This window comes from Pleurodeles waltl, chromosome 1_2 (genome assembly GCF_031143425.1).
Source record: "Pleurodeles waltl isolate 20211129_DDA chromosome 1_2, aPleWal1.hap1.20221129, whole genome shotgun sequence".
NCBI lineage: Eukaryota > Metazoa > Chordata > Amphibia > Caudata > Salamandridae > Pleurodeles > Pleurodeles waltl.
In genome coordinates this window covers 597,970,319-598,114,497 of record NC_090437.1, presented here as the reverse complement: position 1 = coordinate 598,114,497, position 144,179 = coordinate 597,970,319, and the positions used below count along the sequence as shown (strand labels likewise).

The following is a 144,179-nucleotide window of genomic DNA, read 5'->3' as shown; positions in this document are numbered from 1 at the left end:
GCTGTCTGCTCAGCTAACGTTATCATGCGCATGCACATGCACATACCCTCAAGGCTAGCTGCCATAGTTTGCATCCCCACCTGCATCTCCTTGGCCAGCTCCTGCTGTACTCGTACTACTTGGGTGGTGGGTGGGTCCTCTGGGAAGGTTGCTACATGAATGCTCCTCCTTGTGACTGGATGTTGTGTCTGGAGGGTTCCCAGGACATCTTGGAGGGTTTCCTGGCTGATGGTTGCCAGCTGGTCATCAGGGTAGTCCAGGACAGGCAGATCCACCGGAGAGCCATCATCCTCTGCAAGGAGATAATGTAGTGTCTGTGTTGTGGCAGTTGTAATGTGACGTAACTGACTTCCTACTGGTACATTGTCATCCTGGTTCCCATGCATTGTTCCTGTCATTCATGTTTGCAGTCTCTCAGCCCTATGCCCCACCTGCATGTCACATGTAGTGATGGGCAGTTTGGGCAATTGTCTTTGTCACATCTTCTAGGTATGGGTTCTGTCCAAATTGTGGATTGCTACCTTCTTGTCCTCATCAACCCTCTCTCTGCTTCCATTTGCATGGGGAGGCCTTGCAATGAATGTTGGTGCGCTGATGCCACAGTACCACACATGATAATACGGCCCTGTACCAGTCTTTCATTTTTCACATACACCTATGCATTGCTGAGACCTAGCACCACACCATGCATGGCATTTCCCTGAGACAATGCAGGTGTTACCATTGGTAGTTTCTCATGTTGATGTTCCCGTATGTGTGCTACATTGCATTGCACTGATGGAGCTGGCAGAGTTCCGTTTCCTCTTGTGACTTCGGGTGTTTTCGCCTTCCTAGACATGTCCTCCCCCACAATGCAGTTGTCTTTGCACTATGATACCTGAGATGTTGCATGGTGGCATTGCAGCTATTGACACAGGCACAGAGGTAAACCCAGGGATGGTGAGCATGGGTATGAGATTACTGGTGTGTTCATCATTATGTATGTGACAGTGCCTGATAGTTATTGAGTCTATGGACATGACCAGTAAACAGGAGTTGCACTTGGATAGGGATTGATGGGGATTGATCACGTAGTCATACTGAACCCTCATTTAGAGTGTGTTTGTTCCATGGGCACCTAATTGCCATTTCCTAATTGACCAGCGCTAACAGCACAGGTAGCTATGGCAAATGTTGTCATTGGGGAATGCCGCTTGAGCTAATGGCCTGAGACTGGGTATTGTCCTATAGTTTACAATCTGACAATAAGAGCTGTCTTTTGACACCACACCAGTTTTACGTTCTACCACACCCTCCTGGTCTGCTTCAGCATTTCCACCAGCCTTGGCATGGCGGTGTATCCCCATGCAAAGGTTGTTCGTGTTGTGTTGTGCCCATGGATGCCCCTGCAAAGCCCATGCACCTGGCATGGACAGTGCAGGGAGTCCCATGCCCTGCCTCTTTTCCCTTTCCACTGCCTGATTTGCAGGGCTGACATGCATTGTGTAGTAGGTATGTGCCTCCCTTTTCTTGCACTTGGCATTTTGGTCCCCCAAGCAACTTACCCTGCATATGTGTTGTTTCCTGGTAGTCTGCGCTGTCCTGTGATACCAGTGACGATTTCCTCCGGGATGACAGCTGCAACCATCTCCTCAATCTCATCGAGGTCCTCTTGTGGTGCTGGACTCCCACCTCCAGTCTGCAGTGCTGCCTTCCTTTTCCTTGCCATTTTCTCCTTGGTCCTCCGCTTGCAGTCATGCCAGTGTTTCTTGCATGCAGTGACAGTTCTCCTGACCTCTGCCACTGTTAATGTTGTCCACAATCTGCTGCCAAATTGCCTCTCTCCTTCCAATTGGCAATCTAGAGGTGATGAAAAGTTTATGCTGGTGCTCTGTCACCTCTCTCACCAGTATTTCAGGGTCCTCCGTGCTGAAGCGTCACTTCCTCTTTTTCTCGTCTCTCCCCTGGGTCTTGTCAATGTCCTCCTGGCTGGTTCCTGGTTATCTGGGGTCTCTCCTGGCTTTGTGGATCCATCTTGCATCTCCTTTGCACTGTTTACTCCGTTTGCATCTCTTTTTGACACTATTGCGGGCAAAAATGGCACATTTCTATTTTGCAATGTGTTTACATGTCGTATACCTGATTAGTACATTTTTTCCTGTGTCAACATCATTTTGCCTTACGACAAGGCAATGGTTAGCGTCATGAAAAATGACTAACCTGCTCTTAGCGCCACCCAGCGTCAATAGTATAATTCTGACACATGGGCGGCGTTAAGAAATGGCTCTAGACAGCGCTAAACTTTTTGACACAAAACAGTGTTAGCTCAGTTTTGCGTCAAAAAGTGTAAATCTGGCTCTTAATGTCGGAGTTTGCACTGGTTTGGCACAAGTGGTATCTGAGCAAGTAGAGGAGAATAGCATATGTAAATATTCCTGACAAAACTTTTGACATGGCATTCCTTAGTGACTAGTGGGAAGGGTGCTCGGATGCAAAGCTTTGGCGTTTGAGGTTTTCTTGTGTTGCAAAGAAATCTATTTGCAGTGTTCCCCATTCTTGAAATACCTTCTCCAACTTGTCTTGCTTTAGCCTTCACTTGAGGCCACCTTCTGCCTGAGCAGTCCATCTAAGTGTGTTTTGAACTCCTAGCAGACATATGGTTATGTAGCTTTGAATAGCCCGTTTTCATATATGTTCTGAGCTAGTTTGGACAGCAGTGTGGCTTTGTTCCACCCTACTTGTTGCGATAGAAAACTGCGGTTGTGTTGTCTCTCTAGACTGGTACAGTTTTCTGTGACCTATCTGGATGGCCTTCGGGGCTTTTTTTTTTGGTTTAATAATATATTGCATTTTTCCACACAAGTGAGATACATCATCAGAATAATAATGACCACTGAGAGGAAGAACATACATCAGCTTCCCCCACCGTACAGATCTCATAACATACATCCGTCCATCCCCAACATCTAAACAGGTTAGCGGCCTCTCAAGCCACCCCTACAACCCTCTCTTTCCCAACCCGCCTGACAGGACAAGGTCGAGGTCTCATGGAGACCGGCACAGAGAATAAGCTTGAGAAAATGAGTTGCCAAGAAATCTACTCCTCGGTCCCATGCCATACATGCTGCAAAAGCCTTCCACACTATATAAAAATTTTGTCTGTGAATCTTCAGTTATAGATGAAAGTGTCTCTACTGCACAAATGGACTAAATCTTATTTCACCAAACATATAGGAGGCACATCCAGCTGCTTCCATACCTGCACTAAGGTTAATCGAGTAGCAATCCGAAGTTGAGAATTTAGTTTATTCATAGGTGTTAATGGGGAAAAGAGTCATCTTCAGGATCACCCAAAAGACTAATGTATTTTACCTCCAACACATTTATGCTTCTCTTCATCCTCAGGGCTCTAAAAGCTCTTGATGGCCGAGTTCCTAATGTGGGCTCCCCCAAGCTCGTGTACGATACATCTGTCGCTATGGTTACAGAGGGAATTGGTTGTTTGAAGAGCCTGTCTACAGTGATGCTTTTTTTTTATACCACCACTGAATTTCTTATATATATATATATATATATACACACACACATATATATATATATATATATATACACACACACATATATATATATATATATACACACACACACACACATATATATATATATATATATATATATATATACACACACACACACGACAATCACTAGATTCCTCACAAGTTTCAGGTATGGGGAATAAGGAACAAGTACGATGCCATTATACAATTAGGTGTCCCCCACAGTCCTCATGGTCAGAGACTATCCTAAAATATGCAAATTCGCACTGTCAATGCCAGGATTCTTAATTGGAAATGTGTTCTGCTCCCAGTAGTTTAGGCTTTTACCCCCCCCCCCCCCCCAAAAAAAATAAAAAATCTTTGTCTCTCTAGGAAGGAGTTTCCCAATGTTTATAGAAAAACTCAATATGTGGATCATTTGCATCACTACATTTATACCCCTGTGGTATTGTATGAAAGACTTCACCTTTACCAACCAATCGTCCAGGGAGGGTCACAAATTCCACCCCCCAATCCACTCCTGAGCTGCCACTAATGTGAGACATTTTGTAAATACACTTGGTACAGATTTTATCCCGAAGGGGACAACCCTGAAAATGGTCAATGACGAACCTCAACTTCTTTTGTATGCTGGAGGGAGGAGCCAAAATGGCAGCCGGGACGGTCGCTTGATACAGGCGCTGCGTCCCCGGCTCGGTTAAGACATCCTGAAGGGCGCCCCCGCAACCTTGGTGAAGTGGCCGGGGCGGCGGCCCGACCAGGGGGGGACCGGAGCATCTGTAGCGAGCCGTACGCACCCCTTGGGGGGCTGGTGAGCCAAGGCCAGGTCCCGAGGGCCCGCGCCGGGCGCGGCGACGAGCGGGAAGGGCTGCCCCTGCGGCACCGGACGCGCTCTCGCCTCGAGCGGCTGGCCCCCGCCCCCCCCCTTCTTTTTTTCATCGCGGCCAGGGGGGCTGAAGAACCGCAATTACACGGGCCGGAGAGGGAATTCCACACGGCGCCCCGGGGCGCGCGAGGCCGGGGCAGGCCCGGGAGGCCGGAGTGGCATTTTGGGCGCCACGGCGGCAGAGCCGCGTGAACACGCTGCAAAGCACAAAGAAGGGGTGCCTCTGCCCAGAATTATAGACGCATCGCTGCGGCGGCTCAGAAGGAAGCAGAGAATACCCAGCAGGAGCTAGTGAAATGAAGTGAGGGGGGGTACGGGGGGGGTAAAATTAAAATCAACGCAGAGGGGACATTCCTGGACACCCTCCCCCCTCTCCACCTCATCATCAATGCAAGGGCGCAAGACTAATAAGGGCCGCGTGCCCCCATAAGCTTGGGCCTATCAACCTGCACAGCACAGACGGCTGGTGCGTGCTGCGGGCGCTGGGGCCGCGCTGGTCCCCCCTGCGGTGGGCGCCTGCCTCGATTGCCCTGCGCTACACAGAGCCCATCCGCGGCTCCCGACGTTCGCCCCACTCCTTGGTCCCTCCCGGGCTGCGCCGCCCACCTGGGCCCTCAAACACGCTCCCCCGCCATCTGGGGAAACCTCTGGCCCCAGGCCCCGCCACCACCTATGAGGGTGAGAGTGCTCCCCTCCAACCCCTACGTTCCCCACACACACGGTGTGCCCCGCAGACAGCCTCACGGGAACTTAATGTCGGACCACCGTGACAATCAACGGCCGCAGCATTTGTTAACGAACACAAGGTCACAGACTACAAGCGTGCCTAAACAGGGCTACGCCCTCCCTTGACATTACTAGCCAACCTCACGCTCTAAACGACGTATGGGCACACCACACCCAGGTCACTCAGCAAAAGTTTAATTCAACGAATTAAGAGGACCAAAAGTGCGAAGTTACTGCAGACTGGGAGGAGATCTCGAGACAGCCAAAATGGCCGGCAGAGCCAAATCAGCTAAGAACTCAGAACCACTCAAGGACTAACACCTGCTGACCAACAATCTAACCCATCCCTACAGTCACTAGAAAGCACACTCTTGGCGCGCACTGCTCAGTTCGAGAAAGTATTGCAGGCAATCTTGGACACTAAGTCATCTTTGGAAAACAGAATTGACGCAGTTGCGCAAGACTTGCACCTCCTGCGAGTGGACCACCGAAGTCTAGCTGAAAGAGTGAAAACTACAGAAGCTGAAATAGCCGACTTAACTCCAATAGCACAAGGAAACCAAAAACAGATCCAGCGCATGGATGAGGAGCTGAAGGTACTTTGGAGGAGATCGGAGAGAATGTAAAGCAGGGCACACCGCAACAGCGTGAGGTTTCTGGGCTTTCCAGAAAGTATGCGACAACCGGAATCAGAAATCTCCTTAGAACAGTGGCTAATCAAGGAGGTGTTAAACGGGGCTCTATCCAAGTTTTTCTTAGTTGAAAGAGCTTACAGAATCCTGGGCAGACCCCTAGACCACTGATTGCTAGATTCCTGAACTATAGAGATCGAGATGCAATACTGCAACAATTCCGCAGTAAAGGCCCATTCAAGTATGAAGACTCGATCATTAACGCATACCCAGACTTCACACAAGAGGTGCAGAACCAACGCAATTCTTTCGTCAAAATTAAACAACGCCTACGGGAACACAACATAAAATATGCCTTGCTTTTCCCTGCCAAACTAAGGGTAGTAATGGAGGACCGCACCCACATATTCACAAACCCCGAAGATGCCTGGACATGGCTACATGCCAAGGGCCTAGCACACCCCCGGGAAGACACGGAAGGGGATGAGAAATGGCAAACTCCTGCTGCAAGGAAGCGACCCAAAAGACGTACCAGAGGCCAGCCCAACGACTGGCAGGCAGCAGAAGAAAGAGCAAAAGTGCTAAAAGAGACGCCGCTACACATGCAAGGTCACAGTGCAATTGCTAGGAAACCCCCAGAGCCGGGATCGGACTCAGATACGGCCAGCTCCACATCCACGTTAACAGGAGAATTAGGTGGGCCAAAGGTCACCCCCAGATCCGCTGACAAACTTTAAACTATACACATATACCCAGAGAGACCGCCAGCGATAATGCTCGAAACCTGAAAATTTCCAGAGACTCTGTGGTACCGCCGAGGCGTGGGGACAATGCGCCTCCAACAATATGTATCTTTGATATAAATACTAGGCTAAGTTATTGGGGACATCTGGGGGCGGATCACGATCGGCGGTTGGGGCCGGAGGGAATAATCTCACGCCTAGGGGGGGGGGCGCCTGATGATATTAGCAGACTAAGTCTGTGGAAAGATGTGAGCCCCTTATAAGAGCCACATCTGTACGATATGAGAATCCCACTATGCAAATTCAACCGGATATGGGTTACTTCACGTATTTTTAAGTTTAGTAGTTTCACAATAGTTGAAAGTAGTATAGGGGGTTTAATAAGGGGAGTTGAGGTTAATAGTTTAGTAGGAACGCAAGTACCGGAATCACTTAATGCACAAAATGAACACCTACACCCGCTATATTTAAATACCAGCTACAGAAAGGTAGTGACCAGGTGGGCCAACTCTAGAGCCCAGATCCTTAACATAGCAATGCACCCTCAGAACCGCATATGATGTCTTCCAGCAACAATACTAAAAACCAGTATATCATAGTAACATGGAATATCAGGGGCCTTGGGGCGCTGAGTAAACGGGCTAGAGTGCATGCTCGACTCAACGACTAGGAGTGCATATTGCCATTTTGCAAGAGACACACATGTTAGAGGGGGACCTATTATTACTCAAACTTATACACTAAACGCACCTCATTCACAGCTACACAACTTGAGGCTTTTCTTGCGGACTCCTGCCCCAACTATCACAAACAGATAGAGATATAATCGAAACCCCCATAACAACAGAAGAAATAGAATTAGCCCTTGCACAGCTGCCCAGGAATAAAGCGCCTGGGGCAGACGGCCTCCCCTCAGAATATTATAAAGCTCACCTACCCAGCCTGAAACCCCATCTGCTAGGAGTGTTCACAGAAGCGTCGACTAAAGAAAGCTTGCCCATATCCCAAAGGGAAGCTATGATAGCGGTACTCTCCAAGCAGGGCCGGGACCCTACGGATGTCAAATCCTACAGACCATTATCACTTCTAAATACGGACTGCAAAATATTAGGCAAAATACTAGCTAATAGATTAGCCCCCCTCATGCACTTATTGATACACGCAGACCAAAATGGCTTCATCCCAAAGCGCAACACCTTCCTAAATATTCGCAGATTACTGAGCATAATGGGGGATACCCCCGTGACGCACAAGAGGAAATGGTGCTCTCACTAGACATAGAAAAGGCCTTCGATACGCTGGAATGGGATTTCCTATTGGCCACGATGGCTCGCATGGGAATAGGCCCCAATTATATCCGCTGGGTCTGGACATTGTATTCCAATCCAAGTGCGAGGGTGAAGACGGGCGGGGTGATCTCTGACAGTTTCTTGATCTCTCCTGGGACACGTCAGGGCTGCCCTCTACCCCCGATATTGTTTGCCATAGCAATGGAACCGCTAGCGGCAAGAATACACCTCATGGAACATGAATGGGGAATAATTAGGAACGGGTTATACCACACGATCTCATTATACGCAGATGATGCTTTACTATATATCAGAAACGGCCGCACAGTTATTCCCTCTGTAATATCCTTATTGGCTGAGTTCGGAGACCTGTCAGGCCTTGTGGTAAACTGGGAAAAGTCCTGTGTGTTTCCCCTGGTGAAGAGGGCTCCTAATAATCAGGATGCTCCTACGATAGGGCACCTAAAGTGGTGCCCGTCAACATTTAAATATCTTGGGATAAACATATACCACGACACAAAAGACTTAAGAGACGGAAATCTAGGGAGGGCGCTAACCTCCATAAAAGGCTCCTTGCAATTCTGGAACAAGCTCCCGCTCTCGCCGCCCGGCAAGGTGGTGATTGCCAATATGCCGATCCTACCTAGGCTCCTATATTATTTTGCGGCTCTGCCGATAATTATTCCCCAAAGCTTTTTTGGCAATTTAAACACAGCTCTGCTGCAGCTCATTTGGGGTGGTGGCAGAGCACGGGTGGCACTAACCACACTGCAACGCCCGTTGGACAATGGCGGCCCGGGAACTCCCAACTTTGAAAGATATTACGCAGCCGCACAACTTCAGTGGGTCCAGTATTGGATCCACAGACCAGAGCAGGCAGAACCCATGAGCCTGGAGCCCCAGCGGAATGGGTCCCCCCTCATAAGCTGGCTGACAACTAAGCTCCCCAAAACGGAACAGGTCAACCCATTGCTTGCAGATGCGCACGTGTGCTGGACTAAATATGTGCAAAAAGGAGCAGATAAGCTTCCTTACTCCCCACACATACCACTTGTAAGGAAATGCCTCCTTGGCATGGTCACCCCCTGACTTTTTGCCTTTGCTGATGCTATGTTTTGAATTGAAAGTGTGCTGAGGCCTGCTAACCAGGCCCCAGCACCAGTGTTCTTTCCCTAACCTGTACTTTTGATTCCACAATTGGCACACCCTGGCATCCAGATAAGTCCCTTGTAACTGGTACCTCTGGTACCAAGGGCCCTGATGCCAGGGAAGGTCTCTAAGGGCTGCAGCATGCCTTATGCCACCCTAGAGACCCCTCACTCAGCACAGACACACTGCTTACCAGCTTGTGTGTGCTAGTGAGAACAAAATGAGTAAGTCGACATGGCACTCCCCTCAGGGTGCCATGCCAGCCTCTCGCTGCCTATGCAGTATAGGTAAGACACCCCTCTAGCAGGCCTTACAGCCCTAAGGCAGGGTGCACTATACCATAGGTGAGGGCACCAGTGCATGAGCACTGTGCCCCTACAGTGTCTAAGCAAAACCTTAGACATTGTAAGTGCAGGGTAGCCATAAGAGTATATGGTCTGGGAGTCTGTTTTACACGAACTCCACAGCACCATAGTGGCTACACTGAAAACTGGGAAGTTTGGTATCAAACTTCTCAGCACAATAAATGCACACTGATGCCAGTGTACATTTTATTGTAAAATACACCACAGAGGGCACCTTAGAGGTGCCCCCTGAAACTTAACCGACTATCTGTGTAGGCTGACTGGTTCCAGCAGCCTGCCACACTAGAGACCTGTTGCTGGCCCCATGGGGAGAGTGCCTTTGTCATTCTGAGGCCAGTAACAAAGCCTGCACTGGGTGGAGATGCTAACACCTCCCCCAGGCAGGAGCTGTGACACCTGGTGGTGAGCCTCAAAGGCTCACCCCTTTGTCACAGCACCGCAGGACACTCCAGCTTAGTGGAGTTGCCCGCCCCCTCCGGCCACGGCCCCCACTTTTGGCGGCAAGGCTGGAGGAAACAAAGAAAACAACAAGGAGGAGTCACTGGCCAGTCAGGACAGCCCCTAAGGTGTCCTGAGCTGAAGTGACTCTAACTTTTAGAAATCCTCCATCTTGCAGATGGAGGATTCCCCCAATAGGATTAGGGATGTGACCCCCCTCCCCTTGGGAGGAGGCACAAAGAGGGTGTACCCACCCTCAGGGCTAGTAGCCATTGGCTACTAACCCCCCAGACCTAAACACGCCCTTAAATTTAGTATTTAAGGGCTCCCGTGAACCTAAGAATTTAGATTCCTGCAACTTACCTGAAGAAGAAGGACTGCTGAACTGAAAAACCCCTGCAGAGGAAGAACAGAAGACACCAACTGCTTTGGCTCCAGACTTACCGGCCTGTCTCCTGCCTTCCAAAGAAACCTGCTCCAGCGACGCTTTCCAAGGGACCAGCGACCTCTGAATCCTCTGAGGACTGCCCAGCTTCAAGAAAGACTAGAAACTCCGGAGGACAGCGGCACTGCTCCAAGAGAACTGCAACTTTGTTACAAGGAGCAGATTTAAAGACCCCTGCAACTCCCCGCAAGAAGCGTGAGACTTGCAACACTGCACCCGGCGACCCCGACTCGACTGGTGAAGAACAACCAACTCAGGGAGGACCCTCCGGCGACTCTACGACTGTGAGTAACCAAAGTTGTCCCCCCTGGGCCCCCACAGCGACGCCTGCAGAGGGAATCCACAGGCTCCCCCCGACCGCGACTGTCTGAACTCCATTTCCCGACGGCTGGAAAAGACCCTGCACCCGCAGCCCCCAGCACCTGAAGGACCGGAACTTCTGTGCAGGAGTGACCCCCAGGAGGCCCTCTCCCTTGCCCAGGTGGTGGCTACCCCGAGGAGCCCACCCCTTGCCTGCCTGCATCGCTGAAGAGACCCCTTGGTCTCCCATTGAAAACTAAAGGAAACCCGACGCTTGTTTGCACACTGCACCCGGCCGCCCCCGCGCTGCTGAGGGTGTACTTTCTGTGTGGACTTGTGTCCCCCCCGGTGCCCTACAAAACCCCCCTGGTCTGCCCTCCGAAGACGCGGGTACTTACCTGCTGGCAGACTGGAACCAGGGCACCCCCTTCTCTCCATTATAGCCTATGTGTTTTGGGCACCTCTTTGACCTTTGCACCTGACCGGCCCTGAGCTGCTGGTGTGATAACTTTGGGGTTGCTCTGAACCCCCAACGGTGGGCTACCTTGGACCAAAAACTGAAACCTGTAAGTGACTTACTTACCTGTTAAAACTAACATTACTTTACCTCCCCCAGGAACTGTGAAAATTGCACTGTGTCCACTTTTAAAACAGCTTATTGTGTTTTATGTGAAAAGTATACATGCTAATGAAATGATTCAAAGTTCCTAAAGTACTTACCTGCAATACCTTTCAAATGAGATATTACATGTAGAATTTGAACCTGTGGTTCTTAAAATAAACTAAGAAAATATATTTTTCTATAACAAAACCTATTGGCTGGATTTGTCTCTGAGTGTGTGTACCTCATTTATTGTCTATGTGTATGTACAACAAATGCTTAACACTACTCCTTGGATAAGCCTACTGCTCGACCACACTACCACAAAATAGAGCATTAGTATTATCTCTTTTTACCACTATTTTACCTCTAAGGGGAACCCTTGGACTCTGTGCATGCTATTCCTTACTTTGAAATAGCACATACAGAGCCAACTTCCTACACCACTAAACTATTTATTGGCGGGGACCACAGCCGGAATGCAAGCTGCGAGGGTGTGGCGTGAAGCAGGAGTACAGACCGTAGGAGATTGTTTTGAAGATGGCAAATTAATGACATTCGAGGCTCTCCAGGCCCTCACGGAGATAAGCCCCGGTCAGTTCCTGACATACCACGCCGTATGTCACGAAATTAGAAAAAATATGGGGGGCAGGTATCTCGGAACCAGCGATCTCCCCTGTGGTCCACCAACTTTTTCAACATAATGACCAAATACAAATAATATCCAACCTATACAGAACCCTCAACAAGACTCCCGAACCACAGGCGGAGAAAGCCTGGGGGAGATGGAACGCTGTACTTCCCACCCCGATTCCACAAGCAGACTGGCCAAAAGCCTTGTCCCACACCCGCGGCGTGTCAAGGAATCCCAGATTCAGATACACCCAATTCAATTTCAAGCATCAAACATATCTTTCCCCAGCCAGGATAAAGCGAATGTTCCCCGATTCCGAGCCAGTATGCCCAAGATGCAAAGCACCGTCAGCACCCTTCTATCATATGGTATGGGATTGTCCTAAAAATACAAACTGCTTGGGCGGAGGTGGTAGGGGAGATATCTGAGTTAACGGGACTCGCACTGATAGCAGACCCCGGGTCCTGCCTGCTGGGACTGAGAAAGAGACCAAGAAAACAAAGATACCTACACAAGTTCATAGACCTAGCCTATTTAATGTACAAAAGACTAATAGCGATACACTGGAAAGCCCCCAAAGCTCCTGATCGGAAATCCTGGCATTCTCTAATACTACGCTGGGCTCGCACTGAATATCAGGTACTAAAAAGAATGGTGCGCGAGGGGCGACAACATACAGGGTGCACTACTTGGGAAAATTTGGTAACCAAACTGAAGGCCAAAAACTACGAGATGCCCCCTTGAACTGGGAAACACACACCCGCAATAACCATGATATAAATCTCCCTGCTTCCCCCACTACAGAAATAAAGCCCATAGGGCGCCCAGGCACCACAGCACATGCACATCACCCCTTACCCTCCCTCTTGTAGCAACAACCCGTCAGCTCTCCGATACTGCAGTACCAGTGACGCACGAGGAGTAGAAAAACCTGGGTAGCCGCCCACACTCACCAATTTGAACGGAGCCCCCATTAGTCAGCTAGGGAACTTACACATGCAAAATAGGACCCACACTGGTCACGGGCGAACACCTTTACAAGATAAATAACAAATGATAAACCCATGGCGGGTGCAGCTAGAAATGATACTGTTAAACTGGAAGTGTTCCGTGTCGTGTTTATTGGGGGGGGTTTGCGATTGTTAAATGGTTTAGATATTCGATATTGCACTGGGTTATCCTGTAGTTGAAAACTGAACAATTTGTATTGCATATCTGAAACATAAAATCAATAACAAATATTAATTAAAAAAAAAAAAAACTTCTCTTGTATGCTGTACATTGGCACACGCATGTAAGCATCTCTGAAGTCTATGGGGCCAGCTAGCCCTTTTTTGCATTTGCAGTATGACCTTTTAAAGCATGGCCATTCTGAATGCTCACGTTTTGATGAACCTGTTCAAGACTCAAAGGTCTACGACTGGTCTGGCAGACTCCTTGATTTGTTTCACCTTTTTGTACCCTTTCTAATGCCTTCTTGCTTAGTAGATTTCGGACTGATCTCATTGTCTTAGACAAAGTGACTCATCCTTGCGGCAGGTTTTTGCTCTTAGCCTGACTGGAGGAGGCTTTTTGTAAGAATTCTATGCAATAGTCATGTTCCATGTTGAGTTTCTATTTGTGGGCGGCAGCTGCCCTCCTCTATTTATTTATTCATTCATTCATTCATTTATTCATTCGAGAAGCCATTCGATTCTGGTCCCTACTGGTTGTGTGTAGTGGGAGCACCCCTGTTGAGTCATATGGTCACTGGTCCCAGCACGCTTAGCGTACGGCCTCTCCTGCTTCCACAAAAGGCCTGCCTCACTGCTGTGGTGTGCTGCTTATTTGTGATATGAAGGTTGCGTAAAGGGTAGCTGGCTGCAGGCTTCCTCCTGTGGGTGTTCTTCACTGCGAGATTGCTAATAGAAGGAGCTAGAGAACATCAAGTCCTCCCACCCTCCCTCCCTCCCCCCCAACACCACCTTTCCAGTGTCATCTTCCCTCATCCTCTGCAGTGACTCATCCACTGCGGTTCCTTCCTAAAAAGCTTTCACCCTTGAAACAATCACACTCTAAGCCAGGTATGTCTTCTGAAGGTGCTGCTGGAACACAACTGCATCATGCCTCAGTTGGGCGCATTCAGTGACAGTTTCAGGCAGGTGTTTGAGATGGTTTTGCCCTCTTAGGATTACTGCTGTCACCCCTTTCCTGTAATGTTCTGGGATGTGCTACTTCAACTCCTATCTCTTCCCACTGCTGATAGCAGTCCTGGAGTTCACTATGCACCACTGTTTTGCGACAAATCTCTTGATCTTACGTCTATCTCTACTGTGTTGCTCAGACACCCCAGGTTTTTGTGGCACTGGGTGGCAAATTGTGCAGCTAACAAAAAAAAAGTAAGTAAAATGTGTGGCCTGAAACCTCAATCGGCTGCATTTTTGTCGTAGGCAGAAAATATGCCGGCCCCCAAAATACTGCATGGCCTCTGCGCGAAGCCAGACAACGCTTGCCCATCGACACCCCTACTCTTCCCCTGCAACACCAACCATACGTCGTAACCACCTAGGACCTCCATGGAAACTGCCACAACATGCGAGTCACAATCAGCGAACTCCTCGCCAATGCACCTCCAGATAGACACCTGGACCCACCACCAGCCTCCATTACTCCACCAAGAAACTCCTGACCTCGACCACAAAGCAGCTGCACCTCCACCACTCCAAAGGCACTGCCTCATCTCATGTAACACCACCCGCAAGGAGCTTAACGCTACTCCAGCCAAGAACCCCAACACCACCATTCACCTGCTACAAAACTTCCTGCTCAACGCTCACTCCCTCCCTCCGCAAACACGCCATAGAAGTCTGGGACACCATCACCAGCCTCTCCACAGACATCGCATTAATTACTGAAACATGAATCAAACCCTCTGAAAACCCTGACATCACCAATAACCCCCAATGGCTACAAGATGGTACACCACACTCCCACACAAGGTGGAGAAAGCACCATAAAATTTAAAGACACCATAAAGATGCTCCATCAATAACGACGACCCCACACTGCTCAAAGAACACCTCAACTTCCTACTTCAACCTGACCTAAAGACCACAATAAGAGGCACCCTCGCCTACAGATCTCCTGGACCCCGTACCACCTTCTGCCACATCTCAGTCATTGCCATTCTCCCCACACTCCCAATCAACTCCCACCACTGCATACTGCCTGGTGACCTCAACCTCCACATTGATGACGCCAGGAACACCAATGCCACTGCCCTTCTGGAAAGCCTCAACATCATTGGCCTCACCCAACTGGTCACCATACTCATTCAACACCAGCCACACACTCAACACCATCTTCATCTCCAGCGACAGAAACAAGTTCGGCACACTACCAAACTCACCTGGACCAACCACACAATCCGTGCACTTCACCATCACAGAAGCCCAGCACACCACCTTCAAGCAACAGATCTCCTCCCACCGCTCCTGGACCAAGGTCAGGGAAACCCAATGGAAACAGGCCCTCTCCTCCTCCCACCTCAAAGACACTGCTGACCTCAACCAAGCAGTCCAGAACCTCTCCTCCTGGATCATCGAAACAGGGTTGGCCCCAATGAAGCCAGTAAAAGCCAATAGGACCTCCAAAAGTGCCAGCTTGTTCATCACAGAGCTCCGGACCACGAATCACAAATGTTACCAACTCAAGAAGCAATGGCACACCAACAAGAACCCTGCCATAGCTGCCCTCAACACCTACCATCAACACATCAGAGGGCAAGAAAGCAACCATCACTAACCGCATCAACTCAACCGCACCAAGGAACCATTCAAAATAGTGAATGATTTTTGCAAACCGACAGCCACAGAAAACACCAAATCGTCCCTCCCAAGGACTCTGCGACACCTTCTCGGATTTCTTCTGCAACAAGACTGTCAACTTCAACAGTTTCAACTTCCAACCAGTTACCTCCAACCCCAGCAACCTGAACCAACAAGCTAACGTTAGCCAGACCATCATCCCCTGGACTCCGCTCACCACCTTAGCCATCAAGGCCTCCATTTACTCCAGTGCTTCCACTGACCCCTGGCCCCACTACCTCTGCAACCTCGGAACCTACCTGGTCAGCACACACCTCAACAGCATCATCAATGCCTCCATCTCCACTGCAACCTTCCTGAACAACTAGAAACCTGCAGATGTCAGATCCCCCCCCCCCCGAAGAAACCATCCGCTGACCCCCACAACCTCAAAAATTGCCACCCTATCTCTCTCCACCCCTTCCCAGCCAAGGTTCTGGGGAAAGCCATCAACCTCCAACTCACCACCTTCCTAGAACAGAAACACCTTCTGGACACCTCAGTCAGGATTCCATGCAAACTACAGCACAGACTGCTATGATCTCTGCCGCAGATGACATATAAGACTCCTTAATCACGGAGCAACAGCTGCTCTGGTCCTACTCAACCTCTACAGCTTTCGACAGTTTCCCACAATAACCTTACCAACAGACTCCACAATTTAGGAATACAATAAGATGCCTTCAAATGGATCGCCTCCTTCCTCACAGGACAGACCAAATGCATTTGCCTGCCCCTTTCACTTTGGCGTCCAAAGGCGAGTACCTCAAGGATCAGCCTTCAGCCCCACCCAGTTAAATGCCTACATTACCCCCCCGCAAACCGAGTCAGCTTTCATGGCATCAGCATCATCCCCTAGGCCGACGATATGCAACTTATCCTCCCCCTCACCAATGACCCAGCCAACACCAAAACCAACATCACCAAGCCATGATCAACATAGCCAACTGGATGAGAGACAACCACCTCAAGCTGAACTCAAACAAAACTGAGGTACGCATCTTCAGGGGCCACATCTGCTGGCCCAACTCGAACCCTGCCCTAGCCCTTCAGACCATGCCCACAATCTAAGGATTGTCCTCAACAGTCAACTGACCATGAAACGTCAGATCAACCCTGTCGCCTCCTCCTGCTTCCACACCCTCTGCATAATCTTCAAATGGATCCCCACCGAAACCAGGAAGACCGACACACAAGCCCTCACATCACTAGCCGCCTCTACTACGGCAATGCCATCTATGCTGGCATCTCAACTTAGCTTCTCAGAAGGCTGCAGACCGTGGCAGCCCGACTTGTCCTGGACCTCCCTGGACGCACACCTCACCTGAGGAACCTCCACTGGCTCCCTGTCCAGAAGAGATGCCAATTCAAGATCCTCACCCTTGCCTACAAAGTACTCCACGACCTTGGATCCTCTTACATTAACCAGCAGCTGAAGTTCTACCAACCCTTCAGACATCTCAGCTCCTCTCACCCCCCCCTCCCGCATACGTTGCAGCTGCTGTGGCGGCCACGGCTTCTCTTACATCTCTGCAAGAGCCTGGAACAACCTGCCACCCCACCTCGGTACATCTCCCCCGATGACCGACTTAAGGGGGAAAAGCTTAAAGACCTGGCTCTTCAACTAAGGCACAGCACCCAGACACCGCGTGGGGTGATAGTGCACGCTATACAACCGCGTATTGATTGGCTGGTGTGTGAAAACTAGAGCCTTGAAACAGGATAAAGCTCTAGGTTTATAAATCTGTCTGCAGAGAGAATAGGTAGGTCTGTAAGGAATCTGCAGCTAGAGAAGCGGCTCTAGGAGACAAGTCGATGCCCACTTTTGGACCTGGTCCGTTATGCAGTCATTCCTAAACTTTTTGCCTTCCCCCTCCTCTTTTTCGGACCTTGGTTTTGTTGGCTTAGGAGCCTGGGCACTTTCCCACTGCTGAGCAGTGCTAAAGTGCATTTTGCTCTCTGCTCTAAACATGCTAACATTGGCTCATCTATAATTGCCATAGTTACTTTACCTATAAGTCCAAAGTAGAGTGTACTATGTGTGACCAGGGCCTGCAAAGTAAGTGCTACTAGTGGGCCTGCAGCACGGATTGTGCGCCCTACTACAGTAGCCCTTTAAATATGTCTCAGGCTTAACACTGAGTGTGCAGTTTTCAACTGCCATTTCGACAGGCATGTTCACCTGCTTGCTAGGCCCAATCCTTCCTTTTCATTGTATTTAAGTCACCCCTAAGGTGACCCTAGGTAGCCCCAAGCACAGAGGGCAGGGATTTTAATACGTGGGACATGTACTTTTAAGTTTAGCATGTCCTGGTAGTGAAAAACTCAAATTCGTTTTTCACTACTGCAAGGCCTAGCTGTCTCATAGGTTGACATTGGGATTGTCTTATTCCATTTTATAAGTGTAATTTCCAATTGGCTCCAAGGACTGGTCTTCCGTTCTGAAGTCTCAGGGCCATCAAGGACTTCCTTCAACCCTGCTTCAGCTGCTGGACTCAACCAACGGTGAGTCCTGCCCTGCCAAGAGGTACCAAACCAGTCTCGGACCTTGAAAGTGCACTTTGCAGCTGCTTCTTTACAAAAATCAGCGCATCACTTTTGTTGTGCCGAACTGAAATGCTGCATCCCTTGACGCATTGTCACTGCAGACAAGGACATTGCATCTTTGACTGCGCGGCTCCGGATTGATGCATCCATACTACCACTGGCGCATTGCATCGTCAGCTGCATGGCTCAACGATGCATCCCTTGGCTGAGCATATCCGAACCTTCGCTTCACCTCCTCAATGACGCAACCCTCAATTCAAGGTAGTTTTTCAGCAGAGCCTGTGTGGGCCTGGTAGCCAGCCTGTTATCCATTGTGGTCAGTCTGAAATTTGGATTAACCCCAGTCCAGCGCAGCCTCAAGTAGCCTTTAAGCGCTATTGATTTCTAAGCACTATATTGTAGTTTATCCTTTAAAAATTCACATCAAGTTCTACTTATTGGAAGTTTGTAGTTTTGGTCTTGCTTTACTCAAAAATATTCTTTTCTAAGCGGCTGTGGAGTCTTCTTGTGGTGTTTTCACTGTAATTTGGGTGCTGCCCAAATACTTTACACATTGCCTCCTAAGTTAAGCCCGACTGCTCTGCGTCAATCTACCAGACAGTGACCACATGTCAATTTAGGTTGTGTATCTGACTTACCCGGACTGATATTGTGGTCCCCAGTTGGACAGGGTACATATTTCTGCCAACTAAAGACCCTATTTCCAACACCCATGTTGAGGCCTGGCAGATTATCCAGACCGGGACTCCGCATGCTAACCCAGTGACCGCAGCCTTGGATCTGGTGGAATGAGCCTGCAAACTCTCAAGGGGTTGATTCTAGGCCTATGCGTAGCAGATTCTCATACAGAGCATAATCTATCAAGGGATGGGCTGTTTCAGTACAGCTATCCCTTTCTGGGCTCTAACATACTAAACAAATAGTTGGTCATCCACCAGGTAATCTTTTTTGTGGTCTAGTGCTAAGGACCAGCTTGTCTCAGTAGATGTTGAGGTACAGAGGCTTAGATAACAAACCTTGGAGGTCAATGACCACTCGGAAGACCGTCTTGAAAATTAGGAGCTTGATAGAAAAGTTGTAAAGCTGGTTGAAAGAAGCGCGCATTACAAAAGTTAAGAATACATTTAGGAGTCCCTGAGGCATGATGAGGGTGAAGGTGGGAATAAGTGTTGGAGACCTTTCAGGAACCTATGTACAATAGCGGACTTGAAAGGGATGGCTGATCTGGCAACTGCAGAAAGATAGCTTTTTAAGGCGCCCAAAGCAAAGCCCTTCTGTGAAAGAGAGATAACCAGAAGAACATGAGAAAGTGGAGCAGGAAGGAGGCAACCTGTTTTCCCACACACTATGCCACAAAACGTGCCCCGACAGGCGTATGCTTTCTTGGTCAAGGGGCACCTGGCTGGTAAGAAGACATTACAGACTTTCTGCAGAAGGTTGAAAGCTGTCAACTGTCGCCACTCAAGAAGGCATAGTGTTGACAGGTTCAGAAGGAGTCCCCTCCTCCTGCTGTTGCAAAAGAAGATCCTCCCAAAGGGGCAGATTTATTGGAGGACCGATTGCCATGCTCAACAGCTAAGGATACTAGACTCTCAAATCGACTCCAGAGTCACAAAGCTGACTGAACCCGGTTGTTTCTGATCGTCTTGAGAACCCTGGATAGGAGTGATGGGCGGAAAGGCATACAAGCAGCTGGAGCTCCACTCAAGACAATAAAGGCCATATTTATACTTTTTGACGCAAAACTGCGCTAACGGAGTTTTGCGTCAAAAAAATTAGCGCCGGCTAACGCCATTCTGAAGCGCCATGCGGGCGCCGTATTTAATCAATGACGTTAGCCGGTGTTAGCCGCCGGCGCAGCCTGGTGTGCGTGGAAAAAAACGACGTACACCAGGCAGCGCCGGCGTAGGGGGATATGGGGCTTGGGCGTCAAAAAATGGGGCAAGTCATGTTGAGGCAAATTTTTCGCCTCAACCCGATTTGCGCCATTTTTTCCGACTCCCAACCCCCATAGAAATGACTCCTGTCTTAGCAAAGACAGGAGTCATGCCCCCTTGCCCAATGGCCATGCCCAGGGGACTTCTGTCCCCTGGGCATGGCCATTGGGCATAGTGGCATGTAGGGGGGCACAAATCAGGCCCCCCTATACAAAAAAAAAAAAAATGACTTACCTGAACTTACCTTAATGTCCCTGGAATGGGTCCCTCCAGCCTTGGGTGTCCTCCTGGGGTGGGCAAGGGTGACAGGGGGTGTCACTGGGGGCATGGGAGGGCACCTCTGGGCTCCTTCAGAGCCCACAGGTCCCTTAACGCCTGCCTTTTCCAGGCGCTAAAAAACAGCGCAAAAGCGGCCATATGTCATTTTTTTGGACCTGCCCACTCCCGGGCGTGAATTTTGCCCAGGAGTGTAAATACGGCGCACATGCCTCGAAGTCAATTTTTTTTTAGACGTGAACGCCTACCTTGCATATCATTAACGCAAAGTAGGTGTCCACGCAAAAAAATGACGCAAACTCCATGGACTTTGGCGCTAGACGCGTCTAACGCCAAAGTATAAATATGGAGTTAGTTTTGCGTCGGAATTGCGTAAAAAAAAAAAAAACAAAAAAAAAAAGACGCAATTCCGGCGCAAACGGAGTATAAATATGCCCCTAACTGTCTCCAAATGAGAGCTGCCTTGGAAACTCTAGTGTGCAGACCTGCGGGCTTTGCTTGTTCTTGGTGGTGGCGAACAGATCTAACCAGGGCTCTCCCCACTGCTGAAAGAGACCTTACACCACCTTAGGATGGAGATGCCATTTGTCATCTGCTAGGCATCTTTAGCTAAGTGTGTCCACTCTAGAATTTGGAAATCCTGCCACGTGTTCAACTACCAGGGAAAATTCCTGATGTTCCAGACATGTCCAGAGACATAAGGCCTTTGACAAAATGCCCACTATCCCACCCCACCTTATCTGCTGTAGTACCACATGCGGTGCTGTTGTCCATGAATACTTGCATTAGCCTTCCCTCGATGGGCGATAGAAAGGCTTTCAATGCTAGTCAGATCCCTCAGAGCTCCAATAGGTTGACGTGGAGTCTGGATTCTGTCAGAGAACAGAGGCCTCTGATCTCCTGCTCTCCTTGATGGCCACCCAAGCCCAGGTGTGACATATCCGTCACTACTGACAAATCTGGGAAGAGAGAAGGGTCTAACGCAGACCCAACTGTGGTTCGTAAACCACCACTGCATATCTTTTGTATTAATCTCTGGGTTCTGGACTATGTTGGAGAGATTCTCCTGATGCTGCGCCCACTGGCACTTTTGGCCCCACTGCAGAGTCCGCATATGCTAGCAGGCATGTGTCACAAAAAAATGCAGGAGGCCATGGGGCCCAGCAGCCTCTGAGTCAGCATCACCAAAATCCAGGATAGAGGCTAAAACATCAGTATCATAGACTGAATATCCTGGACTCCCCATGCAGAAGGATAAGCTCGAAAGTGCACTACATCTAGAACAGCTTTGATTAAAGAGTATGAGAGTGAGTTTGGTGCAACTTCAGGATCCTAAACCCCAGGAAGTGCAGGAGTTTGCCGTAGACTGCAGATGACAGACAACTGCCTGGGACGAGGCTGCCTTCAACAGTCAGTCGTCGAGATAGAAGGCTGGCACGCCGATTTCCACAGCTAAGCTGCAACCACCACCATCACCTTGATGAACACCCGAGTGCTGGTGAGGCCAAAGGGGAGCACACTGAAATAAAAGTGCTTGTGACCTACAATGAACCCCAGGTAACGTCTTTAGGCAGATAGGACGGAAATGTGTCAGAAGGTGTCCTGCTAGCCCAATGCTACCATCCAGTCTCCCAGGTACAGGGCAGATAGGACTTGAGCGAGTGAGTATTTTAAATTTCTCAATTTTCAGGAAGAAATTGAGAGGGCGCAGAGGCAGGGTCTGATGAAGGTCTCAGCCCTTTTTGGGCACCAGGAATAGCAACCATAAGCTACCTCTGATGCTAGCACACTCTCTATGGCGCCCTAGGACAAGAGAACCCCCACTTCATGGCAAAGAGATATGGTCCTCCGTCAGCGTATCTCATTAGGGTGGCATGGGTGAAGTCAATAAGAGGAAGGAGGGAGTAGCCTTTTCTGAAAAAATGGAGAACCCCAGCAGTGAGATGTTATCGACCTCCAATGGTGCAGGTGGTGGCGTATCCTACCTTCCACTGGGTGCCCATGATGGTCACTGGGCAAACTACAAAGGCTTGGGGGCTGCGCCTGCCAGGGGGTAGTGGACTAGCCAGACCTGTGGCAACCTGAACTATGGTTCTGTGGGTACTGTGTCCTCTGCCACAGAGAGGCTGGGAAGCTTGCGTTGCGAGGTGGCTGGGCATTTAAGGAAACGCTGGAAGCTCCTTTGGCCTCAAAATGAGCGAACGGTGTCTGCCTTTGGCGAGGGGCCATGGAAGGACCTGGCTGTAACCATGCTGTCCTTTAAGAGCTCTAGAGCCGAGTCAACCTTATCTCTGAAGAGACGGAAGCCGTCAAAGGGTATGTACGTGAGCAAGGCCTCGAAATCCCGAAAAAAAATAGTATTTCTCAACCAGGAGTTGCCCTAAGGGCCAACAACAATGAAACCGGTCTGCCTAGTGAGCCGGTTGTATCCAGTCCATAGCGTATGGCAAACTTAGTTGTGTCTCGCCTGTCAGCAATAGCTTGCAATGGTATGGCTCGGGCCTTCTCCGAGACCATAAGAAGCACCTGCGCAATAAAGTCCCAGAATGAGTGGGAGCACTGGTCGAAAAGGCACACTGTGCTCACTGACCACTGTGCCAGGCTGGCAGAAGAAAACCAAGAAGGTTCAAGGCTTCGGCCTCCCTCCTCACCACCATTGCAAACCAGGCTCCCTCCTCTGTAGATGGAAGAAAAGACACAGCCAGTATCTGGGGCTGTGTCCAGTCCTTGACATCCATCAAATCCTCACACCAGTCCTCAGTGATATCAAGGGGCTGGTGTTCTTCAGAGTTCAGTGGACCCTCCCATGCATCCCAAAGTCCTAACCCAGAGGAATAGGATCTATCCAGGCTCTGGCCTGGATGGAATGCCTCCAGTTGGCTGCAGGCTGCGTCAGACAACGGCCCATTTGGCTCCATGTCAGAGTCGGGATGACAATGGGAATGTCGGGGAAGTCAGCAGCCCTGGGGGAAAGTAGAGGTCGTTCAACCACCACCAGTCCAGACCAGTCCATGGATCCAAGGGGCCTGACAAGCACCAGGGACAAATTCCCCAGTGGGAGACCAGTAGGGGCCCATCCCAAACCGATGGGGCCCCAATGGTGCTCCAGTGGGGACAGACCGCCAAACATGAGGTCCACGGCCTCATTAAATTCTTGGAGAAGGGCTGGGTTCACTTCGGCAAATTTGGGAAGGCGCAGAGATGGCTCAGGCCTCAGAGGCTGACGCTTCGTCTCATCAGATGACTTCAATGGACAGGGCGAAGTTGAAGACCTCTTGTCCTTTTTGTGCTGGTGGGACTTACCTAAGCACCTGTACGACTCAGAGTGGGACGACAAGTAGTTGGAGTGGCTCCACAACCAATCCTCGACCTTTCTCTCGACCTAGATTGAGACAGTTGTGACATTGAAGGCAAGAAGCTTGAGGGACCACTCGGTCAAGCCTTGGGTTGCATGCCATGACAATTGACGCACGTTTTGCCATTGTAGTTGGGCTTGAGGCAGGCGAGGAGTGTTTCCGTCACAAACATTTTCCCATCACAGACACCACAGGGCTAAAAAAAAAAAAAAAAAGCCTTCCTCATGGGCATCCGTACCACACCAGGAGACAATGTCTGAAAATATTTTTGCCAAAAGGTCAAAAAAAGGTCAGTGATAAAGTGACTCTCAGTAGCTCTTCTCTGGTGCGGTGACCAGCACGGAAAGGACAGAACTGATTCCAGCACGCTTAGGCACTGTGTACGTCACTTCCAGCAGAGACGATGCCAAGCGGAGCCTATCAGCGCAACCTACCGCCACATAGGGATACTGTTCACAAAACAAATAATCCAGATCCACTGTCTGGGGATTCATCCAAGGTAAGGAATCTGTAGCTAAAAGTCTTTATCAGATGGAGCTATATTATATATATAAGGAAAGTGTACATCTGTTCGTGGCTTGTAGTGCTGCAGATTCCCATGCTGTGCATATCCATTCTGACATCTAGTGTTGGGCTCGGAGTGTTACAAGTTGTTGTTCTTCTTCTGTGACTCTTTCGGAGTCACAGAATCGTCTCCTCCTCTCGGTTCCACTGTGCATGGGCATCGACTCCACTGTTAGATTGTTTTCCCGGAGAGCGTGAAGGAAGGAGTAAGAGTATAGAAATACAAAGAGATGTCCATGCAAATGTATATACATATGTACAAATGTTAAAAACTTAAACGACTACAGGCTTACGGGGAGGAGGGAGGGTGCATGTGAATATGCAGCACTACATGCCACGAACATATGTACTCTGGGTAAGTGACATTTTCTGTTCAATGGCATGTGTAGCTGCAGATACAATGATGGAATGATGTGTTTTAATCCCTCCATGAAGGCTTTGATAACAGGAACTCTGAATAAAAAAGTATGTTGAATAGTTTGTAAGCATGCAGATATTGCAGTAAGGTGTATTTTTATGGAGGAAAAAAACAAATTTGAATTTAAATGAAGTAAATAACATACAATATCTTGTATAGATGCTGTAAGTGGATCTATGGTCTTAGATTGACCATCGTAGACAAATCTTTTCCACTTATTTGCATAGCACTGTCTAGTAGTGGGTTTTTGTGCTTGTTTAATGACTTCCATACATTGAGATGGAAGATTTAAGTATCCAAATTCTATGACTTCAGGAGCCAAATTGCTAGATTGAGAGCATTGGGGTTTTGTTACCCGATTTCACCTTTGTTTTGTGTTAACAAATCTGGTCTGTTTGGGAGTTTGGAGTGAGGTACTACAGATAGCTCTAGTAGTGTCGTGTACCAAGGCTGACATGCCCATGTTGATGCTATGAGTATCATGTTGAGTGACGTTTGACGCAACTTGTTGACCAGAAATGGAAGGAGAGGGGGAAAAGCGAAAGCAAATATCCCTGACCAATTGTTCCATAGAGCATTGCCCCTGGACAGGGGATGTGGGTGTTTGGATGAGAAGTTTTGGCATTTTGTGTTTTCGCTTGTTACGAATAGATCCAAGTCTGGTGTTCCCCACCTTTGAAAGTACTTGGGGTGAGTCTCCCATTGGTGTGTTTGTTGGTGATTTCTGCCGAGGATCTCTGCCAACTGATTGTCTATTCCTGGAATGTATTGTGCTATTAGGTGAATTTGATTGTGAATTGCCCATTTCCAAATTGTTTGGGCTAAAAGGGACAGTTGAGATTAATGTGTCCCTGCCTGTTTGTAGAGATAATACATGGTTGTCATGTTGTCTGTCTTTATAAGAACATTCTTCTGTTTGAGAAGAGGTTGGAATACTTTTAGGGCAAGGAATACAGCTAATAATTCTAAGTGGTTTATGTGTAGCTGTTTCTGTTTGACATCCCATTGCCCTTGAACGGAGTGATTGTTTAGGTGAGCTCCCCAACCAATCATTGATGCATCTCTTGTAATCATGGTCTGAAGCACATGGTCTTGAAAAGACCGCCCCTACATAAAATTGCTGCGATTCCACCATTCAAGGGATATATGTGTTTGGCAGTCCATCAACACTAGATTTTGAAGTTGACTGTGTGCTTGTGACCATTGTTGTGCAAGGCACTGTTGTAAAGGCCTCATGTTTAGTCTTGCAGGTGGGACTATTGCTGTGCAAGATGCCATCGTTCCTAGAATCTTCATGATAAATCTTAGTGTATTGTTGATTTGGCTGCATGAGTGGTATACAAAGAATACAAGCTTTCCGAAAACTTAATATTTTGTTATGCTAGAGCTAGCTGGGTATTTAGGATGGCACCTAGATACTGTTGTAGTTGTGCTGGTTGAAGGTATGACTTTTGGTAGTTTATAGAAAATCCTAGTGTGAGCAATTTCTATCACATAACGTGTATGTTTTTGGCATTGTGTACGATTGTATGATTTTATAAGCCACTCATCTAGATATGGAAAGACATGGATGTGTTGTCTTCTTAAGTATGCTACCGCTAGACACTTTGTGAACACCCTTGGAGCTGTTGTTATGCCTAAAGGTAACACTGAACTGGTAGTGTTTTCCTTGTATGACAAACCTGAGGTATTTTCTGTGAGCTGGGTGAATAGGTATGTGGAAATACGCATCTTTGAGGTCTAGAGCAGTCATAAAATCTTGTTTTTGTAGCAGTGGAATAACATCCTGCAGAGTTACCATGTGAAAATGTTCTGACATGTTGTAAACATTGAGGGGCCTGAGGTCTAATACTGGCCTGAGGGTGCCATCTTTTTGGGGATTTAGGAAGTATAGTGCGTATACGCCTGTTCCTTGTTGGGACTGTGGACCGAATTCTATTGCTTGTTTGAGTAGTAGAGATTGAACCTCTTGTTGTAATAGAACTGTATGTTCTGGGGATAACTTGTGATATCTTGGTGGAATTTTTGGAGGGGTGTTTATCAATGCTAGGCAATAGCTATTGTGGATAATTGATAACACCCAATTGTCTGTGGTGATATTTTGCCAATTAGAGTGGAACTGCTGTAGTGTTCCCCCCACAGGAGATGTGTGGAGTGGGTGGAAGGGAGGGAAGGAAGTCCCTGCTTTGGTTGTGTTGTTGGTTGTTTAGGAGGTTTGGAATTTACCTCTATTTCTAGAGTATTGACTTCTATATGTTCCTCTAAACCCACCTCGTTGTTATTGGGTTTGATATGGTTGCTTTGTTTGTGAGGTAGAAGCCTCAGATGATTGTGCTTTAAAACCTCCTCGAAACTGAGGCCTGCAAATGAAACCCTATATGGTGTGGTGTAGGAAGCACCCATTGCTTTTGCTGTATCCAAATCTTTTATTAAATTCTCAATTTTAGTGTCTACTATGTCTTCTTGTGAATAAAATGAGTGTGTTGGAGAAGGCACTGGTGGAGGCTGGTGTGGGGGGGGGGGACAGATAGTTGTGGAGAATGAGGAGAAGAAGTATGAGGAGGTATTGGCTTCTCCTTTTGCACCTTTGCTGGTGGCTGTTCAGTCTCCAGTTCCTCTTGGAAAGACAGCTTCCTTTTTGTTTTTAAAGGAGGTGCAGCAGTAACAATCCTTTCTGTCTTTTTCAGGATGTGTATCCTAGATGGTCTCTAATCCATAATTTGTAGAATGGGCTCAATGTCCGACTTCCTCAGAGGTCTTATGGCTTTCTCTTAATTTCTTGGAAAGTCCTTGCTCCTCTCTATAGGATGTCTTCTTCTGTTTCCTAAGTTTGTTGTTTTTTTCGGTACCGAAAATGTTGTGGAAGATCTCGGCTCCAAAGCAGACTTTCGAATTTCGACTCCGAAACTTGGGGTTTCCTGCTGGAGTCCAAAATGGAGCCCTTTATAGCAAAGTGGACAGAGGAGTGACCTTTTTCGGCGCCGATCCCGAAGGTCGGTCGCCGACAGTCTTTTTCCGGGCCGAACCATGGCTTTTACAATACTTGTACATTTCAGAGGTTATTAAAATGTTCAAAAGAGAACACTTAGTGAACCACATTCGAATTCTTCCATGAGTAAGCACTAGGTCCCTATTAGCTGATAAGGCGAGTGAGGCAGTTGTGTACTCAAGGCCTTAGAATGTTTTTTGTGCAGGGGTGTAAGGGCAGACGTACTCACATGCTGGCCAGCTGTGATGGGTCTGTCGTCCTCGGATTCCTGTTCGGAGTGTGTCTCGGATGGAGACTGCTGTCTGCGTCTGCTCTTCTTCAGTGACGTCGATATGTTCACTGCTTTTCTACGCCTTTTCAAGTCTTCGGGCTCGGCAATCTCAGAGTCTTTTTTTTAATGAAATGATCGACAGGCCTCACAGTTTTCCCTCCCGATGGTCTGGAGAAAGGCACAAGTTACAAACCAAGTGCTGGTCTGTATAGGGGTACTTCGCGTGGCGGCGAGAGCAGAATCGGAATGGAGTCCAATCCAGCAGGCTTTCCACACGGTAGCCCCGAATAGGCCAGAGTTGGGCGAACCAAAGTAAGTTTCCAACAGTACTACCGGTTCGATGCTAGATGGAGAACGCGATCGAAACAATACAGACGAAAAGGAAGGTTTTCTAAAGTTTTAGAGATTGAAATAGCGGAGCGAGAGGAAAGGCGTCCGAACTCGACAGCGGAAAGAAAACAATCTAACAATGGAGTCAATGCCCATGCGCAATGGAACCGAAAGGAGGAGCCATTCGATCCAGTGACTCCGAAAAGATTTCTTCGAAGAAAAACAACTTGTAACACTCCGAGCCCAACAATTGCAAAGAGCGGGCTGCATGCATTTTAAAGGCAGGTGACAGAGGTACTTAACACCTCTGCTGCCTGCTAGCCAGTTGCTCACCCTGCTTTTACTGGCTGAATGACAGTGCCAAGCCAGTAAAGAGTAGGTCACTCCCTTTTTGTTTTTTAAAATCCAGTTTTGCGGGCACAAAATGTGGAAGGAAAAAAGCAGCTGCAGCATAGACCATCTTTTCGCTCCGAAAGAGATCCAAAACCTCATTTTATAGAGTAGGCAAGGTGTATTTAAATTGTTTTGGAACCAATGACGATACTTTTTTTCAGCAGTGAGGTTTTTGACCAAAACGTACTGAACGTTAGCCATGCAGATGGCTGGTGATCAATTTAATTTCAAGTGTCTATAAGAAAAAAAAGAGTGATCAGAGTCAGATGTCTCCTACTCATTTTATGGACTAGGTTTCAGCCACCGATAGTGTTCCTGAAACATGGAGTCCTTCATTTGAATCTTAATGCATATGCCATCAGAAGGTGAGAAAAACTGAAAGCACACACACAAAAAAAAAAAAAAAAAAAAAAAAAAAAAAAACAACTTCAGGGTGGCTAGTAACCCTGAAGAACGGCCTCAGTAACAGGCATGTGATGGATACTAAAAACATACCTTAAAAAAAATACTTGTAAATTTCAGAGGTTATTTACATTTTCAAAAGAGAACATTTAGTGAAGCACATTCGAATCCTTCCAGGAGTAAGCACTAGGTACCTATGAGCTGATATGGCGAGTGAGGCAGACATCAGTAGTCAAACCTTGACTAAAGGTTTTTCTTAAAAAGGAAATCTACATGTCTAATTGTAAACTCTTATAAATAACTGCACAACCTTTCAAAAAGGACACAAATAGTTGTTTAAAAACAGCATTATTTGGTCCATTTCAATCAATTCAGTGCCTTTATTCCGTATACAAACATTTTACATGACATTAACTTGCCAAAACAATTTCATTTATTGACAAAGCATCCGGTTTATTTATACATGCTTTATTAAAATGTTACTCATATTTACAATATCTGCTGAAACTATACTTTCCAGCTCTTACACTCTCACTCGCACATACTGTCCCACATAGATGTGAAGATTAAACTCCCAAATGTTAGGTAGCGCTTGAATTTTGTTTAAAAGACAAAAATAAAGCCTAAAGGAGGGGGAATGCATTTGGCCACTGAATGCTAATTAGAGTTGTGTTAATTAACATATGGCAGTAACACTGAGTATTCATTTTACAACCTATTTACAAAGTGACATTAAGGTCTTTCAGTCAAAGAATAACCCACCTTCATTCTCCAACTCTCGCAGTGGCTAGTATACATTGGGAATTCTCATGAGAACAATTCAAGTTTTTAAGAGAAATAAGGCACAGGTAATAGATTTGATTCGGAGGATGCACTGGGAGTAATGAGTGTCTCTGGAATTTGAGGGCTGAAAGAATAGTTTTACACAAGTTAATTTGATTAACAAGCTTAACCACTCACCTTCCGGACTGCAGTACACTTGAAACGACGTTGCCCGGAAGGTCTAGAAAAGTCCATGACAAAAGCTTGGAAATTCACATATTTTAACACCAGTTTTCAGTAGTGCAAACTACATTTAGTTAACTTTAAGTACATGAATACCAAATGAGTATTTTAATGCTGAGAAAAAAAGATACACTACCGCATGTGAATAGGTTTCCTGGAATAACAGCTTGTTTGGAGATCATGTGAACACGAATTCACCTTACTAAAATAGTAATAATGTGTACATAGTGTGTTGATTCGCACTTAATCCACGGCGCCCATCATTAAGTTTTACCAGACAATACAACTGCAACAGAAAACAAAGGTTTGGCAGCATAAACTTTAAACGCTAAGTATTAAAATTTGTCTTGCAACAGTACATTGCCGTACTTTCTTTGTACAAAATTTCGTGAATAGTCTGCAGAAGATATCCTGTACCAAAACACGTGGGATGTTTTTCGATTGGGAAATGGGGGATAAGAGGTTGCAGTTCTGAAGGCCCCCAACTTTGGTTATTTACACAGTTCAATCTTGCTTCGGATGATCTTTAGTATCTTCCTCATCTGTGTATTCTGATGGTTCCTCCCCTGGTTTGAGCAGTCGACCTACATAGTCATATTTTTCTGAAAAATAAAAAAGGTTGTTTATAAGTGTACACATAAAGGCAATGAAAAACCAAGAATATTACTTTACATCACACGGCATAGGAAACAAAAAATAACCTCAATGCTACTTCATTAACCAACTTTATGAGCTACAACCTACACACAATCTAATCTACAGACAAGCACATTTTAAATCACTTTTCGGTTCTGAGCAATGTAGGAAATTAGTGGAAGCGCTTTGAAATAATAAGATGGTATCTGGATTTGTATGTTTTTATATCTAGTACAGCATATACCAGCGCTAGCATAAGACTATTAATTCCTAAACATACCTGCCTCAGATGGCTTCCATTTTTGCACGTGCTTACACTGACCTTCACACGCAAATGTTAATTTTCTGCTTATGCCCCCTATACAATTCCCCGCTTGCACGCAGCAATTGGTGAGAACTGGCGTCTGATCGTGCATGCAGTTTTTGCCTGGAATTGTGGTCAGCTTTACTTGTGCTTCCTGCAGCATGCCCGTATCTAAATAGGATTAGTTCCATTTCAAATGTGCCTGCTCCTCCAGGAATATCGCTGCATGATCCAGGTCATTTCTATTTTAGCCTGTGTTTGCTGTACGGGGTTTGTGTGTATTACTCTGCATGTCTACTACTGGATGAGATTGCGGCTAGTCTTCAGTCTGCTCCAGGACCTGGCAGTCATTGCCCATGTTTGAACAAATATTTATATTTTTAGCAGCCTAACTGAAGACTACTGGTTGAATTTCAATTTGTTTCTTTTTTTTTTTAATAAAAAGCCAATAATTAATAAGAAAGGATTATTACGAAATAATAGTGGTAGGAAAACTTTGAAAAACCTTTCATGAAAATGAGAAACGTAGGCAGTGTGGACAGGTGCAAACCCAAAGAGCTGGAAAGCGCACTGCTCTTTTAATGGAGAATATGTCACCATCTGAGTCTTGTCATGCCCAGTCAGAGACAGTTCAGTGTTACTGTAACCTTAAGAGCCCAGGCTAAGAAACTTTTCCCTCCAGGGAGGTGGCAGGGAGCCCTGGAAGAGAACATTTCCACTTACAGAAATTTCCTTGTCCTTGAGGAATCTTCATTTTAAGTCATTAACACGTACTAAAGTAGGGATCAAAACTTTCATAAAAATATGAAAGAAGAAAGTAAAGGGAACATAGTGTACCAAAAGTACAAGTTACTTACCTTCGGTAATGTTTTTTCTGGTTGCTACAGTATCTACCTGTGGATTCAGCACTTTTTAGTACTCCCAATGCACCAGCATTCAGACATTTTTTTTCGTTCAGCTACATTTCTCTCTCCCCATACAATTTGCCAGAAATATATGTATACAAATTAGATCTTTCTTGCTCTTCTGATGGATACATCTACCTGTGGATTCCTCACCTTTTCATTACAATCCCAAAACCAGTCCTGCACTTGGAGGAGGGTGCCTGTTTGGGTGTAACAAGAAATCCTGCAGCAATGAGTGGGCAAAATGATTGTCCCTCCTCACTTCAGAATTCGAGCAGTAATGCTTTGCCAAAGTGTGGAGGGAAGTTTAAGTTGCTGCTTTACAAATATCCACAACAAGTACACCTCTAGCCAAAGCAGAAGTAGTAGACTTAGCTCTGGTAGAATGAGCTCTAAAGCCCTCGGGAGGATCCTTCATTGCCAGTGAATAACATGTTATTGCAAAGAATGAACCACCTTGATAGAGTTAGCGAAAAGCTGATCAGTCCTGAAGTCTCTAGTCCTGTCCACATAGAAGCTCGATGCTCTCTTTGGATCCAGACAGTGCAGCCTCTCCTCCTTCTTAGAGGGATGGGGAGGAGGGTAAAAGGACGGAAAGGTGATGGAGTGCCCTAAATGGAGAGGAGTCACCACCTTTGGTAGGAACGTAGCCCTGGTTCTCAAACCTACCTTGTTAGCATGGAAAGTGGTAAACAGGGCTTGCAGCTCACTAACACACTTAGCCGACGTGATCGCTATAAGAGCTTTAAACGTAAGGAGCCTCAACCAGCAACTATGCAATGGTTCAAACGGTGTACCCATCAGGTACGTTAAAACTAAATTTAAATCCCACTGAGGCATTATAAACAGGGTGGGAGGAAACCTATTAGTCAAACCCTTAAGCAACCTTAGCAGTATAGGGGACTTAAAGAGGACTGATCAGGTAAACAACTAAATGCCAACAGCGCAAACAGAGAGCCCTTCACTGTCGCAGCTGCAAAACCTGGTTGTGCCAAGGAAAGAGCAAATTGTAAAATATTGGACAAATGGGCCTTTAAAGGATCAATAGGTCTCTCCTCACATCATCTAACAAACTTGATAAATCTACTAGCATAGACAATTTTGGTGGTGTCTCACCTGGCTGATTATATAACATCTACCACTTCTGGGGGAAGAAAACAATAATTCAAATTGCCCTGTTCAATCTCCAGGCATGTAGGTGTAAGTTCTGGAGCTGGGGGTGTAGAACCTGCCCCTGCGACTGCAAGAGGAGATATACCCTGTGAGTAGGGCACAGCAAGAGGTCAACTCAACTGAAAAATGTCCCCCAATGCTCCCTGCATTAGATGCTGGAAACTGCAGAACGATGGGCAGTGTGCGTTCTCGTGCGTGCAAACAGGTCTAGATGAGCAGTCCCCCACAACTGAAAGACGTGAAGCACCACCTCAGAATGGAGATGGCACTCGTGATCGGCTGAAAAGTGCTGGCTGAGACTGTCCGCATGTAAATTGAGAACTCCGGGCAAATGGTTTGTTACTATCCAAATCCGATGGTCCTGAGCCCAGGACCAAAGTCGTAGAGCCTCTCTGCAGAGAAGATACAACCCTATCCCTCCCTATTTGTTGATGTACCATATCACAGTAGTGTTGTCTGTCAAGACTTCAACCAACTGACTGCGAATAGAATGAAGTAAGCCCTTGAAATCCAGACGTATCACCCGTAACTCCAACAGACTGATGTGAAACATCTGTTCCACTGGAGACCAAAGACCTTTGATCTCCAGATCCCTCCGATGCGCTCCCTACCCTAGTGTGGATGCATCCGTTATGACTCTTCACCGGAGTTTGAAGACAAAGCGGCCTCCACTGAGATAGATTGCCATCTACATTCCAGCGAAGATCCACTTCAATGGATCTCAAGATTGATATAGACTCCTTGATATCTCCGCTGTGTTGAAACCACTGCTTGAAGAGGCCCCACTGGAGAGCCCTCATGTGCCTACGTACATGACTGACCAACAGAATACAGGAAGCTAACAGACTGAACAGGTGTGGGACCTTTAGGACCAGAAAACAGACTCCATTCTGCAACACTGGAATCATACCCTAAATGTCCTGAATCGCACGTGTGTGAGAGTATGAGTGTGGGTGGGTGTGGAGGAGGCACGACTCAATGTGTCCAGTACTGCCCCTATGAATAAGAGGCGCTGAGAGGGCTGTAGGTGAGAACTGTGCACATTTAACGAAAAGCCTATGTTGAACAACAACTGGGTTGTCCCCAGCAAATGGTGCAGTACTAACTCTGGAGACTTGGCTTGGCTTTGAGTAGCCACTCATCTAGGTAAAGGAATACAGATTATTCCCTTCCTTCTGAGATGCACTGCAACCACCTTCATGAAGACTCTACATGTGGAAGTAAGACCAAACAGAAGGACTGCAAACTGGTAATGCTGCGACCCTACCATGAACCAGAGTTACTTTCTGTGCGGCTGGAGGATGGGAATATGAAAATACACAGTCTTTCTTGTCCAGCACCAGAAGCACCTGTGCTAGGGTCAGCATTTTGAATGTTTCCTGTTTGAGAAGCCAATTCAAAATCCTCAGGTCTAGGATCAGCTGTAAACTACCATCCTCTTAGGGGATCAGAAAATACCTTGAATAACAACCCTGTCCCCTTTCCTGCTCTGGAACCAATTCTGCTGCTCCCTTTAAAAGTAGATTCTGTACCTCCTGCTGAAACAGCAGCAGATGTTCTTCTGAACAAAAACTTTGCTGGGGAGAGAAGGGAGGGGGAAAAACTCGAGAAAGGGAAGTACATACCAATTTCCTACCCAACTGTCTGCTGTTATGACCTACGACTTTTGAAGGAAATGAACTAACCTTCCCCCTAGGGGTAAGGCAAGCTCTTGAATGGTAGGAGAACTAGGGCTGCTTCCCTGAAAGGTTATTAGAGGAGGATTTAGTGGATGAGGAGGAAGGCTGGTGGAGTGGACCACATTGCTTAGCTCTTCAATGACCTCTGTAGGATCTATAGATGGGGTTGGAAGACTGCTGTTGTCGAAAGTGCCTCCCACGAAAGGAGGAGCCGCATCCAATACCCCTTAACCCATGCAAAGGTCTGTAGGTTGTGGAGAGTGTTTGAAGGTCTAAGGATTTAGCAGTGACATTGCTCTCCCTGGACCTCCCTAAGGCTGAATCCACCTTGGCCCCAAACAACCTGGATCCATCGAATGGAAGATACATTAACGTGGACTTCACATCAGGAGAGAACCCCGATCCTCTCAGCCATGCATGCCTTCTGTTGGCAACCAAAGTCCCCATGGCTCTGGCAACAGAGTCTGCCGTTTACAGACCTGATTGAATAACCTGCTTTGCTGTTGCCCGACTGTCCTTCAAGAGTTCCATAAAATGACTGTACACCCTGCGGCAATTTGGGAGGACCTCTTTGATCTGAGTCATCAGAGCATGGATGTACCTTCCCAATTGGCAAGTAGCTTTGACTAACTTCAACGCCATACTTCCAGACGAAAATATCTTTTTCGCTGACTGCTCCATCCGCTTCGATTCCCTGTAAGCAGGAGTCATGAGAAAGGAACCAGGTGCAGACCTCGAAGAACATGAAGCTTGTACCATCAGGCTTTCAGGTGTTGGATGCTGGCTCAGGAACTGGAGGACCCCCCTGGCGCTGCCCTAGATCGCCTGGCAACAGATTTCAAAACCGCAGGAGTCGAACCTGGTTTCTGCCAGAGATCTAAAACTTGCTTCGACAGCCTCACTGAATGGCAGCAGGGGTTCAGATGCTGCAGATGAAGAATGGAAAACCTCTGGTAAAATGTTTGATTTTAATTCTATATTGGGCAGTGGTAAGTCCAGATGTTCTGCTGCCTTCCTAATTACCACATGATACGAAGTAACCTCTGTAAGGGGTATACCCCCAAGGGGTAATTCCCATTCAGTGGACCTGTCCAGGCCGCTCACTACCACAATCCCTTCAAGCTCCTGGGACGGCATTGGAATTGCCCCTTCAAGGTCTCGATACCAGTGGCCCTTTAAATACTGTTTCTCCTCCAAGAGCCTCCAGGATTCCCTTACTACCGGTAGGGGGAGAATGACACAACACCAGACTAGATCTATCTAACGTCAGAATTGACGTCGGTGGTGCCGTCATCTACTCCGATGGTGTTTTTCTCTGCCCCGTTACCGACCAAAGATACGGGGCCACTGGCAAAGGCAGGAAAGGATCCTGCCTATATGGTGCGGGGAGGAGGTGCAGGGAGAAGGCCAATGGACCCCTGGGGCCCACAGGGACACCAAAGGGGGCCATTGCTCTATTAAAAAAGCTAAACATAGCATTTCAAAAAGAAAAATCGCAGTGATCGTCCCTGGGGCCAGAAAGGACGGACATTCATGCTCCTGTTGAGGAGGCTGAACCTGTCCTGCCGCTCCAATCTCCTGATTGGATTAAGTCACAGGAGAGAATTGCGCCATAGGACTCCTAGGTGATGCCAAGATCTCCACCAAAGAACGCACCGGTGATGCCTCAGGCGACTTCGGTTGTGGAGAATATAGGGTGGGAGTCACTTCCCAAGTCTATCGGCGCCGAGACTTTGAAGTGGGAGACAAAGACCGGGGTTGTATCTCAGGATGAATGACGCCGTGAACTAGGACACCGCCACTTCTTGTGTGACTTCGAAGACCTGTGGGACGACGACTTCTCTCAAGGCCTAGATATAGGACGGTCACACTTTTCCTTTTTAGCTTTCACCAGGCCAACTTTACCTCCCTTTCTTTAGGTGTCTTAGGGGACATGCTCTGACATGAAGATCATCCCCGACATTGTGATTCCCAACTTGGGCACCAGAGGCAACATTGTGATTCCCAACTTGGGCACCAGAGGCAATTTTCTTGAGGGTCAGTGACCGACATGTGACCTCCACACTCAACAGGGTTTGAAGCCAGACTTTCTTCCGAAGGGACATTGTCGCATAAACAAAACTTTGACAATGCAGTTCCCTCAATACAGTGTAACCACATGGAGAGGTAGAAAAACAGTTAGCGTCGAAGGTGCATAAAAAAAAGAGAACGACAGCACGCTGACTAGGACTTTTATGGCTCTGATGATGTCAGACACAGTTGGTTGTGGAGCAGTTCTATTGTGAGGTCCTCGTCAACATGGAGAGTGAATAAGAAACATTTTTCATAGAATGCTTGTGCAATGGGAGTGTTCAAAAGGTGAGGAATCCAAAGGAAGATGTATCCATAAGAAAGATGTTTTATATTGGGGGAGTGTTGGCGGGTGGGGGGGTATTTGAAGTCCTCATCTGTGCCCCAGTCACCTTCAGTCAGACATTTGTCCCTTGGCTCCAGAATGCCTGCAGAATGGCCATTTAAATCTTCCACAATACTGTATAGATATCGTGAAAGAAGTAAAGTGTCCTTTGACCAGGACGTCATACATCTTTACATGGAAGAGGATCTGCAACCGGTGCATCCAGAAAAGCCCATCACCCACCGAGATGTTTAGAAGAAGTAATACTTCCTTGTGCCCTTTATTAAGCAAACTAAAAACTGCACTACTTTTTGACTGAATTAAATCTTGTAGCAATTATGGTCTTCACAAACATCAGTTTTGTTTTCCAGAGTGTGTTCCATCAGGTCAGGAGACATCTCCCGACTGATGCCAGATCTGGCCTCAAATGACTGCTGCAAATTCGGTCTGCACAAAATATTCCTCAGTGGTTGATTCAACAGCTATAGAAGCTCTGTGGCTCCACACTGGCATAGCCACTCTGGAGCCATGAGGATCACCTTGCCGTAAAGAGAGTAATTATTTACGTTTAAATTAGAGGTATCAGAGGAACTCTATAAAAACATTCATGACCAGTCCCCTACGTTGATAGTACCTCAAGACAGTCTCTGAATATTTTTATTTCCTGCATGTGCGAAAGAGTCGTGGATCTCCTTGATTGGTCTGATGAATTAGATAGATGTATGGTTGTAATCTGTAGGTTCTTGGCTATGAGCCGTTCCCTGACTGATTAAGCATATAGAGGCAGGGACCCAAAATGTGTTCCGCCTCACTTGTTCAAAGAGTATATTATTGTCTTGTATGTTAGCACTAACCCTTAAAAGCAGGCAGGGCGGACAGAGATAACATGACTGCTCTCAAATCGAGAAGTTTGGTGAAACAAGCCATTGTTGCACCAGGTTTCCTGCATCTCAACATGATCCATGCGAGTATACTATCCCAAGAGAGATCTGCCATAACAGTATGTGCCAGGAAGTCGCAAAGGAAAGGTATTCCAACAGCTCATTTTTCAACTGGCACCACCAGAAGAACTATTGAATTGCAGACTAAGAGTGCGTCGCCACCTCTCCCCCAATCTGTGGGCTGGCATCACTGCCAGAGGACCAGTGACATTAAGAGTTGTTATATGGAGATGAACATGAGGCAGTGTGAAAATGCAGGAAGCCTCCAGTAACAGCAGAGACTTTTTGATGTGCAGTTGGATTTACAGTCTTTGGAACATTGCAATGCCTCTGGTGGATAGATGCAAGCCTCTCCTCCAAATAAACATTTCGAAATTACAGGATTCGGAGTGGCACCTATGCAATGAATGCAACAGACCAGCTCAGACTTGCCATGGGAGACTTGCAAACGTAGCAGGGACACAATGGACATAGTTGTCTGGTAGTGGCACAGAACATTCTGTGGCGTTGTGGCTTTGACAAGCCTATCATCTAACTAGGAATAAACAAATATCGCCTACTTCCTTAGGTACTGTTACAAATGTCATACACTTGGAAAATGTTGTTAAAGCGGACATTAGGCCGAATGGATGCACTTTGTTTTGGAAGAGATAACTGTCCACTAGGAACCTTATGAGCTTCCAATGCTGTGCTGCAAGAGGAAAGTGAAAAAATCCATTGTGTAGATCTGTAGTGCACATATAATTAAATTCCTTTGTAGTAGTTAGGAAAACTGATGCAAAGCTGGCATACTAAATTTTACTTTTTTATCCATTTGGTATTGAGATGAAGAGTGGGTCTGAACTCATCTGATTTTCTTCTTTAGAACCAGAAAGCGAAGGGAATCCATTTATTTTCCTTTCTGGAGATGAGCGGTCTTCCTCAGAAAGAGTTTTTCAAGGGGGGCACAGCCAAGGCAGAGACCCGGCAAGACACTTCTTCCCTGAGCTCCCACTCGGTACCCCTTTCTCCCTCAAGAAGTGTGGCTTGTGGCAAGGGTCCACACTCCCTGATGACTCAAGGATGGAGCCCGGAGACTAGTGAACCTCGCAGAGAGGAGTGGGGGACCCAGAGAGCCCTGGCATTTGGCTGAACTGGCCTCAACTGCTCAGTGGCTTGCCCGGCCATCTTGCACGCCATCAAAAAGCCTCATGGTGTGGACTGCACATGTGCTACTGGAGCAGGCGGTCCGTTGGGCCAAGGTCCTGGGAAAGACCGAGCAGGCTGCTGGAGAGGAGCCCGGGCAGGCACGGCCCGCTCTCGGATGAGCCTGAAGTGGATGATTATCAGCCCAGCAGCTAGACGGAAGAGGAGGAGTGCGGGCCTCTGACTTCGCACCCAGTAGGGCAGCTTAACACCAAAGAGAAATGAGGTATGACTTTGCTCCTTTGGGGCCCTGCTGGCGCGCTGGGCCCCACACTCAAGGTGCTGCATTGGGCTTCCTCTACACTCTCCTCTGGCTGCCCTCCCCGACATGTTTACCCGAGCATGCCAGCAGTGGCTGGTACCTCACTGTGCTGCTGTTATTGAATTTCATCTGACACTACATCTTTTATTCCCCCCCCCCCCCCCCCAAATCTCAGGGGCCCTGTCTGTCGGGGAGCAGGGATGCTGAGCTAATCTTTGGCATATATCCTGCATTTCCATAGCCATCTGTGGGCACTCTCCTGGTTTGGGTGGTGGCACCCTGGATCATCTGTGCTTCTACTACATTCGTTGGCCACAGACTATTGCTCCTCATAACTGTTCTACTACGGAATTGCTGCCAGGAGGTGTTTCTGCTGAACTTCCATGCTCACAAGAGAACATAGCGGCTGCTGCACCTCCCCCGTGCAATAAAGACAAACAAAGAGGGAATCGCCACCATCGCTGATACCGATGCTGCACGTCGTCTTGGCGCTGACCCAGTCTTCGTGTCCCTGCGGCGTCTGAGATAGAGACCTCATTCCAAGGTAACGAGGGTTGGGGGCTCCTCTCATGGACATGGCATTGACAGATTTGGTTTAGCAAACCCAGCTCTCCTTTAAGTAGGAGGTTAGGCCCATCACATTAGGGTATTAGGGCATATTACATCTCGTATGTCTTTTACATGCATTGCAAGATGGTGGGGGGTCTTTGTAATGACGACTCGCGTCTTCACAATTCTGTTCCTTGCATTATTCATTACCCTAACCATTGCAGCCCATCGCAAACTGCAGTTGTGTTAAATAAAAACGTTGCTGCATCTTTGTCATTTCCTGTGTTTGTATGAGACATGATATATCTGTGAGAAAGTGGTAATCTCCGTTTAACCACGACACCCCCTGAGATGTCTTATTCTCGCGTCCATGCGTAAAGGCTGCCACAAATCACCTTTTACTATTGTGTTTCTGGTGAGGTGCTGCTAGTGAGCCGGTAAGGTTGGGACAACAGTTGCGAATTGTTGTAGGATAGGCATAGTCGTCTAAAAGCAAAAGTACGGTCATCCTTTAACCAGCAGTCTTGCCTAGAGCAAGATTCCAAACTACGAGTCGCAGGAGGGTGAAACCTCCCCCTCAGCCAGCTGTTGCAAACAGCAACAGACAATCAGAATCTAGCAACCAAAGGAGACATAACTTTTGCTGGCTGAATTCTGCAAAGATATCAATGTGCTTCGCCAAGATTCCACGTGCACCATCTCGGACCTCAACGAATCTGCAAGGCAGCCAGACTCTCGCCTAACCACAGTTGAAATGACTTCTGCCGACCAGGTCCTGGAGAATGTCGACTGCATGACAAGTACTGAGAAACTCGAGACAAACTATAAACTTCTGCAAGATAAAATGGATGAACTGAAGAATCGGTCTAGATGCAATAATGTTCGCATTAGGAGAATTAGTGCAGCTGTATTCGTGTGGTTTATTGAGACCCACGTCCAGGCTCTCTTCGTCCATCTCATGGGCCCCGACTATGGTCAACTAGTGCTTTTAGATCACATGCATATGGGTGTTTTCACTATAACAACAGCAGAAAAACTTTCCTTCAGACGTCCTTACCACATCAAAGAGAAGCACATGCAGGCGGTTAGGCGACAGGAACCTGTGGTCTTCGAGCGACACAAGGACATGTCCGCTCATAGGGAGTTCGGGGATGTCACACTCAATCTGCGTGAGCGCAAGATCGTATATGGATGGGGCTTTCCCCTGCGCCTTCATTTTACTTACCAAGATAAACAGGTGAATGCACATACTCCGACGGAGGCTGGCGAGGCACTTGGCTTATTGACTCCCAGCGATGCAGAGGATTCTAACATATGCTGTGAACTCTTGCTACATGGTTCTGATTTTATATCCTGGGACTCACCCCTAACGTCTGTGTTTTCCTCCAGACTGGGAGATCGTCTCTTTATTTCATGTTATATTGTTTGTTTTTTCCCAAAACACGTTTTCCCCATTCATATTTCCAAAGGGATTTTGAACAGCGATAACGTAAAAACTACTGAACGGATTTACGCCAAATGTGGAAGAAAGGTAGGTCCTGGTCCAGAAAGAGTGCTTTTTTTTTTGTTTAGGTGTAATTCCGTTCAGTAGTTTGAGACATTAAAAGAAAACAAATTTGTAAATCTAGGGACGTGAAGGATTCGCAACCCCTGCCGATCTCGTGCTGAGATCTGATTGGCTGATAACAAAAGCTGTTGAAGTGTTGTCAGCCATCTTGGGACTCTGCTTCAGCCAATGGGAAAAAAAAAAAGTTATAAAAACTAATAAATGAAAAAAAAAACAAAAAAAAAAATTTAAAAAAAAGGAGCCAGGGAAGGAACACCCTGACCCCTTAGCTCTGGTGCTGAGCTCCCAAAGGAACCCCCCTCCTCCCCCCCCCCCCCCGGGCTAAAAAGCATTTATTTATTTATTTTATAAGCAGAGACACAGGGGAATCTGTGAATCCGCTCATAAAATAAAAATAAAAAAACACACACCAAAAAAAACAAAAAAAACGGAGTGCGGCCTTTCTCGCTTACTTTAATGCCCCTGGGTGGGCCAAGTCCTGGGGCCTTTTTGGAAAAAAAAAAAAATTAAATTAAAAAACGGGGGGCCCTCCTGGCCTTCCTACAGCCCCAGGAACCAATACCTCCCTGAGGCGCTCCTTTAACCAAGCCAAGCCACAGCAAACGCTTCGGGTTTTGGCAGCGGTCAAAACCCTAAGTTCCATCTCTGTCCCCTGCATGCGTAGAGAGGACAGAGATGAAATGCTTCAGCAAGCATGGAGCTGCTGTGAAAGTAGCTCCGTGATTGCTGAGGCATTGGCAGTAAAGCCTAAAGGCTTCCCCCGCAAAGCCAGGTAACCGGTACGGGCTTTGTTAAAAAAAAAAAGTAGGGACTGCGGGGGGCGGAGCTCTTGAGGGCTACCTCGCACTACCTCATAGCCTCTAAAGGACTTTATAATAAAAAAAAAAAATCAATACAATTTTTTTTTTAAAAACTAGGAGCCACAGTAGCCCTGAAGGGCTTCACCCACGGTCCCTACCTTTTAATATTTTTTCACTACAAAGCCCACCAAAAGGCTATTAGAAGAGAAAAAAATAGAACACACCCATAAGCTCAGTGTGAAGGTCACAGACCTTCACACTGAGCTATGGGGGTTCGAGTCCAGCTGGACTCATTTTCCTTTATCATTTTTTTTTTATATAAAAAACATTTTGCTCTAAAAATATATTAAATACATTGTTTTTGCTACATCTAACAAAAATCTAATTCTAAGAATATGAGATATTAAAGCGTAAAAAATAAAACTCCCTTTTTTTCGGTCTCTTTCAGTTTCTCTCACGCAGTTTCTCTCTCATGCAGCCAGTCAGACCCGCGCACAGACTGACACACCCACTGAAACACTGATGTACGCACTCTCACACCCAGACAGACAATCTGACCGCCACTCTAAACCCCAGATACACCCTCTCACATCTATTCTCACACCCAGAGAAGGTATGGCAAACTCCTGCCGCGCACGGCGAAAGGGCTTTGCATTGCATGGGTTTGGGTGGTTAGGGAGTGTTGGCCGCAGGGTCTGGCTGCAGGCCAGTTCTTGCGGGCAACCTCCTCTGCGCTTGGGTGAAGGACGTGCTCGGTTGGATGCTTATAGGAGGTTGGCCTCAGCCCTGTGTCAAATTGCCGCCACGCACGGCCAAAGGCTGTGGTCACTGATTAATAACGTACAGTAATGAAAATGTCACTTACCCAGTGTACATCTGTTCGTGGCATCAGTCGCAGTAGATTCGCATGTTCTGCAATAGCTCGCCATCTGGTGTTGGGCCGGAGTGTTACAAGTTGTTTTTCTTCGAAGAAGTCTTTCGAGTCACGGGACCGAGTGACTCCTCCTTTTGTCTCCATTGCGCATGGGCGTCGAGTCCATCTTCGATTGTTTTTCCCCGCAGAGGGTGAGGTAGGAGTTGAATTGTAGTAATAGTGCCCATGCAATGGAGTGACTAAGTATGCACCTATTTAAGGTTGAGATGACACATATATAAATAATTGAAGGTAACTTCCAAACTGCTACAGGCTCCCGGGGAGGCGGGTGGGCACATGCGAATCTACTGCGACTGATGCCACGAACAGATGTACACTGGGTAAGTGACATTTTCAGTTCGATGGCATCTGTCGCTGTAGATACGCATGTTCTGCATAGACTAGTAAGCAGTTATTTCCCCAAAAGCGGTGGATCAGCCTGTAGGAGTGGAAGTAGTCTGAAATAATGTTCTTAATACAGCTTGACCTACTGTGGCTTGTTGTGCGGATAACACGTCTACACAGTAGTGCTTGGTGAATGTGTGAGGCGTAGACCATGTGGCTGCCTTACATATTTCTTGCATTGGGATGTTTCCTAGAAAGGCCATGGTAGCACCTTTCTTTCTGGTTGAGTGTGCCCTTGGTGTAATGGGCAGCTGTCGTTTAGCTTTAAGGTAGCAGATTTGGATGCATTTAACTATCCATCTGGCTATACCTTGTTTTGAAATTGGGTTTCCTGCATGAGGTTTTTGAAATGCAATAAAGAGTTGTTTAGTCTTTCTGATGTTTTTTGTTCTGTCAATGTAATACATCAATGCTCTTTTGACATCTAATGTATGTAGTGCCCTTTCAGCTACGGTATCTGGCTGTGGAAAGAACACTGGAAGTTCCACTGTTTGATTTAGATGGAACGGTGAAATAACCTTTGGCAAAAATGTAGGATTGGTCGTTAGGACGACTTTATTTTTGTGTAGTTGTATAAAAGGTTCCTGTATTGTAAACGCCTGAATCTCGCTTACTCTTCTTAGGGAAGTAATGGCGATGAGAAATGCCACCTTCCAGGTTAGGAACTGTATGTTGCAGGAGTGCATGGGTTCAAAAGGTGGACCCATAAGTCTAGTTAGGACAACATTTAGGTTCCATGAAGGAACAGGTAGTGTTCTTGGTGGTATAATTCTCCTAAGGCCCTCCATGAATGCTTTAATGACTGGTATCTTATATAGGGAAGTTGAATAGGTAGTCTGCAGGTATGCAGATATTGCTGCAAGGTGTATTTTAATGGAAGAGAAAGCTAGGTTAGATTTTTGTAAGTGAAGCAAGTAACCCACTACATGTTCTGGAGTTGTGTGTAATGGTTGTATTTGATTAATATGGCAGTAGCAAACAAACCTCTTCCATTTACTTGCATAGCAGTGCCTGGTGGATGGCCTTCTGGCTTGTTTTATGACTTCCATACATTCTTGGGTAAGTTGTAAGTGCCCGAATTCTAGGATTTCAGGAGCCAGATTGCTAGATTCAGCGATGCTGGATCTGGGTGTCTGATCCTTTGGTTGTGCTGTGTCAACAGATCTGGCCTGTTGGGCAATTTGATGCAGGGTACCACTGATAGGTCTAGCAGCGTTGTGTACCAGGGTTGCCTTGCCCAAGTTGGTGCTATCAATATGAGTTTGAGTTTGCTTTGACTGAGTTTGTTTACCAGGTAAGGAAGGAGAGGGAGAGGAGGAAAAGCGTAAGCAAATATCCCTGACCAGTTCATCCATAGGGCATTGCCTTGGGATTGTTTGTGTGGGTATCTGGATGCGAAGTTTTGGCATTTTGCGTTCTCCCTTGTCGCAAACAAGTCTATCTGAGGTGTTCCCCAGAGTTTGAAATAAGTGTTCAGAATTTGGGGGTGAATTTCCCATTCGTGGACCTGTTGATGATCTCGAGAGAGATTGTCTGCGAGTTGATTTTGGATCCCTGGTATAAACTGTGCTATTAGGCGAATTTGGTTGTGAATTGCCCAATGCCAAATTTTTTGTGCTAGCAGGCTTAACTGCGTGGAGTGCGTCCCCCCCTGCTTGTTTAGATAATACATTGTTGTCATGTTGTCTGTTTTGACGAGAATGTATTTGTGAACTATTATTGGTTGGAAAGCTTTTAGTGCTTGAAAAACTGCTAGAAGTTCTAGGTGATTGATATGCAGTTTTGTTTGATGTACGTTCCATTGTCCTTGTATGCTGTGTTGATCGAGGTGTGCTCCCCACCCTGTCATGGAAGCATCTGTTGTTATTACGTATTGTGGCACAGGGTCTTGGAAAGGCCGCCCCTTGTTTAAATTTATGTTGTTCCACCACAGAAGCGAGAGGTAAGTTTGGCGGTCTATTAACACCAGATCTAGAAGGTGACCCTGTGCTTGAGACCACTGTGATGCTAGGCATTGTTGTAAGGGCCTCATGTGCAGTCTTGCGTTTGGGACAATGGCTATGCATGAAGACATCATGCCTAGGAGTTGTAATACCATCTTTGCCTGTATCTTTTGTGTTGGATACATGCGTTGTATGATGGTGTTGAAATTTAGAATTCTTTGTGGACTTGGAGTGGCTACTCCCTTTGATGTGTCTATTATGGCTCCTAGGTATTGTTGTACCTTGCGCGGCAGAATGTTGGATTTTGTAAAGTTGACGGTGAACCCGAGTTTGAAGAGGGTTTGTATGATCTGATTTGTGTGATTTGAGCACTGTATGAACGAATGGGCCTTGATTAGCCAGTCGTCCAAATATGGGAACACATGTATTTGCTGCCTTCTTATGTGTGCAGCGACTACCGCTAGACATTTGGTAAAGACTCTTGGTGCGGTTGTTAATCCGAAAGGCAGTACCTTGAATTGGTAATGTATTCCTTTGAATACAAACCTTAGGTATTTCCTGTGCGATGGGTGTATTGGTATATGGAAATAAGCATCCTTGAGGTCTAAAGTTGCCATGTAGTCGTGTAGTTTTAGCAATGGCAATACTTCTTGTAGTGTGACCATGTGGAAGTGGTCTGATTTGATGAAAGTGTTCACTACTCTGAGGTCTAGGATTGGTCTCAGTGTTTTGTCCTTCTTTGGTATCAGAAAGTACAGTGAGTAAACTCCTGTGTTTATTTGTGTGTTTGGCACTAATTCGATTGCATTCTTTTGCAATAGTGCCTGCACTTCTATCTCCAGGAGATTGGAATGGTGTGTTGTTAAATTTTGTGCTTTTGGTGGTATGTTTGGAGGGAATTGTAGAAATTCTATGCAATAACCATGTTGGATAATTGCTAGAACCCAAGTGTCTGTAGTGATTTTCTCCCATGCTTTGTAATAATGACCTATTCTTCCCCCCACTGGTGTTGTGTGGAGGGGGTGAGTGACATGTGAGTCACTGTTTAGTAGTAGGGGTTTTGGGGCTTTGAAATCTTCCTCTATTTCTAGGGAATTGCCCTCCTCTATATTGTCCCCGAAAACCTCCTCTATACTGTCCCTGGTAACTGGACGGTGTGGCTTGTGAGGTGCTGGCTTGTGTGCTTTGACCCCGAAACCCCCCTCGAAAGGGCATTTTACGGAATGTGCTGTAATTCCCTCTGCTCTGCGGGGAGTAGAGTGCGCCCATGGCTTTGGCAGTGTCCGTATCTTTTTTGAGTTTCTCAATCGCTGTGTCCACTTCTGGACCGAACAGTTCTTTTTCATTAAAAGGCATATTGAGAACTGCTTGTTGAATCTCTGGTTTAAATCCAGACGTTCGGAGCCATGCATGCCTTCTGATAGTTACAGATGTATTAATTGTCCGTGCAGCTGTATCTGCAGCGTCCATGGAGGAGCGTATCTGGTTGTTGGAGATGGTCTGTCCCTCCTCAACCACTTGTTTTGCCCTATTTTGTAAGTCCTTGGGCAGATGTTCAATGAGATGTTGCATCTCGTCCCAGTGGGCTCTGTCATAGCGCGCAAGTAGTGCCTGGGAGTTCGCGATGCGCCACTGGTTTGCAGCTTGTGCTGCGACTCTTTTACCAGCTGCATCGAACTTGCGGCTTTCTTTATCTGGGGGTGGTGCATCTCCAGATGTGTGAGAGTTGGCCCTTTTCCTAGCTGCTCCTACAACGACAGAGTCTGGTGGCAGCTGTGTAGTGATGAAAACCGGGTCCGTAGGAGGCGCCTTATACTTTTTTTTCACCCTTGGTGTGATTGCCCTACTTTTGACCGACTCCTTAAAGATGTCTTTTGCGTGCCGGAGCATACCAGGGAGCATAGGCAGGCTTTGGTATGAGCTGTGGGTGGAGGAGAGTGTGTTGAATAAGAAATCATCCTCGACCTGTTCTGAGTGGAGGCTTACGTTGTGAAATTGTGCTGCTCTAGCCACCACTTGAGAGTACGCGGTGCTGTCTTCTGGTGGAGATGGCTTTGTAGGGTATGCCTCCGGACTGTTATCTGACACTGGGGCGTCGTATAGGTCCCATGCGTCCTGATCTTGGTCACCCTGGCTCATGGTGGTGTGAGCTGGGGAGTGTGATGGAGTTTGTGCTGGTGAAACGTTAATCACGGGCGGAGGAGAGGGAGGTGGGGTAACTCTTTTCACCACTTTTGGTTGTGGTGTTTGTTCCGTCTGGAACTCCAACCTTCTCTTTCTCCTAATGGGGGGGAAGGGTGCTTATTTTTCCTGTCCCCTGCTGAATGACGATACGCTTTTGCGTATGGTCCACATCAGTTGCTTGTAGCTCTTCCTTAAACCTATGCTTCTGCATTTGGGAGGTTAGCGAGTGCTCTTCTGTATAAGAGCCTGAAGCTGGGTCGCTTGCAGTTTGTTTCGGCATCGAAACTTTGTCTGCGTGTTTTTTCGGCTCCGAGGTGACTTTTTTCCTTTTCGGGGCCGAAACCTCTCGGCGTCGATCTGTTTCGGTGCCGCTGTCTCGGCGTCGAGCCGTGTCCACACCGGCATCTCGGTGTCGAGGCTTGTCTCCAGCACTTTCTCGGTCCCGAGAAGGCTGCGTGCCGGTGTCTCGACCGGAGTCGGACGATCTCGGCACTGTTTGGGCCTTTTTCGGTGCCGACGGTCGGTCACCGAATTTATGGGTCGAGCCATGGCCTGGTGGCAGTGGCGTCCCCTGGGCCTTGTAAATGTTCCTCTGAGTGGATTTCGACGTCTTACTCACGGTTTGTGTATCGTCGAATCCTTCGGAGTCTGAGTCTTGGATCGAGAAGGTACCTTCCTCTTCCTGTTCCTCGAACTCCCGTTGGGCTGTCGGTGCGGACGCCATCTGAAGTCTTCTGGCTCGACGGTCTCGGAGTGTTTTTCGGGACCGGAACGCACGACAGGCCTCGCAGGTGTCTTCGCTGTGCTCAGGTGACAGGCACAGGTTGCAGACCAAGTGTTGGTCTGTGTAGGGGTATTTATTGTGGCATTTGGGGCAGAAACGGAACGGGGTCCGTTCCATCGGCGGTCTTCAGCACGCGGTCGGGCCGACCAGGCCCCGACGGAGGATCGAAAAACTACCCCGAAGGGCACCGGAGCTCTTCGATCTTCGATGCGGTGTGGAATCTAAGTACGCCGATCCCGAACGCAACAATACCGACGAAAATCTTCCGAAATTAGCTAATTTTCCGTTCCGAAACTCGGAGCGACAGGAACACGTCCGAACCCGATGGCGGAAAAAAAACAATCGAAGATGGAGTCGACGCCCATGCGCAATGGAGACAAAAGGAGGAGTCACTCGGTCCCGTGACTCGAAAGACTTCTTCGAAGAAAAACAACTTGTAACACTCCGGCCCAACACCAGATGGCGAGCTATTGCAGAACATGCGTATCTACAGCGACAGATGCCATCGAACTTAAAATTACTAGTTGTAAAAAAAAAAAAAAAAAAAAAAAAAAAAACACACCTTAGAAGTTCTTTAAAAAAAAAAAAAAAAAAAGTTACAGACACGTTATAGTTAGGAAATAGAATTTAAAAGAAAACCTTAGAAATTCACTGATTTTTTTTTATAAGTTTACATGGACGTAATAGTTAGGTTCTGAATTTACTCGTACAAAACCGTAGAAATTCAGCAGTTTATAGGTAGTTCAGCTAACTAACTGGTGCTCCGGTAATGCTCTGCTTATGACCTCACATATTACATCACTCATTACATGGTTAGTGACATCACTGATAACATCCACAGTCACACACCCACTCATTTGCGGATACAAGCTCTTGAATACCCCCAACCACACCCATCTACTCACATACTTATTCAGAGGTGCATAGGAGTAGTGATATACAGATACAGTACTAACAGGTATTCACAGAATCATAGTAACTTACACACCCACTGATACACCCACCCACCGGTACTCATGCACCTTATGAATAGATCACTATTTTAACGACATATCCAGTTAATCTATAGAAACACTGACACGCCCACATACTCACCCCTACACTCACAGACTCATTATTAGTCACTTACACACGCAATCACTTAACTGCACAACTGTTCACACACCAACTTCCTCACATGAACAGGCACTTACATACCCACAGTCATCTATACAGCCATTCACACAGCTACTCACTGACGAACAAGTTCTCAAACATTCACTCACTATCCTATATAAAAACTGACTCACCCACTCAGCTTACCATACAACTACTCATACACCCACTGACTCTCGCATAGTCACTGACGCAGCCACTCAGTTATAGTTACAGACATAAAGTAAATGAGTCACCAAGTCACTCACCAATACATTGACACCCATTCACGTACCCAAACAACCCCTCGGATACCCACCCGCTCACTCAACACCTACTCATTCACACATGCAGCCACCCACAGATCCACATGACCAGGTCATGAGTGATGTAATATGTGAGGTCATAAGCAGAGCATTACGGGTGCACCAGTTAGCTGAGCTACCTAGAACTGCTGAATTTCCACAGTTTTGTACGAGTAAATTCAGAACCCAACTATAACGTCCATGTAACTTTTTTCCCCCCAGTGAATAAATATATATATATAAATAAATATAAATATAAATGTCACTTACCGAGTGTACATCTGTTTGTGGCATGTTCCGCTGCAGATTCACAGGCTGTGCATTATACTTCTGCCATCTAGTGTTGGGCTTGGAGTGTTACAAGTTGTTTTTCTTCTAAGAAGTGTTTGAGTCACGAGATCGAGTGACTCCTCCTCTTCGGTTCCATTGCGTATGGGCATCGACTCCATTGTTAGATTGTTTTCTCGCAGAGGGTAAGGTAGGAGTGATAGAGTATATAGGTGAAAGGAAAGATGTCCATGGTAATGCAAATATATAGATCACATATACATATATATATATATATACATATACATATACATATATATATATATATATATATACACACGTGTACAAATGTTTTTTAACTTCAACTACAGGCTCCCAGGGAGGTGGGAGGGTGCATGTGAATCTGCAGCTGAACATGCCACGAACAGATGTACACTGGGTAAGTGACATTTTCCGTTCAGTGGCATGTGTAGCTGCAGATACACATGCTGAGCATAGACTACAAAGCAGTTTGTCTTCCAATAAAAATAGCGATGATCAGCCTATAGGAGTTGAAGTTGTTTGAAATAATGTTCTGAGTACAGCTTGACCTACTGTGGCTTGTTGTCTTGATAAAACATCTACACAGTAGTGTTGAGTGAATGTATGTGGTGTTGACCACTTAGCTGCTTTGCATATTTCAGCCATTGGTATATTGCCTAAAAAAGCCATTGTAGCATCTTTTTTCCTTGTAGAATGTGCTTTAGGAGTAACTAAGAGTTGTCTTTTGGCTTTAACGTAGCATGTTTGGATGCATCTTACAATCCATCTTGCCAACCCTTGTTTTGATATGGGGTTACCCGTATGAGGTTTTTGGAAAGCTACAAACAGTTGTTTAGTCTTTCTGAATGGTTTTGTTCTGTCTATATAGTACATTAGAGCTCTTTTAATGTCTGATGTATGTAGAGCTCTTTCTGCCACAGAATCTGGCTGTGGGAAGAAGACTGGTAGTTCCACTGTTTGATTTATATCAAAAGGCAAGATGACTTTTGGCAGAAATTTGGGGTTTGTTCTTAGTACAACTTTATGCTTGTGTACTTGGAAGAACGGTTCTTCAAAAGTAAAGGCTTGAATTTAGCTTACTCTTCTTAAAGACAGAAGCGCGACTAGGAAGGCAACCTTCCATGTTAAGAATTGCATTTGGCATGAGTGCATGGAGTACAAATGGTGGGCCCGTAAGTCATGTAAGCACTATGTTTAAATTCCAAGAGGGGACTGGAGGTATCCTGGGTGGAAGGATGCGTTTTAAACCTTCCATGAAAGCTTTAATAACAGGAACTCTAAATAAGAAGCTGTGCTGTATATTTTGTAAATATGCTGAAATTGCAGTAAGATAAATTTTTATGGAAGAGAATGCTAAATTTGATTTTTGTAAATGAAGTAAATAGCATACAATATCTTGTATGGAGGCTGTAAGGGGCAATATGTTTAGATTGACAGTAATATACAAATCTTATCCATGTGTTTGCACAGCACTGTCTAGTAGTGGGTTTTCTTGCATGCTTAATACCTCCATACATTCTGATGGGAGGTGTAAATATCCAAATTCTATGACCTCAGGAGCCAAATCGCTAGACTGAGTGTTTTGGGATTCGGGTGCCTGATTTATCCTTTGTTTTGTGTTAACAGATCTGGTCGGTCTGTCTTAATTTAAGACACAAAACATTTACCAAAGTAAAGTGAACACATGTGCTGCCCAACATTCGGTTCTATCTGCTTGCTCTCCTGCACTGGATATTTATAGGCAGCTAAGACTGGGCTAAATTTTACACAGCATTTTTAGACCTGTCAGTAGTACCACACTCCAAACTCCCAGACCGTTGGTGCTGTGAGTATCATATTGAATGAGTTTTGATGCAACTTGTTGACTAGAAACTGAATGAGTGGGAGAGGGGGGGAAAGCATAAGCAAATATCCCTGACCAACTGATCCATAGAGAATTGCCCTTGGATAGGGGATGTGGGTGTCTGGATGCAAAGTTTTGGCATTTTGCGTTTTCGCTTTTGGCGAACAGATCTATGTTTGGTGTTCCCCATTGTTGAAAGTATTTCTGAAGTACTTGAGGGTGAATCGCCCATTGTGATTTCTGCTGAGAAGATCGGCCAATTGGTTGTGTATCCCTGGAATATATTGTGCTAACAGGTGAATTTGGTTGTGTATTGCCCATTTCCAAATATTTAGGGCTAGAAGGGAGAGTTGGGAAGAATGTGTCCCTCCTTGTTTGTTTAGGTAACACGTGGTTGTCATGTTGTCTGTTTTGATAAGGACATTCTCTTGTGTGAGAAGAGGCTGAAAAACTGAGTGCTAGGAAGACAGCTAACAATTCTAAGTGATTTATGTGTAGCTGTTTGTGTTTGGCATCCCTTTGTACTTGAATGTTGATTGTTTAGGTGAGCTCCCCAACCAAATCACTGATGCATCTGTTGTAATTATGGTCTGAGGCACAGGGTCTTGAAATGGACACCCTTTGCTTAGATTTGTGAAATTCCACCACTGAAGGGACATGCTTGTTTGGCAGTCTATCAACACTAGATCTTGAAGTTGACCGTGTGCCTGTGACCATTGTAGTGCAAGGCACTGTTGTAAGGGCCGCATGTTTAGTCTTGCGTGTGGAACAATTCCAATACATGATGCCATCATTCCTAAAATCTTCATGACAAATCTGACAGTGTATCGTTGATTTGTCTGAATTTGTGTGATTATACTTTGGAATGCTTGTATTCCTGGCATATTTGGACATGCTAGCGCCTATTGAGTATTGCACCCAAATACTGTTGTATTTGTGCCGAAAAGATTGGCACAGGGACTTCGGTGTTGAGCAAATCTGTTAAAGGCACCATTTCAGACTCCAGTAAAAGAGCCCATTCCTCGGTGTTGAAAATTCGGCAACTGCTTCGGAGCACAGTCCTTCGACTACTTTTTTGGGACCGAAAAAACGACACTTCGGATCTGAAAAAATCCTCATATACAGAGGAACAAGGACTTTCCCAAAAAAATTAAGACAGATTATAAAACCAATCATGGCATCTCATAAGAATTCTGAAGAAGAGCCTTAGATTGAACCAATTTTCATAAGGAAAGAGGAAGAATCATCACTGCACCTCCTTTAAAAACCAAAAGAAAGATGGTTTTCCAAGAGGAACTAGACTCTGTACAGCCACCAGCGAAGATGCAAAAACAAAAGAAGCCTATACCTCTGCTTACTTCTCCTCCTCAATCTCCACAGCTCTTTCTCACCTCAAAATAGCCCACCACCCCTGCCTTCTCCAACACATTCTTTATAGTCACAGAGAGGTACAGCAGACCCATAGGATCTCTATGACCCTGATCCCACCCCCAGACAATGACCCAGACATTTACCCATCGGAACCTTCTCCTCCAGAAGACACCACTGCATACACCCAAGTAATATCCAGGGCAGCAGCTTATCATGGAGTAACCATGCACTCTGAGCCATTAGAAGATTTTTTTATTTAATGCACTGTCTTCTACAAGTTCCAACCAGTGTCTCCCAATGTTACCAGGAATGGTTAAACACGCAGACCAAATTTTTAGCGAGCCTGTAAAAGCTAGGATTACCACCCGTAGAATTGATAAGAAGTATAAGCCTGCACCTTCTGACCCATATTACATCATTCACCAGGTCCCTCCAGACTCAGTGGTGGTCAGTGCAGCAAGAAAGAGGGCAAATAGCCAGTCTTCAGGTGCGCACCACCTCCTGATAAGGAGAGTTGAAAATTCGATGCAGCAGGTAAAAGTTGTTCCACAAGCAGCAAATCAGTGGAGAATTGCAAATTCTCAGTCACTTTCTGCGGGAAAACAATCTAACAATGGAGTCTATGCCCATTTGCAATGGAACCGAGAGGAGGAGTCACTCGATCCAGTGACTCCGAAAAGACTTCTTAGAAGAAAAACTTGTGACACTCCGAGCCCAACACCAGATGTCGGAAGAGGTATGCATAGCATGTGTATCTGCAGCTATATATATCTTTTTCTGTTATTCGACACTGACACAACTGTCAGTGTCACCATGGGAAGACATGCAGTGACCTCAGTGCTGCTTTCACTGGGGATGGTGCTTCTTATTCGTTTGGCTTATGGCACTTAAATTGGATACTTTGGGGTGTTTCATAGGGGGCTCTCATTCCAAGTTGAGGCTACTCGTAGGGACTTGAGGGCCATCTGGTGGGTGTCAGGGTTCTCTTGGGCCCCTCCATAATACTTTATTGTTGATCTATGGCCCCACCAATGACTGAGAGACTCTTGCTACATGCCGCCATTACCCACCCTTTCCCACTTTGCATGCAGTTCCATTATCCTGGGGGTAGATCTAAATGCCACACTCGATCCATGAATTGATAGATTGAGACTAGGCCGGATGAATGAGGTGGAGTTTCGAGATCCCTCTTCGCGACAGGATCAAAGACACCTTAGAACACAATTTTACTGAAAATTACCCTTTGGGACGTGGCAATGGCTGTCCTCAGGGGTGCATTAATATCTTACACAGCTGCGTTGAACGCATGGCACAGTTATGAAGACAAGAATTTGAAATTAACCTAGCCGAGGCAGAAACCCGCAATAAACGTTTGAGTACAGCTTGCACTTTGAAGGACCTCTGAAACATCAGGGGAGAATTGGAGCCCCTTCTTATGAAGGAGGCGGGGTAAAAACTTTTACTTCAGTCAGACATAATATTAGCGAGGGGACAAGGCGGATAGATTATTAGCACACAAGATACAACTCCATTCAACACCTAATCATATACACGAGATCCATAATGAGAAGGACAACCCTCTCTGTTCAACCCCAGACATAATGCAGATCTCCCATGATTATTATTCGGACCTATATTTGTCTCAGGCACCATCCAAGCATTTGCAGGACGATTATTTAGATGGATTCACCCCCCCCCCCGATTGCAGGGAGGATTTATTACAACTCAAGTCCGAGATTAACTCTGATGATGTTAGATGGGTCATCAATGGTCTACCCATGCGAAAGGCACCCTGGCCCGATGGGTTTCCGGCTACATTTTACAAAACCTTTATTCACCTCCTAGCTGAACCCCTAGCACGAGTCTTTAACCATTTCACGCAATGATAGACACCCATATCACTTTGCTCCTTAAGCCAAATAAACCTCCCACTAGTTGTACATCATATCGCCCCATTACTCTCCTTAATTGCGATGTCAAAATCTTTGTCTATTTTGGTTAAGCGCCTCCAATGTGTTTTACCTCACATGATCTCCCCACAGCAATCAGGTTTCATTCAAAATCACCAAGCCAATAACACACGTTTGGCCATGGCCCTTATGGAAGTAGCAGAACGCACCAACCAGCCCCTGCTCTTTCTCTCCTTGGACACAGAAGGCATTCAATAGGGTGGATTGGGCTTACCCTCTTTAAATTCCAGGCTAAATTCCACATAGGCCCTAATTTGTTGACCTATTTCCAAGCCAAATTCCATCGGTCTAGAGCAAAACTGAAAATCATTACACCCTTTCCACGCCCATCCTCCCTATAAAGGGGACCCGCCAAGGGTGCCCCTTCTCACCCTCTATTTTTGCGCTTTCTATGGAAAGCCTGGTAGCTAGGATTCAGAATAACCGTGACATCCAGGTCATTAGAGTAGGAGACAGGGAGCACAAACTGGCTCTATTCGCGGATGATGTTCTTTGCTTCCTCACCCACCCCTCCACTTCTATACGGCCCTGAAGAAGGAACTTGATGCTTTCTCAGTAGTCTAAGGCTTCTAGGTCAATTTCACAAAATCTTGGGGCATGGGAGTGGCTGGTGCTCCGGAACAACCTGTGCGGCAGGTGGTGTTTCAATGGACAACGTGCAGTATTACATATCTTTGAATTCAATTCAATTCACTTCCACCACTAAAGCTCTGTTCCAAGACAATATTCCCTCCTTGCTAACCGCTTTAAGGATCTTTCCCGCTGGGACAAGCTCAAGATTTCTTGGCTGGGCAGACTCAACTGTCCCAAGATGAACTTCGTGCTGCACCTCCTATATTTTCTTCAGACCCTTTCTATCCCTGTTCCCAAATCCACTTTGGCCCACATCCATGCTAAAATGTCTAAGTTTGTTTACAGCAATAAATCCCAGAGGGAGGAAAGGGCGGCCACGTGCACATTAAATCTAATGGAGACCTAGGGTTTTCCAGACATATGTACATATACGCTTGCTGCACAGCTGCCCCCCGCCCTAGACTGGAGTCATAATCCAGACAACAAATTATGGGTGCAGGTCGAGCAGGCATACTCCCATGTACCCTTTGATGGCTTGTTGGCTCTCCCTCACACGAGTCCCTCCGGGTCCTCCTCTTCCTCCATTGACTCATTCGGAATAGACATAAGTTGCCCTCTTACCCCTTCCCACTTACGGCTTTGGTACATAACTGCGACTTTCTGTCTGGTGCTCTCCATCTTATCTTATATGCTTGGAGCAACAGCAAGGCCCCGAGGTTGCAGGCCTTCTATAATGAGGGCACCCTGAAGACCAGTGGCTCACTTAAGGAACAGTCTGGCCTTTCCCGCTGTGCGTTGTACCATTTAGCCCAGGCCTTACACTGGGCAGTACTCCCTGCTTTGGAGCATGATGACTCTGATCTTGAATCCCTTTTCTACTCAAAAACATTCGGTGTAAAGGCATTTCATTACTCTATTGCTATATCCTGGCCCTTACACCCTCCAGGAGACACTCCCATGTAGAACACTGGGAGAGGGAGCTAGGGATGGCAATCCCGGAAGCTACATGGCACTCCATATGACAAAGGGCTTCTGGCTCTTCCTCATGTCTGAAACAGAGAAAATGCATACACACGTATCACCTGCTGGTATCTGACCCCTGTTCGCCTGCACAAAACGCTCGGGAGCACCAACAACTGTTGGAAGGGGTGTGGGGAGTGGGGTACTTTTTTTTACATGCTTGGTGAGGCTGCCCCTCCATACAATCTTTCTGGGACACCATCCTGCAGAACATGTCAGATATCACCATTACTTTGCCACACGATCCACTGCAAGTCCTGTTCGGAAACCCCGGGGCATAGATGGCTTGCCCCACTACTACTTAAAGAGGCAGATTTATATCCTTCCTTTTACTAGCGGCACACCTCTGTACAGCTCAGATGTGGAAACAGCCTCATGCCCGTACTTCTAATCTGTGGTGCAGCAGGGTGTGGAACATATATGCTATAGAGAAACTCAACGCAATCCTCAGAGACAAACAGGCCAAATTTAAGTCCATGTAGTGCCCCTTTCTTACTTACATTCGCCACCAGGGAAGGTTAAGGGGCTTGCACCTTACTATGTCAAAGACACTTCAAGCCTCGGACTTGTGGATACCCTTATCCCCCGGAGTCTACAGAGGACGTCTCATAGCAGAGATTTAACATATCTGCCTCTGGAGTGGGATGGCCATCCATATGGCAGCCTTTGCTTAACACTGTGGGAAGGCGGGAATTGATATATGTCCCTGTTAATCTCTGTACCCACTGCAGAATTATGCTATCACTGATAAGGTTAGTTGTCTTCTTGGCTCACTTTGATATATTGCACTGTCTCCCTGAATGCTGGCTGCTTGGATCACTGTCATGTTCATTAATTATTAAAATGTTTTAAAAAAGTTTTCAAGTTAGATTTTTTCTTCTTGTAGGAGTGGACCCTGACAAAAATCAGGAGAATCTCTTTGAAGGAATGCATGGAGAAGATTTAAACCTCAAAGAGAAGCCATTTTGCACAATATTCAGCACCCATCTGGCATGGATTGTGTTTTTTCACTCTTCCAGGTGATCGGAGATGACTGCCCCACCCGCAGTGGGAAGCTAAGGAGTAAAGGGGCAGTCATTGTTTCACCAGGGACTAAACTTTGACTGCTTGTAGTAGATTGTGAACATCTTCCTTTGGTGCTTTGCAGTGATAAGGTTGCTTCCGCTGCTTATATTGCTACTCGAGTTGCTCAGGGGGGTTTGAACCATTTGCAGGAAATAGACTTTGTTGAAGGACTTACAGTGGTGTTTCGTTTTTAACTCCTTTTAGAACAACATTGTTTAGTGTCTCCACTCCTGCTTTCAAAAGCAGCATGTATTTATCAACATGTGACCCAAGCAGTGTTACCTGAAAAAGGAACAGTGACATTTTTTTACCTGTTAGCGTGACCCAAATATTTGTTCCCCCGCCAATCCACTACTATAATAGTGTGAAGCTAGGACTGAGTAATTAGTTGCAAAGATGATCGCTTATTTGGAATCTAACATTTCCTCAGAGAACTTTCTCCGAGATTTTTCTCTTTACTAACCAAATTTGCCACAGTGGTACACGTACACACATTTTATAGCATAAATTCCAGACTTTTTTGGCATTGTACTTGCTGGTCGAGTTGATAAAAGGTAAGAGTAAGGAAGAGATGCCTGTCTGGTTCTACAAAGCTCAGTAACAGCAATAGTCTTAAAGCCTAACAATGGTGTAAAGTAATACATATCACTGAGGTGAAGGAATGGTAAAGGCATCTATATATTGAACTTTGCAGCTCCCTTGACCACTGCATCATGCAAGGTGTTGACGTCAATGTGCCACACTCTAGATAGAAGAGAAGACCGCCAACTAAGAAAAAGGGCTGATAGACGAAGACCAAACAATTAACTGTTCTTAGAGTGTGAGAAAATCAAGGCATAAGGCCTTCAGCTTTTATGCCTGGAGTAGAGCGAGGACTTTGTGATGTGATCGCTAAGGTGGTATTAAAGATAGAGGCACCAGTATAGTATCCTGAAGAGGAGCTGGCACGTTAGGGGCTGGGAGAGCAGGCGAAGGACCTTCTGGTGGACAAGGAAGAAATGAGAATGCAGTTCCCCTTGGTAAAGGTGTAGGAACAAGATGTACCAAAATGTATTCAATTCAAGCTTTATTTCGGCACAAGTACCATAAAAGCAACAATTACAAACATAAGAACAAGATCACAAGAACATATGTAACAAGGTGAATAATAAATAAATAATCACAGTAAAAATGGTAGGATTTTCACGCAAAAAAAAAAAAAAAAAAACAACATTCCCCGGTTTCAACATCCAAAATGTACAAATCCCACGCCAAGTCTCTATCCGGAATAGGTATGGCTTGTTCACTTCATTTCTATAATCTACACTAGGTGAAAGACCAAAGTTAGCCTCTCGAACACGTAAGTTCACAAAACATATTAATCTCCTCCCAATATTAAAAGTTTAGTATGATAAAAACATATATTTAAATCTAAAAATTTAAATAATAACAATCGAAAACACATTCACTACCCTTAAGAACATATTCTATCAATTTATGTAACCTGCTCTGTGCCACAAGATAACTGCTAAAAACTCTGCCACAGCACAAGACACCAGCCTATGGGTATTTGTACTACAGATCCTAAGGGCCGAATGACGGTCTCTGATGCTCAATGTCTTACAAAGAGGTCTTATCCAATGGGCCCTTTGTGTTTTAAATGCTGGACAGTAGAATAGAAGGTGACTAATAGTTACTCTTGTCTTACATCCCATCGGGCAAGAATTTGACAAGCTAGTAGATTGCTTCCATCCCAAGTTAAGATCGCGCACTGGTAAAGATCCCAATCTAAGTCTTAGATAAAGTGCACTTGCCACTGGGTGTGTAATAGTGTCTAAAAAAAATGCTCTAACTCATAGTGACACTTGAAAGATAAGAAGCTGTCGGTCATACTACCCGACGGGACAGCTGCTAGAGTTAACAAATGTACATTTTCCCAGTATGCAACCTTCAGCATCTGGAGAGCATTTTTTGGAAGGTGCAAGGGGTCCACCCAGTAGGACCCCAGCCAGAGTTTAGAAAAACCCCTTTTTACATACTTGCACCATGGGATTTTATCAACCTGAGGATCTCGTAAAAGCGCTGTTAGCCATGTCCTATAAGGATCTAACGCTACTGAGGACCAAATCCGAATCCAATATTGGAGTGGTCACAAAGCTGCAAGATCCATATTTGAATACAGATTTAGGTCCATTCGGATGGGCAAGGTTGGAGAACTAGATGGAACTTTTAACAGGGCTTTAATAAAAAGATTTTCTGCTCTTCCTATACCATGGAATTTAACATGCACCCAGAGCTCAGCGCCATATAAAATACCTGCTCTAGCTTGCACTTTATAAATATCCATTGCAGGTGTGATAGAAAAGGCGGGCGTATTAGCCACCAATCTCAAAATGTCTCCTGTCTTTTGTTTCAGGGACATAACTGACTTTGACAAGTGTGATGACCAGTTATGGGAGTTGTCTGACCCGATTCCCATATAATCAAAATCACCGTCACATTCAAGGACCTCACATTTAGCCTAAATTTTGGGTCACCAAATATCATACATTTAGTTTTGGTGCAATTTATTTGTAGGCCGTAGTCCTTGCAAAAATCTGAGAATTTTTCCAAAAGACTAGATAATCCATAGGCAGTTTGGGATAAGAGCAGCATGTCGTCAGCAAACAGCAGGCATGGTGTCTTGATACCACCTAATTTCGGTGTATCATTTTGGGTATCAATCAAATACGGGATACATGCATTTATAAAAAGCAAGAAAAGAGTTGGTACTAACACATCCTTGTCCCACACCTTTCTGCAGGGGAAGCACATTAGATAGCTCTCCATCCCTTCCCCACCTTGCTCTGGCAAAGCTATCTGGGTATAGTTCCCTAATCAAATGTTGCAATGGACCCAGAACTCCAATTTTGGCCAAAGTCTCCCACAACTTGGGACGGGAGGCCAGGTCAAAAACAGATCTGAGATCAACAAAGGCAACGAAGAGCCTGCCACCGTCCAGGTCCGCCACCTTCCATTTTATTTTGAGAAAGCGAAAGACCTGGTTCATCGTGGCTGTCCCCTGCCTAAAGCAAACCTGAAAAAGAATCAGGGCCCCATTTTCTTCGATCCAAGTTCTAAGCCTTCCCAACACCTGGAAAGAAAAATTATTTGGAAGTTGCCTAGGAGGCTAATCTGTCTATAATTCCCCGGGGCCGTTTTGTCCCCTTTTTTATGAATGGGGACAATTATTGCACCCTTCCACGAATGAGGAAGGATGTTTGTCTCCAAGATAGCATTTGAAACCTTATTACAAAAGGTATTAACTAACAATAGATTGAGTAAGCCCTAGGACACTCGAGTCAGATGTATCTAAGTAGTAAGGTGGTGGACCCAATTAGGGGAAATGTTTAATTGTCTGCTTAACCCCGGTGTCTGACGTCAACTCATGTCCAGACAGCTGGTAGTGCTGAAATGTCGAGCATCTTGGCAAACAAGTCACCACTGTGCCAGCTCTGTGTCATGTACTTCGACTGAGGCTGTTACTTTAGATGTTGCTATGTTCATGGATATTTCTCTCGGAGTTTCTAGACAACACAGAGCCACTGTAAAAGTCCTGGCTCTGCCAAGGGACTCCGCTGTGTCTAGCTCACACCTTATGACGAACTGGCTATCCACAAGGGATTGAATGAGGATAACGCAGGATGCCTCAGGCAGTATGGTAAACAGCTGTGCAGCAGAGTACCACAATGTATGACAGTAATAACCTAAGAAACATCCAGTGTTCAAAACCCACAAGACCAAGCTGGTGAAAGAAACAAAAATATGCTTTCCAGACAGTGCTTGGCCTCTTGAATTGCCTGTCTAGTGGGGTGGAAGGGAACACATTTGAGTTGACCTTAGAGGCTGAAGCCTGCACAGCCAGGCTCTCCGGGTGGTGGGAAGAGGAAGGACGGCTGGGTCTCCTGGGGTACGACAATGGCTTCGGGAAATCATGCAGTGCATAGGAGCTCCGTGCAAAGTTTAGTCAAGGTCCCCAGCGTACGGTTGGTGAGGGCTTCATTGAAAAGGAGAAAGGGCTCAACCGAACCCGCTTCCCAGTGACGCAGCTCAGTCAATGCATTGGTCTTGATCCCTGTTGCACTGCACATCATCGTGGTGAAGAATGCACCTTCCTCAGAGTCCAGGCCAGGAGGGGAAAGCATGCCATAGTTTGGGGAAACGCCCAACCCAGTGTCTTCTCCAAGCCTCTCAAACCTTTTTTCAGATGGATCAGGGTCCTCCTCCATAGGACCAAACCCTTACTCCTTTCCTCTACCCCTTGAAGGGGGAAGGTACTATCAAGAGGCAGGAAGTCCAGGGGTTGGTAGGGCCTGCATGGCACCAGCAACAAAGTCGGGATGATAGGCTCATGCAACAGGTTAAGATAGAGCCAAGCCTGAACTTTTATTTTTAATGTAGCTTGGCAGAGTACATTTTGCTTCTTACCATCCTGAGCATAGGATGCAACTCCTACCAGACTAATTTTCTCCTTGGCTGTTAGAGGTAAGAACTTGCCAGGACCCATAGTTAGACAAAAAATAAAGAGTCCTTGAAAATATCAAAAGAACCGTGGACAGAAGGAGATACCTTAGTAAATGCAAAAGAGAATGGTTAGGATATTTCAAGGAACACCATTTTAAGATTGGTAAGCACTTACTAGATTTGAGATTAGAACGTTTCCTCTGGGAATCTTGTATTAATGTCATGTGAGGTTGATGTCACTGAAGGATTGGAGGTTGGAGGAGACCAGTGGCAGAGCAGCATTTGGTGGGCTGGCTAGCTACCACTCTTCTAAATAAACTGCTACGACTCCACAACATACTTTCAACATAGGTCCGTTCGTCATAATTGACAGCAGAGCACAGTCCAGCAAAAGCATAATTTGACTAACTGCCCCTTAAGTAAGGAATCAAAAGTTTCACTAAGCCAGTCCCAAGAAGCTCTATCAACATGGCCATGAGATAAGTTTAACTTCTGCATGGCTATTAAACAGCAATGCAATCTGCCCATCATCAAGTGACTTATCAAGAGCATGAGTGAACAGTAACTTTAAGAATTAAGCTCTTGACACCTCTACAAGTTGCATTTCACTATCATTAGCTTTCTTCAGAGAACTAGCACGTTTGGTACAACACTTTCCTCTCAGTGAGCTAACTCAAGAATAGGTCTTTCCACTGGTCAAGTCTCCAGTTGAAAAGTAAACACTCGTCCACCCCACCCCTTCCCCAAACTAAAAGAAATACAGCTCACTGTTTAACAGATCGAAAATCCCTCTGAGTTTTGCCACCAGATTCATGAGCCCTTATTAACGTAGAAGAGGCAGGATCCAAGGAGGCCACGATCCACTGTTACAAAGCACACTACACTGCAGTTCTAGCAATGGACCAAGGCTTCGACTGATATGACTGAGTCCACTACAGCCCTAGGCTAATTGACCTTACTGGTAGATAACATGCAAGATATTGGTTTTATCCAATGCACCTATTCAAACAAGGTCCGGACTGTTGCTATCAAAGTTTAACACAGCATCCACTGAGCCAGGACTCCCTGAACAGCCTGGTTTCACCCATCCTCCCTTTCACACCCAATTGCCCAAACTATTCTCGCTCCACCAAAGTTTGGTCTAGGCAGCACTTTAAACGGTCACTCATAATCACTGAGGACTATCTAGAAGATTTAAGCTGCGAAGGCAACTCAGAGGAACCTCCAGCTGAATAAACTGGAGACTTTTGAAAATATTCCACTTAATTTTAGTGGTAGCAATACATTAGAAGAGCAGAGTTGTTTCTAGAGATCTAAGCAACTCATGTACCTTAGAAGGAGCTCTTGCACATTCAGTGAGATGGGTAACTCAAATTAATATAAGACATTTTACATTTGTGAACACCTTAAATGAAAGAGCACGTATTAGGTTCCATCGGCACAGTGGCAGAGATGCAACTACAGCTGTGAGATTTGTTTGCAAAGTCCACCAAAAATGAACGTAGTGAGTAAATAATGAATCTTGCAGCTTGGATGGCTGTAAAACGGTTCTACTTACCCTCTTCTTCTATTGTTTAAGGCACAGGGCTAGGTCTTTGTCATAAAACCAATGTAGGTTAGCAGAGAATGAACTACTATTGCTCTAATATTCCCAATAGCATACAGATGTGATATGGAAACCATCTAAGCCAAAGGACAGGAAGATTTTGGCCGCTAAAAAGAGCCAAGGAACCCATTGAATATTCACAGCTGACAAGTAGACAAGTGTAGAACGGATTTTGATCAGAAAGCTAAGTGGTGTATTATGGGACAATACTAGATCTGCAAGCCATGGCATAAAGAAAGAGGGCAAAAGTACTTCATAGATGTGTAATCTTTTAATTCCATCATCGGGTTTCCTCACGTCATACCCTATGAAACAGGAAAGCAACCAAAACAGGAGATAGAACTATTGTTACTGCACACTTAAAATTTACAGAGCCTGTGCTACTGCTAATACAGTAGTCCGCTCCCTATCATATAATAAGTGGTGACCGCTACAAGCAGTTTTGGGGACTGGTCACTGAATTACATTACTAGAAAGTCAGAGCTACACAATTTAGGGAACTGCAAAACCCATTGAGAGAAAGCCAATAGATGATGTTCTCAATCTCTTAACGGTCTCGAACGACTGCAGCAATTATAATCTTAGTCATACCTGGCATCCAAACCTTGCCTGATGCTACAGGTCAATCTGTAGCATCCTATTTTCAGAACAGGCATGTTGAGATGTAGGACCAGGACAGGATTTTCTATCAAAGCACTTGTCCACTACTCTACTAGTTCTATAGCATTTCGTTATTTTACCAAGGAACTCCAACTATACGCAAAGCAGTTGCAGAGTTTTGTTCCTATATCAGTAGTCTTTGGTACAATGGAACATGCAATATTATCCACCAAATGATGCATTTCTTGGGTATTAAACAAAAAATAGTGCAAACAAGCACCTTGACCGTTATGCTCTTATAGTACCTTCTCTGCGATTACTCTCCTCTACAGTGGTCTCATAACATTCCTTAATAGGAGTATTTGGGATGCATACCTCATTTTCTGTGGTAACCGTTATGTCTAGGATAAATATAAAAAGCAGTAGCCAACTTCCACTGTAAATAAAAAGAAGAAAAAAAACCTCACCCATCTCTTCAATTTGATATTTCAGCAATTTTTATGGTTTAAATAGAGGTCATCCTTCAACTAGAGTGGTGTGCCCAAAAATAGATCATATCCTCACTGGCATGCAGAAAGAAAGGTTATCCAGACAGCAAAGACTTCTAAAACAATAAGCATGGAACACTATTTGAAAATGGCTGAAATCAGAAAAGGAAATTAGATGTTTACCCTTTCATTGAGGAAGCTACATCTAATGCAGACAGAGCAACACAGCATCCTGCAACGGGAAAACGTAAAGCCCTTCAGGATTAAAAGGGGACAGGTGGGCTTGAAAAAAACAAGGGCACCCCTGCTTCTGAACCACCAGACATATACATATATTCCAAGTTTTCTCCTACAAAGTTGTCAGGGAAGGCAGGCTGTTAGGCTTTCATCTGACGATTCCTGATCAGTTAAGACTATGGGTAAGCCCAGATGTTAGCTCCAATAATACTCGTTGTGTGTAGCATTACCATATCTCAGATTAACCTAAAATCTTTTTTTACTGCACCTTAATTCCATTTGCACGGTGCTTCATATCCCACTGAGAGGTATGAAACAGCAGAAGCTTTGGGCCTATCTGGGCAAGCCGTTTGGTATTCTGTCTTAACAACCAGAGTGATTCTCTTTTTGTGTCATGTGCTGCACCGATTACCAGTGCAATGGGAGGAAGGAAGGCGGAGCGCGCATTCAATTACATTAGCTGGACGACATTCCTGTAACATGAGCACCTTTGTCACAGAATGTACACCAAAACACAAATCATCAACAAATTGACCCATAAAAAAAAATAGCACATCAACTGCCCATCACCACAACACTGGTTAACAAGGAAAACACAACTTACAAAAATAAAAAACAAACGTTAAAGCATTACAACAAAACAGAACAGAATACAAATCCCTTTTGATGCTGTTTGATTAATCTGCATACAACTTTCCAAAACAAAGCTAATCCACTTTGTCCCCATCATGGAAAGTTTTGTACTGATTAGTCAAGCAGAGGCCAAAAAGAAATGGGTGGTCCCAAAAGTGACTTCCGATTTTAATTCACCTTGCTAGCAGATACAGAAAAATGGCTGAACAGAAGCACGCAAAACTTGGGCTTGGATTGGGCATGAAAGGGTTAACTCAGGAAAAAGTTAGAAATATCTGGACGGCTGGTCTCAATACCAAAATTGAAATAATTTTTTTTAAAAACACCTCAAACTTGACTGGTTGAGGGAGATTTTTCTCCTAAAAGCCGTGTTGGTACTGGTTCCAGCTGCCAACTCAACCAATAATTGAAGGCAATGAGAAGAGGTTTTTGGCCCAGTGGCCAACCCATGGGGGATTGCCGCTTCAGAGGAGGGGGGGGGGGGGACAAACAGTGTCCTGTGGTGGCTAGGTCCTGTGACCAACACCAACTTCATAGGGGTTAGCTGCTTGATAAGGAGTGATCACAGGGCCCGCCAAATAACGCTGTGGGTTTAGCACAGAAGCTGCAGCCAACTCCTGCTGCGTATGGCCTTCGGTGCTGCAGGAGGGGGGTGATGGACACAGACTCTGACCTATGAAAAAGATGGTTGGAAAGGAGGTGATATATGTAGACAGTGATTTCTTTCTTTGTGACTGACCAAACATTGTGCTCCACGTTTGTAGGCTCTATGACACTGTACCAAAGAATGTTACATTCTACCTTTAAATGTGCCAACATACTTTAACATTTAGACACAGACATGACTAAACTATTGTTTTAAACATGAAAGGTGGTTCTAACAAGAACCTTCTGACTTTTAAAACATTTTTTGTTTTCTTTTTCTGTAATTTTTCAATTGGGGAGGGGTTAGGGGTTCAATTAAAAATAAAAAGTAACATACCATCAAACTTGGATACAATTAAAAAACGTTCTCCACTACAGAAATAATTTTACAGCACCAAGTGCAGTACAATACGATATTTGCATACTCACATTTTTTTTGAGTGGTAAAGACTTATGGTGGTAGAGAGTCAATAGGTTGAAGAAAAGGGGGAGGAGCAAGAGATAATAATGTGCCTTCATTGTCCTATGTCTTCTCTTTGCAGCATGCAGGGGCCTGCTGTGTCACGCATTGAGGTGCTTCATCATTCAAGAAGTACCAAAGGAGTACTTCTTACTCGTACCCATCATGAACTCCTTCTGGCACAGATTATGTCACTGGTTTCCAAAGCACCTCCTTTTCTCCAGGTGGAATAGATAAACACTTCCAAACAATGGACTCCAGAGAGAATCTGGGCTGCTGGGCAAACAGATTACGTGACATTGCATAACAACTGGTACTGGGAAGACGCATGCATAATCTTGCAACTGTAGGAGAAAGCCACATTGGAGGACGGTATAAAGCAGAGCTCATTCAATAAGTGGTCCCTCCTTAGAGAATCAAGTCTATTTCCAATACTTCAGGCAGCAAGTCCATCTTTGGTATCTTTGAAAGATCATCTGTAGGGTACAATACAGTGTACTCTGCATGCCAGTTCCTGTGTTGGTCTCTGTTGTAATAGCAAACATATGTAATGCAGTTTGGGTCAAGAATCGCTGCAGTACTAGCACACAACGCATTTGAGGCTGCCAGATCTCTTCATATAGATGGATCATTATCCAGTCCTAGGTTTTCATTTACACACCATTGTCATAAAATGTCAATCGACCTAGGCTAATCAAAGAAATTACAATACAGGTCCCCTAAAGGACAAATGTTTAAGTGAAAATCCAGGACTAGATGAACATGGATTCAGCATGCAACGCAATCTTGAATATTTAGTTACACTGTACCCTAGAGCAGATATATTTTTATACTGCATTTTACCCATACATTTGGCATCTGTACATTGTTTGCATATTTCTGTGTCTGCCCTTTCAAATAAATTAAATATACTTCCTATAGTGGTGACTTGCTGCAGCATATAAAAACTCACCAAAATATGAATTATATTACATTGTTTAGCTTCTATTTTAATTACCCTATTTCCCTCAAAACAGGAAGAGTCTTATGTAAGTGAGTTTTAGCTATTTTGAAACTGATGGCTCCCTATGGTCTCCTGAAACATCAGGCCAAACAATACGTGCCAAAGATAGCACAATAAATGACTGACACTACGTTTTAACAGCAGATCACACTAACATGGTGCAACAACTCTATTCCTAATGGATGTATTCCTCTTACACTTATATCTTGCCGAGTAAATAATGTGCTGCTCTTGCTTACAGAGAGAGAAGCTTGCTCATCCTGTTTTTGACTGCCTAAACTAATTAATAGGATTGTGCCACTCCTCATGTAAGGAAATAATTTGTTTCCAGGATCTTAGCAGCAGTTGCTCTTGAACTCTTCTTTGAAAGAAATCACATTTTCCCTTTTCTGTTGTGCAAAACTAATCTTCTCTCCATTACGCTCAGCTATAATATTGTTTCACAGTATATGAATTTCATTTTTTTGAATAATCTGTGGTTTAAGTTTCAATCTGGGTGATGGTATCTAAACTTCTTGGTCATCCATGACCAATTAAGAAGTCCTAGAGCTGTTATGCACCCTGCAGCTCTTCTCCCCTGTTCCACCCACCTTGCTGGAAAGCCCTGGTCTATCCATTTACTGGCTGGCGTTCTCCACAATCCCTCCCTCACTAACACCTAGATTCCAATCCTAAGGAATACAGCCTTGTGGTCCAAGTAAAGGGTGGAGAAGTCAAGGGTGACTTCCATCTTTAGCATTGTAGAAAACTGGGTTATTGGTTGAGGGGTGTGTGAAACCTTACTCAAGTAGCAACCACAATTCTTGTCAGGGTAAGACACAAGCAAGCCACCAAATGAACCCGTTCTTAACCCTCTGGTAGCTTGGCAAAAAGCTGTCAAGCTTAACTTCGAGGTAATGTGTGAACTACTTATGCAGCACTCCAAACTGAAAATCCCACACCACTTTAGGAAAAAAAAAAATAGTAAAATGTAATAAATTGACGGAAATGACAAAAATACAGTTAGCAGAACTGGAGATATGCAATTTTAAATATTTAAGTGAAATCAGTGGCTAGAAGCACAAAGCACCAACAGTGGTTATCTGGTCACACCAAACCAGGACAAAGCCACTAGTTCAGGCTGGATACAAGGACCAAGTCAGGCCCACTAAACAAAGTAATTTAAATTTTAGTCGCAGAGCGTTGCAAGATCCTACAATGAGGAAGCGTCATGGCGGTTCTGAAAAAGCTGCAGACTGGGATGCAAGTCAGTCGTCAAGGAAGCCATCAACAGGGGCTTGCAATGCACAGTTCTAAGAAGAGGATGCATCGCGAAGCGGTGGCTCAAAAGAGCTGCAGAGTCCTGCCTCATGCAACATCAGTTACAATGCAGTTCTGTGAGGTGATGAGCTGTGTGTACCACAGCCAGGTTTGGCAGAGCACCTTAAAGCGCTCTTCCAAAAGTCCAGGACTGGGGTGACACCACTATGGGGGCAAGACTCGCAGTAGACAGAGTCCAGGTGCTGGGTTCAAGGTGGCTGGAGTCTTCAATCCCTGAGCTCTAATAGGGAGGCCTGCAAAGTAGTCCTTGGAGTACACCTGGTGGTCCTGGGCTCAATAGGCACATCCACCCCTCCTCACTCAAGCAGCAGGGCAGCATGCAGCACAGTAGTAGTAGTAGTAGTAGTAGTTCTTGCAGTAGAACAGCACAAAAGTGAATATTCCACAGGTTCAGAGAGATACTGAAGAGTTGGGTCTGAGGGTCCAATATTTATACCTGGTGCCCTTTCTGAAGTGGGGGAAGGTTCTGGAGGTTCCCACCCCAGAGGAGTTTGGAATTTCCTGCCTTTCTGCCCTGGCCCCAGCTTGTCTCGGGCATAACAGACTGTGTGCTCAGGCAGAGGCTCTGTAATGTGCAAGTATATAAAGTGACAGCTCCTTCCCCCTATCAAGTCAGAGATGGCCCATCCCGCCAATACCTATTCCCAGCCTGTTTCACTGTCTGGGAGCAATACACAAAGACCAACTGACAGCTACATCTAGTCATGTGGCCCAGGACACAGGCCGCAGGTACGAAATGAGTGGGACCAGAAAATACAACTTTCTAAAAGTGGCATTTGAAGAGATGGGAATTCAATTAAATTACAATTCTTTAGACACCGAACTCAATATTCCTACTTTATTCCATTGAAAATTACCACTTATTAAATGTAGTAAGGTAACCTAGTGTTCTCCTATGGGAGAGGTAAGCACTGCAATAGTAAAGAAAATTTACAGGACATGGACATGCAAAACTCAAAAACATGTTCCAACTTTTAAAATACACTGCACCCTGCCCTGTGGGCTGTTTAGGGCCTACCCTAGAGGTGACATAGGTATTAAAATGAAGGTTTAGGCCTGGCAAAAGGTTTATTTTTCCAGGTTTGAATTGCAGTTTAAACTGCGCACACAGGCTGCAACGGCAAGTCTGAGACATATTCAAAAGGCTACTTAAGTGGGTGGCATAGTGCTGCAGAGCCTCTAGTAGCATTTAATTTACAGGTCCTGGGTACGTTTAGTACCACTGTACTTGAGACTTAGTAAAGGTGCCAATTGGATGTATGCCAATGTTATCATGTTTTAGGGAGTGAGCACATGCACTTTGTGCAGTTTATCACTGCTAACCATTGCTAGAGTCCTAAGTCCAACAAAAACGAGATCAGCATAATAGTAAGGTAAAAGGTTTGGTGAAGTCCACCCTAAGGCTGACAGGTTTAACACACATTTAGGGCCTAGAGCCGGGACCCCTGTCCTTCTACCCAGACCTGTGCCCTTTTACCACTTACTCCTTTCGAGCCTGATCGCATAACCTAATTATTCAATACTTCCCTGGAAAAGCCACAGATCATCTGACAGTGTCTCTGGCTCACTTAACAGGACCGCATGATATGTCTGGTTGTTTAGCACTGCACGAGTCAGTCACTCCTTGGTTGACACCATACAATATTTCAACAGTACCACTACTGGCATAGTGTAGGTATGCATTTGCAAAAACAATACACTACTACATTCAAAATCACCTTGAAGACTGCCTAGATGACAGAATCCATAACCTCATCACAATAAATATCATGACATATCACAAGACACTTGTGATGGCTTTATAAAAGACTGCAAGTCAAGTTGCATGACAAATGAGTGATAAAGAGTATGCAAAACTAACGCAATATGCCTGAAATTGTCTCGGGGGCGTGGCCAAGATGGTGGCCGGAGCGGACGCTTGAGCTCGGAGCTCCGCTCACGGTCCGCCTTCCTTCATAATTATCCTGGCCCCTGAAGTGCCATAAACAACTGGGGCTCCCCCACAACTCCTGGGGTAAGCCCTGCACACCAAACAGCCGATCGGGCCACTTCGGCGGTGGCCCAGGCCCGGAACAGGGAGTGGGGCGTGACTGCGGCCTCGGCTCCGCTGAGCAACGGTCCTTCCCTGCGATCCCACACCAGTCTACGCTGAGGTCCTGACGCCCGGTAGCTGACCAAGAAATTGGGAGACGCTCGGCCGGGCGCGGCTGGGACGTTCTCCACCCCACGATCCGGCTGCAATCCACTCGCGCGGCCAGGCTCCTGTGCACATCGGGCGGGGCCGCGACCTGGACAGCGCCCCACAAGATACAGGACCTGGAGGCCGGGCTGTTTGGGTGAGCCCGGTTCACTGCGAGCAGGCGCCTAGTTTAGGTGCCGCTTGCGTTTTGCAGGTGCCGTCCGAGCGGCCTGAGTCACCGGAGCTCCACCCCTAGGCCGCGTCGGCCCGAAGATTGGAGCGCCTGGAGCAAAGACCGCGATCCCTTGTTGGTGCCCCCCTGCATAAGGAAATCCGGTGGCCCGGACCTAGGCCTACACAGGTACCAAAACTGCTGCGCCGCTCTATGTACGGTGAGGGGGTCGCACGGGGGACTGGGGGAGCTCAAAAAAAAAAAAAAAACAGGAACAGAACAACCAAACGACACATAGAGGAGTGGGGCGTAGCTGCAGACCCCCCTCGGGAGGCGCTCTACAACTCAGCCTATTAATGGCACATCTCTCTCCCTGGACTCGGAATCTGTGACCCCAGGGACAACACCAAGAGAAGCAACAGACACCACCGCTACAGTCGCAATCCGGGCTCTGCCACAAGACCACACTACACACGGCCACTCCGTGTAGCCAGCATACCAGCAATTGCCAGCACAGACGTGACAACTGACTTGCCCCTCCAGGACTTCCCTAGGAAGTTAACTCAGTCCACACACCTCTGCAGTATAGATCGCGCCATGGTTAAACCTAAACATCCCAAACTGGGGGCCCCCTCTGAAGGAGATTTCCCCCCCCCCCCCCCCCAATCTCTGGGCGCTCAGTCACACAAGATGCCACGCTGCTCCAGTTGAGCGAGACACTTCAAGCGCACTCCCACCAATTCGACAAAATCATGCAATCAATAATGGAGACGAAAACATCGCTGGAAAGTAAAATAGACGCCGCTGCACTGGAAGTCTCACAGCTACGCGCTGACCACCGTAAATTAAAAGACAGAGTGCAATCCACAGAACTCTCATTAGAACAGACGCAACCAGAAGTAACAACTATGAAAAGCAAAATCCAACACCTGGAAATAGAACTAGAACAGTTGCAACGAAGAACCGAAGAAGTGGAGGGTCGATCAAGGCGCAACAACATAAGATTTATCAGCATCCCAGAGCGCATGGAACTACCTACAGCCGAGGACTTCATAGAGAAATGGCTAAAAGAAATAATGAACATTCAAAGCACCACAAATGCACCAGTATTAGAAAGAGCGCACAGAATCCCAAACAGACCCCACCACACCCTCTGATAGCCCGCTTCCTGAATTACAGAGAGAGAGAGATTCAGTCCTCCAGCACTTCCGAAAATCCAACCCCATTAACTTGGAAAACAGCACCATATCCGCCTATCCGGATTACACGATGGAAGTACAATGTAAACAAGCCACATATATCAAAATAAAGCAATTACTGCGGGAACACAGTATCACTTACTCACTATTGTTTCCCGCCCGGCTTCGAGTAGTCATCGACGAAAAAACCCTCATGTTCTCTACCCCAGAAGATGCCTGGACCTGGATCAATGCAAAAGGACTGGCCGGCTCCCCTAAAAGTAAAGAAGCAACTGAAGAAAGGATCACGCCTGCTCACAACAGGAAAAAGAAAACTAAGACAATATCTCGTCCGTCGAGATCGCAAATAGAAGCTGATCAGGCGCAAAGCTTAAGAGAAACCAGCACATTCACTGGATCCCAAGCTGATAATAGAAGCGTGGCGTGCACCTCCGACAGCAGCTCTCCCGGGGGTGAATCTGGCTCTCCCCACTCCCAGCTCCTGGTCGGCCCAGACCTCAACCCGTGCTCTGCTGACGAACTTTAGTGGCATCCTACGTGCAGCTGCCGCGCTCTCCCCGGACGCTCAACCGGGGCATTGAGACCCCTACTCCTCGGGCGGGCTCGATCAGAATTGTGTGTGCATCCCACGCGAGAGCCGAGGCTGCAGCTGCCATGCTGACTAATCACTGAAACGGTTCCTATGGGCATGACCACTACACTAGGCACAAAGGGACAGAATTATCCTGTTGGTGGACTATGTGATGTCCAACCTCTACCAACCCACGCTCCCTCTCAACCGAAAAATCCCCGAATGGAACTTTACCGTTTGGACTGCTGTTTAGGCACCGGTTGTGCCAAATTGTTTCAATTCGGGTATCCCCCGATATATCCTTTATCGTGGTATATTGTTGTTTTTCTTTCTCTTATTTTCTTTGTCTGTCATCTAGCACTATTTCCCTTGGGCCGGGGTTGGGATCCCGGGACCATAACCTCAACGCGCCAAACCCCTCCCCAATATAATGAATAAGTCACCTACATACAACATAATGACCTGGAACGTGAAGGGCATGGCGGGTACAAAAAAACACTGTAAAATACACACACACTTAAAAAGACACCGCATCCATATCGCTATCCTCCAAGAAACACACATTCCCTCAGAGGAGATTCCTCGACTAATGAAGAGTTGGGAGGGACAGACGTATGGCTCGGGTAATTAATCCTTTGCAAGAGGGGTCCTTGTGTGGATAGCACCTGGGGTTCCCTACACAGTACAACGAAGCGTTACTGATAAAGATGGCAGGTATATACATCTAATGGGCCAGTTAGACGGTGAGATGTTGGTGATTAACGGATTATACACCCCGAACGTAGGGCATGGAGACTTCTTACACAATACTATTTCCCACATATCTAATGACTCACTCACAGCATGCATATGGGGCGGTGACATGAATTGCGTTCCGCAAATAGACAAGGATAGGTCACACCCCCCTTTCGCCGCTACCCCAGCCACCAAAAACTCACAACTGATGCGAAAATGGATGTCGGATCGCCACCTAATAGATACCTGGAGGCACTTACACCCACAAGACCGAGAATTCTCCTATTATTCCCCGGTACACCTTCTCCATACCCGCATAGACCTCATTTTTACAACTCCGGATCTGATACATAAAATCACGAGCGTCGAATATTCTGCCAGGGTAATCTCAGACCATTCCCCACTTATAGCCCACATTAGATGGGGCAGGCCACACGCCTGTATCCCTACATGGCGACTACAAACCCAGTTACTACAGGACCCGCCATTTAGAACTGACTTATCCGCACAGCTCTCTTCCTACTTCACTCAAAATGACAGGACATTGAACTCTAGAGCAAACGAGTGGGACGCTCACAAAGCAGTAATAAGGGGAGCTTGCATATCAAAGACAGTAGGTGTTAGGCAAACACTAGCACGCGAACTAGAAGCGGAAGTCCACCTCTCTGAAAATAAATTCGCTAGTGGCTCGATTAGCCAGGCGGAGCTCTCCGGAGTGAGAGCAAAGTGGTACGAAACAGACAAACGACTAAGTCTCTTCGACTATCGACACCACATGGCCCGCACGCACTCGGAGGGTGACAGACCAGGGAAACTTCTATCATGGCTCACAAGATCTAACCCACGGAACTCTCCCATAGGCACCATTCGCCTAAGCACAGGTTTAATTGTGAATACCCAGGCAAACATTAATAGCACCTTCAGAGAGTACTACTGCACACTCTATAAAGCTCACCCTCCTCCCCCCACAACCAATATAGGCGAGTTCTTCAAAGACATCACCATAAACTGCCTGACCGCGATACAAATAGCTGACCTGGACTGGCCTATAGACATAAAAGAAATACAACAGGCACTGCAGCAATTGGCGCAAAACAAGGCACCCGGCAGCGATGGTCTTCCCCCGGAATATTATACCACGTTTTCATTGCAAATTTTAACCCCATACCTCACGATGTTATCCGAAGCGAGAGAACGGGGCCAATTACCTGACACTAGTCGGGAAGCTCTAATAGCAGTACTCCCTAAACCAGGCCGCGACCCTCTAGATGTACGCTCATACAGACCACTATCGCTATTGAACACAGACTGTAAACTATTAGGTAAACTATTGGCCAATCGACTGCTCCCATACATGTTGGACTTAATCCATCAGGATCAGTCCGGTTTCATTCCTGGACGCAGCACCTATAGCAATATCAGAAATCTACTACGATTAATGGCGAACTCCCCAGCGGGCGATTACTCCCGGGTTGCGGTGTCCTTAGACATAGAAAAAGCATTTGACACGCTTGGTTGGCCCTTCCTGATGGAAACCCTCCACTGCATGGGCTTCTGACGGGCATACATTGCATGGGTGAGGGTGCTTTATACTAACCCTACCGCACGGGTCAAAACAGGTGACACAATCTCCCAATCATTTAATATTGAAAGGGGAACTAGGCAAGGATGCCCATTGTCCCCCCCTCTTGTTCACCCTTGCCATCGAACCCCTAGCGGCCCGTCTACGGTTGGTAGCTCCCTTATGGGGCATCAAAGATGACCACATGCACCGTATAGTATCCCTATATGCAGACGACGCCCTTATCTTTCTCCGTAATTATAACGACTCCCTGCCTGCCTTATTGAAACTATTGCGTGAATTCGGCTCACTCGCCGGTTTGGAGGTGAACTGGACAAAATCGTGTATATTCCCCATGCGGTTGGTTCCTGAGGCTCACAGGGCACTCCCCAATCCAGGTGGTTTGAAATGGTGCTTCACAACTTTCAAATACCTCGGTATAAATATATATCACGACACACAAGATCTCAGGGATGGAAATCTAGGGCAGGCGATCAGATCCATTAGAGGTTCCTTGCCCTTCTGGAGCTCACTCCCGCTCTCACCTATGGGAAGAGTGGCCATTGCCAAAATGATAATCCTTCCCCGACTCCTATATTTTTTTTTATGGCTCTACCGTTGATTCTACCAGCCTCATTCTTTAAACCACTGAATAGCCTCCTAACAGCATTAATTTGGGGCAATGGAAGGCGACGGGTAGCATTAACTAAAATACATCAATCATTGGCCATGGGTGGCATGGGAGCTCCCAGATTTGAACCATACTACGCAGCCGCCCAGTTACACTGGACGTCCGCCTGGCTTGGAAGCCCCGATAAAGCGGAATCACAACAGATCCTCTCCTCCTTGGGTAACACGGGAGTGCTTCAATACCTTATGAACCGCGAGCACCCCAAACACCCACATAATATATTACTGAAAATAGCGCACCGGATATGGGGCCGCTACGTACTATCAGATGCTCAATCACCGCCGTACTCCCCCAGGATACCACTACTAGCAAACTTAAAACTCGCAAATATAGCTCCCAAGGTGGGTCTGGGCGGTTGGGTCGATAAAGGCAGAAGCACTATTGGGGATCTATACAGTGAAGGCCGCCTCCTAACATTCAACGCTCTCTCCACTAAATACAACTTAGGGCAAGGTGGCTTCATAACATATGGAGCAGTGCGACAAGTGGAACCCCGGCGGCCTCGAGCCTAGCATCTCCGCCACGCTTCACGACATACTCAGCAGCATATCCGCCCCCCTAAACGTATCCAGAATACACACGATCCTCGCCTCTCAAACAGAGCATAATCAAGACCAAGCAAAAATTAGATGGGACGGTGTACTATCAGATCCACTAACACAGCGCGCCTGGTCCCAGGCCCTGAACATGGTAAAAAGTGTCACGCAACCCACGATTTCGCTATACCCAGTTTAATTATGTACACCAAACTTACCTATCACCCCACCGCATTACACGTATGTTCCCCCAATCACCCCAGGTCTGCCCTAGATGCGCAACTCCCGATGTCAATTTCTTTCATATGACTTGGGACTGCCTCCCAGTCCGTACAACATGGAATGATATCATAAGCCAGTTGTCGGAGTGGACGGCTATTAAGCTCCCTCTCACTCCGGAACTGTGCTTGCTTGGCATAGGCCCCCCTCGCTAAAAAACGGAAGCACCCACTAAGATGTATAGCCCTGGTGTTGGTGATGTACAGACGCCTTATAGCTATGCATTGGAAAGCCCCGGCAGCCTCTGGGATCGATTTGTGGCGCTCAGAGTTGCTGCGTTGGGCCAGAGCCGAGGCTCGGACGCTGCAGCTACTGTTGACCAGGGAGATCCCGATTAAGGGACTGAATACATGGAATTCTATTGTCACAAAACTTGAACAAAGACGATGTTCGCCCACCATGAACTCCTCAATAAAAAGATTACCCCCAAGTACTAAAACAGCAAAACCTGGTAACATTACCGAACACCCCCTGACACTCCATAACGACCCTCCACAATTTAACCAGCCCACTTCACCACAAGCGATGGAATGGACATAGCATGGACGGGGGGGGAGCGCAGATTCGCGCACAGCTGGCACTGTGCGCCTCTGGGCTATTCCCCCCTCCGCCGGGGGACCACGATCAATGAGCCCCCGCTGGCTCCCCTCTGTCCTGGCCCTCACACACCCCCACCCCCTATCTATAGTTTTCTTTTTTCTTTTACACATCATAGTTCTTCTAATATCATTTTCCCCGACCTTGCTCCACTCACTGCGCGCTCACCAATAACTGTTTTAACACCCTGGGCCTCCTGCGTGCGCTGCTACATTCAGATAAATTATTGCAACTATAAGATCCGGAGGAAATGTGCATATAGTGCATTGCATTACGCTGATTTGCATATCTTCACTATGTTCTTTTTTTGTGTTAAATAAAATAAAAACATATTTAAGAAAAAATAAAATGCCTGAAATTGTCTCTAATAGGGCGGGTATCTTATGGACTAAAGAGCTACCCTTCCACAAGTGTTAGTGTCTCGTCATGGATACGAAGACATATTTAAATTCAGAATGCATATAAGCCGCACAGCACATTGATGCCCCTTTTGCATGCACTTCCAATGTGGCTTAAATTTCAAAAGCTGCTTCAAAACCAAACCTTAAAAAGAACTTGAAACATGGAAAAAGAGGTGAAACAAAATGCTGAGGTATAACATTAGCAGACTCTAAAGCTACTTCCGCAAAGGCTCTGCATTGTATGCAATAAACGATTAAGAGGTAAATACATCTTTTCTCCATTTAAGAGCATTTCATCATTGTGAAGATATAAACATTTTGGTTAATTTCCATAAACAGAATGGATCAAACAGTAAACATGACATGTACCTTTAAACTGCATTTCCCATTCTCGAACACTTTCCATCTGCACAGCGTTTAAATCGGACAGATCGTCATACTCATCACGGAGCGCCTCTTTCTCCAGACAAAATGTTGCTAAACCCCTGGATGCATCTCTGCCAGCGAATATTCCATATGGGCCCTCTGAAAAAAGAAAAAAAAAAAGAAAATTAAAGCTATGAGTTACCAGCAACCCATCATCCCATTAAATAGATACGTTTTTGGTGCTTTGTTTTCTGAATGAGCTACAAAACTTTGGAGAAATGAGATACCAAATGTTGAAAGCCATTTTTAAAAGTAAAGGCGGTAAACTACATTGCACTTCCACGTGCATCCCAACACACAAATACGGAGGATGGTATAGAGAGAACACATGGTTAGCACAGATGGGTGGAAACAAGAACAGTATATTTACAGCACTCAATCTCTTGCCAATAGTACATGTCGCCTAGTCCAAATTCCAAATAGCTCGTTTAGCCAGGAGTGCAAACATCAATCAGGAAAAAAAAAAAAAAAAAAATACGATAAGGTGGAGACAGGGATATACAATAGAAATATGTCGTAGTCTATGAAGTGGCAGTATGAAAAATATGTCAATTAAACATGGTAAAATATCAGTCGGCATGTTTGACATCCTGACACCCACCTCAGTTACCTCTTCGCAAACTTCGACTCACATAACTATCAAGCAATCTTAGGTAGATCAGTGAAGAAGCAGGCAAGTAACAGTCTAACAAGAACCCACAAACTAGGAAATTACAAGGTAGGGAAAGTGACCGGAATCAATCATGAAGAGAGAAATTTCAGAATAGGGTATGGCCCTCGCCATGAGCGAGGCAGATGTGTCCCTTAAACACAAGTTTGGGATGTCCGAGCAGGAATGCACCTCATGCAGGCACCAAGCCCCTCTGAAGAAAAAAACACCGAACAAATATACATATACACACACACTCGCTCCCATTCCCATTCCCCCCACCAACCCCATGACAAAAAATAAATAAAGGTTAAAGCTTAATTCTAGTTAGGTAAACTTATTTTCGCTCTACCAAGCTTAACCTTCACACACACTTAAAAAATACTTAAGTTAGAACTTTTATTTACAATGTATTTTCAAATTACTGTAAGTACCGGACCTCGTTACACATTCTTTTCAGCTTTCTGGTCAGTCAACATTAATTATAACCTGCCACCCTACCATGCAGTGTTCTCACAAATAATCATACTCCACTGTACGAGACTCTCCGCTACTGTACTGAATGACACTACACTCAACACCAAACTGTACAACACTATTTCAGTAACTCAATGCCACTACACTCTACAACACTCTTCTACACGGTTCCTCTACAACACTACTCGACTGCACTCCATTTCTTGGCACTGCAGTTGATGACATTCCACTATACAACACTCGGCTCTACTGTTCGACACCACCACACTGAACAGCTCGCCACTCTACTCTACGTTGCATAAATTAGAAACTGAAGTTATAACTTTACAATTTTTTATGTTTGTGAAGAAGTGTGTCAGAGTGGAGTTTTGTAGAGCGGAATAGAGTGGAGCTGAGTTGAGCAGGGTGACGTAGAGTAGTGTAGTAAAGTGTTTTACATTGGAGTGGCGTGCTGTGTAATATCATGGAGTGGAGTGGCAACAAAATAGGGTAGAGTGTTGTAGAATGGATTAGAGTGTTGTACAATGGCATACAGTACAGTACAGTGTTGTACAGCAGAGTGTAGGGGTATAGATAGGAGTAAAGCATCAGAGTGGCATACAGTATAGCAGAGTCCTAAAGTGGCGTTGCAAACTGCAGTAGTGTGTGAAACAGTGGAGCAGTGTAGAGTGAATTGTGGCATAGTAACAGTGAGGTAAAGTCTTGTCGAGTTGAGAGGTTTAACAGTGTGAAGTACAAGAGTTTAGTGTGTCATCGAGTAGCGTGCACTGGCATAGCGTGGGTCATAAACTGTAAGAAATGAGAGTGGGGTCTTGTACAACAGAGAGGAGTGCTGTGTAGTATAGAAAAGTGTCATAGTGGAATAAGTGTTGTGCATTGGAGTGTATGGGCATAGAGTGAAGTACAGAGTTGGATAGTGGAGGGTACGGGGTTAGAATGGAGTAAAATGTTGTTGAGTGCCATGAAGTCTGGCAGACTTTTACAGAGCTGAGTTATATGGAGTGGAGGAGAGCGTCATACAATGGAGTGGCATAGAGCGGAGTGGTGTACAATGTAGTGGTATGAAGTGGAGTGGCGTACACTGGAGTAGCGTACAGTGGGATGCAGAAGAGTGGAGTGACAGTGGAAGAGCAGAGTAGGGTAGGGTGGATTATGTTAGAGTGGGATGGCATACATTGGAGTGACGAAGAAGAGAGTCAAGGAAACTTAGAGTGCCATCTTCTACAGTAGAGTGGAGTGTTGGTCGTACTGTGCTGGAAATTATTGTAGAATAGAGAGTTGTACATAGTGTACAGGCAGAGTAGAGCACAAATTTGGACAGTGGAGTGTACAGGGGTAGAGTATAGTAGTGTTAGAGAGTGTGGTAGAGTTTTGTAGGGTGGTGGAGAACACATTGGAGTGGCAGAGAGTTAAGCAGCGTAGACTGGAGTGGTGAACAGGGGAGGTGTAAAGTGTAATAGTGTACAGGGTAGAAGTTTTCAGTAGAGTGGTGCACACTGAAGTGGTTTAGACTTGAGTAGGGTAGAATGGAATACCATGAAGTAGAAGGACAAACATAATGTTGTGGTGATTCGTCATTAGGGAGCTAATATCTGAGGGATTCCTATTTTTTGGGAATACTAGCTACAACTACAGAGTGGCAGTTACATTTAAACAGTTTTTTTTATGTATTTGCTTACTGGTTTACATAATCATGTGACCATAAAAGTGTTATTCAGCTGTAGTAACTCTGCAACTTTTCATATGCAGCCTAGTTTATTATTTGGGCTTCTGTGCTACTTTTACTAGGATTGTGCTATATATGAAGTACAAGGTGAATGTAAGTGAATCGTTGTTATAAAAATTGAGATTATTTTCTTCCTAGTGGACCATTATCATGTCCTCCAAAAAGTAGTTTGTGTGGCTCACTTCTAGGGATTCTTTTTTTCATTTTGTTGCACAGGGGTGCATAAGTAAAATGGTTGTTTGTCTGTCTTGTTGGGCCACTTTTATCTTGTAAGCCAGAGCGCGTGCAAAGAAACCTTATTTAGATTAAGATCTATTCTGTTTGTTATGTATTTGTTTATAGGTTTCCATTAGCAGGTGACCATAAATGGGTCGTTCATGTAGTAAATCTTCACACATTTTTTGGCCTCCCTTGTTATTTAGTAGTACTGTGCTACGAGGCATCACTAAGCTGAAAAAACGTATACAGAAATACATCCTCTACTTACCTGCAGTGCCCAAAATAAAAGAGGAAGATATTCGAGAACTTATTTAAAATGTGTCTTAATTTTGTTTTCTACAGCACTAACCATAATTTCTATGACAGAATGAACACTCATTTTGTTAATTTCTAAATTAAATGTTTTAAGTTTTACTAGTTTGATGCAATCAAGATAGCTTCAGGTGTGCCACACTTTATGAGAAAGAATGTTAGCACTCTAGCTAATCTTTAGAACACACTGGAAGGCAAGAGACACAGGAATGAACTGACAGGCGGCTTCTGATGGAAGTACATATTTTACTGCGAATGTCAGACTTTATTCTCACATGGCAGAGAAAGATAGTGTGAATTTACAGAAAATATGCTCTCGTTTAGCTCCTTGAGCACCTTCGATAGCCTCTATGAGAAAAAGGTTCCAAAAAAAATACACACTATATATATATATATACACATATATATATATATATATATATGCGCGTGTGTCACCTAGTGTACATTGTTTGTGGCATGTAGTGCTGCAGATTCACATGCAGTGCATATATCGGAACGTTACAAGTGATTTTTATTCGAAGAAGCTTTTTTCAAGTCACAAGATCAAGTGACGACTCCTCTTGGTGATAGTGCGCAAGGGCATAGAGTCCTTTGTTAGATTGTTTTTCCGGAGGAGGGTGAAGTAAGGAGTGAAGAATTGCACATGTAAAAATATATATAGTAGGTAAAGATGTCCATGCAATGTATATACATATTTACATATGAAAAATACTACTACAACGGCTACAGGCTTCCGGGGAGTAGGGAGGGTGCATGTGAATCTGCAGCACTACATGCCACGAACAGATGTACACTAGGTGATATTTTCCGTTCAATGGTATGTGTAGCTGCAGATACACATGCTGTGCAGAGACTGAAAAACAGCTCCCCCCCCCTCTTAAACAAGCGGTGGCTAGCCTGTAGGAGTTGGTGTAGTTTGAAATAGAGTTTTGAGCACTGCCTGACCAACATTTGCTTATTGACAAGATAGCACATCCACACAGGTGTGTTTAGTAAATGTGTGTGGTGTGGACCTTGTGGATGCTTTGCATATGTCTGCCATTGGTATATTTCCTAAGAATGCCATTGAAGCTCCTTTCTTTCTAGTAGAATGCGCTTTAGGAGTTACCAATACTTCTCTTTTAGCTTTATTATAGCACGTTTGAATGCACTTTACTATCCATCTGGCTAATCTTTGTTTAGAAATAAGATTACTTTTATGAGGTTGTTGAAAAGCTACAAAAAGCGGTTTAGATTTTCTAAAATCTTTTGTTCGGTCTATATAATACATGAGAGCTCTTTTGAGATCAAGAGTGTGGAGAGCTCTTTCAGCAACCAAAATTGGCCGTGGAAAGAAGACTGGCAGTTCCACTGACTGATTGATGTGAAATGGTGAAACCAATTTGAGTAGGAATTTTGGATTTGTCCTAAGTATTATTTTGTGTGGGTGAATTTGGAAGAATGGTTCTTCTAAAGTGAATGCTTGAATTTCACTTACTCTCCTTAAGGAAGTAATTGCTACCAGGAAAGCAACTTTCCATGAGAGAAATTGAAGAGCGCAAGAATGCATGGGATCAAATGGTGGACCCATAAGCCTTGTGAGCACAATGTTAAGATTCCAGACAGGAGGCGGTGGAGCGCTAGGGGGAATACCTCTTTTAAGGCCTTCCATAAAAGCTTTTATGACAGGAATTCTGAGCAGAGAGGTATGCTGTCTGTTTTAGAGGTAGGCTGATATTGCCGTTAAATGAATTTTAATATATGAATATGCAAGATTTGCTTTTTGTAAGTGAGGCAAAAAACAGACAATATCTTGTACTGATGCTTTAAGCGGATCAATGTTTTGGGATTGACAGTAATATACAAAAGGTTTCTATTTAGCTGCACAGCACTGCCTAGTTGTAGGTTTATGTGCTTCTTTTAGAATGTCCATATATTCTGATGGCAGTTGTAGATATCCAAATTCTATGACTTCAGGAGCCAAATCACCAGGTTGAGCATACTGGGATTGGGATGCCGGATTTGACCTTTGTTTAGAGTCAATAGGTCAGGTCTGTTTGGAAGCTTGTGATGTGGTACTACAGACAGATCCAATAGTGTTGTGTACTAGTGTTGACATGCCCACGTGAGAGCTATGGGTATCATAGTGAGGGAGGTGTGACCGATCTTGATGACCAGAAATGGAAGTAGTGGGAGAGGAGGAAAAGCGTAAGTGAATATCCCTGACCAATTGATCAATAGAGCATTGCCCTTGGATCGAGGGTGTGGGTACCTGGATGTGAAGTTTGGGCATTTTGTGTTTTCGCTTGCTGCAAAAAGGTCTATGTCTAGTGTTCCCCATATGCGAAAGTATTGTTGAATCACCTGTGAATCTTCCATTTGTGTATTTGTTGCTGCGTCCTGCTTAAGAGGTCCGCAAGTTTGTTGTGTATTCTGGGAAATGCTCTGCCAACAGCTAAATGCGATTGTGAATTGCCCATTTCCAAATTGTCTGTGCTAGAAGGGATAACTGGGATGAGTGTGTCCATCCTCGTTTCTGCAGATAATACATTTCTGTCATGTTATCTGTCCTTATTAACACTGTCTTGTGCGTGATCTGTGGCTGAAATGCTTTTGAGTGTTAAGAACACTGCTAGCAATTCCAACTGGTTTATGTGACAAGTCTGCTGTACGGAGTCCCACTCTCCCTGTATGGTAAGAGTGCTGAGATGGGCTCCCCAACCCGTCCACTGATGAATCTGTGGTGATAATGGTATGTGGCAAAGGGTCCTGAAATGGCTGCCCTTTTGATAAATTGGTGTGATTCTACCATTGCAGAGAGTTGTAAGTTTGGCAGTACAACAACACTAGATCGTGAAGCTGACCCTGTGCCCGAGACCATTGTTGAGAGAGACTGTTGTAGAGGTCTCATGTTTAGACGTGCATGGGGAACTATTGCTATGCAGGATGCCATCATTCCTAATAGTTTTACGATAAACCTTACTGTGTAAGTTTGAATATATTGTAGTTGTGATTTGAGATTGTGGAAAGCTTGAATTCTCTGTGGGTTTGGGTACGCTAATGCTGACTGAGTGTTCAGAATTGCTCCCAGATATGGTTGTATTTGCGCTGGTTGGAGATGAGAATTTTCGGTAATTGATTGTGAACCCTAGACTGTGTAGGGTGTCGATTGTGTATTGTGTGTGCTGTTGACAGGCTTGAATGGCGCCAGCATTTATGAGCCAGTCGTCCAAATAGGGGAAGACATGTATATGTTGTCCTCTGAGGTTTGCTGCAACTACTGCAAGGCTTTTGGTGAATACCCTTGGTGCTGCTGTTACTCCAAAGGGTAGGACTTTGAACTGGTAATGTTTGCCTGCTATCACAAATCTTGGATATTTGTGATGTGCTAGATGTATGGGGATGTATGTAGAAGTAAGCATCTTTTAAATCTAATGCGGTCATGTACTCCTGTTTTAGTAGTAGGGGAATTACATCCTGAAGAGAGAAAATGTGGAAGTGCTCTGAAAGGTTGAACTGATTGAAAGGTCTGAGATCCAGAATTGGTTTGAGGGTACTATCCTTTTTTGGTATAAAGAAGTATAGAGAATATACTCCTTTTCCCCGTTGAGCTATAAATACCACTCCTATTGCTCCTTTGAGTAGAAGTGATTGTACTTCTTGTTTTAATAATATGAGATGCTCCTGAGTTAGTTTGTGTGAAGGAGGTGGAATGTTTGGTGGAGTGGAAGTGAGTTCTAGACAGTAACCACGTTGGATAATTGAGGAACCAACTGATCTGTAGTGATGCTGTGCCATTGTGGATAGAAATGTACCAGTCTCCCCCACCCCCCCCCCCCCTTTCACCCTGCCCCCCACAGCAGATTTGTGCTCTGTGGGGATGGTGAGAAAGTCAGTTTGTTTGATTGTGAGGCATCTGTCACCTGTGCTGGATTATGACATCGCAGGTCCTATATAGGTTCCTGCCTGCCGAGCTGATGTCTTTCTTTTTATGGCTTTTTGCACACCAGAAGCGCAGAGCTAACAAGAATGACTATTGGGGTGCCAAGACTAAGGCCCTGGAAGGGGAGTCCCTGCCCCCAGAAATCAGTTACTGGATTGGTGGGCAAGTAATCTGCAGCTAGATATAGTCTCTACCAGATAAGGCGTTACCAAAGGTAAGTAACTTGTCATCTGATAGACGTCTAGCTGCAGATACCCAAGCAATACCAAGCAGGTGGGTCTGCGAACCAAGTTCGTACTAGAAAGTTCCACGGGGCCCAATAGGCAAAGTGCCTATCTGTATGGACCTGACTGTCCAGGCAGCAGTGCTGGTAAATATGTGCTGAGATGCCAACCCTACCGCCTGACAGATGTGAAGGAGTGGAATTCCACATGCTAACGCAATGGTGGCAGCTTTAGCTCAAGTAGAATGAGCGTGCAAACTCTCGGGGTTGCTTTTTGGCCATTGCATAGCAGATCTTAATGGAAAATACAACATCTAGAGAGGGTTCGCTTCTGCACTTCCTGACCTTTTTCGCACCCACATACCCCACGAAGAGTTTGTCATCCACCCAGAACTTGTGTACGATCAAGGTATAACACCAATGCTCTTTTTGGGTCCACGTGGTGGGGTATCTCTTCTTCCTTAGAAGCAGGTACGGGGTGCGTAAACAGTAGGCAAGGTAACAGACTGGTCTACATGAAAGGGCATGACCACGTTTGGCAGAAAAGAGGCCTAGTGTGGTGAACCACTTTGTGAGAATAGATAAAAATGTGGGGTGGTTTAGATGACAATGCCTTCAGCTCACTCACCCTGCGGGCAGAGGTGACTGTCACAAGGAAGGCAGTTTTCAAAGTAATAAGCCAGAGTAGATGATTGTAAGGCGGTTCGAAAGGAGTGCTCAAAGGTAAAAACCAAATTCAGATCCCCTTGGGGCAGAATGAATGGGGACAGTGGATAAAGATGCTGAAGACCTTTGAAGAACCTATGTGCAATAGGAGATATAAACAAAGGAAGGTTCATGAGGTAACCTTAAAAAAAGCAGAAATAGAGAAATCTCTCACACGAGTGCCTAGATGATGGCCCTGCTGAGAAAGGGAAAGGATTAACAAGACCTCAGTGAGGGGCAGAAAGGGCGTCAAACAGACTTGTCTGTATACCATGCTATACATTTCTTCCAACAACAGGCATACACCATTTTGGTGGAGTGACGTCTGGCTACCAAGTTGACGTTACAGCTTAGTTTCAGCACTACCCATGACGGCACAAGATCATAGTGGAATGAATGGTGCTAACTGTCGGTGCACAGTTGCATGAACTCTAGTGCTCGAGCAAAGGGAGGTGTCACAAGGTGAAGAATCTGCAAAGAGAAGTATTCATCAATAATGTTTTTTTTTTTTATATATCCTGAATTGTTATTGTGACTTCACAAACCATTGGGAGCAGTAGTATAAAAATGTATTTGCCCTTCCAAACCCCAGGCCAATAGTTGTTATGCTCCATAGTTAGGTAAAGGTAAGTGAAATATGAACCTTCACCCCACTATTAGCGGGTCAGTTGTAGTCATTAAGAGAGGGTGACCAAGTCAGAATATTCCTTACATGAAATGGAAGATCAAATAAAACCTAGGAAAATCTAGGCGCTGTTATGGTTCTAGATGTTCAAATCAAATTCTACCTTTCATACTACAATAAGAGATAGGGTATTGCACAAGACACCCTCTATGGCCTGGAAAGGGGGAGGGGCAACTGCAGGTTTGATTTATTGGAAAATAAAATTAAAAAGTAATTCTGTGCAAATGGAGATCTTGAAACTATCAAAAATCGGAACCTATCAAAATGAAAGACTTTCTTATTGGTGCTGTCCCAATTAATTTTAGTATCAGGTATGGGGCAGTAGACTATGCACTGTCACTATGAACCTTATCTTTATTACTCATAGTTTGAGTTTTCCTAACATTCAGAAGATACCTACTTGACCATGGAACAGGTTGCTTCATAAATCTTGTCCTGTGAACAAATCTACTCGCCCTTTTGATGCCATGTGGTGCAGCCGCAGCAAATCATGGCAGCAATCTCATTATATAAGAGCTCTGATAATAGCTTCTCTGATTAGGTCAGGGCTAATACTATAGTAGGGCTGTAATACTAGCAATTTCCTCATTTTGCCACCTTTTGCATGTCTACATACTGGGGCTGGAGGTAGTGGTAAGCAATAGTTCGAAGGATAGAATGCATTTTTGAGTCAGTGCAAACTTACTAACTTGCAAGTGTGGAAATTTACCCCCGATAAGGGCAGAAGAAAAGCTTCTTTCATGGTTGGGGAAAAAAGGAGTTGGAGGGAAAGTGAACTTGAAAACACTCAACAGATTTTCATGAGGTAATCTACTCACTCATATTTGCTTGTGCTAAAATACAGTTCACATATACTTTCTAGGCGTAGGTTTACTGGTCTACTTCTGTGAATTATTACAAGTTGATGAAATAGGTTCACCTCATTAATACAAAGAAATATACCATGGGTGCGCTTGTGTGAATTCTTCTTAAGAATTGGGCCCCTAATTAGGCCAGACGTTAACCAAGACCTATTTTTTTTCTCATTAAAATTCCATCTTTCTGTCCATCTATTAGCTGGCTTCACTGTGAGTGATAGCAATCTTTGCATTCACAAGAAGCATATCAGCACACAAAGTAATTTTGGACGGTGCCAGGAACTACTGCTAATGTGTGCTTAATATTTTTGCTTTATGTCAATGTGTGTTACAAGGGTGAGTGCTCAGCACCTCCCACAACAAAGTTTTGCAAACATCATGTCAAAACAAGACACATTGACAAAACCAAAAGATGGATCACCAATGTCGGACAGATTGGCTTTGCCAATTCTTGTTTAATTTCATGATTTCCATAATCTTGTTGAAACTGGTTACACTAATTTTCCATTATGAATATTTTTTGGAAATATTTGCATGCATCAATACATTTTACTAAATGATACTTGAAAGAAATTGTACCTAAAATTTCACAGTAGTAAAGCAAAACATTTTTTTACTTGTTGAATTTTTTGTGAACATTGTATTCTGAAAACAAAGAATCATCAATGTTGCTTTCAAGCTTCTGCAAATATTTGCATTTCATCAGAAAGCATTCTGGGAGTATTATTTTAACCTCATATCGTTAAACTTTGCAAATGTGGGTAAACTAGTTTTTTTTTACTGGAACCACTGTCAGAAGTGCAGTCCAAGCTTACAACATTTATTTAGAGTGTGCATCCCAACAACAAAGACTTGTCTTAATAAACCATAAATACAACTTCTAACAGCTTTAAAGTACTGATACAAATATTACATCAACTGCAGGCAATTCCCTTCCCTGCTCCATATAGTGGTACTTTAAACAGCAGCCAAAGGGTTTGTGCTGCAGGGGATTGGACCTAAGCGCCCCAAGGACAAAGTAAACATGAAATCTTGTTGCCCTTGACCTCAAACGATATGTCCTGGGCGTTGGGCTATAGGAATTACACACCCCTGTAACAATTCTGTAGTGAATCTTAGTTTGTTTTAATGGGATAACGGGAGTTAGCTTAGCTTTTGGCTTGCAGACTTGTGCTCCTGTCACCTGGTGACTTTTAACCTACTTAGCTTGCTCTTACACGATTTATTTAACCCCTTCGCTGCCAGGCCTTTTCCCCCTCCTGTGCCAGGCCTTTTTTTGGCTATTTGGGGCAGTTCGCGCTTAGGCACCTCAAAACGTTTTGTCCACATAAGCTAGCCAAGCCAAATTTGAGTCCTTTTTCCCCCAACATCCTAGGGATTCTAGAGGTACCCAGACTTTGTGGGTTCCCCTGCAGGAGGCCAAGAAATGAGCCAAAATACAGTGAAAATGTAGTTTTTTTTTTTTTTTTTTTAAATGGGAAAAAAGTGGCTGCAGAAGAAGGCTCGTGGTTTTTTCCCTGAAAATGGCATCAACAAAGGGTTTGCGGTGCTAAAAATCGCCATCTTCCCAGCTTTCAGGAACAGGCAGACTTGAATCAGAAAACCCAATTTTTCAACACAAATTTGGCATTTTACTGGGACATACCCCATTTTTACGATTTTTTGTGCTTTCAGCCTCCTTCCAGTCAGTGACAGAAATGGGCGTGAAACCAATGCTGGATCCCAGAAACCTAAACATTTCTGAAAAGTGGACAAAATTCCGAATTCAGCAAGGGGTAATTTGTGTAGATCCTACAAGGGTTTCCTACAGAAAATAACTGGAAAAAAAAACAAATATTGAAATGGAGGTGAAAAAAACAGCAATTTTTCTCTACGTTTTACTCTCTAACTTTTTCCTGCAATGTCAGATTTTTGAAAGCAATATACCATTACATCTGCTGGACTCTTCTGGTTGCGGGATATATAGGGCTTGTAGGTTCATCAAGAACCCTAGGTACCCAGAGCCAATAAATGAGCTGCACCCTGCAGTGGGCTTTCATTCTATACCGGGTATACAGCAATTCATTTGCTGAAATATAAAGAGTGAAAAATAGCTATCAAGAAAACCTTTGTATTTCCAAAATGGGCACAAGATGAGGTGTTGAGGAGCAGTGGTTATTTGCACATCTCTGAATTCCGGGGTGACCATACTAGCATGTGAATTACAGGGCATTTCTCAGATAGACGTCTTTTTTTTTTTTTTTTTTTTTTTTACACACTCTTATATTTGGAACACTTGTTTTGCTATTCTATGTTCCCCCAAGTCTCCCGATAAAAATGATACCTCACTTGTGTAGGTAGGCCTAGAGCCCGCGACAGGACATGCCCCAAAGCACAACGTGGACACATCACATTTTTTCACAGAAAACAGAGGTGTTTTTTGCAAAGTGCCTACCTGTGGATTTTGGCCTCTAGCTCAGCCGGCCCCAGGGGGGGGCAGAAATGGCCTAAAAAGATCACCTCGTCCAAGGCACCATAGCGGTTAATTAAATCTTCTAAGATGGCTGCAGTGTTTATAGTTAGGCCTTTTTGTTTAGAGTTATGTTATCAGTGTCACCTCACTAAGGCGTCAACTCATGCAACAAAGACAAACTATAGGGGCTCATGTTACAAATTACTGTCCCAAGCATGCAGCGTTATCTATTGTTTTGGAACAACCTATGTCCGGGGTCCAAGTAGATCTGTATAAATACATCACACGTTAGACATATAATTAGAGGGATTCTAACCAGATACCATTGCTGCTATCGATGCTGCACGTCGCCTTGACTCTGACCCAGGACTTTGTGTACTGCCAAAGAATGAGCTCGAGACCTCAGTCAAGGTAACCAGGGTTGAGGGCTCCTTCCAGGGACATGGCATTGGCAGATTAGGTTTAACATACCCAGCTCTCCTCTAGGTAGGTTAGGCCTATCATGATAGGGTACACGGACATATGATATGCGATATCTTCCTATGCTAATACAAGATGATGGGGGTCTTAATAATCATGACCCTCGTCTTTACAATTCTATCTCCCGTACTGTTCATTATCCTAATCATTGCAGCCAATACGATTTACCGCATTAGGTTGAATAAAAACTATTGAAACATTACGGCATCTTTGTCATTGCCTGTGTTTGGTTGAGATATATAATATCTGTGAGAAAGGGATAATCTCCGTTTAACCACGACATTCCCTGAGATGTTATACTTCTGAGTCCATGTGTAAAGGCTGCCACAAATCACCTTTGACTGTTTGGGCTGTTGGTGAGGTACTGCAAGTGAGCCGGAAGGGTTGGGCTACAGTTGCGACTTGTTGTAGGACAGGCATAGTCACCTACAAACAAAGTACTGTCATCCTTAAACCAGCAGTCTTGCCCAGGGCAAGAGTCCAAACTACGACAATTCTAGCTTCTCTCTGAATTTCAACAGCTGAATTAATGACCTTGGCAAGGGCAGGGAAATCAGTGTATGCCAAGACTTTGGTGACAATACCATTACAACCAGTCTAAAATCACAAGACCTATAATACATTCTCCAAAAAGGCTACTATTTTAATACGAAATAATAAGGTGAGATAGGGCAGCCCTGACAAATACCCCTGGTAATGTTAATGTCTAATGGATGTTCCCATATAAACAATCTTGGCCACTGATATAGTAATTTAATATTACAAATTAGTGTTTCACTTAAGACTCAGCTACATCATTACACGCCAGAGGTATTGCCATTAAATCATATCAAATGTCTTTTCTGCATCAAGTAACAAGTAGGAATGAGGCCAAACAACAGCCTGAGTTACATGAAGTAAGGTAAGAACATGCCTCACAGAAGAAATTGTATCTCGTCTGAATAAACCACTAGTAAAATACTGAGACTAGAGTGTAAATTAGTCTGCAAATCATCTTGTAAAGATTTTGCAATATATTTTGGTATCAGAATTGAGTAGGAATTTAAGTCAATAAGAATCACATTATGCTTCATCGTACCCACCCACCCCTTTTCTTTTTTTTTAGAAAAAGAATTCCATTTGTGTTACTTCAGGATACTGTAATGTTTGCTGATTTTTTTTTACCAGTTTAACTCAAGAAACTCTGGGGTGAAAATATTGCTAAAGATTTGAAACAATGCTAAGGGGACACAGTCTATCAGTAGCCTTACACGTAGGCACTAATCTAAAGGCTTTTATCAGGTTCTCCAATGTGGCCCATTACTCAATCTGGACAGCATACTGCTAGTCATTTCTATCCAGGACGGCTTGCTTAACATAAGATTCTATTTGAGATTCTTCTGAGTTATAGTCGCGAGTATGTAATCTTTGACAAAATCTATTAAAAAAAAAAAAAAAAAATTACAAAAATAAAATAAATTAAAATTAAAAAAATATATATATAAAAAGCTGATGGACCACTGCCAAGCCACATCTTGGATTGCTTTATTTCTGCTGGAGTTCGACCGCCAATAGTTTTCCTAGTAGTTCACCAAATTCATATGCATGCAATCATAGTTCACGTATGTTTTTAGCCACTTTAGTCCAGTAATTATCAAAATGATTATGCCGACAAGTGTCAGCTAGTGATAGATGTTGCCTCAACATTTTATTATCTGCTCCATTTTAGTGTTTTCCCCCCAGTTGGATATGCCAGGATAACACCTCTCACTTTGCCTTAAGGGAACGCCAGACAATGGAAAGGGTGGCAGAATTAAGACCGAATTCCACAAATTCTTAAGTCCAGCAGGTTTCTATGGTCGGACTATACGCCAACTTAAAAATGTGGCTTCTGCATGTTACGATCAGAGCTCATCCTTGGATCTCCTTTGCATGCTGCCCTTACAAGTTAGTGTTTTTGAGCACAAAAACATATTGCAAAATAATACTGTACGTGAAAGAAAGAAAAGTATACTCCGTTTTGTCCCCTTTCACAAATGAACAGCAATAGAAGACTGTAAACCTGCATAAGATAAAAGTGAATCCCTACCTTTCCTCATGCTGAAATCTTCTCACTTTTCACTCATATACCATCTCCTGTCCAAGGGTCTGCTAAAATGCCTACATAGTATCATCTTTTCATCCCATGATACTAATTCTATGCTGCTACACTCAGAGGAAACGTGCCTGGCGTTTGTCCATAAATAGCACAATGCATTGTGTAGAGCATACAAATTGGGTTAAAATCCATCACCCAGAAGTACCAAAGGAAGTAAGTTAAATCAAATCTGCATTTGACCATGTTTCAGAAATATGGTAAACCCCCTCAATCCCCAGAACTGAAACGCTGTGTTGCAAAGTTACCACGACCCGATAAGCACAAGTGATTGAGACAGTTTATGGCAAGCGGAGTTTATTAACATAAATTAATAAAAACTATTGTTGTCCTGCCCAAAGGTCCTTAAACATTTGTTCAACCATCTATCTTTTCAGGGTACTACTGAAGACGTTTCATATGGCAACAGAACCCATAGCCATATTTCCAGAACCTTATTTAGGCCAAGTGTTTTTTGTACTCAAGAAATGCATTTAATTATACCTTGCTTAAATATGCAAGACAAACCACCTCCGGAATTCGAGAAGTACATTTTTTATCATTTTAATTACTTTGCTTTCTACTTTCATACATGCACAACTGAGTTATTTACACACCTCCATATGGGCACATTGGTTCCCTAACTCTCGTAAAGGACAGTTAAAAATACTTAATATTGTGAGTGTGTTTGAGGGGAGGACGAGTCAATCTTAAGCGAAGCAAAGCATTAAAACACTATTCACAGTTGCAGTTGTGAAGGCTACCCATGTTCGATAATGAGGCATATAAGTGGGGAGGGGTTGAGGGTGTGTGGCTTACGTAGCTATGGTGGTTGCCGCTATCTAACAGAACTTCGCTTTAACACCCCTTCATCCAGAATTTATCCTGCACTCCACATGCCATCATTAGGACATCTGGTGCTGCCACGACTGACATTCAGAGCCAGTGTGGGACTTTTTTTTATTTATGTTTTTTAAAAGCACTGGCTATCTGGGCACCGCACAAGAGGATCGTGGCCCAAGAAACTGGCCATGCGCCCCACCACGCGCTGATGGACCTAACCCTGGAACCACTACAGAGGAGGGCCCTTTGCAGTGACCCTCCCTCGCACCAAAACTCCCTCTCCTCTCCTTGCTAAGAGTAGGGCTGTCTGAAGACAGAAGCTGCAGGAACCCCCGCTCGCTGAAACTGATTAGCCCGATAGTGTTGTGGCCGTGCTGCGGGCAAAGAATTGTACCACCACCTGGGGGGCCTCGACAACAGACATCACCGCACGAGGTGAGTCTTCTGCAGTGGGGCTCGCTCGCTTTTCTTCATCTTCCCCAACTGGAGGCAGGACCACCAGACTGCATCCAACACAGGTTGCAGTGGCCTCTCGCAAAGTCGCTGCGCCTGCTGCCATTAAACATTTTGGGTTGCATTGTGGGCCCTGTGGCGCTCTAGACTCCTTGCACCAACTGCTCAGGAGCACCTCGAAACCTTGCCTTGCAGTCACAGCCTGCATCATACTGGGAGACGGCAAGGGGCATCTCAGCCACTTATGAATCTGTCTGGGCCTTGCCTGATCGGAGCTAACTTTCACTAAGAAATAGGCCTCAACTTATATAGGGCATAACTCATATGGTCTATTAAATTGCAACTGCTCACTGGTGCTGCAGACTGGGCTACTAGTGCCAAGTTGCCCCACCTACCTTAACTGGCATTCTCTAGTGGGTCCAGCTTCCTTCAAGTACTTGGGTGCCCTCCACAGGTAGCAGAATCTATTGCACTCCAGGGGACACCTACAATATGGTACTCAAACAATTCCTGCACTTTCTATGACCACACCCTCATGCGGGGCTGAGGGTATCAGTCTCGGGAAGACATCATTTGTGAGGATTTGGGGTGTAACATATGGTAAGACTGGATAGCAATACCATGCAGTACACTCAAAAATATATTCTTGGGTCAAGTCAGGAACCTTTACTAAACCCGGGGTAGATGTGGCTGCAAGCAGTAAGGCTTAGCAAAGGAACAACTTGTAAAGCATTTAACAGCACCAAACAACTAAATAAGAAAGTCCAACAACACGAAAACAACAAGACACCAGGTTAGAAAAAGAGATTACATTTGTATGTATTTTCAGAGACCTTGATCATCAAAATGCACCAGAGGGTTCCAGAGATATAGTTTTAAAGGTATTAGTAACTTTAGCATCAACCGCAAACAAGCAGTGGCCAACAAACTTTGGAAACTTTTGGAAAGTTTGGAAAAGTTAGTTCAGCAACCCCAGCTCGAGTCTGGCAGGACTGAGGCCCAGGCGCAAGAGACAACTGAGCTTTCCCCCCCAAGATAGGCAAGCTGAACAGGGTCCATACTCCACTAGCCCAAAGTGCAGCAAGTGCAGTCCCAGCTACAATGGGTGGCCCTCTGGCTGGCAGGACTCTAGCTAGCTGACGTTGCCACGATTTCCCCGCTTGGAGCTTGTATTGTATACTCCACCTTTTCGACCCCTGCACTAACATGCCATCCCAGATCCCTGCACCAGTACGTGTGACACACCGATGCTATAAACTGAGCCTTTGGCTCACTTAGGCAACCCAGTCATACACACAGCAATATCACTCCTGGGCACTACCAGGGGAAAACAGACCACCTCCGAGGGAACTTGCTGCTTGGCATGAAGTAGGTTTGCACACAATAGGGGTCTTTACCTAGACAGCTCCCTCTTACCCTTTTAGAGACTCTAGTTGATTATTTTCTGCTACATAAGTCTATACTTAAGCTTTAGATGCATGCTGCGGCAGCATGCAACAGGAACGTACGATACATCTCATTGTTCAATATCTTCACTTCATGGGAATGGGTCACCAACTGACACAGTGGCCTGCTAAATCTCTGCGCACACATACTGCACTTCCATTAACCCCTTTGGGTCAGAGCTGGGTGACAGACTTAGATCGCCTTTGTACTGATAAGGAATGGGTTGCCATTTTAGAATACCCAAAACTTGTTCTGCACAATTCTAGTTTCTGCCTTATTCAATATTACATATTTCACAAAGGGGTATCTTACCCCAGATAAGATAAACCATTATGATCCCCGTTCTGATGCCGTCTATCCCCGCTGTACTCTACCTGATGCCGGTCTGGTTCACATCCTCTTGGTGCCTGTCCCTCCCTTCACCACTATCGTGACCACCTCGATAATCTGTTATCTTTGTATACAATATATGATATGTAATACTGATGCTAGAAAATGTCGTAATATGTAAAAAAAAAAATATATATATATATACACATTTAATTAAAACATTTAAACAAAAATATAATTGGAACGGGGCAGGTGAGTGAGCTTCCACACAAGGGAACTCTGATGGCTGTTAAATAGTGGTTGTGCAGATGTTTTTTCCCCCCTCTGGGCGGGCAGAGGAAGGGGCTATTGCCAAGGGAGGTGTTTGGTTCTGGGCTGGTTCAGTGGGACCAACTTAAGTTCAGAAGCGTCAAAAAAATCAGCTCATGTCCCACTCAGATAGAATGCACTTATTTCTGATCTCCAAAGTCCTGCGTCAGGTTAGATCTAAAAAGTAATTGACTGTAATAACTACTCTGGGGTCACCTTAGTCTTGATTTCAGACTATTCTTTCTATGACTTTCCCCTCACTCTTTCTGGTCTACTCTGGGATAAATCACACAACTATTTCTCAAATCCTGGTTCCATTCACTTCACTTACAGGGTTGCAGCTCTGCCTGTTCAGATGTACATCTTTTACATATTGCTTAAAGATTTACAGCCTTATTTTTGCATGATGTTAAATGTGAAGGCCCTTGCTTTTTCACATCATTCCTTTACTTAGGATATTTAGATATATACAATACTACTACCTCTAAATGCGATCTTGCTTTTAGTCAAAATTGAAAAAAGTACGTTGAAGCAGGCAGAGAGTACTCATCTGCCATCAGGTTTGGATATCCAATAGCCTCATCTCGGTGTCCTCTCCTAACTTGGCTAGCCTTGTTATACTAGATTTAAGTGATCATTTCCTACAGCTCAGAAGTTCTGAAGACATCAATTAAATGTGTTGTATTTGCTTCTATTTAAATGCCAGGAGCGTTGCCCTGTGAGGGAGAATGGGGATTACATGATTGTGTATGCAGTGAAAATGCTTGATAACTTTACGTTAACATATTGTTTGGGTATAAGGCATAGTTAAACTTATTAATGGGTAATGATGTGCTTTACAGCATGATTCAATGTTTAATCGTGACTGACTCGGCTATTGTGCTTTATCACGTAGACAGGTTTTGTAAGCAATAATATGACAGATTAAGGTTTACGGCTTCCTTCCTTTGGGCTGATCTCCAATATTTCACAAGGAATACTGGCTGACTGAAAGAAAAAGTATAGTGTGATTAAAGGGGTAAATATTACTAACATCCTAAGAGAAGGCATGGGTAGGCTTGTCAATTAAAATTTTATGAGTGTTCCTTTTGTACCACAGTTATAGCTGTTCCCAGTGCTCATGGATTGTCTTCTACGGACTACAATAATTACATATTCCTTGTGACCAGATTAGTTACAAACAAAACAGTAGAGCTTGGTTGTTACTTCTTAGAAAATGGTGGGGGGCCTTAAGAATAAATACTCCGTAAGTTCTCTGGCAAGGGATAAAGTCTACACTAAGCTACATCCTAACTCCGCCCATTTGCAGATTGGTGAGCTCCAGGTATGCACAATCTCTGCTGGATATACAAGTTTGAGGCCTTGGAGAAATCTACAGGGAGTGCTGAAATTATCCCAACTTGCTCTAAAGAAGTATATAATTAGCCCTAATCGGCAAATAAATGCCATCACTCATCTACTGGGTAAACAAGAACTATCTTCTTGCTTCTTCTGCCCCCCCTATTACACCACCCTGAACCACTCACCCTAATACTTGCCTCAATTAACATCTAATGCACTACTCTCAGCTACCTTTGACAGATATAAATACCTACACACGTCTCTAGGAGGTACGGTCATCTTATTTGATGTCCTTTAAAGAACTATTAACTTGAAGACTTTTGTTGTACGCAATGATTAATGGCATTTTCAGAGCAGCAGACTGTTAGTTACATTGTGCTCTTACTTGAAAGACAGCTCAGCAAAACATCTTTAACCTAATAAAAGAGGAGCTTGTAGGCTTGACATAAGATTTTTAGTAGTTGACGCAAAAAAAAAGAAAAAAAGTATTGGCAAGGCAATGGTCTTGCCTTAGGGACATACTGACTTTGCCAATATCTTCTGGTGATGCTGTGTAGTATCTGCAGAATCATGAGCAACATAGGGAAGGGGAAAAAAACAAAAACACACCACAGGCTTGATGTGTTGGTTTGTCACATTGTATAAGTATTCATATGTGATGATGTACATATAAATGAGTCATTATGCACAGGTGCCTGCAAATAAACACATTGCAGCCATTTTATTTTCATTACCTTTCAAAGAAGGATAAGTAAATGAAAATAAAGTGCCCTTTTCAAGTAAATTAAATAAATAAATAAAAAAAAAATTACAAAAAAAAAAGAATAGATTGTGGTTGTGGGGGCAATGGAGGAGCAGATGGGGCGCGAGGGGATGAGAGCAAGGAGAGGAAAGCAGCACATGAAGGAGAGCAAAATGGGGGGCGTGGGGTGGAGGAGACAAGCACAGGAGGAAGACAACACTGAGTTGAGGGGTGGCAAGGAGTTTGGACAAGGAGAACCAGACAGTTTACAACATGAGTCAGACATCAACACCGAACGTTGGGGCGGGTACAGGAGGGTGGTAAACCCACAAGGAAGGAATCTAGCAATTGCATGCACTCTGTACACAGTGTACAAGAAAGAAGAACAAGCTTAGCAAAGCCAATAGGTCTTCCCTATGTAAGACCTACTGGCTTTGCCAATGTTTTTTTAGCCATGTTGCAAATGGCTTAAAGTAAAGATAAAAAGCTTTATGATAGCCATTACTGGCTGCGTTATAGCATTTATTTTTACTTGCAGCTATGCTTCACTAAAGCCAGTGTTGCATATAATCTATACTATAACATCCCTGTAGATCTACAGCCTGGAAGCCGCAAGTGCACTCTTGAACTTTGTATGCAGGCCCTGTTCAAAACGGGTAAGCATTTATTTACTTAAATTGACATGAAGAAAGCAACTAAGGTGTCCTGTGCTTTTGGGCTACCTTCATTTTTAAAGATATTCTGCAACGAATGTGTAAAATATTAAAAGGTCTCTTCAAAAATCCAAAAAAAAGTAGTATATTTACATGCAGACTAAATCAAAGCAAGTACTTTAAGGAATGGTGTCCAAACATGAATTTTGAAACATTAATGCTTCCATCCACCCTGACAACGCCAACAGTGAACAAAGTGGCAAGTCAGTTGTGTGTACCCATTGGATGGCCTGGATTGCCTTTCTACATAGACAACATTTTAGTAAAATCAAATGTTGGAGAGGTTTTCATACAGCACACATCCTGAAGGTATGCATTTCAAGATTTAGTATAAAGAACAAGCACTGGCAAAGCCTATAGGCTTCGCCTATGCGAAATGCATTGCCTTTGTCAATGTTTTTTGCACATGTTGCAGATGACTATAATGAAGATGTGAAGTAACGGAAAGAGCTGTCGACTTCTGGAATAGGGTTGGAGTCTTGGTGTCCACTCAACATCCTGTGATACTGTCCAAATTATGTTATCTCTCCAGTGCCATAAAAAGGTGTCTTTGTGCAATATAAACTGGTGCGCTCGTAAAGCTCTGAAATACTTGACAGAACTTTTAAGTGCTTTTTATAAAAGCTGCTCGCACTGTGAAAAATAGGGGATCTGGACACTTAAGCTGTGCCAGTGTCCTAGGTGAGGAGAACAGGAAGCCTGCAAGGGAGGAAGCAAGAGAGGGGAAAGAGGAAGAGTGAGGAAGCGCAACAGTGGAGGCGGTGATTGCACTGGGCCACAAGGAGCACTGGGACAGCAGACGGTTGTTAGAAAGCAGGGAGATATCAGCCATAGCAGGTTCTGAGTTGAGGGCAGTAGTAAAATATAGCAATCGGTGCTCAGTGGATTTCCTAGAGCCTTTGGCCCTTGTGCCTTTGCACTTGCTGCACCATTCAAATCATGACTCTAGTGCCTGCTTGTTTACTAATAAAATATAGCAATACAGGCACAAAAAATATACTCGTTCACTCGCTATGGCAAGTCATTTTATCAGATAGAGCTTTTTTTTTGGACCTACTCGCCCCATGTGGCAGTTGACAAAGAACAGGTGTTCAGTTCAGTCAGAAAGTGGAGGATCAATACAGACGCCTTTAAATCTGGTTATCTTGTCACATTTGCTCGATTCAGAGGCAGAGGTCAAGAGTCAGTTTGCCTTCTTTAAATACTTTTCCTTCTAACTGCAGAGTTCCAGAATTTTTTTAAGTGAACTGTCTGACCTGCTATACAAAGAGTGTGAAATGTAAGGTCGTCAGGTTTTTCCTCAATATACAACTTTTAAATAATCAAGTCAACTGTACAAACATTTCAAAGAATATTTCAGTAGTTGTGAAATACAATTTTTTGTACTTGTGTGATGAAAAATTATCTTAATAGGATGAAAACAAATCAGAACACTTTACTTGATAAATGTTTTCTGAAACCAGATTGTCACAGATTGATAAAGCAGTATATAGTTTCATCAGTAAAGCTGCAAGCTAGTGGGAAGGATTTTGGACATTTCTTGGAAACTTACTGTCTGTAAATGACAGTGCGCTACAATGTCATGCTATAGTAATATATATATTAAAAGTGAGTATTTTTTTTTATTTTTTTTTAAACAAACGGAGAAACACTCCTGCGCGATAGCAAAGCTATTAGTAAACTAAGAGGCAAGGAATGGATCGTACGTACGCTATATGTGGGCTAGATTTGTACTGGACAGGGAGCAGAAACGCTTAACTCATATTAAAAGGTGCACCAATATGTGAAAATGAAGGGAAAAAAAAGCGACAAATGAAATATTTGTCTAGGATCACACAATGAGACTTGTTTAGGGGTCAAATACATTAAAGTTAGGATGAGAAGCTTATTCGAGTTACTCAACCTGCAGGTCTAGTAAGATTTTTATGATTTTTCGAGGCCTGCAATATTTGGTGTTCAGTGGGTTTCCTAGAGCTTTTGGCCTTTGTGCCACTGCACCATTTAAATAAAGGTCCTAGTGCCTGCAATGTGCTTGTTTGCTAGTACAATGTGGCAATACATTTATGATCAGTGGGTTCCCAAGAACTTTTGGCCCCTATGCCACTGCACCATTCAAATCACGGTCCTAGTGCCTGCAAGGTAACTGCACCTGTGACTGCTTGTTTAGTAGTAAACCATTGGCACAGTTGCAGACGGAAGATATTTATTGTGTAGCTAAACACAAAAACTCAAATAGAAATTGCCTTTAAACTTATACAATTCTCCAAAACGAGTTGTCACAGATGTCATAAATAAATCATATGCCTTACACATCAAAGTGAAAAACAAGCGTTGTTAAATTGTGTTGGAATGGGGCTGGCTCTTTCCTGTGAAGAGATCTTATCCTGTGCTTGACAGTGAAGGGGCCATAAACAGCGTAAATTGCCTAATAGTTTTCAAACATGATTTTAGAAACATTCATCCTTCCATCCACCCTGACAATGTCAATGGTGAAATTCATGCCCCACGAATAAAAAGCACATATTTTGTTCAGCTGAAGAACGAGATACCTTTTAAGATGGCTATGTCTAAAATAACAATAAGAAAAAAGGTACACGAAAGCTCCATGGAGAAAGTACACCTCATTCCTTCTTCCTGTAAATACTCGCTTTGCAGGCAGCCGAAAGCGATAAACACCAGGCTACCTGGAAGACAACTAGACATTGGTCTTTAAGTGCCCAGCAAATGTGATGAGATAGGATTTACAGGCGTGTTTATTTCAGAAAAGGAGTTTGTGGAAGCATACTGCAAACATGGCTTTAGCATGGGCAGGTGCGAACTCGAGCTGGAGACACTTCAGCTAATAAAGCCAACAAATAAAAACCCAGGAAACGTGACTTACAAACCACAAAGCCAATGGCGAGCAACGGGGTGGAATGTATTCCCAAGTCAGTTTTCTGAAATTCCCCAAGACGTCTTTCCCAAACCAGACAGCTGTGCTGTCTGGGAAGGCTGCGACTTAAAAAGCAGTTCGCTGAAAGTGAGCAGCTGAAGGACAGAGCCAGCTAATCAGAGATGGTAAAGCGCCTATGCTTCAGGGGAGACACACACAAGGACAAGAAAAGCCATTGACTAAGAACCAAGAAAATAAGAGTGAAAAAGCCAAGCAATGGTATGGAATGGGCAGGAATGTAAACCCCTGTAAATTCTTGGTAAGCCCACAATAGGTCGGTTTTCACGATCCGATAGGTTCGACTTAAAAAGCACAGTAACACCTGCTAATATTAATAAAGATAAAATACAGACACAATGGTTATTTGCAGGAAGCCAGTTACTGAAAGGGGCCGATTAAAAAAGTGTATAGATGGACTACAGTTAGTTAGACTGCCTTTAATTGCGTTTTCACTGGGTTCTCAAGAGTAGTAGTTTTCTTAAGCGTTTTCTCTTCACTCTCATCCTCGCTTTGTGCAGAGAAATATTTCTCTCTCTGTCCAAGTCATTTCCTCTTGGGTAAATATAATTTGTTTTACCGACTGTCACCATAAATGTAACCCTGTCATGAATGAGAAATGTGCCTGAAGTAATCATCACCACTGCTGCAGTGTCTGGTAAATTGACAAGCTATCAAAACAAAATCTGAAACCTCAGCATGTTTTCACATGAAGATAAATCAAGTTCCAAGCACACGTCAGTGATAAATAGTGAAATTAGTTTCTTGCACAATAATCAACAAGCCTGTCTCAGGCCTAGTACTGAAGCGGTAAAGATAAGTGGACAGATACTAAAATACTGTTTAGAGAGGCGAAAGCTCTTCCAACACACAATGTAAGACTCGAAGCGTTAACATGAGCACAAAAAGTATAACTGAATTAAATTCCCAACTGTCATATATCCCACATGGAACAGACAAATGACCCTGCCTAGTATTAAAGAACCTTACAGGAAATCGATAACATGGTAAAAGTTGACCAATACACATGCCGAGATTAGGAGACTGAACAAGTAAAAATTATTTTCTAAATGTAATATCGTGGACAGCAGGCACGCTATCGGATTATTTCGTAATTTCAAATTAAAACGTAAAGCCTCGTACATAAGTAACCACCCAAAAATATCAAAGGTTTCATTCACACAAGTTTTAAAGGCAGTGCCACTAGAAGGAGAGATTTCAGCAGCAGTGGCATTTTCTGTGTGACCATGGATTACTTTATTTGCCATATACTCGTCGTGGCTGCATTTTTCAAATAAACGAAATGAATGCAGCTCAAATCAATCAAAGCTACTGAAACAAGCCACATGAGGTGCAGCATAGTGCCAACCGCAGGCTACCTTACAGTCCCTGACTACTACATTCTTGTATTAAAATAGTACCAATGAGATGAAACCTTTTCCCAGACAGCAATGATGTCACCAATTGATAGGTTAAGGAAGGGCTTTTGTCTGCAGCATGAATAAACCCGGACATATTTGATCATAAATCAAATAAAATGGAAATTATTGCCTCCTTGTGATCTGAAGTACCATTCTAAAAAGGCTGTTTCTGAATGGAAAATTCTGCTTTGGAACCCCAAGTAGTGAGACAGGAAAACCAAAACTGCAGGCTTATCACTTATTTTTTAATGGGTTAATAAAACATTTTTAAAAAAACACTCCTTATTAAATCAACAACGGTTAGAGATCATGGCTGCTGGGGCAAGGTATCAGAGTAAAAACATGACTGCCCCACCAATTACAATCATCTATAAAACCACACATTTGGTTTACTTAAAAAAAAAAATAAAAAAAAAACAAAAACAAAAACAAAAAATATTATATTATATATATATATATATATATATATATATACACACACACACACATATATATATAACACCCCAATCCTTCCTTTAGTTAGGAAGAGACACCTGGTGCCAGATGTAGCAAAGGTTTTTACCCATTCTGTGTCTATGGAAAAAAAAAATCGTACATGGGGCCCCTGGTTCCCCACCTGCTGCCTCCATGAATATCACTCCAGTGACGTAGGATCGGTAACCCAACACACAAAACAAAATGACAGCAAATGCTAATAAAATGGGACGATATTCCTGCAGACCAGTTTTAAGCCGCACCAGACGCGCCGACCAAGAGACGCCTTTTATAACACCAGGTGCAGTGGAGAAACAAAAGTTCCCGGTGTGCACCCGTACGCTTGGTTACTACTCCGTGCGACACTGAGTTCCACAAACTATTTTACTGTGGGAGAATGAATGTTACTTCGGCAGTGGGATGCAAAACAAAATCTCAGATTGCATAGAGTTTGAATTTTCATGAATGTGCTTTCGAGCAACAAAATAGCGTGCTACCACACCCACTGGGTTAAGTGTAGTTTTTCCATTTCCTGCTGCATAAAATAGGTAGGTCCTCTGCACAATTTGGGCCACCTCTAAAGCATAAACTCTGCGGCCCGTGTTATGTGGAATTCCACTCATCATAAACCGTACACCAATCATACCGGAACGTGCGATACATCACTAGTAGCTCTGCTCAGTTTTATATTTGAAGGACGTGTGCTTTTCGGTTGTAGTTATGTAGGGGCAATACCTATTTTCTGTAAACATCAGGTCATCGTTTGTTGCTTCCGTTTTAGCCAGCACCCTTAATTTCCTTCTGCATTTGGTGCTGGAGAGCAGAGTGGAGAATGCAGGCTCTGTGAGCCTTTTGGCAAAGCACCGAGTGGGCCAGTAGCTGGGCTTATAACTCCTAGCTCATCCACCTGTCGTTCTTTATTGCATCAAGCCCTACAGATGCAATTATGCACTTTATCGCTTTGCATCAGGCTAATACAATCAGGCTGATTTGTTTTTCATGGTTATCAAGCGAAGAGAAATTACCGTATACAGGGAGTGCAGAATTATTAGGCAAATGAGTATTTTGACCACATCATCCTCTTTATGCATGTTGTCTTACTCCAAGCTGTATAGGCTCGAAAGCCTACTACCAATTAAGCATATTAGGTGATGTGCATCTCTGTAATGAGAAGGGGTGTGGTCTAATGACATCAACACCCTATATCAGGTGTGCATAATTATTAGGCAACTTCCTTCCTTTGGCAAAATGGGTCAAAAGAAGGACTTGACAGGCTCAGAAAAGTCAAAAATAGTGAGATATCATGCAGAGGGATGCAGCACTCTTAAAATTGCAAAGCTTCTGAAGCGTGATCATCGAACAATCAAGCGTTTCATTCAAAATAGTCAACAGTGTCGCAAGAAGCGTGTGGAAAAACCAAGGCGCAAAATAACTGCCCATGAACTGAGAAAAGTCAAGCGTGCAGCTGCCACGATGCCACTTGCCACCAGTTTGGCCATATTTCAGAGCTGCAACATCACTGGAGTGCCCAAAAGCACAAGGTGTGCAATACTCAGAGACATGGCCAAGGTAAGAAAGGCTGAAAGACGACCACCACTGAACAAGACACACAAGCTGAAACGTCAAGACTGGGCCAAGAAATATCTCAAGACTGATTTTTCTAAGGTTTTATGGACTGATGAAATGAGAGTGAGTCTTGATGGGCCAGATGGATGGGGCCGTGGCTGGATTGGTAAAGGGCAGAGAGCTCCAGTCCGACTCAGACGCCAGCAAGGTGGAGGTGGAGTACTGGTTTGGGCTGGTATCATCAAAGATGAGCTTGTGGGGCCTTTTCGGGTTGAGGATGGAGTCAAGCTCAACTCCCAGTCCTACTGCCAGTTCCTGGAAGACACCTTCTTCAAGCAGTGGTACAGGAAGAAGTCTGCATCCTTCAAGAAAAACATGATTTTCATGCAGGACAATGCTCCATCACACGCGTCCAAGTACTCCACAGCGTGGCTGGCAAGAAAGGGTACAAAAGAAGGAAATCTAATGACATGGCCTCCTTGTTCACCTGATCTGAACCCCATTGAGAACCTGTGGTCCATCATCAAATGTGAGATTTACAAGGAGGGAAAACAGTACACCTCTCTGAACAGTGTCTGGGAGGCTGTGGTTGCTGCTGCATGCAATGTTGATGGTGAACAGATCAAAACACTGACAGAATCCATGGATGGCAGGCTTTTGAGTGTCCTTGCAAAGAAAGGTGGCTATATTGGTCACTGATTTGTTTTTGTTTTGTTTTTGAATGTCAGAAATGTATATTTGTGAATGTTGAGATGTTATATTGGTTTCACTGGTAATAATAAATAATTGAAATGGGTATATATTTTTTTTTGTTAGGTTGCCTAATAATTATGCACAGTAATAGTCACCTGCACACACAGATATCCCCCTAACATAGCTAAAACTAAAAACAAACTAAAAACTACTTCCAAAAATATTCAGCTTTGATATTAATGAGTTTTTTGGGTTCATTGAGAACATGGTTGTTGTTCAATAATAAAATTAATCCTCAAAAATACAACTTGCCTAATAATTCTGCACTCCCTGTACTTGTTTCTTCGATATTTGTACTCTTTTTATCCATTCTACTGAAGCTGGTTCTCACACATACTTTTTGGCGCATACTCACTTTACCTTTGCCTGATAACCATTTAATCTCAAACAAAACAAAAAGGCACACTTTCATAACCGGCATTTTATAGTTACCCAATAAATGCGTTTGGTCATCAGATTTAAATGTTTTAAGGAAACCAAACCCACACAGAGAGAATTCTGTTAAAAATGCAAGTCAATAAAAAAAAAAATCGTCCAACAGTCAAAATAATTAAATAAATGACTGGCAGAAATAAAACTATCCTCACCATTACAATTCACGATTGTTCTCTACAACTGGCCCATTGTGTCAGTCACAGCTCCCCATCCGCTGGACGGCCCTCCTGCCGACAGCTCTGCCCGCATTCCTAAGCCTGACTGAGACAGCTCCGCCTCCATGCTTGCGCCTGACTGCATTTGCTGAGGCCCGTCGACGCCTCCTTCATGCCACTGCGGCTTCCGCCTTTCCACCTCCCACTCTGGCCCCTCCCTCCTCCCAAAGGCTAGCCCATCTGTGCCTGTCCCCACCTGGACCGCGTCCAGCAACAGTATCACACACCCTCCCACCCCCCACCAACCCAGCACCAAAGAGCACCAGGCCCTCAAAACTGGACACCCCATCAACAGCTGCTTCGTGGCCTCCCCACGCTCAACCAAAAGACCCTTCAGCTGCCTACTCTTCAGTTCCTCCTGAACATGGGCTCACCTGCGCACACCAATGCATGCACTGCACCCACAGACAGCTACGCACTACTCCAGTGTATCCTGCTAAACGCCTGCCTTATGCAAACACACCACAGAAATCTGGGACACCATCACCATACAAGACCTGGACATCACCTTCATCACCGGGACATGGCTAACACCCTCCTCAAACGCTGACATTGCCACAGCCACCCCTTACAGCTACAAGATGATACACTGAGAACTCAATAACATGGCAGGGGAAATCGCCATCTTCAAGGAAACCATCCAACGCACCATCACTGACAACAACCCAACGTCTCTCATGGAGCACCTCAACTTCCGACTCCAGACCGAGGCCAACACCACAATGCTAGACACCCAACTAGTCACCAAACCCACGCACATAGCCAAACACACACACACTGGACGCCATCTTCACATCTAGCGACAGAATCAATTTCACCCACATGGCTGAACTTATCTGGACCGACCAAGTCATCGTCCACTTTACCATCTCCAACTCCCAGCATCCCCCACCGTAGCTGGGGCAAGGTAACTGAGGCCCTATGGGCACAGGCCCTAGGTACTGCACAACCCAAGCGCACGGCAGACCTCATCCTCAACCAAGCCATCAAAAACGTCCCCACCTTGATCACCAAATCTGCTGAAACCAGCTCAAACCAACAACACCTACAAGCCAGTGAGATGGAACACACCGGAGCTCAAACTCCAAACGTGACTGCCACCGACTTAAACAGTGGCACGTGACCAAGGACCCCTCTAACAGAGCCACCTACAAGGCAGCCCACAACAACTGTCACCACGACATCAAGGCAGCAAAAAGAGTAGCAATCACTGCCAGTATCAACACCGCAGCCAACCACACAAAAGGTCTTTAGAATCAGCAAGTAATTCTCAAACCTGCTAGCCACAGAGACTACTGGCAGTCACGTTTGGAGTTTGAGCTCCGGTGTGTGCCATCTCACTGGCTTGTAGGTGTTGTTGGTTTGAGCTGGTATCAGCAGGACATTTTCCAGGAACTCTGCAACACCCCCGGGCTACTTCCATAGCAAGATCACCATCATATACAATTTCACCCCCCAACCCTCCACCTCCAAACTAGACAACATCTCTCAAGCAGCAAACACCAGCCACACGTTAACCTCCTGGTCCACGATTACCACACAGACCACCGCAGCACCCCACTCCGGGGCACCCACTGACCCCTATCCCCACCAGCTTTTCAACCTCGGAGCCAACACTATTAGCACAGAACTAACTAGCATCCTCAACACCTCCATCTCCTCAGCAACCTTCCCGGACAAATGGAAGCATCCAAAGGTCAGACCCTTTGTAAAGAAACCCTCCGCCCACCCCAAAGACCTCTAAAACTACCGAACAATCTCCCTGCTCCCCATTCCCGGCAAAGAGCTTGAGAAAGCCATCAACCAACAGCTCACCGACTACCTCAAACAAAACCACCTTCAACACCTCACAATCAGGATTCCGGGCCAACCACAGAACGAAGACAGCACCGATCGCCGACACAGACAACATCAGGACCCACCTCAACTGAGGAGAGTCAATAGCGGTGCTCTTTCTGGACCTCTCCGCAGCGTTCGATACAGTCTCTGACCACACACTCCTCAACCAATACCACAACATAGGCATTCAACAAAATGACCTTCAGTGGGTTGCCTTTTTCCTCTCAGGCTGCACAGCGAGCATCCGCCTTCCTCCCTTCACTTCAACACCCAAAAATATCACCTGCAGCGTACCCCAATGATTTTCCCTTGGCCCAACCCTGTTCAGTATCTAGGTGACCCTCTCATCAGATCCTACGGACACAATATAGTCTACTACGCCGATGACACAATTAATCCACCCACTCACTGAAGATCCCAACGACAAAGCCAACTTCTGCAACACCATGACAAGCGACATAGATGAAAAATAGCTGCCTCAAACTAAACACAGACAAAACGGAAGTCCTGATCTTCAAGAAGAACACTTCCATACGGGGCCACAGCTGTGGCCACCATAACTCGGGTTAACATCCTCTCCATAAGACCCCGCACGAAACCTCGGCATCATCCTCAACTGTCAACTATTCATGAATCGACAAGTACACTTGGTCACCTAATCATGCTTCTACATCCTCTGTATGCGACGCTGAATCTTCAAATAGATCCCTACAGACACAAGAAAGACAGTCATGCATGCCCGGGCCACCAGCCGACTATGGCAATGTTTTCTATACCGGAGTGTCCTCCCAGCTACTTAAAAGACTGCAGACTCTACAGAACACCGCAGCCAGACTCACCCTCAACCTCCCAAAACGCTCAAGCATCACTGCACACCTCAGGAACCTCCACTGGCTCTTCGTCCGAAGAGATGCCAATTCAAAATCCTCACACTCGCATACAAGGCTCTCAACAACCAAGGGCCATCCTACATCAGCCATTGATTGAGCTTCTACATCCCAGCAAGATAACTACGTTCCGCCTCGCTAAACCTCACACACAAACACCCACTCCCATCCAGAACAGCAGAGGGTGCTCCTTCTATACAACAGCCAAGTCCTGGAACAGCCTGCCCCACCATCTCCAAACAGCTGCCTCCTTAGAGGGCTTCAAAAAGAGACTCAAGACGTGCGTTTGACAGAAAGAGCACCCTGAGCACCCAGATACCGTTAAGGGTGAGACTGCTGCATTTTAGAAATGCTATAATGAAAAACTGCCAATGAGGATGATGTGGTCTTATAAGCAGAAACGGCATGCTTGCTTGAGTCTGTCCCTGCTACCTACTTACAAGTGCATGCATGATATCTCGTTTCTCTCTTTCAAGAACACACCTTACTGCAGGAATGTTAAGAGGTATCCAGTTGTGGAGGTTTAAGCCTGCAGTTCCTAGTTGGCACAGAAGAGCTCAGTGTATGGGAAGAAGTCAGGCATTCATCTGCTGGGCACTAGAATTAGCTATATATTCTAAGAATGTAAATGCAGAGCCTGGGAGTAGCGCCTAAGAAAGGAGAACAGTGACCAAACAAAAAGGTCCATTCAAGATGCAATTATATTGTTAAAGGTGTTGGCATTTAAAAAGCCCAATATATAAACAAGAGCTGTAGCAAGGCATATTGTAAGTCTACAAAGAGCAAAAGCAACAAATAATATAAACTGAACTTAATGTCAACATACTACATCAATGGGATCCTGTGACAGGATATGTGGCTGTATGGTTTATGACCAAGTTGTAAGTGGAGAAGTGTTTCTGCTTAGAATGAAGGTACAATTATGGGTGCATAAATGCATTAAAGTGCTCCTTGACAACAACACAAATGTGATTTCTTTTACAAGTGAGTGACAGATGTGCTACATGTTTAAGAAGAACAAACTATCTGCCAAATTTATTTTGGTATCTGTAGATAGGCTAAGCAAATATAATGTCACAGTTGCAGTTAAAGTGTATATTTATTAGTTGAAAATCTGATTAAAAGTGGTTTGATCCTGAGAGATCGTGCAAGAGACATTATTGCACAAGTTGGCCTGCAGACACACATTTTCTAACACTGTGCTTCTCACGAAGTTAGTGAAGGGGATACAATGGGTGTATTCTAAGACATTAAACAACTGTTAATGACAACATTGTGGTCCCCAAATAAAGAAAAGGCTTTGTAAAACAGAAAGTGTAATTTATGTTTCCGATACTCGCAATAAATCTGCAACAAATTATTCTGAAGATTTTAGATTTGCTGATAAATTTGTCAATGATTTACAAATCTTGATATCACACAAATACTAACAAAAAGGTGAAATCATACAAAGCAGGTCACTACAAATACAGAAGCAAAACTCTGTGGAAGTGCTGAAGGGTGCCCAAACACTAGGGAGAAGGCAAACTGAGGAGGCCACAAGAATACCAAGCTGAAGATGCCGAGACTATGAGGAAAATCAGGGAGGTGGGGCTTCCGGACAAGGTGGCGGGCCCCACTATTCCTAGAAAAGTTGCTTTGTAAAACTAAAGGGCTATAATGACTGTTGAGATTCGAACCCATCCCTTAACCCACTTCCAAAAAACCCTCCAAGACAAGACTGCGAAGCTGAAAAACTATAGGAATAGGTCTGTTTTATCGGTTCAGTGTAAGCCATAACTATTTGTTTTAAAATAAGGTATGTCTACATATGTGACACAAACATGACACAAAACAACCGAAGTGAGGTAAACACAATGAAACTGCTAATCTCATACTAGTAACACCTATTCTAATTACAAACTTCCATGTTCAAATTCCTCATTACCTAATATCTGACATACAAAATGAACGTCAAAATGCGTAACAAGTTTATACACATCTCTCAAACTACATTTCCTCACTGTCTAGTATTTCTAGATATTCACAAAAGTGTATCCTTATTAGCTACTTTTCAGAATCTACCACAATACATAAAAATATATTCGTCATCTGTTCTGTAGCAGACACTTAAAGCATTGATGTGTTTTATAAGATTTCAAGATAAGGTATAAGCCATTTACACTGAGGGCTTGCTTTAGAACATAACAGCATAAAACCAATACTGTAGCTAAGCTTCCAATCTCAATCACAGAAATAGAAGAAAAAAAACACCAAGCAGTCCTTTCACAGACGGAAGAACCAACGGGCAGTGCCAAGCCAAAAGGCATGGCCAATGCCCAGACTGTTTATTTTAGGGGGGGGTGAAATCAGTGTAACACCAAAAAAAGAAGAAACATGCCACAACCTAAAGGTAGCAACCAAATGCTTGCAATTAAAAATGGTATATAAATAAAAAAGTAACTATTGAATGTAATTTTTATTGGAATAGGTGCCTCTAGATAGGTGGAGTTCGAACAAATATAGAAAACCTCTTAGTTTCGTTTTTGCACATCACGGGAAAGCAATTCTGGGTGCAAATAAAATATACTGTGGCTTTGAATTACGGCATCTTGAACATACTAAATGTCTAAAACAAAGAATAAAGAATGGAATGAAACAGGCATTGGCAAAGTAAAGAAACACCTCACCAGCCCTTGCAATGAAGTGCACATATATATCTATATCAATCAATAAAAAAGGTTAAACCTTTGTTCAAGTTAGGAAAACTATTTATCCTTTCTATACAAACAAAACTACACAAACGTTAGAAAGTCTTAAGTTATAATTACAACTCCAATTTATAGTTTAAGAAACACCTTCAAGCTATTATAACAGTTTGCTGATCTTGGTAGCCACACTACATTAACTACAACTTGTCACTTACCATGCACAGCACTCTCACAAATTAAGTGATATCATAAGTGTTGTTGTAAATGCTATTATTTTAGAAGGTGTTAGTGATACAAAAGAACACAGGCAGAGCATGGCGAAGGCGCAAGTTATAGTTAATGTAGTGTGGCTACCGAGTTCGATACGCTGTGTGGAGGTGTGCGAGCTATAATAATTGGAATGTGTGGGGTAAATTATAAATTAGAGTATAATTTTAAGTCTAAAATGTATTAATTTGTGTATTTTAAGTTTGGTTTGTATAGAAAAAATAAAGTTACTGTAATTTAAAGGTGGTGCATGAATAATTATGGTGTAATTATAACATTAGAATTTTTAATGTTGGTGTATTTTAAATTTTGTTTGTATAGAAAGAATAAAGTTTTCCTAACTATAAAAAGGTTTAAACTCGTGTTTAATGAATTTTAATGTTTGTGTTTTTTTTTTTTTTTAATAAAAATGTTTCAAATTTCTGAGTTCAGTATAATCGATTGCAGTTTCGTTAAGTGGAGAATTGTATAACAGAGTGAAGAAGTTTAGAGGAGTAAGGTGTCAAAGTGGTGAGGTGTGTTATACAGTACAGTGGCGTGGACTGCAGTAGAGTGAAAAGGCATAGCATAGAGTTGAGTAAACTGGAGTAGCATCTTGTACAGTACAGTGGAGTGTTGGGAAATGTCGTGGAGTAGAGGTGTACAGCAGAGTGTAAAGGCACAGAGAGGGTAGAAAAAAAGTGTTGTAGTTTGCAGTGTAGGGGCATAGAGTGGAGTACAGTGGCACATAGTGCAGTAGTCTTTTAGATGCAAGTGGCATACAGTGGAGTAGTTTGTGGCGAAGTGGAGCAGTGTTGAGTTGTACAGTGGAGTAAAGTGTTGCAGAGTGGAGGGTGTGTCGTGGAGTGGACTGGCTTGTTGCAAAGTGTCGCAGAGTGGAGCATCGCAGAGAGGAGTACAGTGGAGTAGAGTTCAAGAGAGTATAGTAGAGTGGACTGGAATAGACTCGCAGTTGAGAGGCGCAGAGCAGCATACAATGGAGTTGAGTATAGTAAAATGTGGTGGAGTGGCTTAGAGGGAGAAGTATAGAGTGGAGTATCATACAGTGGCACAAAGTAAAGTACAATGCTGTAGACTTGAGCATAGTGGTGTTGAGTTGAACAGCAGACAGTGTTGTTGAGCCAAGTGGCATAGGGCGGGTGAAGTGGTGTATAGTGGAAGAGATTGTACTTGCGTACCATGGAATAGCATGGGGTACAGTGGAATGGCAGAGTGAAATAGTGCAGTCGTGTTGGGGTAGTGTATAGTTGCGTACAGTGGAATAGCATATGGTGGGGCACAGTGAACTGGTGTAGACTGGAGTGGCACAGAGCGCAAGAGCCCTTAGTGGAGTAGTGTGGCGTTGGGCATTCTACAGTAGAGCAGCGCACAGTGGAATAGCATGGAGTGGCGTACAGGAGTGCCACAGAGTGACATACAGTGGAGGGGCATAGACTGGAGTGTCGCAGAATAGAGTGGAGCAGTGTGAATAGCACACAATGGATTGTGGTAGAATAAAGTGGGGTAGAGTAGTTGTGTACAGTGGAATAGTGCATAGCAGAGAGACGGATGGAGGAGAGGCGTGGGGTACAGTGGACTGCAGTAGACTGGAGTGGCGCAGAGTGAAACAGCACATACTTGAATGGAGTAAAGTGGAGTGGCATAGAGTGGAACATCACATACTGAATGGAGTACAGTGGAGGGACAGAGTGTATAGTGCCCAGTGGGGTGGAGTACAGATAAGGAGCGTAGACTGGAGCTGCATACACTAATTGTGTAGAGTGAAGGGGCACAGACAGGAGTGTTGCAGAATGGAGTGGCATAAAGTAATAGCATATAGTGGTGTGGCATATAGTGGATTGGGGTACAGTAGAGTGGCATATAGTGGATTGGGTTACAGTGGAGTGATGCACAGTGAAGTGGGGTAGAGTGCAAAGGCATACAGAGGAATGACAAGTAGCATACAGTAGAGTGGAGGGGCAAAGTGGAAGGGCGTACAGTGGATTTGTGGAGAATCATGTAAAGTGCAGTCAAAGTTTAAACAAACGTAGCTTCAAAGTGACCAACTCATAGATGTGATGTGGCAGGAATATATATTATGGCGTGTGAATAGTAATTTTTGGCAGTAGGTGTAAAAAGTGCAATTAGTGTTAAAGTTATAAGTGTGAAAATAGTTATATATTGTTCTGCAGTATACCACAGTGCATGCAGATAAGACGACAATGTATGTTTGGCTAATGGATGTATTTACAAAATGTAAAAGGAAGCCATGTAGTTTTCAACAAACTTTGGCTGCATTTTAGTTGAGGGCTTTGGATTTAGTAAGTCGCTGGATTTCTTGTTTTCCCCAAACCTATTACCAGTTTATTAACGTGGTAATGGGTAGTGAAATGTATTTTCATTTTTCTATACATTTTTAAAACAGTTTATGGAGAACCACGCTAGAACCTACAAAGTACAGCAGTAGTTACATGAAATAATACAATATACAGTAAAAATTATAAACACTGTAGTACACGGAGTAAAATATAGTGTACTGCAGAGTATGTATAATTTAACAGATCTATTTTATTTTTTAAATGATTGGCTGCCACCACTTCAACCAGAAAGTGGTGGCAGAAATCTTGGGACTCTTATTCGGCTGAGTCCCAAGAAGAAAAAACACAAGAGGGTAGAAATACCTGACCCCTCCTAGGCCTGGTGGTGGGGTTAAACAGAAGGCAAAAACATTTTATTAAAACAAAAAAAAAATCCAGTAACTCTGTGGAAGATCCACAGGATTTGTTTTTATTACAACACTTGCTTTGGTTTGGCACCCAAGGTGAGAGGTGTTTCAAAAATACTTTGTGGGGAGGGGGATGCCTGTGGTCCCCCACCCCTCTCTGGGACAATTGGCGACCAAACTCCACCCCCCCCACCCAAAAGCTCCCCCCCCCCCCCCCCCCAGGCCCAGCTGTGGGAAAAAAGGGGGGGGGGGATGGGCCCACGCAGCATCCCCCTCCTTGGGACATTTACAGTCCCAGGAACCCCAATCCCAAGGGCCAGGCATTGCAGACAAATGGGAGGATAGCACTGCAGCCCCCTCCCAGAGCCAATAATGACCCTGGGAACCCCATCCCCAGTGCCAGCTCAGTCCCGGGTTGTCCACTCCCAAAACATAGTGGTGGAAACCTGTGTTTAAAAGCGGAAGCCTACTTTAAGTCTGCTCCCATCGGACGGGAGCATGAAAAATGCACCAGCCCGCTGGGAGCAGAGTTTTCTTCTGTTTCCATGTCCACACTTAAGCGGGCAGGGAAACAGATAAAAACAAATTGCTCCCACCAGCAGGAATTTTTATCTGTTCCCTGCAGGCGGGAGCAATTCTGGCTCCCCCTGCAGCCCCACAAAGGATGCAGTGGATGCCCTGCAGGGCACGCACCCACCCTTTATTAACCACACCATGAGGGATGAGGTCCTTGAGGCAGAAATTAGCCAAGGGTGGAAGGCCAAGCAGCACCTGTCCCTAATTAGACGGGCTCTGGGGGATGGGGTCCCCAGGGCCGAAATCGGACCAGGGAGGGGGGGCTGCGCTCCCCCCTTCCCATTTAGAATGTGGTGGAGACCCCAGGAGTTGGGGTCCCTGGGTCCATACACAGCTCGGGTGAAGAGAGCCATGTACCCCTCCCCTAATAGAAGGTGGTGGACCTAGAGGATGGGGTCCCTGGGGCTGCAGTCGGCCATTTCATTTTGTCCCACAACAGCAAGTAGACAAATTTCTGTAAATAATTTACTATAGTGAACTGTTATCTCTTCATGCTCTCTAAAATATATGGACCACTACAATTCATGTGTCCAGAGCCATGCTTTATATATAGCATTTATAAATTAATTAAAAATTGTCTTTCTAGATCTAAACCACAATCTAAAAAAAATGGTGAAGTAAAAGTAGGCGATTAAAAGCATGCCCCAAATGTTCTCCTATGGAAGTCATGCTAACCCATATATTAAAGTCACAGTTTTCCAAAATGCTACACTCCAGGCTTTGGAGAGATTCTATGTCTGGACTAGAGGCTCTGATTATGCTTCTCTTTATTTTATTACAATTTTTAGCAGCAAAACATAGTAAAGCAAAACAAAAACTACAATACCCATGTATCACATAATACATGTCCTAATCGCAGCTCAGAAGCCCATATAAAAATGACATGCCACCATACTGCGTCCTCTTCCTTTGCTGCTGCACAGCCAGATAAGTACTTTCATACAGATGTGTGATTTTGGATGTTTCATTGTGTCGAGTAACTCATTCTTTTCATGATCATATGTTCAAGATGCCATTGGCACATCAGCGATGCGATTCAGCACGCTTCTCTACAGTTTTACACATCTCCAGACGTGTGTTTGTTTTAGCGTGCAGCATTTCCAGCCACCGTGTACTGCCTTTTATGGAGCAGACGCACTCGCTTCGTTAAGCGCAGTCCTATTTTGCTTTCCGAGGCAGGAATTCAACACGCTTGTGCAGAGTGCGCCAGCAACGATCGGAAAGCTTCTTCCCTCATGTTCGCATCTGCAACAGGCTCATTCTTTTTTTTTTTTTATATATCAGGCACCAATTTCCTTGGTACCCTTACTGATGCCCTGCTTGCTGTGAGCACAGGGTTGTAAAATAGAGCTAGACCTTTGCCTAGCATGTATCCAGGCAGCTCCCTCCACACCTTACCTTAGGCACATCACGTCTTGTGTGGCAGGGGTTACACTCCCCCACAACCCCACCCCACCCTAATCTCTCTTGCTCGTTTTTTCTTCAAAAAAATTTACCTTACTAGAGAATGACTCAGTGGGACCCTTATGGGGCAGATGGGGGAATTTCCCCCAGACGATACCAACAACCAGTTAGAAATTATCTGGTGGAGGCTTCAGACTGCTGCGATCATTAAGCAATGCCCTTGTCCGGGCTTTGGGTCCATTTACTGCCCACCACCAAGGTTAATTCCCTAGGCACCCGGCATCTGAAAAGGAACCAACCCAGCCGGGTAAGGGCAAATCAGTGGCTAAAGCCCAGACAGAAGTTCATGCTGAAGCCTTTGACAAACTATGCCACAAGAGGGCCAATGAACATGATTGTAACACTCATCAGCCTGATTCTTCCCCATCTCACCCTTCGACTAAATCTCAGGATTCTGATACTTCATATCAAAAGTGATGATGCAGACAGGCCAGGACCCAGTTAAGAGAAACAAGTGTCTCCACCTAAACCCCCTAAAGTGCTTACTTTTGATCGAACTGAGACTATTCATCCCAGGGCCTCTAATTTGACACCTCATCCTGAGGTAGCAAAATGTGTACCACCTCACCTGCGGTACAGCTTAGTCAAGGAAGATCAAGCTCACCTAAGGGCTGAATGCCATCAACCTGATTTACAGGGAAAGGTTGCTGATACGCCATCATGGTCAGATTCATGAAGAAATATGCAAAGTACCCCAAGAAGGGCCCTGATAGGGCTTGGCGTAATTGCCAAGATAAACTACTGGACATGGCTGGTCCTTTAATTTAGATTCTATAATTAGCTTATCACACCAAGGACTCCAATTCCTCAATAGATACTGATATTTTTATTGGTTGAGCACAGAGAGCTATCTGCCAACTTGGAAATACCAACTGTGCTATATCTTCAGAGTGTCGGAGATCGATCCTTATGCAGATCGAGCCAAAACTCAATGATTTGTCCACCTCAGAGGATGGTCCTGTAGCAGAAGGACAGCTGTCTGCAGGTCCCTCTGTAAAAGAACTTGCAAAATTCTGCTCTACTTACTCCACTATTGATAAGGCACAAATGTCTCTCAAAAAGGTATTTACGAAAGGCCTTTTTAGAAGGGCTGGGCACTATGGAGGGCACCAGTCAGGCAGAGGTTCCTTCCAAGGGTCTCAACAAAGATTCTACCCATGGGGTAGAGGTGGCTGGTATGGAGAATCCCCAGAATCCACCTTCTACCCTGCACATTCGAGGGGGATGTCCTCGCTTCCGGCAGAGTTGACAAGGAGCAATCCAAGACACAGGATATTGAGGTAAGACTCCCCCCACCTTCCACCCCCTCCTTCTCTCCCCCGACCCAAAAAAGAATCTCTCTGAAAAGGGAGTATGTTCTCACACAATTGGAAACAAATGACTGGTGACCCTTGGGTCTTAAGAGACTACTTAACGTTTCAAACTGGAATTTTACGGTACTCCTATTCAACTGAACCCGCCAAAACAAAAGTATTTTTCCCCAGATAGAAGAGTCTTTTATATACTCAGAAATCCAATCACTGTTAAAGAGAATGGAGCAGTGTCTCTTACCATTCCTCAACCCAAAGGCTTCATCAGCCCCATTTTCCTCGCGGAGAACAAAAGGGGTGGACACCATCTAGTTCTGAATCTCAAAGAATTGAACCTCTGGGTTTTGTACAGGCATTTCAACATAGAGGGAATTCATATGTTAAGGGATATTCTGCTAGAAGGTCTGACTGCGCCTCAAATATGTTTATCTGTCCATTCCCGTTTTCCCTCTACAGAGGGAATTTCTGTAGTTCAGGTGGCAAGACCAAATTCTGGAATTCAAAGCTCTCCCTTTTGGGCTGTCAGGAGCCACATGGTGCTTCACCAAACTGATGTAACCCGTGGTGGAGTCACTCAGATCCCGTAGAGTTCATCTAATAATTTATCTAGAGGATCTTCTGTGGATGGCACACGATACGCAATCTCTCCTGAGTCATCTCTTTTGGACCACCCACCTTCTTCAGAGCTTGAGATTAATCATCAATTCCCAGAAATCCCTGCTGCTCCCTCACAGCACATCGAAATTCCTGGGATTTCAGATAAATTCAGTTCCGACCCACTTGATTCTCCTCTCTCAACAGATTTGCAACATCAAGAGGGAGTTGAGGTCTGCATTATCTAAATAAACTATCACTGAGGTCGAACTCCAAGATTGTGGACCTTCTGTCTGAATCGTTAATTCAGGCCATTTTTTCTGGGACCCTCCATTACAGAACTCTTCAGTGGCTAAAAATTCAGCACCTATCGAAGGTTCTAGCTTATTTCGGAAACAGAGCTCAGCCATGGTTCCAGGTAGCCCTCGTGCTAGCATGTTCTCCTCTGATTCTCATTCTTTCCTGCCTAGATCTGCTGTTGAACTCAGATGGTCTGCTTTATCCTTTAATCCTCTCAGGGCACCTTTGGTTGATGGCCTGGATGCTTTAGGGAAAGATGGAATACCCCAGGTATTTTGCAGCAGGCTGCTGACTTCCTCAGGCAAGCATGGGCACGTGGTGCCAACAGATGTTATGCCTCAGCTTGGAGGAGATGGGATAGTTGGTGTAACAAGCAGGATTTGGATCCCGTTTCGGGGGGGGGGGGGAGGGGGGGGGGGGGGGGGAGTCCCTTGCATGATAAGTCAACTTTCTGTACTAACTTTATCAGGCTTGGCTTATAGGATGGTGATTTTAGATCCACAATTTCAGCTGGTCATCTTCCAGTGGACAGTAAACTGGTGGGTGAACACCCTATGATTTGCAAAGTAATCAAGGGTATTTGCATGTCAAACTTTCAACCTAACTACTTGTCCCTCTGGGATGTTAAATATAGTGCTCAAATGATTGCAGAAATGGCCAACAAATAATACCCCTTGTGTAAACAAATCTCGGCTAATCTGACTGTGTTACTCCGTTTGATCTCATGTAAGAGTATCAGATGTACATACTCAGGACCACTCAGGCAGAGTTTATTTACCGCAAGGTATGACGTTTAATATTACTAGACAAACGAATTATAATTGCAGGTCAGTAACCTATTTAATTTTTTCCAGAGAATCCTCAACCGTTTTTGTTCAATGTTTGAAGTTCTATGAAGCAGTTACTTGTCTCAATTCTCAAGAGTAGGAGTGGTCAACTGCCTATTGCCCTTCAGAAACCCTTTCGACCTATATCAGTGGATACCTTAGCCTGATGGATGAGATGGTTGTTGGCTTAAGCTGGTATCGATATCTCTGTTTTTGGAGCGCGTTCAATCAGGTGGGCCATGGCGTCAAAATCATATGCCTTAGGGTCTTGTTAGGAAGACATAATGAATGTAGCAGACTGGTCATCTGAGTCTATATTTCGCAAATTCTATTATAAACCTATTTTTGATGTAGTGTCTGTGGTGGTGACGCAGCTTTGAACAAACATGATCAGAGCCTCCAGTCCGGACATAGAATAAAAAAAAAATTCTAGCTTACGCATCAAGATTTTTCAATTTTATTAAGGACACGGAGGCAAGGAATATCCTACTATATATTTGTATCAACTGTTGTTGTAAATATGAATGTAGATCATATATATATATATATCTATATATATAGAGAGAGAGAGAGTTTATATTATGCAGTATATGGAATTTTTGGTTTTGAACATCTTTCTACAGTGCATGATTTCTGTTTTAGGAGATTACCAGAAAAATGGTTGAAGTTCTTCATAAAGACTGGATCCAAGTTTTTCATGGGAAGGAGTCCTGTTGACTGTAACCTTCTACATCCAGGAAAGGCTTTTCTCGGAAGCCCCATCCACTCTCCGGTTGAGCTGGTGGTCTTCCTTGACAGAAAATAGTTGTGAAGTTTACATGTCCACTTTTGGATAGGTTTGGACTGTCGGCGACTAGAAGTTCAACTGACTGCAATTTTCGTACTTCTGGAACTGTTAACAAATAAAGAGAACACAATAGGGTGGCATGATGCATTTATATGGGATATTGGCCTGTGATTGGGGCATGCGACGTGTGTATTATGTGATACATGGGTATTGTCATTTTTATTTCACTTTACTATTAAAGGCTGTTAAAAAGTGTAGTAAAACAAAGAAGCATAATCCTCACCTCCGTGCCCTTAACAGAATCAAAAATTCTTGACATGTAAGCTAGAAAAAATGTTACTGGTGCTCTAACACCCAGCATGTGTGTTTTTCCCTGCATAGAAAATATTCTGAGAAATGCCTTCGTCCAACAAGGTCAATAAATATGGTAGTAGCAGGAGTTGCTTCCCATACAAAAAGTTTGTTTGACATTTTTTGTGGTGCAAATATACACGTTGGTGAGAAAGCAGCCTTCAATGTTTTGTGAAGTGCCAGTTAAAGATTTCAATTTATGCTACACTGTAGGAGTTCAGCCCACTAAAAGTAACAAGCACTACTGCCTTCAGCATCTGTTTGCTATTGCCAGACAGTGTGGGATACTATTTTTCCTGGTTGGCCAAAGGAATCGCCATGTGCATAAACGAATCTGCCATTAAAAGCAGTGTACTGCCATGGAATATGTCTAAGCTATTCACTGCATTTTCCCAAAGAATGGCATCAATGTGAACACACCACCAAAAACCTCAACATTTACAGTAGATCCTGTCACATAGTGGAGCCTTTTGCACAAGTTACTCAAGTGTCAATTCTCTAAAACCTTTTGATCCCAGTTTGCTCACACCAAGGATGCGCTGTTAATTTTTCTTGCTGTATTTATAAGAAAATCTCTGCTGCTTCATATATAGGCATTAGTAACAAACTAATGTAGAGAACTTGTTTTGGTGTTTAATATAGTACCTTGGGGAAAAAGATTTGTTTTAAGACCTGACAAACTCAACAGGAAGCAGTCAGCACAGGTAACCTCAAGAAATGTTAAGTGGGCCTACCAGTAAGAAATCAATTTCTAACGAAACTCTTGGCAAGGCATACTGCTGTTAATTGTTTATTTAAAGCCAGTGAAGAAGAAAAGTGCAAACAGTGGTCTGCACTACCAAGACATGACAGAAAATGCAAATACAACTGCATTGAAAAAAAGAAAAAAAACAACTGCATTTGTTATACGCAATGTAAGATGCAGAGTCCAAAGGAATTGACAATATAATTAGTCACATGCATCTAAAAGGAGTGAAAACTCCCATATTTGTTTCATATTTGATTTGTGGCAAATAGATTAGTCTGATCAGTGTCCGTGCATCAGAAAATCCACCAGCCTTCAAGAGATTAACCTTGATTGTATCTTGAGAGAGCTCAAGCAAAAAAGCAAGAGACAGTCCTGATTATAAATGAGACCCAAGAGGGTGGAAGGGAACTCAACCTTTATGTTACATCAGAAATGTACTACTTCCGTCTCATACAAACCTTTATCAGCAACTAGTTATTTGTGGGTATATGCAGATCAGGAGCGTGGAATTCATATAGCCTGATGCCCAGGAGATATTGTTTGGGGTTAAGGACAACAGGTTTTCAAGCATATTTTGTCCTTGGGACAAGTAGGCCCAACCACCCGCAGCACAAACCCTTTGAGTGCCAATTTACAGTACCACATTAAAGAGCAGGGACAGAAACTGGCTGCATTTGAGATAACATGTCTATATTTTAATGTTGTTCAGAAATAGTATTTAAGGTTCATTAATGCAAAGCCTTTATTATTAGGGTAAGTGTTCTAAATAAATGTTGTACACTCGGACTGCGCTACTGACAGAGGTTCCAGTAAAACAACATGTGCACACATTTGAAGAGTTTAAAATATGAGGCTCTGTATAATGCTCCCAGAATGCTCTATGATTAAATGCAAATGTTTGCAGAAGCTTGAATGCAAGATCAATGGTTTGTTTCCAAAATAAAATTCACAAAAAAATGCAACCAGGAAAAAATATATATATGTTTCGCTAAGCTGCTGTGAAACTTACGTACCATTTCTTTGAAGCATCATTCAGTAAAATGTAAACGTAATATTCATAATAATGGAAAGTCAGTATAAGCAGTTTCAACAAGAGTATGGGAAACGAATATAAACAAGCACTGGAAAAGCCAATAGCTCCATCATTGGCAGACAGTCTTTTGGTTTTGTCAATGTGTGTCTGTTTCCACATGGCTTTTGTAAAACTTAAATGCTGTGGAAGCTGCTGTCACAAATATTAGGAAAAATATTTTTGGATCACAATAAGGACACACTGCGACACTAGCTCCTGGCACCGAACAAAACTATTTTCTGTGTTGGTGTGTTCCTTGTGTGAGAGAAGATTGCAATCATTGTAATATAAGATGAACTTGTAGAGCATGGAACTTGTTATGTGTGAGTGAATCTAGGCATTGAGTAGAAGCGGGTTCTACAAGTAGGTTCAGTCACAGTGAAGCCAGCCGATAGATGGATAGATATAATTTTAATTTAAAAAAAGGTGTTGTTGGACATCAGACCCAATTAGAGGCCCAATTCTTAAAGAATGTCACAAAAGTGCACCTATGATTTATGTTTTTACATTAATGTATATTTGCGTATTTCATTAATTCACAAGAATTTACAGAAGTAGACTAGGAAATCTTAGTCCTTGAAAGTATTTGTGAATGGTATTTTAGCATGAGCAAATGTGCAGGTGTAGATTTGATCATGCAAAAATCTGTTGAGCGTTTATAAGTTCACTTTCCCTTTAACCATTTTTTCCCCAACCCTGGAAGTTTTACTTCGGACCCTTGCCATGAGTATATTTCCAACCTTTCTCAGTATGTGAAATGATTAGAGAATAGCTAGTGAAAACCCTTAAAACATTAAAGTTAATAGGTGTGCAGAGACTAAAAAAGGCATTCCAACCTTGGAACTATTACTTACCACTACCTCCCGCCCCAGTATGCAGATAGGTGGCAAAATAAAGAAATTGATAGTATTCAAGTCCTACTATAGAACGAGCCCGAGCATAATCAGAAAGGCTATTATCAAAGCTCCAATAATAGATTGCTGCAATAACTTGTCACCACACTATATAGCACCAAAGGGACAAGTAGATTTCTTTACAGGAAAAGTACACTTATGAAACAACATGTCCCAGGGGCAAGTAGATATTTTATTAAATTCAACACCCCTGCAGATGCTAACTGGGAGCCGTTTACTCTTTCCAATTCTGCTATCAGATACTACTGATTCAGTCTTGCATCCATTTACGGATTGTCCTCTGTACACTTGCCCACATGAAGGCATTCATCATCCAACCTCTTCTCCCAGGCAGCCTTGTACTGGGGCTCACTTTGCTCCAACGCACTCTGGGGTGGTCCTTATAACCTTCCCACATCCACCTTACATCTTCCCTAACTTCATCAAGGCATCCATCTGCCTAGAGCTGTAACAGAGTGCATGTCATTCACCCTGATACTTTCAGCACAGCTTTGAAAATGTGACACATTTACATTCAAAAGTAAGTTTGACCACCAAACTAAGTTCAGTACCCTCGGAAAACAAAACAGGACCATCTTCAAGTATTTTCCAGTTAGGTTCATGCCTAAACACTTATTTCCTTTCATGCATGTACATTTTTCTGGCACTAATTCATAGTCCTCCGCCCTTTGTGTAGAAACAAACGCTAAATTCCTTTACAAAAGCATAAATATTCATCCACCCGGTTAGAAATGGGGTCTCTAGGTGGCAGTCGGTTTGCACCCTGTCCAAGTAGGGACCATCACTCTATTCAGGATAAGGGAGATACCCAGATAACCCTTGCACACTCCCATGGTATCTTGGCACGAGCAGTCAGGCTTATCTCAGAAGCTATGTGTAAGGCATTTGCACATAACACACAGCAATACAGTGAAAACACTACAAAAGGACACCACATCAGTTTAAGAAAAATAGCCAATATTTATCTGTGTAAAACAAGACCAAAACAACAAAAACCCAACATACAGTGCTAAAGATATTTTGTAAAACTACAGTTCCTTGAAGTCGATAGCACCATCTGGGGCTATCACGGCGTCGTGATCAACAAAAACAACAGTTCAGGCCGGCTACGGCGTTGTGGGCCAGCTATGGTGTTGAGGAGACCCGCAAACAGTACCTTGGATTTGCACGGTGTCGTGATCCTCACGATAAGCTCCGGAGAGTGGCATCGGATCTGGAGTCTGTGTGGGAGTAGACAGGCCTTTGAAGTCACACACGTGGCAGATCGAACTCCAAGCTGATGAAGTCAGGAGCACTAGCGTGGATGGCGACGGGGCTGCGATGCAAAGTGGGATGATGCAACATACGGTGCCCAGAGGTCACAGTGTAGGCAGCAGTGTCGTTGAGACCAGGGCTGCGATGTGAGGCAGGGCGGTGCGATGTGCGGTGACCACAGGTCACAGTGCAGGCAGCAGCGGTCATTGCTGAAGCGCTGTCATTGGTAGCGCCAAGCCAGTGGTGCAGGACTGGACAGTGCTTTGTGACCCTCACAAGCAGTGTCCACAGGCCACGGCTCAGGTAGGGATGCCTGGTAACGACATTGGAGTCGAAGGTGCTGAAGTCGGTGGACCGGGGCTGCGGTGCGGGACGAGACGTTGCTTTGTGCTCCTCACGAGCAGTGTCCACAGGCCATGGTGCAGGCAGCGGCATGGTCGTCATCAGGAGCAGCGCCGTCAGAGATGCCCAGGCTGCGGTGTGAGCAGGTGATGCCAGAGTGCGGGGCCCACAAGTCACAGTGCAAGCAGCGGCTCGGTGAAGTCGTCCAATGAAGGCATCGGTGAGACCAGGGTCGCGGTGTGAAGCGGGCAGTGTGAATCCATGCGGTGTCGGCACATCACAGTGCAGGCCAGCAGCGTCGTTGGCGGCGTTGTGTGGTTTTTCTTCTGCTGCAGCACAAAACCACAGTTCCCAGTGCTGTAGGCAGATGAAACTGAAGTCTTTGATATCCATGAGACTTCAAACAGGAGGCAAGCTCTACTCCAAGCCCTTGGAGAACTTTCTCAAGTAGGATACACAGCAAAGTTCACCCTTTGCACTCTTTTCAGACAGGGGCAGCAACTGCAGGCCAGTTCAGCACAGTAAAGGGACAGTACTCCTCCAGCTCTTTAGCTCTTCTCCTTGCACAGGTTCCTCTTGATTCCAGAAAGAGTCTAAAAGTCTGGAATTTTGGGTCGTCTTCCTATACCCTGTTCTGCCTTTGAAGTTGGCAAACTTCAAAGCAGAGACTCAAGTGTTTGCAAGCTCCTTCCTTGTCTAGCCCAGGCCCGAAACACACCAGGGGGTTGGAGACTGCCTTGTGTGAGAGCAGGCACCATCCTTTCAGGTGTAAGCGACCACTCCTCCCTTCACTCTAGCTCAGATGGCTCATCAAGATATGCAGGTTACATCTCAGCTCCATTTGTGTCACTGTCTGGGGGAGAGGGGTGAACAGCCCAACTGTTAAACTGACCCAGACGGGGAATCCACAAACAGGTAAAGTCACAGAATAGTTTAAGCAAGAAAATGTCTACTTTCTAAAAGTGGCATTTTCAAACTCACATTCTAAAAACCAACTTCACTAAAATATGTTTTTTTTAAATTGTGAGTTCAGAGACCCCATACTCCATATTCTTATCTGCCCTCAAAAGGAATCTGCGTTTTAAAGTTATGTAAAGGTGGCCCCCATGTTAACCTATGAGGGAGCTAGGCCTTGCAACAGTGAAACACGATTTTGGCAGTATTTCACTGTTAGGAGATGTAAAACACACCAGTACATGCCCTACGTTTTAAATACACTGCATCCTGCCCATGGGGTGACCTAGCGCCTATCTTAAGGGTGCCTTACATGTACCAAAAGGGAAGGTTTGGGCCAGGCAAGTGGGTACACCTGCCAGGTCGAATTGGCAGTTTAAAACTGCACACACAGACACTGCAGTGGCAGGTCTGAGTCATGTTTACAGGGCAACTTATGAGGGTGGCACAATCAGTGCTGCAGGCACACTAGTAGCATTTGATTTACAGGCCCTGGGCACTTCTGGTGCACTTTACTAGGGACTAACCAGTAAATCAAATATGCCAATCGTGGATAAACCAAATCAACAGTACAATTTACCTAGAGAGCACTTGCACTCTAGCACTGATTAGCAGTGGTAAAGTGTGCAGAGACGACAAACCAGCAAAAAACAGACCTGAAAAAAAAAATAGAAGGCAAAAAGTTTGGGGATAACCCTGCAACAAGGGCCATTATCAACACACCCTATCTGACTCAAGTACAATGAGTCCCCATTTCTCGGGGGGGGGGGGGCAAGAGGGGGGAATATTACACCTCAACGAACAGGCACTACTTCCATGTGGCTCCACAATAAGCGGGTATCACCACTTAACAATAAAAGGGTACCTCAACCCACGTTAGGGTGCAACATTTCTCACACCAACAGCACACAATTCCTTTATCCTAAGCCTGCCCCAATTCCCCATATTCCAGTACAGCAACCTATTGCCTGCTCCTGCCCCAGTTGTGTCTAGCACAAGATTCTCCAACCCTTTATGTAAAAAAGCTATTCATGTTAGTAATGTCAGCCATGCACAGCCGAACATATTGCAGGTCAGCAGTCTAGCTGCTGACCAACTGGAACTTCCTGGCCTTACAGAAAGAGGAAAGGGCCAGTGGAGTGGTCTGGACGAGCACGAGCAAAGATGTGAGCTCCTTATGGGTATACCATGTACAAACTATTGAGAGTAACTTTAAATGTAGGAAGATTCATCACCCTTTGCTTCCTTGCTTTATTGAGAAATAAGGCTGTAGTTTGTGCCGGCAAATAAGAGGGAAGATTGCACAGTGTTCAATGAAAATCACTGTGAGCTACTAACGATCCTGAAGTTGTAATAATGACCACATCACGCAAGATTACGTTAGTGGTCATATGAAAGATTAACAGCAGTGATCACTTCAGTTCATCAGGTACGGTTGCCAGCAGTAATGTAAAACAATGCTGTTAATGTGGAATGCCTCTACGCAAGTAATACAGAATGACAACAGCTGGAATGCCCCCTGCACCTAGATGATGACGTTCCCTAATGCCGCATGGTTTATCAGTTTCAGTGCTGAATATGTTTATATTGGTTAACCTATCACTAGGGGTGTACTAGTCTAGGTAAATCAGTAAAAGTTGATTAACATCAACAAACTTGTTTAACATCAGTGCCACTTGATTGATGTGCTTCTCCATGTTCTGCCGAGGTGGTAATGGAGAGGGGATGGCTCGCAGACTATTCAAAAGACGTGCATTTCTTTCCACAGTATACAAACCAAAAGGTATAGGCGAAAAAAAAACATGTATTATTTTCGTATACATGTAAACACAGAAATCCCAAACTAACCGAAAACTCAAAGTTGGAACTGTAGCCAACTATTGCAGCCTATGGACCCAACAAAGCGGCTTCAGCTCCCTGAAAAAGTAATGCATGTCACAGAAAGATTCGGATTCCCTTGATGACGTTACGTGTTCGCACATATTTATGGTTTCGTAATTAACAGGAAGAGTAATAAATAAACAAAATAATGCATTAAAATATTTTCGTTTACTCGCAATTATAAGGGTTAAAATTGAAGAACACCGAGGTTGTGCATGTCACGTGCAGAAACACGGGCGTACTTACAAACTGCTAAACATGCTTGGTAATTAAGACAATCCAAGAAGTAGGAGGTGCAGTTCGGAGAATTGGAACAACACATATCAGCCTCGTTTCCGCGATAAATCTTAAACATCGGGGACTGTCAAATTTTCTTAAACCTTGGCAGGGAGGTATGAAAGTGCCAATGGGACGATGAGACATTCATGGAATGGATTAAAAGCGCAGCTGATAATTGCCACTTCTGGAGAGCCCAGTCTACGAACACGGGATCTGTCAGTGCTCCCCGAAAGGTTTGAGGTGCACTAGGTTCAGAAGTGCAAATGGGCCAACCAGTTCCCGGCCTGCATCGCAAACGAGATAGGTCGATTACAGCAGCATTTACGGTGAACGGCCTTGCTGGAGCTCAGGCAGCATTAGGCTCAGATCAAGCCACGCCAGCTGTTTAGTCAAAAAAACTGAGTGAAAAAGTGACGGAGTCTCGTACAAATGTTGAGCGCATAATAAGAGCCCCACGCGGGCGCACCTCCCTTAGTGCGAAGCACCACAAAGGAGAAGAGCCCATGGGCCAACACCAGAATGCACAAACTGCAAGACCCAGTGGCCTGCGGAGAAATGCTCCAATCTGTCCACACTAAGTCAGTCATTCTTAACAGACTTCCTTGGCAGACCCACCTACAAACAACAATAAAATCTCATACCCAACACACCTTTCCACTTCCCTTGCTTCTACACGTACTGGTAGCCAACTTGCATCTAAACCACCCCAGAACAGGCTCCCACAGTACACACGCCCCTTACCGATGACTGTCCCGCGCCGCTAAATAGAACGGTAAGTACATGCACCCACAACCAGCATCCTCCTGTGCCCCTCCCTCCAAGGCCGATGCACTGCTCACCAGGACCGTAGAACTTGCTGCCCTTGGTCACGTCGAAGACCTTCCCGTTGACAGCCAGTAGGATGCGGCGCTCTACCGGTGGGGCAGAGGACCCTTCAGCTCCGATGTCGTCCTCTACACAGGGCCCACCCCCGTACTGCCGCAGCTGCTGCAGAGTAAAGTCCCGGCGTTTCATGCGGGGCAGGGCGGGGGCCTCACCCTCGGTGCCCTCTCCTGGGCCGTCCCGCCGACCGCTCCAATGCTGCCACAAGCGCCAGGCTCCAAACACCAGCAAGCCGAGCAACGCCACGTTCACCAGCACCCCGCTGACCACCAGCATTGGCCCTACCCCCTCCTCCTCGACAGGCGGCATTGGCTCGCCTCCCAGCTCATCCGCCGAGAGAGAGGCAGCCTCCTCCGCTGCACCCGCCATCTCCGCCGCACACACCCGGCAGACACGCAGACCCGAGCCCACGCGAGGCCCACTGCGCAGCCGCGCGACTCCCCAACAGCCGACGATCCAGCACAGGCGCGCTAGCACTGGGGAGGCCGCGTGCAAGCTCAGCACGCTCTCAAGGAGGGCGTGGGGTGTCGGCTCTAGCGATCCAGGAGGCTCAAGCCGTCGTCTAGCGCCACTCAATTAGCGCGCGACAATGGGGGTCACGCATGCGCTGGATGCAACGGTGGCGCCTACAGTGTTTGACAGTCCGCACCGTAGAGCTGTCGTGGAAATCAGAAAGAGAAACTAGAGCGGTCACTGGTGCTTCCCTTGCTTGGTACGTGCCTACGCTTCAGCGGCCATTTTAGGATGGGAAATATTAACGTTCATGGCACTCCGGGCAGAGCGGCGACGGTAGCTGAGCTGTAGAGAACGAGTAGTTAGTGCCATAGTTAGGTGTGTACTGAGACCTTACAATTTGGGAGTCTGGGCAATAGCTGCCAAGTTTCCTGGGTCCAGGTATGCTATGGTGCGCCAGTCCATTTTTTTCTTTGGATTCTGGGACTAGTCGTGTCCTTTTAAAATATGAAACAAACGAGTCTACAAGTCCTAACATTCAAAGAAAAATCCTGTGGATGGGGTAGGTAGCATGGCACGCGGGAAATGAGAAAGGTCGGAAGGGCGTATTCCACGCCCAATAATAAAAAAAAAGAACAGAAAACACAAGTTCTATGAGCAGCAGCCAGTTTTGTTCTTGTCGCACGCATTGTGCCCATTTTCCAGAGCCAAAAATATGTGAGAGCCATAAATAGCGTAATTTTATAAAATTCTTTAGTGTCCATACATTCTGAGAAAACAAAGTACTTTATTTGCAGTGTGACAAGATCGCGAAAAAAACATAATGGCTTTGCATTGTGTAAACATAACTTTAGTGAAGTATCAGTGCACTTTTTGACAGGTTAGCTGCCTCGAAAATGTACCGCTGGTGCAGTATGTCTCATCTGGGAATCGAGGCATGTGAAGGGCAACAAGATTGTGTTATGTTGTAGTTAGCGTGAATCTTTCGGTGCTGCCATCGTAATTACCTTGGCAATAGAATGTACTGGGGATTCTACGGAGGACAGTTGAGGATCGAGGGAAAGGAGACACCGGAGTCACTGTGAAGGGATTGCTGTTTATGCTGTTCTGGGTGGATGCAATAAAAAGACGTTAAATAGAAGAAAGAGTCTACGTGTCAACTGGCGACGAGCCGCATCCACCCTTCATCGGACCCACGTGATTTAGGTGAAATTGGAGCGCTGCGCATTTCGGACTGTATTCAGTGTTTCAGGACGACAGCTGATTGTCAACGACGTGCTTTGTTTTCCGACACACGCACGCACATTTTCTTAAGTCTACAGCCGTGTAGAATTGCAGCTGATCGTAACAGCTGAATGTTGGTAATGCACTTTGTTGAAATACACGCGCGCACCTCCCTAAGCCTTTTTGGTGGATACAGCTGACTGTGAACAAAGCGCATTTCTACAGACTAATACGCGCGCAGAATACAGCTATTTGTGTGTTTTCGGCTTTTGAGAATGGCAGCTGAGCAACGCGTTTTTTTTCATCAGAAATAGATGATGTGCTCTACTGAACACGCACGCACCTCGTACTCTTTTTTAAACCTTCTACGCCTATTGTCTTCATCTCTGACTGTTGCTGCCATATGCATAAATACTGTTATGATTATTACATTTTCAACAGCATAAACCTACTGTATCCTGGTGAATCCTGCTCTCACTGACATTCATGAAACATAGTTTTTACAGGAAGTTTCTTTACGACAGGAAATGAATATAGACTAGTGTGCTAACATAACAAGAACTTTGGCACATTCAGGAAGTACAACGAAGCACATTCAGGAAGTACAACAAAAGAATCTTTTACCTGAAAGTTTTATCTACATTTGATATCCTTTATTATTAACAATGACTCATCAGCCTCTCCTCAGCATGTCTCAGCCTCCACAATTCTTATCTGAACGAGGTGAACCAATTCTACCATGGAAAAAATGGATACATTTATTTGATTCATACTTAATTGGTATTGGTGGAGATACATTTTCCCCTGCAAGAAAACAAGGCATTCTATTACACAATTTAGGAGTTGAGGGACAAAATATTTATGACAGCCTTGATTTGATAACTGTTGGTACAGCTGAGGGTGAACCTAGAGATGTTTATGAAATGTCACTTATGATGCTCAAAAAACATTTTGGTGGTCGCATAAATGTTGTCATGGAAAGACACAAGTTTTTTTATGAGAGTGCAAGCTAAAGATGAAAGGGTTGGCAATTACATTGCTTCACTGAAGACGTTGGCTCAAACATGTGACTTTGCTGAACTCACGGACTCCTTAATACGTGACCAACTTGTGCGTTGTACTAACAACCTTAGGGTCGAAGAAAAACTACTAGCTAAGAACTCAACCTTGCAGGAAGCTCAGATCATCGCTGAGAGCATGGAACATCCCATTTTATGGGCCAAGGAGATGAAGGGTGCAGGTCATGGCATCCATGCTGAATCTGCACTTCCAGGTTCTTCTTGTGATTGTGTTCAGGAATGTGACTTTGTGCAGAAAGTGTCCAGTAAAGGAAAAATTAGTAATGAGACCGTAGAGAAAGGCAACGTCAGATGTTACAAGTGTGGCAATGTTGGTCATTTGGCTAATAACCCAAAATGCTTTGCTAGAAATGTAAATTGCAGAAATTGTGGAAAAAGGGGGCATTTAGCGAAAGTTTGCAAAAGTTCAAAAGTGAATATAGTCAGCGAGTCAACAAGTGCACAACAGATGATTTTGCATGTTGATTGTACCAATCAACAGTGCAGTGAAAATAAGTTAGTAATGCCAAGATGTAATATTGGTATTGATGGGAAAACTGTCCCAGTACTTGCTGATTCAGGATCCCCGTTTACGCTAATTGGGGACAAGAATTGGGAAAGGATCTTTGCAGGTGAAAAGATTGAACTAGTTCCACCTGACATCGATCCTATTGGATATGGTGGACAGAAAATTGATCTTATTGGTTACTCTGTGTTGACGATAGAATTTAAAGGGCGTGAAACAGTTGGAAAGGTTTACGTAGCAAAACGTGGCAACAATCAGTTGGGGTGGCGCCATCAAAGAGATTTAGGAATTGTTTTGAACCCTAATACTCCTGACCAGGTCCTTTCTGTTTCTAATTTGGGTGATGATGAAGAAATTGTAAGCAATTTCCCAGAGGTCTTTAATGATGGGCTTGGACTACTGAAAAACTTCAAACATAAAATCATATTAAAATCTAATGCCAGTCCGGCTGTATTCAAGGTGAGGAAGGTGCCTCATCTGATGTTGCAGCCCTTTCAAGAGGAGCTTGACAGATTACTAGGTTTGGGTGTTATAGAAGAGATTGAAGCCTCAGAGTGGTTAGCACCCATAGTTTTGGTTCCCAAAGATAATGGGAAAAAAATCAGATTATGTGTGGACCTTAGAGGTCTCAATCAATGCATTTGGGTAGACCGCCAGCCGTTGCCTAATATCAATGAGACTTTGACCATGTTAACTGGGGCTAATGTATTCAGTGTTTTGGATCTCTCTGCAGTGTATCATCAGATCCTGCTTGATGAAGATTCGAGACATCTTACTTCTTTTGTTACTCCTTTGGGGGCGTTCAGATATGTTAGAATGCCTTTTGGTTTGGCATCTGCTGCTGCTTGTTTTCAGAGAATTATGAAGGAAGTACTCAAAAATCTTGATTCTGTTTTGTTTTTCCAGGATGACATTCTTGTTTATGGCAAAGACACCGTCAAGCATGATACTATGCTTAGAGCTGTTCTTATGAGGTTGAGAGAGAATGGGTTGACTGTAAAGAAGGAGAAATGTAAGTTTAGAGTTGGAACTGTTTCTTTTCTTGGTCACACTATCTCTGGAGATGGTATCAAACCGAAGGTAGAGTTAGCGAAATCAATTATGTCAGTACCAATACCAGTAGATAAAGATCAAGTACGATCGTTTCTTGGTCTTGCAGAATACTACTCTAAATTTGTCAAGAATTTTGCGAGTATTGTGCAACCATTAAGAATGATCCTGAAGAAGGGTGTGAAGTATGAGTGGACTCCACAGTGTGAGGAGGCGTTTAATGCAGTGAAAAATGACATAGGAAAGATGCCCACCTTAGGCCATTTTGATGTTAAGCGCAAAACATTTTTATCCACTGATGCTAGCTTGAAAGGCCTTGGTGCAGTTCTCTCGCAACATGTAGATGGAGAAGAAAGAGTAGTGGCGTTTGCGTCACGTTCTCTCAAAAGTCAAGAAGAACGGTATTCTGTGATTGAGCGTGAAGCGTTGGCTTGCACTTGAGCTATAAATCATTTCAAATATTATTTATGGGGTTTACCCTTTGTACTCAGGAGTGATCACAAACCCTTAGTACAGTTGTTCACTTGCCGAAACATTGAGAGTACAACACCACGCATCAATCGCTGGGTGGAGAGCCTGTTAGACTTTAATTATTTGGTGGAGTATTATCCTGGAAAGAAGAATATTCCTGCTGATTTCCTGTCTAAACTACCAGTGGTTGATTGTAGCCTTATTGAGCAAGTTCCTTTGTTGTGGATCAAGGAATCTGCTCTAGACAAAGTGGAATGGGATGGAGAATGTGGTAAAGACCCGGTTTTAAAAGTGGTCATGGAATATGTGGTTCAAGGGTGGCCATGTTTGAGTGATTGTCATGAAGATACCAAAGTCTTTTGGAACGTTAGGGATGAGTTGAGTATCATCGATGGCAATTTGTTCAGGAATAATAGGTTAATTCCTCCTTCTAGTTTACGTGAGAAGCTGATTAATTTAGGTCATGAGGGACATCTAGGTAGGAATCTCACAAAAGCTAGTATCAGAGAATGTTATTGGTGGCCGGGTTTAGATAAACAGGTTGAGGTTGTGGTGAAGGACTGTTTACAGTGTGCTGGAAATGATAAATCCAGGGTAGTTCGGACTGCTCCTTTATCTCCAGTTTCCATTCCTGATGAACCATGGGTCAAATTGGGTTTGGATTTGGTGGGACCTTTTGAAATGTTACCATACAATGAAAGATTTGTGATTGTCCTTGTTGATTACACTTCTAAATGGGTCACTGCTTGTTGTGTACACTCTGTTACCACCAGAACTGTGATAGATTTTTTGACTGATGTGTTTGCCTGTGAAGGAATTCCTAGAGTGATAGTGACTGATAACGGTGTTCAGTTCACTTCCTCAGAAATGAAGGATTTTCTTAAGAATTTGGCAATCTCTCATTTTCGCACAGCACTTTATGGACCCCAAGCTAATGGGTTGGTTGAGAAAATGAATCAGTTGGTGAAGGCAAGTGTTCAAGTAGCTCTGGAAAACAGATTTCCATTAAAAACTGTGTTGAGGGAGAAGTTATGGGCCCACAGGAATGCACCAAATGTTGTTACTGGTATGTCTCCGTTTCGCATTTTAAAGGGCAGATTAACAGGCTCAAAGCTGAATCCTTCGTGGTTGCATCCTAAAACTCAAGTTAGAGCAAAGTTCAATGACTTAAAGAATATTTGAGCTAGGGTAATTGAGAACCAGACAAAGTATAAGAAGCGATTTGATGAGAAGCGTTGTGTACGTCAGAAGAGTTGGTGTGAAGGTGATTTGGTGTTTATTAAGAAACCTGTGTGGTGTCCTAAAGGAGAATCTAAATATATTGGACCGAAGAAGATTATAGAAGTAAAGAAGAATGTTGTTGTTCTAGAAGATGGCGAAGTTTGGAGCATGTCGCGACTAGCCAAGTGTTCCAAGTTGTTGGATGAACATGATGCTGTTTGGCCTGATGTAGATGTGAATGTAGGAGTAAGAAGGAGTGGAAGGAGCTGCACATATCCTAGACATCTCAGGGATTTTGTGAGCTAAAAATTATACTTTATCTATACCTTAAGAACTGTGATTAGAACCATTTCTATAAGTTGTTCTGTAAGTCCTATATTATGTTTGCTTTTTAGGTAAATGTATATAGTTATGTTATTGGTTGGTCATCATATTTTTTTTCATTTATTTATTTATTAAGAGGGGAAGATGTGTTATGTTGTAGTTAGCGTGAATCCTTCAGTGCTGCCATCGTAATTACCTTGGCAATAGAATGTACTGGAGATTCTACGGAGGACGGTTGAGGATCGAGGGAAAGGAGACACCGGAGTCACTGTGAAGGGATTGCTGTTTATGCTGTTCTGGATGGATGCAATAAAAAGACGTTAAATAGAAGAAAGAGTCTCCGTGTCAGATTGTATGTCAGGACCGGAGTCTTTATGCTTCTCTCTCTTTACTACAATAAAATACAGCAGCCAATCAAAACTTAAATAACCAAAAAACTACTTTTCCCATGAACCCAGTGAGGCAATGTCCACCAATCATAGGGATGCCTCCTGTATATTAGACTCTGCAAATACAGTCCTTCCTCTTTCTTTGCTGCTGTAGCCCAGAGATAAGTCTTGTTTCTATTCTGTGTGACTTTTCAAGTTCATATGTACGTTTGTAATTGGATCACAGCGTGGAGTGGGAGCAGGCTCTGCGCGCGTAGCAGTGCTTTTCTTTGATCAGCCGCGCTCTCGATCGTCCCTTCACGATCGTTGTGGCGCGATTCTCTTTGCCCTTTATCGGCGAAGTATACTCCAAAAACGGGCGTCCTCTTTCTATGTTTATGACGCCAATGCGCCCTCGGTTTCTCGGCTTTCCTTTGAGGAGCGAGGTATACACTACGCACGCAGCGAGCAGAAACAAGTCTATTTTTAGCTTGTTCTGATCGCTTGTTTAATTCCTGAGCCCAAAATAGAACGCTCAATGGGGCTCGTGTACGGACAAAGGCTTTGCCTTCGGAAATTGGCAGGGGCTCCCTCCACATACAAAATTACTGTGCTAAATCTTTTAAGCTTCTGCTGAACATCTCCCCGCTGGGGCCATTCCCCCCCCCCTTTTTGAACTCCTCCATACATCCCACATTAACCATGGAGTACTACGCCAAAGAGGATGAATTTTACCAGGATCAACCTGGAACAAATGAGGAACACCTTATGGAGGAAAGATTAGTGGAGGCACTGGGATATCATGTCCAGGACTCCATTAGCCAGGCTTTTATTAACACTTTAAAACCTTTCACTCAGCCCCTTATGCGTTTTGGTCAGTGTGAATTGAGAGGTCGATCTCTACTTGATTCTGGTTCCCAAGACCAGCCATCGGAAGCGGGCGCTACCTGAGGAGCCTCAAAGAGACCCACGTCCTCTGTGGACATTTTGGCCCACTTGGCAGCGTCAGTGATGCAAGACCATGGGTAGGGGTCCTTTAATATTTTGGAGGTACCTGAGACAGGGCTGGATCCTTCCTCCCTGACAGACGTTTTTCCTCCTTCTACCTCACATTCCTCTGGATCTCGATCATGAAGATCCCAAACCTACCGGGAAATGTAAAAGCAAATCTCATAATATACAAGAACGTAGTTCCTCTTCACGTACTCTTTCTTTCGACCCTGAGAACATAATCCATCCCCGTTCTACGGAATGGATTCCTTGTACAGAGGTTGCACTTTGTGTGCAGGACCACATCAGGGAATGTTTTGACCGAGACATGCGCAACACCTAACGCTCAGAGTGCCCCGACCTTCTTTGATGGCGAATACGCCTGATTTAGACCCTAATATGGCGACGTTTATGAATTTTGTTGCCAAAGATCCTAAAAAAGGACTAGACCGAGCATGGAAAGGTTGCCAAGATAAGTTATTAGATGTTTCAGGACCAATCACAAAGATCCTTGAGTTGGCTGTTCAGGCCAAAGAATCCGATTCTCTCTTGGACCCTCCGACTGTTCTGGAGTGGGCTCAACAAGCCATATGTTTATTGGGCAACGCAAACTATGCCATGTCCACGGAACGGAGACGTTCCTTTTTGATGCAAATTGACCCTAAGCTGGCAGAATTGGCTCCCAATGACGCTGGCTCACTAACGAATGGTTTACTTTTTGGTGACAAATTTGTCAAAGACTTAGGGAAGTACGTTGCCACTTTCTCCGCCCTAGACAAGGCTCAACCTCAATGAGGAAGATGTTTAACAGGGGCCTTTCTCTTAGGGCCGGACGCTGCAGGGGTCGAGCGTCAGGCCGAGGATACTCCCAGACCTCCAGAGGCTACAACCAACAAGCCCAAGGCCATTATTCCAGATCTGGATTCTACCCAACGAGAAACCATAGAGTAGAGGTTGCGGTTTCCGCAACAACAGAGGTGGCTTCAACTCCTCCGACGGAAATTCCACAGGTGAAGTGTTTTCTAGGGGGTCGGTTGAAGGATCACGTAATAGCATGGGAACGTATCTCTCAGGACCCATGGGTTCTCCAGATGGTAAGAGGATACAGAATAGAGTTTTACGCCTCTCCTTTTCAGGGGTCGCTTCCACATCCCATTCTTTTTTCCCAAGCAGAGAGGTCTTTCATGTACAACGAAATAGCGCTCCTTCTACAGAAACGCGCCATTTTCTGTTCCAGTCGACATCCCAGGGGTTTAGTCAGCTCGATTTTTCTAGTTCAGAAGAAAGGAGGTGGCTCTCACCTGGTTCTCAATCTGAGAGATTTCAATTCACGGGTCGGTTACTGACATTTCAAGATGGAGGGCATCCATCTTCTGAGAGAGCTTCAAGAAGGTGACTTCTTAGTTCGTTTAGATCTCATTCGAACCACACCGCCGTTATCTTCAATTCTGTTGCCGAGAGAGTTGGTACGAATTTGCCGTCCTTCCTTTCGGCCTGTCTTCCGCCCCTTGGTGTTTTACCAAACTCCTAAAAACCGGTGGTTCATCTTCTCAGAGAAAGAGGAGTCTGCCTCATTATTTATCTGGACGATATTCTGATTGTGGCACAATCGGAGTAATCAGTCCTTCTTCATCTTTCTTGGACAATTCAGCTTCTTCAGGTCCTGGGGTTCCTTATCAACTCAGACAAGTCAGTTATGACTCCTTCCAGAGTTATCGAATTCTTAGGCTTCCAAGTAGATTCCATCAAAGCTCAATTGTTATTGCCTCTGACAAAGAGGACTTCCATCAAGAAAGAGTTGAGGAGAGCCCTTGCTTCTCTGACTACATCGTTGAAGACCCTTGTGCGCTTAGTGGGTCTGTTAGCCTCATCCATCCAAGCAATCTTTCCGGGACCTCTTCATTATCGAGCCTTACAATGGTTGAAGATCTTGCATCTTTGCAAACGTTTATCTTATGCGGAACAGATTGTTCTGTCAGTAGAAGCCAGAGCGGAGATCGATTGGTGGTTGGCCCACATGGATGCATGGAACGGCAGAACCATTTTTGCATCAAGCCCGGAAGTGATTATAGAGTCAGATGCCAGCCGTTGGGGCTGGGGGGCTCATTGTGGTCCGATTCAGACAGGTGGCCGGTGGTTCCACGAGGAGTTGAATCTTCATATCAACTGCCTGGATCTATTGGCAGGAACATTTGCAATTCGCTCCCTAACTCCTCGTCAAGCAAAATGTTGTATTTTTCTTCGGATGGACAACATTTCGGCTGTTCAGTATATCAATTGGCTTCGAGGAACCAGGTCCCGTGTTCTAGTGGAAATCGCGAAGGAGTTTTGGCAGTTTTGCCTGCAACACCACATTTCAGTAACCGGGGAGTACCATCCGGGTTGAGCCAATCATTTCATTGAAAAGAAAGAGGAAGGACTGTGTTTGCAGAGTCTAATATACAGGAGTCATCTCTATGATTGGTGGACTTTGCCTCACTGGGTTCATGGGAAATGTAATTTTTTGGTTATTTAAGTTTTGATTGGCTGCTGTTTTTTATTGTAGTAAAGAGAGAGAAGCATAATCCTCGCCTCTGTGTCCTTAATAGAATTGAAAATTCTTGACGCATAAGATAGATTTTTTTAAATTCTGTGTCAGGACTGGAGGCTTCGGATTATGCTTTCTCTTTCTTTTACTGTCAACACACAGCAGCCAATGAAAACAATAAACTACATGTCCCATCAGCCTTACAGGCTCTCTATGACCCCCCCAAACAGGGCCTGCCATCTCCTATATAGCCCTTAAACACTATAGTCCTTCCTCTTTCTTTGCTACTTCACACACAAGAGATAAGTGCCTTGATTTATGATTGTGTGATTACTTGTATTTCACTGTTTTGGTGCAGCTTTTTGCCCCTCCAATATTAGCTGTTTCACGTGTAGCGCGTACCGCTTTACTTTCTTGACAAGGTTTCTCCTTCGGCACTCGTTTTGCCGAGATTGTGTTCAGGCTGGTGAGGAGTAGCTGGGGAGGCTACGCTGTTGTGGGAGAAGTCCTCTCTCTGCCTCCGATCCTGCGCTTGCACACAACCCCATTTTCCGGTCGGTGTGAGCGCGTGGATTGTCGGCAGAGACAGGACAGGCCCTGAACTCCCTGCTCCCCCCGTCCTACGCCCAGAAGGGTTGTAATAAATGTATAGAGCCTGCCTCTAGGAGATTTGATGCTCCCTCCTCCAGATCAATATAGCCATTATTTATTGCAGACCGGCATGCCTGGCATGTTACCCCCATTTTTCACTGTATTAATGTTGTTTTAGTTGTATGTGTCACTGGGACCCTGGTAACCCAGGGCCCCAGTGCTCATAAGTGTGCCTGAATGTGTTACCTGTGTAGTGACTAACTGTCTCACTGAGGCGCTGCTAATCAGAACCTCAGTGGTTATGCTCTCTCATTTCTTTCCAAATTGTCACTAACAGGCTAGTGACCATTTTACCAATTTACATTGGCTTACTGGAACACCCTTATAATTCCCTAGTATATGGTACTGAGGTACCCAGGGTAGTGGGGTTCCAGGAGATCCCTATGGGCTGCAGCATTTCTTTTGCCACCCATAGGGAGCTCGGAAAATTCTTACACAGGCCTGCCACTGCAGCCTGAGTGAAATAACGTCCACGTTATTTCACAGCCATTTTACACTGCACTTAAGTAACTTATAAGTCACCCATATGTCTAACCTTTACCTGGTAAAGGTTAGGTGCAAAGTTACTTAGTGTGAGGGCACCCTGGCACTAGCCAAGGTGCCCCCACATTGTTCAGAGCCAATTCCCTGAACTTTGTGAGTGCGGGGACACCATTACACGCGTGCACTACATATAGGTCACTACCTATATGTAGCTTCACAATGGTAACTCCGAATATGGCCATGTAACATGTCTATGATCATGGAATTGCCCCCTCTATGCCATCCTGGCATAGTTGGCACAATCCCATGATCCCAGTGGTCTGTAGCACAGACCCTGGTACTGCCAAACTGCCCTTCCTGGGGATTCACTGCAGCTGCTGCTGCTGCCAACCCCTCAGACAGGCATCTGCCCTCCTGGGGTCCAGCCAGGCCTGGCCCAGGATGGCAGAACAAAGAACTTCCTCTGAGAGAGGGTGTGACACCCTCTCCCTTTGGAAAATGGTGTGAAGGCAGGGGAGGAGTAGCCTCCCCCAGCCTCTGGAAATGCTTTGTTGGGCACAGATGTGCCCAATTCTGCATAAGCCAGTCTACACCGGTTCAGGGGACCCCTTAGCCCTGCTCTGGCGCGAAACTGGACAAAGGAAAGGGGAGTGACCACTCTCCTGACCTGCACCTCCCCTGGGAGGTGTCCAGAGCTCCTCCAGTGTGCTCCAGACCTCTGCCATCTTGGAAACAGAGGTGCTGCTGGCACACTGGACTGCTCTGAGTGGCCAGTGCCACCAGGTGACGTCAGAGACTCCTTGTGATAGGCTCCTTCAGGTGTTGCTAGCCTATCCTCTCTCCTAGGTAGCCAAACCCTCTTTTCTGGCTATTTAGGGTCTCTGTCTCTGGGGAAACTTTAGATAACGAATGCAAGAGCTCATCCGAGTTCCTCTGCATCTCTCTCTTCACCTTCTGCCAAGGAATCGACTGCTGACCGCGCTGGGAGCCTGCAAACCTGCAACATAGTAGCAAAGACGACTACTGCAACTCTGTAACGCTGATCCTGCCGCCTTCTCGACTGTTTTCCTGCTTGTGCATGCTGTGGGGGTAGTCTGCCTCCTCTCTGCACCAGAAGCTCAGAAGAAATCTCCCGTGGGTCGACGGAATCTTCCCCCTGCAACCGCAGGCACCAAAAAGCTGCATTACCGGTCCCTTGGGTCTCCTCTCAGCACGACGAGCGAGGTCCCTCGAATCCAGCGACTCTGTCCAAGTGGCCCCCACAGTCCAGTGACTCTTCAGTCCAAGTTTGGTGGAGGTAAGTCCTTGCCTCACCTCGCTGGGCTGCATTGCTGGGAACCACGACTTTTGCAGCTACTCTGGCCCCTGTGCACTTCCGGCGGAAATCCTTTGTGCACAGCCAAGCCTGGGTCCACGGCACTCTAACCTGCATTGCACGACTTTCTAAGTTGGTCTCCGGCGACGTGGGACTCCTTTGTGCGACTTCAGGTGAGTACCGTTTCACGCATCCTCGTAGTGCCTGTTTCTGGCACTTCTCCGGGTGCTACCTGCTGCTGAGAGGGCTCCTTGTCTTGCTCGACGTCCCCTCTCTCTCCTGGTCCAATTCGCGACCTCCTGGTCCCTCCAGGGCCACAGCAGCGTCCAAAAACGCTAACCGCACGATTTGCAGCTAGCAAGGCTTGTTGGCGTTCTTTCGGCGGGAAAACACTTCTGCACGACTCTCCACGGCGAGAGGGATCCATCCACCAAAGGGGAAGTCTCCAGCCCTTTTCGTTCCTGCTGAAACCTCAGCTTCTTCTGACCAGTAGAAGCTTCTTTGCATCCACAGCTGGCATTTCCTGGGCATATGCCCATCTCCGACTTGCTTGTGACTTTTGGACTTGGTCCCCTTGTTCCACAGGTACCCTAGATTGGAAATCCACAGTTGTTGCATTGTTGGTTTGTGTCTTTCCTGCATTATTCCTCTAATACAACTTCTTTGTCCTTAGGGGAACTTTAGTGCACTTTG

At 44.8% G+C, this 144,179-nt stretch overlaps 1 protein-coding gene across 1 annotated transcript; it reads right to left on the bottom strand.

Annotated features, from left to right (window-relative positions):
* Positions 1–29,432: 29,432 nt before the first annotated feature.
* Positions 29,433–131,462, bottom strand: PGRMC2 (progesterone receptor membrane component 2). Its single transcript, XM_069242294.1, has 3 exons — positions 130,783–131,462; positions 79,057–79,212; positions 29,433–30,679 (listed from the first exon to the last, which is right to left on the bottom strand). Exons 1-3 carry the CDS (start codon positions 131,192–131,194, stop codon positions 30,582–30,584), a joined length of 666 nt encoding a protein of 221 aa, XP_069098395.1. The 5' UTR covers positions 131,195–131,462; the 3' UTR covers positions 29,433–30,581.
* Positions 131,463–144,179: the final 12,717 nt, after the last annotated feature.

Excerpts from the sequence above, each read along its gene's own strand:
- PGRMC2 (XM_069242294.1), bottom strand. The coding sequence starts at position 131,194 with ATGGCGGGTGCAGCGGAGGAGGCTGCCTCTCTCTCGGCGGATGAGCTG. Across the intron at positions 79,213-130,782 it reads CAGCAAGTTCTACGGTCCTG|AGGGCCCATATGGAATATTC; the intron begins GTGAGCAGTGCA and ends TTCTTTTTTCAG. Across the intron at positions 30,680-79,056 it reads ATGGGAAATGCAGTTTAAAG|AAAAATATGACTATGTAGGT; the intron begins GTACATGTCATG and ends TTTATTTTTCAG.